The sequence below is a fragment of the Salvelinus namaycush genome, chromosome 2 (assembly GCF_016432855.1).
Source record: "Salvelinus namaycush isolate Seneca chromosome 2, SaNama_1.0, whole genome shotgun sequence".
Classification (NCBI taxonomy): domain Eukaryota; kingdom Metazoa; phylum Chordata; class Actinopteri; order Salmoniformes; family Salmonidae; genus Salvelinus; species Salvelinus namaycush.
The window spans coordinates 22,958,539-23,102,717 of NC_052308.1; the positions used below are offsets into that span (position 1 = coordinate 22,958,539).

Sequence of the window (144,179 nt, forward strand, 5' to 3'; positions counted from 1 at the left end):
TTTCCATTTAGTTAATTCTATAGTCATTTTAATTTGCTTACCCCTCAAAATGTCCAATGTTGGTTTTGCCCGAGATAGGTGAGTCAAGGGGCTCCAAGAGAAAGTAGGCATATGCTTGTTCTGGCTCTAGCTGTTCTCCCTGTATCACTACAATATAATTATTTCCTAATCTAAAGAATGAAGATCATAAAAGACATGAAGTCAAAAAGAGCTAATTGGTGCACTAAAAGTCATGTTTTTAGTCAGCAGAAGGAGGGAAGCCATTTTGTTAGTAAATACAGTCCTCGGGATGTATTATGGTCTGGTCTGTCTGCCTCATTCAACAAGCTGCACCTGAACAGCCAGCCACCAGCTGGATCCTGTGGAGGGTTTATGGAGGGTTGGAGGGTCAGGTGACATTCCAATATGATCTCTTCTCACTCTTTGTACCTCCCTGAACTACTGATCATAACATGCTTATCAGCACAGCCCTGGGTAGTTTAGCACATGGGGGCTAATCCTATGGCAAGCCCAGTATTCCCATTTTGAAACCCTTCCCTCTGCCCTTGATGGCTCGCTCCCCTATGTCGATCTGAAACAACTGTACAGGAGAAAGCAATCCAGTGATTCCTCCCCCTACTAGATATCTGGTAGGTTCAAAGTAGAAGAGTATGGAACGTGTCCCTATGTCCAGGGAGATAATTAATATACTGTTTTCCCATGATCCATAATACATGAAGGGATCTCTATGTATTCCAAATCAAATGTTATGTCACATGCACCAAATACATCGGGTATAGACTTTACCGTGAAATGCTTGCTTACGAGCCCTTCAACAACGCACAGTTAAAAAATAATAATCCAAAGAAGGCCTTGAAGTGAAAAATATTGTCCTCGTAATCGCCAGCGCTTGATATTGGTTCAAAAAAATCTTGACACATCACAATGTGTATGATACAAGGTATACCACTTTGTGCACTTTCACCTATCCAACTGAGACTGGGTCAGTTTGGGTGTGACCCAAGGAGATCCTTGAGTAGATCCTTATGTCCAGCAGCTTATAAGTACTTTCATGGAACATCAAGCTAGTTGCTCGAATCCTATCAGTCCGTGTCAGTTGGACATAAATGGCATGGACACGGTGTCTCGTTGGCGTAACAGACAATTATGTTTGTTTCCACCTGTGTCTGAAAACTCCCTTTCCACGCCCTGAAGTGGAATTGACTGTACATAGATTGCTTTATAGACAAGTAGAATAATCATTCGACCGATTTAACAATGACATGAAGGCCAAACCAACCTGTAATTCATACATCAAATGAATGACTGGCTCTAGTTAACTTGGGCTTCAAGAAAATAGTGTGCACAAACCATACCCCTATAGACAAGCACTCAAAAAGGTTTACTGTCTGCCATCCACTGACTTTCTGACAATTGTTTACTTCACGTTCTGTAACATCCTCTAATTGTCATGCATAATGAACTCAAAGACCATGCAAAAAAGATCACTTCTAAAGTGATCCGTACCAAAAATGTAACACTGCATTGGCAACAACGTAGAAAATCCCTTTCTGAGAACAGCAGTGTTTCTCAGACAGACCAAAGCAACAGCAGTGAATTACCCTGAGGCACTGTCCAGGACAGATTTGGACAAGTCCCTCAGATCCTGGCAGCTCTAGATATCCTTGTTCAAGAATGTGTTCATAAGTGTTAATACCAGCACAGGTTAAATGAGTGTGGGAACATGCACACCTTACAGACATCATCTCTAATAACTCCACTGTTAAAGCTGAAATGATAAACAAAGTAACCATCTTAAAAGTTAAATCTGTAGGATAGTCTTAGACACTAAAAGGGACAGATTACAAAGAAATTGCTTTGGAAAACAAGCAGTAAAAATTCTACGTTGTAACTGCATCAACTATTGATGGGCCCTGTGTACTTACTGTATGTATATGTATGTTCCATATCATCCTATGCATGTATGCAGCAACAGCTCGAGGAGATGATACACGTATGTCAGAAAATACTACAAACATACAATTTTGCAGTATTCATAATAAAATCTTGAAATCTCCTGGCAATTTAGTGTCCAACACGATATGGGAAGTCATCAATGTGTCATGATGAAATGTCAAAATGTACGGTATGCTACAACCAGTAGTAATCACAACCCCAAATAGACAGATGTTTTGGTTTTTCATGTGAGACAGGATTAGAACGCAGTGGGAAGGCAACAAATACATTACCGTGTCAGTAGTGAGGTTGTCAAATAGTATAATTATAAAAAATATATATTACTGATTAAAAATTGTAATTCTAACAGCGAGAGACATATGGCCATCACTACCATTCAATTAAACCCGGTTAAATAGGCCAAAACAGCAATAGCCTACGCAGATGGACACCAACAGTAGGGTTGATGAAGGCATGTATTGCATTTCTTTATTGCGTCAGGACAGACTTTGAATGCACGTTTCGGCTGTAAAGTAATTCTACAAAATTATATTGCAGAAGGTTACTTGCCTGAAAAGGAACCCAGTGATGAAGATTTGAAATCGCAAATTAACGAAGACGTGCCATGAACTCATGTATTGTGGCTACAATATTTTCCGTGATGTACACGTCCCTATAATGTTACAACGAAGAGTTCATAGAGCCTATAGAATCCCATCCCTGAGAATATGACTGATGTGTGCTGTCTCCATGGTGCTGTTCAATGTTGTAAAGCCACGGGAGACTGCCCGATCAAAGCCTCGAGATTATGTTCTTTGACTAAAATGTTACAATGTAGCCTAGCAATTGCCCATTCGCTATAATTTCCAGATATTGTTCTTATGCGTATCCAATGTGGCTCCATATTCCAATTGAAATTCATCAGCTGCCCTTTTCTCGCGCGTCTACAACCCCCATCCTCCCTTGCGTCGATGCCTTGCACTGCGCATCACAAACAAACGTGAAATCTGTTTTCACGGGAAAGGTTGTCCTACTTGGATAAGATATATGTTTTTAATAGCATGCTTCATGTCACACAATTACAATTTAACTCATGTTTTAGAATTAAATAAATACCTGCGTTTTGCAAGAATACATGTCCAAGGCGCTCGTGTCGTCCTGCATTACCGTTTGCTCAATTCACAAACCATGGTCACACCTAATATATAAATTAGTAACGCGCTTCAGCCTTATAAAATAACCAAATAGCCTATAGCTAGAAGACCGAGGTAGTTTCTTTCAGTATGGTCATTCACTGCCTCCTGTTGTACCCTCATATTTAAAAATGAATCCTATCCTGAATCATTTTTTGTTGTTGAAAAAATGTGCTTGCCTTTTATACAATATCAATTAATTTAATGAATCACAGCCATTTACATCGTAAACCACCACTTAATTTTGAAAAATAGGCTTTATTAAAAATCAGCAGAATTTGCTCATTTTACAAACGCATATTTCTCCATGATACCAAACCTTATAAAGAAACTCAATGGCATAGCAGTGTAAAGTAGAAAGAACACACTGACCAGAGCATAGACTGTAAAAAGAAGGACCAGAACCATAGGAATAGAACTCACAGGTCATGACAGAATCATTTCAGTGTTTACTTTTTTCAAATGCAGATTTTAATTTCATGTAAAATAAATGTTTTAGAAAACAGCTTTAAAGAGAACTAAGTACTAATGCTTCAATTTGAGCACAACTGTATTTTTCAGATGTGTCTATCTGAATAGAGCAACCTCACTGTAGATACTTAACAGAACCTCCATGAGCAGTGAAAGATAACATGCTACCGACAGAGTAATTCAAATCAAGCAAGCCGTTTGGCTGTGGTTCTCTTCAGATGATGATTGACAGTGGCAATGGGAAGATGACGCTTATAAGGATTATGACTGTCTCACCCTCTAGAAGAGGTTCTGGAAGCCCTGCTCTCAAAACAACAACATTGGGTTAGATCAGCCAACGGTTGACAGAATGTGATAATCCCATCCATTTAGGTCTTCATGTGGGACATTGGTTTCACATATTGATTAATTTATAAATCAATGATCTAATCGAACAATGTTCATGTGCTTATGGTCAAGGTTGAAGGTTGCTTACATTACCAAGATAAACCACTTATTATCTATCTACATGAGGAAATGTGGATGCACTGTGACCTTCCACACTGAGCACTAAACAAGAGAAAAATAAACAGAACACACGGTTCACATTGAGAGAGAGCGGCTGAAAGCTATAATATCTGTATTCTGTACTAGTGCCTCAATAAACCTGAAAAGCTATTGCAAAAAAGCAGGCTTTAAACCATAATGATTTGTACATTTATTTGTAAGATATACTTACGAAAAGGGGAATAAAACATCCCGTTTCAAAATGTCTTACATTTAATTGCAAAGTCCAGTGGTAAGTGTGTAAACCAGTTCTGGTTGTCCATCCCCAGCAAAGACTTGAGATGTTTTGTGTGAGCAGAGGTGTGATGCTGTGTGTACTGTGGCCATTTCTTCGTTTTCTCCTGCTAAGTGACCCTGCGGCACCAAATGTTCTTAATAGCTACAGGATAAGGCCTTACACTTCGGACAGTGCTCTGTTTCTTTAAGTACCAGAAAGTCACAGGTCGATGCCCGCTCAATGATGATTGGAGCCTGGCTGAATGGCTGCTCCTTGTTCGGGACCCCCTGGCACACATTGTACTTCTCCAGATCTAGCAGCAGGTTCACTACCTGGGGCACAGAGGTCAGGCCAGATGGGTGAGCTTCATACAGTGGGTGGGTGAGGAGCAGCTGCTGGCCCTGTACACAGATCTGATAGCAGAAGCCTAGATCAATCTGGACAGTTGTGTCCACCATGTGGGAGAGCTTGGAGCACTGCAGTAGCTGTAGCGTCGGGCCCTCCACCATTATGGCAAACCAGAGTGTGGGGAGTGCAGAGCTGCGCAGGGACTCCAGTAGCTTTAGCAGCTCATGGTCCTGGTCAATCCCACTTGTTCCTGCACTGTCAGCCAAACTGAAGATCTGAGTGATCTACAGAGAACATAATAGGGGTAACAAAATGCAGTTGGAATCAATTCCACTCCACTCTTACGCCAGTTAGAGATTTACTTGCACATGTATTTCTAATAGAATATCTTAACATTTTAAATCCAAGCATAATAACTAATATAGAACTTCCTGTAGTCAAACGAAAAGGTAATTATTAGCCTTAAATATTGGTTACAATGCTGTAAAGTGTACCTACGCACCAAAGCAGGAAGTGGTCACTTACCATAGGTGTGACCTCCTCTACTTCAGGCTCTCCAGACGGCATTTCTACATCCTCCTCCACACTTAGCCTTCCTCCGTTCATTCCACTCTGTCCATCTGGGGCTGCCAAGGACGTATTCTCACCTGGAGGTCCACCATATTGCACTGGGGGATCCGCCGGTTTGAACAGTGTGCAATACTGGGCAATAAGAAAGAGAAATACACCATACTCCAGTCTAAAATGTTAAAAGTTAAACACTGAAGAGCACTAGCCATAGGTCAAACAATTACTAGAGCTAACCTCTCCTGGATTGTGATTTTATTATACTGCAGTGTAAAACATTGCATGCTTAAGAGAATTTCAATAAGGTAAAGAGGAGGGTGACTCACTGCTGGAGAACTTAAATGGTTGAGGATATGCGGGACACGCTCCATAAGCGCATTCTTTTTGACAATTTCCATCGTCTCTTTATGCACCTGTAAAATACGAGAAATCTGTTGAAATGATTGTGTATTGGAATACTAAGTAAAAAATAACTTAGCACCGAAAGGTGAATGCCACAAAAGTAAACCTAAACAAAAGCTTAAATTCAATTTGATACTAACCTGGACTGTCGGTAGCTGGTTTCTGAAGTTCTCATCCTGGGGTATGCTACTGCTGGGAAGCATAGGGCGCCAATGTGCCTACGACAATAACAGACATAAGACAGTGAGAAGAAAGTGGGCGCACATGATTTTAAAAACTTTGGTATAATTCAGTTTAATGTACACTATATAAATATATACAAAAGTATGTGGACACGCTTCCAAATTAGTGGATTCAGCTAATTTATCCACACCTGTTGCTGACAGGCATAAATATAAAAAAATGACAACACCGCCATGCAATCTCCATAGACAAACATTGTCAGTAGAATGGCCTTACTGAAGAGGTTAGTGACATTCAAAGTGGCACCGTTATAGGATGCCTAAGATCCTAAGATCACCATGGACATTGCCAAGCATCGGCTGGAGTGGTGTCAAGCTCACCGCCATTGGACTCTGGAGCAGTGGAAACGTGTTTTCTGGAGTGATGAATCACACTTCACTATCTGGCAGTCCGACAGACAAATCTGAGTTTGGCGGATGCCAGGAGAATGCTACCTGCCCCAATGCATAGTGCCAACTGTAAAGTTTGGTGGAGGAATAATGGTCTGGGGTTGTTTTTCATGGTACGGGCTAGGCTCCTTAGTTCCAATGAAGGGAAATCTTAACCCCAGAGCATACAATGACATTTTAGACAATTCTGTGCTTCCAACTTTGTGGCAAGAGTTTGGGGAAGGCCCTTTCCCATTTCAGCATGACAATGCCCCTGTGCATAAAGCGAGATCCATACAGAAATCGATTTTCGAGATCAGTGTGGAAGAACTTGACTGGCCCGCACAGAGCCCTGACCTCAACTCCATCGAACACCTTCAGGATGAATTGGAATGCCGACTGCGAGCCAGGCCTAATCGCCCAACATCAGTGCCCGACCTCACTAATGCGTTTGTGGCTGAATGGAAGCAAGTCCCTGCAGCAATGTTCCAACATGAGCAGCAAAGGGAGGGGACCAACTCGATATTAATGCCCAGGATCTTGGAATGAGATGTTCGACGAGCCGGTGTCCACATACTTTTGGTCATGTAGTGTATGTATCAGTATTTGCATGGAATCCTGTACTCAAGACAATCACAATAATGTGACGATGACGTGGGACAACAATAAAAAAAAATGTAACAACAAAATAGGGAAAGGCTATCTCCACATAGCAGAACTCACTGTTTCCATGGAGTGATCATCTTCTACCTGCAGAGGCTCGTCTATATCATCAGTGAACTCCAGGTCCACTTCCCGCTGCGGTGTTTTACTTTTCTTTGGGGTAGTCTTGCGACTGTATGTAAAGTGAGGTCTAGGCCTGCCAAGCTGCACCCACCCCTCTTCGGACCCAAAATCAGTCTGACCCAACTGAAAGGGCAACAAGTGTCTCTGTCAAACACATACATACACATAAGAGCACCATTGAAAACATTGTTAGGAGTCCATTCATAACATAAAAATGAGTATGGCCATTGCTTAATTACAAGGACTAATTCACAAAAGGATTTGCCAAAATTTTTGTCACCCTCAAATGCTGATATGATTGACAATCATCTCAACATATGTGAGTAATCAACCCTTACCATGGCCTGTTTCTGGCACTGCCGCAGACGGCACTTCTGTCTCTTCTTATTGCTGCCTCCAAACTTCGGTTTGTCTATGCAGAAATCACAAGTGCCACAGTCCATCCTACTATTACAAGCTTCACACTTCCCACAGGAGCGTCGCTTACGTTTCCTTATCCAAGCCTGAAAGACAGAATGAGGAAAAAAAAAAAAACTGATAAAGAAAAAAATATATATCTGAACTAATACATGTCACTGTCTAGATATCCAATGGACAGATAAAGGAGCTTGTTGGCCCAAACTGTGACCAACTTCAGATGGAGACCTCTGTAGGGAGAGTATGGTTTTTATATTTGGGGGGGGGGGGGGGTAATGGGCCAGCAGAGGGAACTCCTAGATAGAAGTGGGGTAGGACATATTTCTTGAAGCAGAGCTTACCTCATAGTCGGCATCATCACCATCAAACTCTTCATCGTCATCATCTATATCGACATTCACAGAGAAGTCTTCGGGGTCACTGTATTGAGGAGTGGAGTTCTGTGGGAATAAAGAGTAAGATCTGTTCTGCCCTCTCCTTGGGTCTTTATTCAATTACATTCATTGTTTCCATTGCATATTCAATTAACAATGAGGTCAGGATTGGAGGAGTATTATTAGAGATGGCTGGGTATTGTTACCTGCAATTCTCCGCTGTCAATCTGCCAAAAAAAAAAATTTATATTCAGTTATGGGAGCTTTTCATGGAGACGTGAGGAGAACATTACAAATAAACTGCGGGAAATGCTGCTCTTAAATTGAGTAAGCGGAATAGATACTCAATAGCCTCAGCATTTTTCATATACATGCATTCAGATTTGTTATTTACTTTGAAAGACACATTAGAATACACTTGGTAATAGGATTCTAGTCAATTACCTTGAAATTCATCATGGGATGGGGATCCAACTTTTGGGGACTTTCGGGTTTGTGCTGAAATACAAAACAAATAAAACAATCAAAATAGGATCACTTATTTCTTCATTCATTGTCCGTCTTTTCTTCTGTCTTTAACTTAGACTCAGCTGTTCCGTTGTTTATACAGGACACCATTCCTTTGTTTAAATGAGCTACTAAAACACCGCAGGCGTAGACACGACAGACAGGCCGGTATCTTGGCGGGACTAAGACGAAGAGAAAAATTGACCGGCACTCCCCTCCATTCTACTGTGAAATGTCCAGTCACTCGAGAATAAGATGGAGGAGGTTCGTTCGAGAGAGTCTCCTATCAGAGAGATGCAACTGGATCCTGGACTTCCTGACTGGCCGTACCCAGGTGGTGAAGGTAGGCAACTAAAACTCCACCACACTGACCTTAGACAAGGGGGCATCTCAGAGGTGTGTGCTTAGTCCCCTCTTGTACTCCCTTGTACTCCCTTTTAATCCACAACTGTGTGGCCACACACGACTCGAACACCATCAAGTTTGCTGACGACACGACAGTAATGGAGTGCTGCATCAGATAACCCGGCCTCCAAAATCACCCGAACTCAACCCAATTGAGATGGTTAGGGATGAGTTGGACCAGAGTGAAAAGCAGCCAACAAGTGCTCAGCATATGTGGGAACTCCTTCAAGACTGTTGGAAAAACATTCCAGGTGAAGCTGATTGAGGGAATGCCAAGAGTGTGCAAAGCTTTCATCAAGGCAAAGGGTGGCTACTTTGAAGAATCTAAAATATATTAAGATTTGTTTAACACTATTTTGGTTACTACATGATTCCATATGCGTTATTTCATCATTTTGATGTCTTCACCATTATTTTACAATGTAGAAAATAGTAAAAATAAAGAAAAACCCTTGAATGAGTAGGTGTGTCCAAACTTTTGACTGGTACTGTGTATCTCTCTATTATGCGTGGGAATACTTTGGAACAGATTTCCAAAATTAAAATCACTTGGTGCTAATTTACTGGTATTTTTATAGTCTTTGATGTCCAACAATTAAAACTTGGGTCCCAGAAATGTTCCATACGCACAAAAAGCTTCTCTTAAATTCAGTGAACAAATTTGGTTACATCGCTGTTAAGGAGCATTTCTCCTTCGCCAAGATAATCCATCCACCTGACAGGTGTGGCATTTCAAGAAGCTGATTAAACAGCATACTCATTACACAAGTGCAACCTGTGCTGGGCACAATAAAAGGCCACTAAAATGTGCAGTTTTGTCACAGCACAATGTCACAGATGTCTGAAGTTGAAGGAGCGTGCAATTTGCATGCTGACTGCAGGAATGTCCAGCAGAGCTGTTGCCAGAGAATTGAATGTTAATTTCTCTACCATAAGTCGCCTCCAACATTTTAGAGAATTTGGCAGTACGTCTAACCGGCCTCACAACCGCAGACCACGTGTATGGCGTCATGTGGACGAGCGGTTTGCTGATGTCAACGTTGTGAACAGTGTCCCATGGTGGCAGTGGGGTTATGGTATGGGCAAGCATAAGCTACGGACAACGAACACAATTTCATTTTATCGATGACAATTTGAATGCACAGAAATAACGTGACGAGATCCTGAGGCCCATAGTCGTGTCATTCATCCGCCGCTATACCTTCATGTTTCAGCATGATTATGCATGGCCCCATGTCGCAAGGATATATACACAATTCCTGGATGCTGAGAATATCCCAGTTCTTACACGGCCTGCATACTCACCAGACATGTCGCTCTTTGAGCATATTTGGGATACTCTGGATCGACGTGTACGACAGCGTGTTCCAGTTCCCGCTCTTGTCCAGCAACTTCGCACAGCTTCTGAAGAGGAGTGGGACAACATTCCACAGGCCACAATGAACAGCCTGATCAACTCTATGCAAAGGAGGTGTCGCGCTGCATGAGGCAAATGGAAGTTACACCAGATAGTGACTGGTTCTGATCCACGCGCCTACCATTTTTTTTAAAGATATCTGTGACCAACAGATGCATATCTGTATTTTTAGTCATGTGAAATCCATAGAGTAGGGCCTATTACTTTATTTCAATTGACTGATTTCCTTATATGAACTGTTACTCAGTAAAATCTTTGTAATTGTTACATGTTGAATTTATATTTTTGTTCAGTAAACATAGCTACCTACAATACCTCGTACCTCTGCACATTGATCTGGTACTGATACTCCTTGTATAATGGCTTAGTTCTTGTGCATTTTACTTCACGTGTTACTATTTTTCTTATTTAAAAAAAAACTCTGCTTCGTTGGGAAAGGCTCGTAAGCAAGCATTTCAGGGTAAAGTCTACACCGGTTGTTTTCGGCACGTGACAAATAAAATACAAATGTGATCTGAGTCTGTACCTTGCGGATCGGACATAAACATTTGCGTTTCCGACAGCTGACAGGTTTTCTGGAGTCAGGGTTCAGCGCTTTTTTGCAGTTAGCACAGCTCCCACAATCCTCTGTGGTAAGGCAAGCCTTACAGTTACCACAAGGAATCCACTATAAAAGATAAGGAAATTTAGAGTATTCCCCTCCATTCAGACCCATGTTGATTAATCATTGTTTAACTATGTTAAAATGAATTAAGTAAAGGGAAAAAGTCCAAAACACAAACTATAAGGAGCATGAAAGTGTGTTAAAAACAGAGAAATTATGGGAGTAGTTAGTTGAGGAACACTTGTTTACCTTCCTGAATCTTTGATAAACTGGATTCTTGCCTAAAGAAATGAGAGATACTGTTAACACAATCTCAAATGGAACCTTCATAAACAATAAGGCATTTGTGTAATGGCTTTCCTTTCATTAGATTGACATTAAATAAGATGACATACCCCTGCATTTGGGGCAACAGGGATTCTTCATCTGTCTTTCATACTCAAAGCCTGTGTATGAATTATCACAAATGGTACAGACGCTGAAATAAAGAGTATTGAAGCAAGTTACCTAAGGTTCAAAGGGCGTAACATCACAATCACTCCCATGTATTCTTTGCTTATTTAACGTGCAAAAGCTGTATATATATATATTTTTTTTTTTAACACTCAAGCTGACATATAGCCTAAACCATGATTACGTATTAAAATGTGTTAAACTTAAAAAACCTCTTAGATGTAAAGTCCCCTGTTTAAGGGACCTGATTGGTTCTGGTACCAGTTCCAACCGACATACATTTGTAATAAATCTGTGGACAGCGTAGATCGAGATGGCTTGCATTGGGCGATAGCCCTGGTTCCCACAGACACAATTGTATATTGTTTTAGCCTGTGTGAAGTAGGATGTGAAATCTGAAACCACTTGCAGCTGGGATGTCCCTCCTACCATTTCATTCGCTCTTCCGACCGTCTATCAGCTCCGGGCTGAACCCTACATCACAGCCATTGACAACGCACATGCCTGCAAGCCTTACATCATAACGCAGCAGGAGAGTGGTTCATCGCTATAGAACATTCATAGATCAATTTATAGCCATTAATCTAAAATAATTCATCGATTTTAAACAGAAAACTTTGTCACTGGTTGATCTTCAAGGCATGAAGATCACCAAACATCTCTGTAGAAAAGTCAACGATAAAAGCTTGCGCACTTATTATTTCTTTATCGTGTTGCGCTGTTGGCAGAAGGTGCACTTGAGTCAGAAGCCCTGTGCACCGGGTAAGCAAAGTCTTCCTATTTTGAACCATTAAAATTTGGCTGAAAAGGCAAACTCTGCCTAATCGGTGGACCGGGAGATCTCTGGCTAAATTGAGTGTGCCTACTGCACTGGCCAATCGGATAGCTCAAATCACCATGCCTACAGAGCTTCCACAACCCTGGCACCAAGTTTTATACTAGCCTACGTAAAATGTAATAACTTTTAAAACCATGACCACTGAGAGACTGTAAAAGAATACAGCAAAGAGTGAGTTCATGTTTAAGTTATCCGCAATGTCACTGTTTTTATAAAAATCTATTACAAAACAAAATGTGCATCTCCCTACTTCCACTGTAATGTATAGTAGCCAAGTGTATTGATAGCCCTGTGTTTTAATTATTAATATCATTGTGTCTATTTAAATATTGAGGAATATAACAACATTGGTAGGCCTGGAATATAGCCAATATGCTGTGATAATGTATTAGGTCTATTGCACAAACCTCATTCCTACACAACTGTTTTTATTAGGGTATATATATATATATATATTTTTTTTTTTAAACATGACTTAAATTATCTGAGTGGTAGATCTCGGCTTGCTTTTCTATTGTGAAAGTGATCTTGACTAAGGATAGGTTTGTGACCACTGTCATAGATGGACATAATTAATATGAAGTGAAAGGTGAGTTCCTAACGAGTTCGGGAAGCCAGGCTAGAGCTCTTTGTGACGTTCACAGCGGTGGGGGCTGAAGTTTTGATCAAGAGAGCCCTTCAGAAAATATGGACATTTTCTCTAACACTAAACATACAAATATGCATTTACAGTTATAAGGAAGGTGAAATATTATAGTTAGTGGTTTTATAATTTGATTATACCATATTTAGAAAGCATACAAGTCATTTCAAGCCTTATTCATAGTTTTGTTGAATAGGAAATAAGTCATACAATATTTCATATTTTAATCTTATTTGTACCTCAACCCTCAAAAGTGATTACACCTCAGCAATTTTTTTTTTTTTTTTTTTTCAATGACCAGAAAGGTGAGTATGCAGAATAACTAGTTACTCTTTATCGTCCTCTCATGATAAATAATTACTTTCAGGGATTATGTACATTACATTTTAGATCACATGTAGTTAGATTGAAGATGTTTAATTCTCAGTGATAAAATTACGAGATAATATAGGAGCATTTGACTCACCAAAAGGAGGGCTCTGAACCAGCCTTCCCATTGATGGAGACTGAAAGCGCTGACACAGGGCTCCAGGGCAGTTTAGTTGCACCGTGCTTCATACCTTCCACATCATGAGCGACAGAGGCTGAGCTTATCTGTGTGAGAGAGGTGTTTGGTCTTGGGGGAGTGATATGTTGGAGTTGGGGGTCTCTGCTTGGTGTGCCCATGGAGCTGGACTCTGAGGAAAAGCCACAGTCCACTGAGGTAGAATGATCCTTCCGTATGTTCTAACAGACCATGGGTTGGAAGAGACGAGATGGAAGTTGTTAGAAAACACATTGAAATTAGTGAAGGTAAAGAAAAGTTATCATTTCAAGTGTAAATGCTGGGAGCTTTTTCTTTTATAACCTTTCTCAGGCGCAGTGTCTTGGGTTGTCCAGCACCCCTGAACACCCCTGCTTTGTAATCAAACATTGTCATGTCCAGAGTATCTGCCAGGACTTTGGAAAGCTCAACCTTACTTCTCACACGCTCATTACTCGGACTTCGGGGAACAGAGAAGGGAAGAAAGATAGTGTGACCCATTAGTGGAATCAATGGTTTAAAGTCACTTAAAAGCATATAATACTGACATAAAATGCATGTGCAGTGAGCCTGTATTATTAGGTTAATTGTTTCTACCACATTTTTGTGTGGTATATTCACACAATAGGTACAGCAAGTGAGCCTTAGTAAATAACAATGAACCTTACGTCATAAGACAATATCAGTTGTTAAAAATATAAACTGGCCATTGGTCTAAAAATGTATAGAGTTTTGCCAGAATGTTTTTACCTCATGTAATAAACGTCACTCTGGCCAACACTAGAACCCGAGCGACGAACAACCGCCTTGCGCTTCCACCCCTCTCCAAGTGCCGGGCAGTCCTCCCAGCCCTCTTCAGTTTTCACTCTTTTCTTCCGCCTATAAACAGAAAACCTGGCATAAAATAAAAACTAAATGTCAAAGTATTGTCATCATAAGAGCATAAAATATAACTGGAAAGCACATCAACTGGCTACTTTTTGTATAGTTTGACTGGCTACATATTTGCTACAAGAAAGAACATTTGGGGCCTATTTCACACACAGAAAAATTATTCTTTAAAATGTAGGCTACTTCTATGTTGGAGAGTAAATTATCCAACTTCTGTATTGATTTAGTCTGGGCCTGTGAAATCCTGACATGTTCTTATAGGGCAACGGTAACAGAGATTCAGATTTTTCCCTTTAAATGTACACCACTTTCAAAAGTTTGGGGTCACTTAGAAATATCCTTGTTTTTTAAATTAAAGCAATTTTTTTGTCCATGAAAATAACATCAAATTGATCAGAAATACAGTGTAGCCATTGTTAATGTTGTAAATGACTATTGTAGCTGGAAACGGCAGATTTTTATATAGAATATATACATAGGTGTACAGAGGCCCATTATCTGCAACCATCACTCCTGTGTTCCAATGGCATGCTGTGTTAGCTAATCCAAGTTGATCATTTTAAAAAGGCTAACAGAACTGTGGATGTTGAGACTGATGTTTTGCGGGTACTGTTTAATGAAGCTGCCAGTTGAGGACTTGTGAAGCATCTGTTTCTCAAACTATACAATCGAATGTACTTGTTCTCTTGCTCAGTTGTCCACCGGGGGCTCCCACTCCTCTTTCTATTCTGGTTAGAGCCAGTTTGCGTTGTTCTGTGAAGGAAGTAGTACACAGCGTTGTACGAGATCTTCAGTTTCTTGGAAATTTCTCGCAAGGAATAGCCTTCATTTCTCAGAACAAGAATAGACTGACGAGTTTCAGAAGAAAGTTCTTTGTTTCTGGCCATTTTGAGCCTGTAATCGAACCCACAAATGCTGATGCTCCAGATTCTCAACTAGTCTAAAGATGGCCAGTTTTATTGCTTCTTTAAATCAGAACAACAGTTTTCAGCTGTGCTAACATAATTGCAAAATGGTTTTCTAATGATCAATTAGCCTTTTTAAAATGATCAACTTGGATTAGCTAACACAGCATACCATTGGAACACAGGAGTGATGGTTGCAGATAATGGGCCTCTGTACACCTATGTAGATATTCTATATAAAAATCTGCCGTTTCCAGCTACAAGTCATTTACAACATTAACAATGTCTCCACTGTATTTCTGATCAATTTGATGTTATTTTAATGGACAAAATCTGTACTTTTCTTTCAAAAACAAGGACATTTCTAAGTGACCAAACTTTTGAACGATAGTATATGTGAAACAAAAACCAATGATTGCAAAGCTAAACAAACCCTACAACTATAAAAAACACAAGGACAACTTTTAACAATTTCCACTGAACATTTTAAAGTCACATTTACTTGAAGAACAGTACAGATTAAGTTTGGTAACAGAATGACAGTTTGTGCCTTCATTCTGTTACCAAACTTGGCATCTGCACTGTTCTTCAAGTAAATGTGTTTTGTAAAATGTTCTGAGTCTGTCACTATTACCCTATAATAAACATTACTAGAACAGCAGTCAATGCTAGTCAAATCAAGTGTCACATATCACTCAACATACAGGTTGTTGTTGTTCTTGATGTTCCTCTCACTGCCTGCCACGCTTCCGCTCCTTTCGCTCCCTGCAACACTCTCCTCTTCAGCATCCCCTCTGCTATTTATGTGTCGCTCCCCCATAGCAAGGCCCATGTCCAAGCCCTGTGTGTCATCTTCATAATTGTCATCCTCCAGGGGTTCAAACCAGTCTATAGGGGGCTCTAAATCAACTCCCCCTGGGATCTTCTCTGTATGGCCATGGTCTGTCATCACAGGACCTGATGTGGCATGATCCTGAATGTCAAGACTGTCCGAGGGAGCCAGGGCCTCCAGTGGCGATAGGACCTCAGAGGTCCTCTCCATCCCATTGTCCCCAACCTCAATCCTCTCCTCCCTTTCTAGAAGTGCATCATTTGTAGGTTTGAGTACCTCTCCGTCGACCTCCATGTCTTGAGTCCCTGGCCCTCTCCCTGAAATTCGGTTATCCAGCAGTACTTCACTAATTTCTGGGGCTCTATGCATTCATGAAGCCATAGGGACTTAAGGTTCTCCAAAATGTTTTCTTGAACAATGACTTCTAAAGTACACTCCTAGGTTCACACTTCCAATACTTTGCATAACAATACAGATGAGTGCTCACATCCAGTGGGGTTCGAGAGTAATTCAAGCAAAAAACTTCACTTCAGCAGGGCTTTCCAAAACCGTTTATGTCTTCCCATTGATGTATAGGACCTGGTAATGAGATTAAGTTTAAATAGATTACATCATCATCATCATTAGCTTTACACAGACTTTTAACAGTGTTTCACATGGGTATATCCTGAATCAATGCACCCAGATAGTAATGCAATCACCAATACACCATGCTGAGCTGGACAAGACGTTTCAACCGAGTCGAGCCACTGACATGAACGATGACGATGCTTGACTGACAGTCTGCTATTGTCAGAGACGGTGAGTTAATCATATTATAGCTAACGTTATATTTTGTCAAGTTAAATCATCTAGGTAGCTAGCTGGCTTGACAGTCTGCTGGCTGGCTATAATATGGTAATTCACACATGTGGTAACTTACTGGCTAACGTTAGCTACAATCAACCAACGTCAATCAATTAACTTCTATAGTAGTTAGGTAACGTTAATGCTCCTCTGTCTGTTGGGATTATTTTAAGTGACGGCGTTCAGATATTTGGTAGGGGACGATATAATAAGTGATAGTAGCATTATTATACAGCCTAGTTAGTTATGCTACCGTAGTTAAATAAAGGTTCAATAAAAAAATACTTCACTCATTTTGGTTGCTAGCTAGGTTGCTAACATAGTAGTTAGTTAGTTATTTTCGATGCAACCAAGAGCGCTTTGACATTGAGCTGCACAATGAAGTGTCAAGTCTTGGTTGCATCGCAGTTACTAACGTAGTTAGTTAACGTTAGCAAACAAGCTAACAACCCTTCACGACCACCATAACGGTATGCAAAGCCAGAGAAGACAAAACTAATTCAAATAAAGGTCACATATAAAATCCAAAACAACTACCAATATACCGCAGACAAATAGAGCAAAAATAGCTATTTGGGTTAGCTAGCTATTAGAATCAATGCTAGCGGAAGAATAGATAGCCATTAGCAGTTGTCACGTTAGCTAGTTATTTGGTTATGGTGACGTTGGTTACGAGACTACAATGAACAGAACTAACATCCTCCCACCATTTGCACCGCTTGGTATGAAAGACATCATTGTGATGAAAAGACGCAGTTCCAAAACAAAACGGCAGAAAATATGTTCAAAACAGTATAAAATATCGAAAACCTACCATCGACGGTTCAAAAACCGGTAATCACCTGCAACATACCCGGAAACACATTATGCACGCATGACGGTCTGTGCTATTCGGTATCTTTGGGACGTAGTTGACGTTTAAAATGGTTAGGGTATGGACGTCGGAATTGTGGATACGTCCCAAGGGTTGACTGCTTTCAGTCGCTAGCTAGCTACTAAACTAACTTGTCGTAACTACGCCTGAATTTGTCTGGCATTGCCAAGCCAAGGCTGAACTGAAATACCAGACTTGCTACATAACGTTCTTTTTTTTTATATAACGTTGTCCTGTCCACAATATGTAATTAATGAACAGATAACGTGGACGTAGAGACGAGGGGCTACAACATGATACCATAGATAGAACAATCATGTTTTAGTTATAAAAATATTTGATGATACGTATTCTGCTACTAGCAGTGCTAGCTGTTTTCTAAGTAAAATATGTGTGACTATCTGAAGTTATCTGATCATCGCTTCAGCTAGCTAGCTTTCTCCAGGTTAGTTCTAAATAGGACCACCAACAAGTACGTGTAGTTAGTTAGCTAACTAGCTAGCTGCCTTCAATACTTGGTGGCTTTACTGATAGTGACAGACAAAATCGAAAGCTGATATTAAAAGCCACCAAGCATCGAGCTAACGTTAAATGCTAACGCTACCTACTGTGTGTGTGTGTCTGTGTCAAGTTATACTGTACAAGGAAAACGGCTTGACATGCCAAGTTTTGACCATCACCCACTCTCTGCCATCAGGTGAGTATAAATTAATGATCAACCATTGTCTATATGGTGTAGTTTTTTAAATCTATTTTTGTATCTATATGGTGTAGGTAGCTGGCTATAGGTGGTCATTCCCTCCACCCAATAAAGCCAGAGATGAAAGGAATTAAGGTTGATCGTTCATTTGTTCAGTCATTCAATTATTCTCAATGGTAATTAGTGAGTATATCTGTAGAGAAATAGGTGGGCATGCTGAGCATGCCTGCTTATGGCCAGCACTACACCTGCACAACTGGGTGAGATTGAAGCTGGCAGTGTTGACAGTGACACTACACATATAGGCAGGCAGGCACAACACTTCTGCCATTCCCTGCCTAGCATGGTATGGATCTGTATATACTAGAGCCCTCAAACTACACTTTGGACCTCCAAGCCAGTTCCACTGCCTTTTTCCATTGATCCCCTCTAATCAGGGACTGATTTTAGACCTGGGACACCAGTGCAATTAATTATGAGGTAGAACAGAACCAGCAGGCTCCAGACCTCGTAGGGTAAGAGTTGAGTACCCCTGTATTAGAGTATAATGACATATTTCACCTTTGTTTTTCTAGAGAGGGACAGGGGACGTGTGCAATTTGCGATGATCTAAATTTGCTTGTATTTGACTCTGTGTGTAGATTCATCATTCTCCATAGACGCTGGATGCAGAATTACAGTCCCTTACAATCCCCCACATCCTACACATGTTCAGTAGAGAAGGAAATCCATATACATGGAGCACCTCCAGCAGCTAGACCACTCCCAACAGGTAACACACACACACAGGAATGGATGAGCACACATGGACACACACATTGTCATAATTTCCACATAGAAAGGCTTAGTCTGCACCGAGAATCTTATGAGATTTGTGTGTGTGCATGAGTATGTGTGAGGTAAGGAGGTATATGTGTGGGGTGGGGGGAGGAGGCAGACTGTCGTACCCTATGTCCTCTCTGAAGGGGTTAGTGTGTGAGGGATTTAGCCTGCTGATTCTGATGCTGCACCCTCTGAGGAAGAACATCCCGAAAAACATGAACTTCCTCTCCTTTCACTAGGACACGTACATCTCAACCTCCACCTACAGTACCAGTCAACAGTTTGTACACACCTACTCATTCCAGGGTTTTTCTTTATTTTTTACTATTTTCTACATTGTAGAATTATAGTGAAGATGTCAAAACTATGAAATAACACATATGGAATCATGTAGTAACCAAAAAAGTGTTAAACAAATCAACATATATTTTTTATTTGAGATTCTTCAAAGTAGCCACCCTTTGCCTTGATGAGAGTTTTGCACACTATTTTAGCATGGATTTAATCTCAGATTTTGTCTCAACATGCTTCCAGTCCATAACATAGATAGATGAGTAGTTGTTCTCTATTAATCCATTGAGTTCACTGACTACATATTTTAAATTATTCTTTAATTGAGTCTCCAACATGGGATGAATGCCATTATACACTAGGTAGTTTGGAACCTGGATGCTGATTGGCTGAAAGCTGTGGTATATCAGACAATAAACCATGGGTAGGATGCAAAAATACTTGTTTACTCTTCTATTTATGTTGGTAACCAGTTTATAATTGCAAAAAGGCACATGGCAGCCTGCTTGGAGTTTGCGAAAAGACACCTAAAGGACTCTCAGACCATGAGAAACAAGATTCTCTGGTCTGAGGAAACCAAGATTCAACTCTTTGGCCTGAATGCCAAGTGTCACGCCTGAAGGAAACCTGGCACCATCCCTACGGTGAAGGATGGTGGGGGCAGCATCATGCTATGGGGATGTTTTTCAGCGGCCGGGACTTGGAGACTAGTCAGGATCGAGGCATAGATGAACGGAGCAAAGTACAGACAGATCCTTAATGAAAACCTGCTCCAGAGCGCTCAGGACCTCAGACTGGGCCGAAGGTTCACCTTCCAACATGACAACGACCCTAAGCACACAGCCAAGACAACGCAGGAGTGGCTTCGGGACACGTCTCTGAATGTCCTTGAGTGGTCTAGCCAGAGCCCGGACTTGAACCCGATCTAACATCTCTGGGCAGACCTGAAAATAGCTCCCCATCTAACCTGACAGAGCTTGAGAGGATCTGCAGAGAAGAGTGGTAGAAACTCCCCAAATACCCAAGAAGACTTCAGCTTGTAATCGCTGCCAAAGGTGCTTCAACAAATTACTGAGTGAAGGGTCTGAATACTTATGTAAATGTGATATTTCAGTCTTTAAAATCATGTTTTTCCTTTGTCATTATGGGATAATGTGTGTAGATTGATGAGGGGGAAAAACTATTTAATCAATTTTAGAATAAGGCCTTAACCTAACAAAAGGTGGAACAAGTCAAGGGGTCTGAATACTTTCCTAAGGCACTGTATATATCTTATGAAATATGAGATGGAACTAACCCAGTAATTACTTGTATTGGAAATCTATTTGAATTAGCTATTCAATTAAAATCACAACCATTCAAATCTTTTAAATTATCATAATTGACAATGGGTTATGATCATTTTAAAAAATCCAATCATGGCTTTATTTTTTATTTATATATATATATATATTTTTTTTGCCCCCTTTTTCTCCCCAATTTTGTGGTATCCAATTGTTAGTAATTACTATCTTGTCTCATCGCTACGACTCCCGTACGGGCTCGGGAGAAACGAAGGTCGAAAGCCATGCGTCCTCCGAAACACAACCCACAACCCAAACACAACCCAACCAACTGCTTCTTAACACAGCGCATCCAACCCGGAAGCCAGCCAATGTGTCGGAGGAAACACCGTGCACCTGGCAACCTCGGTTAGCGCACACTGCGCCCGGCCCGCCACAGGAGTCGCTGGTGCGCGATGAGACAAGGATATCCCTACCGGCCAAACCCTCCCTAACCCGGACGACGCTAGGCCAATTGTACGTCGCCCCACGGACCTCCCGGTCGCGGCCGGCTGCGACAGAGCCTGGGCGCGAACCCAGAGTCTCTGGTGGCACAGCTAGCGCTGCGATGCAGTGCCCTAGACCACTCTGCCACCCGGGAGGCCCTCATGGCTTTATTTTAATCAGATCTGTGCATTTATAAAGTGCTTAGATGTGTCTTTGCTGCGAGACTATTTCTGACCTTTCATGAGATCCAAATGCAATCATAGTTATGTGGAATATCAATCACTGATTAGGGTCTAACCTAACTATTGCCTGGGAGACATGTGCTTCTGTGTATGATGCGTGTTGCTACCAAACCGAAACAAAAAAAGTAAATACAATTTGCATAACTTTTTGAATGAATTTGCTGCGTATTAACATATCACACAATTCACTGGTGACAATCTGTTTAGAAGAGGTTCAGAGATCGGAGAATCTCTCCCTGTCAAGCATATTCCAAGTGATACCATAATGTACTGATGTCCCCGACTAAAAAAAATCTTAGTCGACCAAGAGTCGTCTGTTTGATCAATTGATTGGTCGAAATTTTAAAACATACGCAGTATTTTTCCATATATTGACACATCCTATGTGTTTTATTTAAATCAACTATATTCACTGAGCTTGTCTGATGCTTTAAGCACGCTGTTTGATTAAATAATTAAGACACACAAATGACTAGATGGAGTCCGACCTGCAATTGATTTGATTGTGCCGGGATCAAACTTGCTGCACTGTGTTTTTTTTTTAAAAGACAGCGACTATGTGACTAGCACCTGTTCTCTCTCTCTCTCCCTCTTCCCTGCTGCAGCATATAATTACATTACCCGACCTCCCCCAGTAAAACTAATCCCGTCCGAATAGTGCACAATAGGGCCTGACCTATAACATATTATAATCACTTCAATAAATTGGTTATAACAAACTCTGAACACCGTAACACGTGACAGCAAAAATGGATGTAGAGAACATGACAAATAAACTCGAAATGGGGGAATGTTTACTGGTTGCTCAGGAGGAATACATTTGACTAGTTGTGGAAAATACTGGAGATCAAGAACAAGAAGGTAAGGAGCAAGTCTGCGTGTATATTATGTGTGCCAAACAGATGCTGTATAGATTACAATATAATTTTTCTGACTGTTTGGAACAATGTAAACAACACTCAATAAATAAGCGTACCAGAGAGTCTGTTGTAATGTTGTTGTTTTTTGTTAAGCCTTTATTACAGCAAAGACAAAAAATAGTAGCATTCATCTGTGAATGCAATATCCGAAATGGAATGGTTTATTTATTGTTTAAGATAATTATTCAACGCTTGCTTTATTTTATTTTAAAACTAAAATGCTTGTTTGCATTTCAAATCATGATTGACTCATATGCTGTGTGATGATATGAATGATTGATACAGTAGCCTATATAAGTATTGAAATATAGGCCTAAGTAAGTTACGGTATTAAGACTAAAGCGGATGCTCTCTTACATGGTAACCAGAACGCTCACGCGAGTGCGCGCCACAGCGCGCATGTTGATTTTGTCCTCCCACACCAGACGCGGTCAGGATATGCAGGTTGAAATATCAAAACGAACTCTGAACCAACTATATTAACTTGGGGAGAGGTTGAAAAGCAAACATTTATGGCTTGCTGTTGCTAGCTAATTTGTCCTGGGATATAAACATTGAGTTGTTATTTTACCTGAAATGCACAAGGTCCTCTACTCCGACAATTGATCCACAGTTAAAAAGGTAAACCGAGTTCGTTTCTAGTAATATCTCCTCCTTCAAGGCCTCCTCTTCTTCAGACTTTATATGGCGGTTGGCAACCAAGTTGAAGGTGCATTACCACCATCAACTGAACTGGAGTGTGGACCTCAGTTCATCTTTCAATCACTCATGTGGGTATATGCTCCTAAAAACCAATGAGGAGATAGATGGGAGGCAGGACTTGCAGCGCGTCACCAATCGAACTAAGTTCTATTTTAACACCTGGCTATGCATACGCTCGTTGACGCGCACGAGCAGTGTGGGTGCAATGATTGAATAATGTGTGTGTACATTTATTTTGCAATACAAGAGGTGTGGTCAACATGTTAGGCCTACAGCTTAATGGTGGTTATATAAGGCTGCTATACTAAGCCTACTAATGATAATGACATTACTTATGATCATAGATTGTGGGGGCTGTTTTGTTAGACTTCAGTGCGGCTTTTGAAATTATTGATCTTAGTCTGCTGCTGGAAAAACGTATGTGTTATGGCTTTAAACACTGCTATTGTGGATAAGGAGTTACCTGTCTAACAGAACACAAAGGGTGTTCTTTAATGGAAACCTCTCCAACAAAGTCCAGGTAGAATCAGGAATTACCCAAGGCAGCTGTCTAGGCCCCTTACTTTTTTCAATCTTATTAAAGACTGAGTAAAGCCAGTGTGTCAATGTATGTGGATGACTCAACATTATACACCTCAGCTACTACAGCGACTGAAATGACTACAACACTTAAAGAGCTGCAGTTAGTTTCAGAATGGGTGGCAAGGAATAAGTTAGTCCTAAATATTTCAAAAACTAATATCATTGTATTTGGGACAAATCATTCAGTTAACCCGAAACCTCAACTAAATCTTGTAATGAATGTGGAAATTGAGCAAGTTGAGGTGACTAAACTGCTTGGTGTAACCCTGGATTGTAAACTGTCATAGTCAAAACATATTGTTACAACAGTAGCTAAGGTGGGGAGAGGTCTGTCCATAATAAAGCAATGCTCTGCCTTAACAGCACTATCAACAGGTTCTATGGGCCCTAGTTTTGTCACACCTGGACTACTGTTCAGTCGTGTGGTCAGGTGCCACAGAGGGACTTAGGAAAATTGCAATTGGCTCAGAACAGGGCAGCAAGGCTGGCCTTTGGATGTACACAGAGATCTAACATTAATAATATGCATGTCAATCTCTGCTGGCTCAAAGTGGAGGAGATTGACTTCATCACTACTTGTATTTGTGAAAGGTATTGACATGTTGAATGCACCGAGCTGTCCGTTTGAACTACTGGCACAGCTCAGACACCCATGCATACCACCAGAGGTCTCTTCACAGTCCCCAAATCCAGAACAGACTATGGGAGGCTTAAAGTACTGCATAGACCCCGGACTACATGGAGCTCTATTCCACATCAAGCAACTCATGCAAGCAGTAAAATTTGATTAAAAAAACACACGTTACGGAACAGCGGGGACTGTGAAGCAACACAAACATAGGCAGAGACACATGCATAAACACACAATAACATACACATGGATTTCGTGTTGTAGAGTAGGGGTCTGAGGGCACACTTGTGAATGTCTTGCAATGTTTTTAACATTGTTTAAAACTGCCTTCATTTTGCTGGACCCCAGTAGAGTAGCTGCTGCCTGGGGATCCTTAATAAATACAACTACTAATAATAATGAGATCAAGAAAAAGGAGCGTTATATTATTTATCTAACAATTTGGAAGTGCTAACACAAATTATAATACCAGAGGCTGAAAAGTGTAAAGCCTTTATTACAGCAAAGCAAAGATTAAAAACAGCTGAATTTGTCAAATGATTTACTTGACATGTAATTGTGTGAGGCTTGGTGCTCACTGAATCAGTAGGCTATTAAACACTCAAACAGGCAACAGAAGCAGGATCTGTCTTATTTTTGTAGATATATGGATTTATAAAGCCAGGCATATTCAACAGTTAGACTGTTGAGTAGACCTAATTAAGTTGTGGTTCCCTTTCTCCTCACTTTTCTTAGACAAGGGCTGTTCTCATCTCATTCTGCTGCTGCCTCCACCGTATTTTTCCCAACACCAGTATGCTGGTTGACTCTGCTATTATGCATAGCAACATGGTCTAGGAAAAGGTGCCAATTCAAGAGCACACTGACGTTTTTCTGAAACGTGAACAGCGACCACTATCCAACACTAGAGAAAGCGCATTTGTTTTAAAATATTATAATTGCTATTAGTGTTGCACCATTGTTCTTATGTAATATAACCGTATACAATTTCAGTAGCACATTTCATGGACTGTGCCATCCCCACGTCCTCCACAATGGAGCAGTCCACTCAGACAGGCACAAATCAGTGTCTTGTACACCATGAAATATTATTTTTGCTACTGCTCGACTAATTAAATCTCGGTCGACCAACAGCCTATCTACCAAACAATCGACCAGTCAACTAAATGGTGTCAGCCATACCATAATGTGAGTGCATGCGCACACGCAGATTCTACAGCGCGGATGGCTTGACCAAGGTTTTTCCATTTGCAGGTGAGCTTGACCACAGTCTTTATTTGAGACTATAATTAGCAAGATACCAGAAGTGGCAAGACCTCAATAGTGCTGGACACATGGAAAATATATTCATTTACCATTCAAATATTTCTGTTTTTCAACTTCAGCAAAGGTCTTAAAATCCAAAGTCTCTACAAAAAGATACTATAAATCTCTAACAAAGATGTACGAAAATGCCACTCAGAAATAACATGAAGATGCAGCCGGCTATCTGTCCTTGTTGCAACGGAGATCCGTTGTCAGGGGGTCGTGCTGAATGGTTTGGTGCAGCATAAGAGCGAGAAGACCAGCCCTGTTGGTCATAGCAGTCCTGACGTTGCGCTCCTGCTCAAAGAGCTCATCCAGCTTGTACCACTGTTTACAAAGACATTTTGGGAGAAAAGCAAGGAGTAATGATTAAAATAGCAAAAAAGTCTTTGAAATCAACTGTGTACTCGGTCCTTTAAAATTCACTTTCATAGATCATATGAACTACCCTTTATGAAGGTCAATAATATTTGTTATAACCAGGGTCTTAGTCAATTGATTTTCATGTTAGCTAAAAATCATGATGAACTGGAATTCTGGTATATTTCTGATTTGAATCTACAGGAATTCACCTCAACCCTGGTGAAGTGGCCCAAAATAATAGATGGATGTGGTGCATTCCACTACTAACCACTCTGACACGCTCCAGGTCCACCTCAGCTCTCCTGAGCTTCTCCCAGTTGTAGTGCTTATTACATTTGCGTTTAGAAACCCTGCAGTATTCGCCTGTTGCCTCAAACACATTACGGACCAGAGGACAGCCGCACACCTCATCCCCTGGGACCTAACCACAAACCAAGAGGACAAGAGGGCAAGCGAAGCCAAGATTATACATCATAAGTCAAACAGCAGGACAATTAGTGTGCTTTATGGCAAAGTTTCTTTGCATTTGACTCGCCAATCATCACTGACCTTTGGGTCCCTGGAATGTTCTGGGCACAAAACCTGAAGCCTCTTGCAGTAGGTCTTGCTCTGGGGGTTGTACACATCGCAGAAGAGTCTTGTTGCTCTGAGAACAAAAAGTATACAGACTACCGTGGTGAAACAATATGGAAACAGAAAAGCAAGCAACAATTGATCAATTCCAGCAAACCCATTTAAAGTGCTAGACTCTTACCCTTCGATCTTTGTTGGGTACATTGAACCAAAAGATGTCTGGCTCTCATACTGTCAATGCAAAAGAGAGAAAACAAGAATGTTATCAGTTTATACTGTGTCCTTTAGGAAGGAGTGCATATCTGCAACTTATATTCATATTGCTAGTACTCTATATTAAGTTTAATTCTGTACATTTCATCCTCTCCCATATAGGATGTTGTAGACACTTTTATCAGCTACTGCACTCTGGATGTATACCACTAACTCACAACCAAGATCAGAGAAGCTAAATAGGAAATCTCCAGCTTACCGCGTACAAGAAAATGGCTGCAGTCTGAAACCCTGTGGCGCTACGCTAACTGAGTTAGAGGGAAGGTGTTGAAGGATACGCGAAAGCATTTTTGGGGTTGACTGATAGGCTGGATAAAAAGAATGTTGGCTCAACATCGACAGACTCACCTTAGCATAGCATCTCTCCATATGTCGCAGTGCCACCTTTGGGTTGATAGGGTGACTGCAGGACACACAGAAAATCATCAGGTCTGTTTCTTCATTGTCCCCTTCATTCGTCTGAAACGAGAACCAAAAGAAAGACACGTCAAAGCAATGTTTCACCCAGGAAGCCGCTGAAAGATTTGAGCGCAGGCTTGAACGGGCAAAACATTTCTCTAGCCGAGGAGCTCTGACCCCACTGGATAAATACCGCAGTGGCCAATAAAAAAATACTGAAGTGACTCACCTCCTCATCCTGCTGGACTACCTGCTGCTTGGCCTTAGCAATGATTCCCTCCAGCTCGTGGAAGCGTTTCTCCATGTCAGTGAGACGCATGCGTGCATTCTGCTGATCCCTTCGGATCCGCTCCAGTTGCTTCTTGCCCTGCTCCTCAGCGATGCAGGGGCTCTGCTGCCACTGCTGGATACGTTGAGGGAGTATCTCATAGAGCCGGCTAGAGACATAATGTATTTTACATTTGATTGATTTTCTTACAGTTGCATGTGTGTGTTTGTGTTTGTGCGCTTACTTGGTAGCCAGCTTCATGCCACATTCCTCTGAGCAGTATTTGGAGTTGGCTCGTGCAGCTTCCACACAGCTGGGCCCGAGGCACTGTCGCTGCCCTCCTCCATCCCTGGCATCGCCCCTATCACTGTGCCTGACTTTGTCCTTGTGCTTCTGCTTCTGTTTGTGCCGCCGTGACTCTTTCTGATGTGCATTAACAAAAACAAATCGCAAGGCACACATGTAAAATCACTGTACTTTGATGTATTTTGTCACAACAGTAATATTCCCATGATGCAATAAAAAAAAGCTAAAAGCTTCAAATATTTGGTAGATGTGGACTGCAACTGCATGGATCAAAATTAACAGTAATCATTGTGTGCCTGCAAGATGTAAAAGTAAAGTTTGCTTACTTTCTTGTCAAATTTATTTTCCCGTCTCTTCACATGCTTGACCTTCACAGCTTTCTTTCGCAGAACAGGGCTGAATGGAGGCCCGTCATCCTCATCACTGAGCCATGGCTGGGTTGAACAGAAACAATAAGATAAACATTCAAAATACTTGAAAAAGTGCTATTCAAGCCAAAGAACAAGTGGATATGAGAGTAAGTGCAACAGTAGGACAATAATAAGGATCTTGTGTATTTTGAATGTGTTTCAAATAGTTCTTGATAGAATCTTCAGCCAATACTGCTACCTCCCGGGTGGCGCAGTGGTCTAGGGCACTGCATCGCAGTGCTAGCTGCGCCACCAGAGTCTCTGGGTTCGCGCCCAGGCTCTGTCGCAGCCGGCCGCAACCGGGAGGTCCGTGGGGCGACGCACAATTGGCATAGCGTCGTCCGGGGTTAGGGAGGGTTTGGCCGGTAGGGATATCCTTGTCTCAGTATGTAAAATGTAATAAAATGTATGCACTCTACTGTAAGTCGCTCTGGATAAGATCGTCTGCTAAATGACTAAAATGTAAAATGTAAAATATTTCTCATCTATTGCAATACCATGTTGTCGTCATATCCCGCTGCCTTGTACTTTTCATAGAGTTCTGCCTCACTATCGTAGTCGTCTGAATATCGCCTTCTCCGGTGGTAGGAATTATCCCGCCTTTCACGCAAATTAAACTCTTCATCCTTCACACGCAACATTTTCTGCAGAGAATAAGCAGCATTGTGTCACAGTTTGCAAGACTACACCAGTTTAAAAGATGTAAGCAAAAAAAGAGTGATGGCATAGTCTCATTAGGAACTCACCCTGGCTCGGACGTCACACTGCCTAAATCGACACTTCTGTCTTATTTTGTTGGGACCTCCAAATTTCTTCATGTCCTTGCAGAAGTCGCATGTGGCACAGTCCTCAGTCCTCAAGCAGGGCTCGCACTCTCCACACATACGAGCAGAGCGCTTAACCTGAGACAAACAAGAGACAAAGATATGTTTGCCAACAGAATAGTTCCAAAGACACACCATTTTTGATATACATTGAAGGAAAATGGGGATATAACATTTAGATGTAAAATAACGAACCTTTGATCCACGGCGCCTTTCAGATTTATAATCTGGAGTGCTGTTTTGTCTTTCAAATTTTCTCTCTGGCTCTCTCTGGCCCTCTGCCTCCTTTTCGCGGCTCTTCTTTGGACGGTATTTTATCTCCAATGATGGGTTTTTGTCTAATCAAAAGCAACAGACATCATGTAAGGTTAGTAAGCACATGTGACAGATACCCATGTGGATGATAGTGAATGGGGAACAAAAACCTCACCTCGGCATCGCAGGCAGTACCACTGCCTGATAGCTTTGGCCATCTTCTCTGTGAGATTGATGCAGTTACCATGAAACCACTCATTACAGTTGTCACAACCACTACAAGAACAACACAGATATGAGCCCCATGAAATTAAGGTTATGTAACATTTCAAGGTCATGTTATGATTACTTGTGTTGAAGGTGTTGCTGTTATGATCATCTGATTAAACTCACATCATGAAGCAATTGATGTCAGGTTTTCGACAAATGCAGTACACTGGTGCATTCTCGCCCTCCATACTGCTCTCAAGCCCTGGTGCAGGGTCAAAGTCTGACACTTCACTGTCCTGGAAGATAACCATCATCATCTAGCCAATCAGACAACCTCCAGCGCCATAACGAATATTGCTTGTACTGGAGTTCGATCCGTGGGTCCATTGAAAGCATGGCAATTTTATTTTCAACCAACCTTTACTTGGCGATACTTTTTTCATTCTCGATTTGTTAGGCACTGGTGTCTTAGACATCTGTTTCCATTTGCAGATGGAACTCCGATAACCAGAGAATATTCATTAAAATATTAAATCCACTTTTTGCACGGAGTTCCCTCAGCATTTTAGCTGCCGGATATCTCGCATACAACCCAAACACAGATGTACACACATGCGACAAGCCATTTCTAACTCAATACAAAAAAGTGGACTTAATATTCTCTAGTTTTTGGAGTTGCCCCTGGAACTGGAAACATTCGTTTATAAAGACACGCCAGTGCAAGTATAGCCAAATAAAGGTTGGTTGAAAATAAATGTACCATGATTTCAATGGACTGTCGGCTCGACCTCTTGAGTACAAGCTAGTTACAGTACTTGGGTAACGTTATGCCGCTGGAGGTTCGATCTGATCGGCTAATCATCATTATGTCGAAAACAACTAATCTGATGGCAAACATTAATTTCATTAAGTTATTATACTGCTGTCTACTCTACGTCGAGTCGGACATACTAGTCTGCCCAAACGATACAATCTATTGTTGGTTAAAAAAATGATTTCGCATTCCAGATAGCAACTTCGCTAGCTATATCTAGCTAGGTAACCATAACCTGAGACATAAAACAGATAGCGAACGCTTAACTAACAAACGGTAACAAGCCAAAAGTCTGAAAAGAGTCGGCAAGCTGTTGCATTTCCATTGCGACTGGCTAGCTTCCGTTAGCTTGCTAAAAGTGCTGGCTAGCATTAGCTGGTTTCGCATGGCGAAGACACTAATCTAGACAATTGCTGTTAGGCAACTAACCATGAAATTTACATAAACCTAAAACGCATTTCTTTGCATTAATTTAGCTAACTAACGGTACCATTTGTGATGTATTTGCAATCCTCGATCAAACTTCAACGATAGTACCTAGCTAAACAACTGCTCAGGGTCACAATCTGGGTTGACGACGCCGGAAATCAAATAATCGGCTGAACTCGGATGTTGGACCAAACCTTCTTCTTCTTTAAAGTTGTATTCTATGCTATCATGGCGGTCCGCAAGCAATCGTTTAAGTGCATGCCGCCACCTACTGTGCTGAAATGTACGATCACTAATGATCTGCCCAATTCTGTACGACCATGAAAATAACAAAACAAATAAATCCCCCGAGTCGTATTGGTAACCTTACCAATAAAAGCTATGAAGTCAACATGATTAATTATCAAAGCGTCCTTTGACACCGCACATTCATGAGCGCAAGATTCCTGAAGAGGCCTCGAAACCATGCCAGGACCAGCAGAAACACCAGCCCCGACATTAGGTCCACTTACTACTGGAGCAGCCATGGAAGCGCCATCATTCCACACTGTAGTTCCACCAATCTGTTTTTCAGCCTCTGTATACGATACATCATGACTAATTGTATATCTCTGAGCCTCTCTAGCCTCTCTCTGCACCTGGCATCCACCTTGGTGGATGTTCCCTCCCACAATTACAACACTTAAACTTCACATTGCTCCTTCATTCACCGTAATCATGTGCTCCTGCACACTTGGCACATCTTTTCCTTCCTTTACATTGAACAGCTACACGTCCCTTTCTTGGGCATTTTAAACACTGCAGTGCATATGGGACAAATTCTCAAACATTGAAACTAAGGATTCCTATCTGTACTTCCCCAGGCATAACCTTCTCAAACCTCAACAGCACTGAGGCTTTAACTTTGACCTTCTTTCCTGCTGATCAACCTTTTTGGCCTCCATCACTCTTCCTCCCGTCACATTTTCTTTAATATCATCTATGGGCATAGATATTGGGACCCCAGTGATGACTCCCCTCAACCTAGCATAAGCACCAGGGACATGGCTTTTAATCTTCTTCTCATTAAGCTTTTCCATTTTCAGAATCTTCTCTTGCTGAGCCTGGCTACCACAAAATATTAACAATCAACCATTTCCAATGAACCGAGCTAATTTCACTTCACCTACCTCTTTCTCTAGAGCATTAGTTATTCAGATAGAGTGTAAGTAAGCCCTGTGGTTTCATCAAACACTATCACCACTTTCCACTCCAACACATCATTACTATTGCTTCCTACCATGGCCATCTTTATGATTTCTTTACTAGACGTCCCATTGCTTTCTGTATCATGATCTCTCTTCTTCCTATGTCTTTCCACTACCGACCATTGCGGTCCTTGACCATCATCTTCGCGCTCCATATAATCAGAATTGACACCCATATTGTTCGCATTCCAGCACAGCTGTTGCTTCACCAACTTTTTCTCAATTTCCTCCATTTCTTCCGCACTACTTGCAGCCATTTCCGGCTCCTCAGCTCCAATAGTCACCAGCAGTCACCTCCTTTCCCAACCGCCGTGCACACTTCGGAATTTTTCTAGCACCAGCCCCAGGAATCCATAAAGCGTTTTTACCAAAAGCAATCACTTTTCATGTGAAAACATAGGACATTACTACACGTAAATAAACATAAATAACATTAAAAGTAAAAAAAGAAAAACAATCACAAGATTTGACTTTCAAAAGTTAAAGTACATAAAATAAAGGCCAGGGGTTACAGTTGTACAAACCTATGATAGAGTTGTATGAATACAGAGTTTTTTTTTGTTATTGGCTAATTCTAGAGGAGATTTGATGTAAAGTCACTCTTTTTAACTTAACTTCATATGAATTTTCTTTGTTCTTTCTTTGTTGATCCTTTTCCATACAATCCATTATGTACAACTGCACTAAATATGATTTGAATAATGGAAGATTTTAAATCCCAGCAATCTTTACAATGACATTCAGGAGCAAAAGGTTATCAATAGTTGTTTTTAATTCATAAACAAAAGATTCATTGGAATATAATATTTGAATGGAATATCACTAATAACAATAAATAACATTGTAATATAACATTTCATAACAATAACAGTGTAACATTGATGTGGCAACTCTCTTATGCTCTGCTATTGCACTATTGTAATTTGTACATACAGTGCATTCGGAAAGTATTCAGACCTCTTGACATTTTGTTATGTTACAGCCTTATTCTAAAATGGATCAAATATTTTTTTTCCTCATCAATCTACACACAATACCCCATAATGACAAAGCAAAAAAGTTTTTTTAGAAATTTTAGCAAATTTATAAAATAAAAAAAACTTAAATATCACATTTACATAAGTATTCAGACCCATTTCTCAGTACTTTGTTGAAGTACCTTTGGCAGCAATTACAGCCTCGAGTCTTCTTGGGCATGATGCTACAAGCTTGGCACACCTGTATTTTGGGAGTTTCTCACATTCTTTTCTGCAGATCCTCTCAAGCTCTGTCAGGTTGGATGGGAAGCCTCACTGCACAGCTTTTCTCAGGTCTCTCCAGAGATGTTTTCGATCGGGTTCAAGTCCGGGCTCTGGCTGGGCCACTCAAGGTCATTCAGAGACTTGTTCCGAAGCCACTCCTGTATTATCTTGGCTGTGTGCTTAGGGTCATTGTCCTGTTGGAAGGTGAACCTTCGTGACAGTCTGAGGTCCTGAGCGCTCTGGAGCAGGTTTTCTTCAAGGATCTGTCTGTACTTTGCTCCGTTCATCTTTCCCTCGATCCTGACATGCCACCACTATGCTTCACCATAGGGACCGTGCCAGGTTTTCTCCAGACGTGACGCTTGGGATTCAGGCCAAAGAGTTCAATCTTGGTTTCTTCAGACCAGAGAATCTTATTTCTCATGGTCTGAGATTCTTTAGGTGCCTTTTGGCAAACTCCAAGCGAGCTGTCATGTGCCTTTTAGTGAGGAGTGGCTTACATCTGACCTCTCTACCATAAAGGCCTGATTGGTGGAGTGCTGCAGAGATTGTTGTTCTCCCATCTTTAAAAACAACAACATTTATTTAACCTTTATTAAACCAGGTAGGCCAGTTGAGAACACGTTCTCATTTACAACTGCGACCCGGCCTAAATAAAGCAAAGCAGTGCGACAAAAACAACAACACAGAGTTACACATAAACAAACGTACAGTCAATAACACGATAGAAAAATCTATGTGCATTGTGTGCATAGATTTTCACAGAGGAACTCCAGAGCTCTGTCAGAGTGACGATCAGGTTCTTGGTCACCTCCCTGACCTCCCTGACCAAGTTTAGCTGGGCGGCCAGCTCTAGGAAGTGTTACTAACTTCTTCCATTTAATGATGATGGAGGCCACTGTGTTCTTGGGGACTTGAATGCTGTAGAAATGTTTGGTACCCTTCCCCAGATGTGTGCATCGACACAATCCTGTTTCGGAGCTCTACGGACAATTCCTTCGACTTCATGGCTTGGTTTTTGCTCTGACATGCACTGTGAACTGTGGGACCTTATATAGACAGGTGTGTGCCTTTCCAAATCAGGTCTAATCAATTGAATGTACCACAGGTGGACTCCAATCAAGTTGTAGAAACATCTCAAGGATGATCAATGGAAACAGGATGCACCTGAGCTCAATTTCAAGTCTCATAACAAAGAGTCTGAATACTTATGTAAATAAGGTATTTCTGTTTTTATTTTGAATACATTTGCAAAAACGTATAAAAACCTGTGTGCGCTTTGTCATTATGGGGTATTGTGTGTAGATTGATAAGGAAACAATTTATTGAATCAATTTTAGAATAAGGCTGTAACGTAGCAAAAAATAAGGGGTCTAAATACTTTCCGAATGCACTGTAGGTCACAAATTGTATATTTTTATATTTCTTTATTTAACTAAGTTAGTTAATAACAAATTATTATTTTACAATGACGGCCTACCCCGGGCCAAACCCTCCCCTAACCCGGACGACGCTGGGCCGATTGTGCTCCACCCTATGGGACTCCTGATCACGGCCTGTTGTGATACAGCCCGGTATCGAACCAGTGTCTGTTGTGACGCCTCTAGCACTGAGATGCAGTGCCTTAGACCACTGCGCCCAAATAAAGCTATCCCCAGTAAAATTGTAGCACAACTCATGAGCCCACCTCCTGCACTGCTCACACCTAATCATGTGACTGAAAACAGGGGGAGGTGTCACGCTCGTCGTCCTCCTCGTCTGAGGAGGAGTAGTTGGAAGGATCGGAGGACCAAAATGCAGCGTGGTATGTGTTCATCATGAATTTAATAAACAGAGAACACTGAACAAACTATACAAAACAATAAACGAACGTGACGCTATATAAGAAATGTGCTGACACAAGCAACTAACATAGACAATCACCCACAACCCACAATGACAAAACAGGCTACCTAAATATGGTTCCAAATCAGAGACAACGACTAACACCTGCCTCTGACTGAGAACCATATCAGGCCAAACACAGAAACAGACAAACTAGACATACAACATAGAATGCCCACTCAGATCACACCCTGACCAAACAAAACATAGAAACATACAAAGCAAACTATGGTCAGGGCATGACAGGAGGAGAAATGCCTATTGTCAAGCTCTCTCTTAAAAACATAGCTAGCTATCTAACTATATGACATAAATTGCTGTGTAAAATAGCTAAAAGGCTATAAAGTAACTTTAACTGTAAAGCTATCAGTCACGAGTGGAAACATTTACAACTGCAATTAAGTTATGTTATCTTTTTAATGTATTTTACAAATAAAATAAATCTATATAGCCCTTCTTACATCAGCTGATATCTCAAAGTGCTGTACAGAAACCCAGCCTAAAACCCCAAACAGCAAGCAATGCATGTGTAGAAGCACGGTGGCTAGGAAAAACTCCCTGGAAAGGCCCAAACCTAGGAAGAAACCTAGAGAGGAACCAGGCTATGAGGGGTAGCCAGTCCTTTTCTGGCTGTGCCGGGTGGAGATTATAACAGAACATGGCCAAGATGTTCAAATGTTCATAAATGACCAGCATGGTCAAATAATAATAATCACAGTAGTTGTCGAGGGTGCAACAAGTCAGCACCTCAGGAGTAAATGTCAGTTGGCTTTTCATAGCCGATCATTAAGAGGATCTCTACCGCTCCTGCTGTCTCTAGAGAGTTAAAAACAGCAGGTCTGGAACAGGTAGCACATCCGGTGAACAGGTCAGGGTTCCATAGCCGCAGGCAGAACAGTTGAAACTGGAGCAGCAGCACGGCCAGGTGGACTGGGAGCAGCAAGGAGTCATCATGCCAGGTCGTCCTGAGGCATGGTCCTAGGGCTCAGGTCCTCCGAGAGAGAGAAAGAAAGAAAGAGAGAATTAGAGAGAGCATACTTAAATTCACACAGGACACCGGATAAGACAGGAGAAGTACTCCAGATATAACAGACTGACCCTAGCCCCCCGACACATAAACTACTGCAGCATAAATACTGGAGGCTGAGACAGGAGGGGTCAGGAGACACTGTGGCCCCATCCGATGATACCCCCGGACAAGGCCAAACAGGCAGGATATAACCCCACCCACTTTGCCAAAGCACAGCCCCCACACCACTAGAGGGATATCTTCAACAACTACCAACAATAAGACGATCTGGTAATAAGGTTGCTAGCTAGCACTCCTAGCAGCTTATTCTAACTAGCTAGCATTTACTGCCAATGAGGTTACTAGCTAGCAAGTTATTATAAACTAGCTCTAACTGGGCTAGTCATTGTCTAAATGACAGGTAGAAACACATCCATAATCATAAAGGGGTAACTAGCCTGCAGGGGCCAGTTACCCCCAAGTAAGGAGGGAATAGTTGCCCCCAACACACTCATCCAACATATTAACGTGAACAAAACATTATCAACATTTTTCTCTCTAAACAAGTGGATTATTTATCTTAAGGCTTTCCTACCTGTATATGTAAAAAATAATTATAGATATACGTTAATATATCTACAACTTTGTCAAAATTTAGATCAACTTACCATAAAATCGTTTTGTTGAAATATCTCCAAAAGTTGTGATGACACAGAGGACATTTTTTGTTGTTGAGGAAGAGCAGTGGCAGCAAAACACACCTGCCTCTTTAAAGTTTTATGGCAGACTACACCTATTGGTGTATTACAGCCAACTCCTGTAATGGGTTTTCTTCTTTGATATTATGCTGGTCCACAAACAAATGCTGTGTATAGTTGCATGCCGCCACCTACTGTTTTGGCTATATATAAGACAAATAATTAACAAAATAAAACTAAACAAAATAAACAAAAATACAACTCAATGTACTCCTTTATTCAGATTCAACTACCAATGCCCCTCCCTACAGGCCTGAGAAGGAAGATCATCTTCGGACAGTATTCTTTGCTTTACTGCCAAAATGTTTTTGCTTTCATAATTTTTGGATATACCATGTAAACACTGTTGTTCTAAATCTAAAGCTCTTTGGTCTTTCATAGGCTTATATCTACATTTCAATACAATGTTCTACAGTGAAAGTAATCTGCTGAGAGGGGTAACAAGTACACTGTAAACACCAATGCAATGTAGAAAATATTTATTAGGCCAAACATTACTGTTGTATACAGTAGCATACAACAAAACCATAAACATATGTAAACCAAAAGTATATTCTTTAGAATACAGTAAAGAACACAATTGTGTGTGTGGGGTCCCGGGGGGGCAGTCCAGGAATTGGTAGGGGGGGGCAGTCACCAGTGCTAAGCTACGCTTCATCTCTTCTCCGGCCTGGGTCTGGCCATAATACTTCGTCCATGTCACAAGATAGGTTTTCTCTTGCCAAACATCGAGGGAAGTATCTCCTAGCATGGCGTATCCAACCTTGGACAGAGGCAACCTCCATGTCCCCACATGCGTCCTCCATTGCCTGGAGAAGCGGCATGCGGGCATAGGGTTGGCAATCATACACTTTCCAGCGCCAGGCTGAGAAGAATTCCTCTATGGGATTTAGAAAAGGTGAATATGGGGGTAGGTACAAAACTACAAATTGTGGATGGGTGGCAAACCAGTTTTGGACCAGAACAGCCCGGTGAAAACTAACATTGTCCCATAAAACCACAAATCTAGCAGGCTCCTGATCTGGATCAGGGACAAGCATTGTGTAAATTGTATCCAGAAAAGTGAGCATATGGCCGGTGTTGTACGGACCCAGTGTGGCATTGTGATGGAGGACCCCGTTTTAAGTGATGGCAGCACACAGTTATATTACACCCACGCTGTCCAGGGACATCTTCCGCGTCGCCTGGTTTTGGTGAGGTTGATGCCAACCTCATCCACATAAATAAATTAATGGCGAATTACATGGGCATCCAGCTCCAATACTCTCTGTAACAGACAAAAGGATATACAGATGAGTAAATATGGTATGTCTGAAGTACTGGAAGTAGTGTTGCATACATACCTCTACAAAGTCATGTCACATATTCTTGACTGTCAGAGTTTCTCTCAAATGGCACCTTGTAAAGTTGTTTCATCGTCACTCGGTGCCGTTGGAGGATGCGTTGTATGGTCGACAGGCTTACAGCATTGATGTTGTTAAATATGGTGTCATTATTCAAGATATGCTCTCTTATCTCTCGAATCCTAATTGCATTGTTGGCCAAAACCATATTTATAATTGCAGTCTCTTGTACATCTGTAAACAAGTGTCCTCGTCCTCCATGATGTCTTTGCCTTTCCACTCTGTACAGAATTCAAACACAGTATGTGTTCAGCATAGGAACTGTAAACAATGTACAAAAAAATGTAGTACAGCATGATAGCCAACCTCATTCATACAATGCAGTGCAGTAAATGGATGGCTTAGAGTTACAAATGTTTATGCAATACTATGCAGTCATACGTATTTTACAGTACATTACTGTAATGCTAAAATAGTCATTAGATAGTTGCATACCTGTTCTCATTTCTGAAGGTTTGAATTATGGACGCCACTGTAAATCGACTCAAGTTGGGCTGGACTCTAAGTCCAGCCTCTCTCATGGTCAAACCGTGGTTGATCACATGATCAACAAGTGTTGCCCTAATCTCATCAGAGATGGCTCTCCTTCCTTCTCTTCTTTGCCCTCGTCCTCTTCTTCCTCTCCCTCCTACTCCTCTCTGTCCATTGTTGGCATCTATTGTTCAAAACAGGTAATCTGACCTTTGACCTATTTATAGGCCTATACTACAGTAAAGCAGTGATTGGTTAGTGATCAGTTAAGCTATTAGTGTTTGCACATGTGAGGAGTGTGTGTGTGACCTGGTGAATAAGTGTAGCATTTTGATTGGTTGTGTTTGGAAAAGGAAAGCAAGTCACTTCCTGTTAGATTTTTGTGTTTTAGGTAGAGAATTGTGTGTAGTGTTTTGAAAAAAGTGTTTTATGCAATTGACAACTGAGTCAAAGGCTGAGAAATAGCTTATGATTTTGGATATTTGGTGTGTAGTTTTGCACTTTGAGTGAGAGGTTTAAAAAATCGTGTGACATGAAAAGATTTTGTGTGTAAGCAGTTGGAAAAAACTGTAGTACAATTCATTGTGTGTATGATACTGTGCATGATACTGTGTGTGATACTGCTGTCCCGTACAAATTAATTACTCTCAATCAATTTAGAAATAGATTCACAATAAGTAAAACATATTTGCTATGCATTTGATCAAACCAATACCCTTTTCAATATTTAATTTAGTATAATTTGACATTATGTGTCTTGAGAAACATGAACATTTGTCACGATCGTCGTAACATTGTGGAAGAGAGGAGGACCAAGGTGCAGCGTGATGACAATACATCTTCCTTTTATTGAAGACGAAAACGAAGAACACTGACAAACTATACAAAACAACAAACGACCGCGAAGCTATAAAACGAAAGTGCAGACACAAGCAACTAACGTAAAGACATAGATAATCACCCACGAACTACCTAATGAATATGGCTGCCTAAATATGGTTCCCAATCAGAGACAACGATAGACAGCTGTCTCTAATTGAGAACCAATCTAGGCAACCATAGACATACATACCCCTAGACTAGACACTTTAACCAACTAAACCACAGCACCCATAAACCACTAGACAATACAAAACACATACATCCCCCATATCACACCCTGACCTAACTAAAATAATAAAGAAAACAAAGATAACTAAGGCCAGGGCGTGACAACATTGAATTGCTTCTGAATGTGATGTGGATTCTACTCTTGTTCCTTGTAGTCAAAGCAAAAACAAGTATTTTATATATTCATTTTTTAAATATGTTTAGAATACATGACATGCATGGGTTAAGTTTGCAGGCTGATCGGGGCCATATATCCGGGGCCTGCTGGTCAAGACTGGTACCTCAAAAGGACTCCTGGCCAGTGAAGGGGGTTGTGCAGATGTATAGGTCAATTCCTACAATTACAAACCTCTCAAAACCCTTGCTGAAAATGGTGTGCTCCTGTACTTTCATTAGGATGTCAGCATTTCCTCACCCCGGCCAGTATCCAGATGTCTTTTCCAAAATGGAGATTAATAATAGATTAATAACCATGCTATTTCTTGCATATCTGTACATTTCCCCCAGGTTCTGATTGTAAGTGAAAGTACTTAAAACTGCTGACTGGAACCCATTTAGTGAATGGCTGAAATATCCTTTGTCTCTTTGTTGCCTTTTAGATTTCAAATTGATTGTGCTGCTTTGGAGACAGTGAATGTTTCTTAACTGATGCCATGGATTGGAACCGGGAGTCTGGAGAAGTGAATCCAGAGAGATCACAGTCCTGCTATGTAATACACGATCTAAGTGCACAAAATGCTTCCAATGGATCGACAGTGGACCACACAGGTACTTCATGTGCTTCAGACTGCTAGTCTTTCAAAGTGAATGTTCAGCATTATCTGGGGGATGCTATGTATTCTCATAGCTATGTGTTATGTTTTCTTCCCCTCACCCAGGAAACTAATATTGCATGTTGTAACATGGTATTTTCTTCCAAATTAAAGCATCTTTGACAGAGGATAGATAGCACTTTGTCGGACCGGATTCACCATGAGGACAGTCAACCATCTTTGACTGATGTTTCTGCCAATGAGAGTTCCTGCCTGCTACCTATTCATTCTGCATTACTGACAACAAGATTAGGTATCACGTTGAGTGAAGATTGAATGAAGATTGAATCAACACAAGAATGTTGTACAAGATGACATTGCATTAGCTGAAAGTGTAACCACTTATTTCTTAATCTAATTTCATATCATATTCAGAACCTTCAATTGATGAGAATTCTGAATTTCACCACCAGAACATCCATAGTACCTTACTAACTGTAACGTCCTGACCAGAGTTATTATGTGTTTTGCTTGTTTAGTGTTGGTCAGGACGTGAGCTGGGTGGGAATTCTATGTTGTGTGTCTAGTTTATCTGTTTCTATGTCCAGCCTAATATGGTTCTCAATCAGAGGCAGATGGTAATCGTTGTCCCTGATTGAGAATCATATATAGGAGGCTTGTTTTGTGTTGGGATTTTGTGGGTGTTTGTTTCCTGTCTCTGTGGTTGTCTGCACCAGATAGGTCTGTCTCGGTTTTTGCACATTTTGTTATTTTGTATGTTGTTTGTAGTGTTTCACTTGTTCTTTTATTAAACATGTTGAACACTAGCCGCGCTGCAATTTGGTCCTCTCCTTCACCTATGGAAGAAAGCCGTTACACTAACGGACAAGACAAATGAAGCACAACAATGGTCTGTGGCAAAAGAACAACCACAGCCAATTTCCCCACAGTTGACCACCTTAAAGCATTGCCCACCATACCAAATGAGACCGCCACCCACTTCAATAAGGAAGAGCAGCTACAAAACCTCTGCTGTCCAGATTAACAAGTGGATGGAGATGGTGAGAGCCTTTTCTGAATGTGAAGAAATAAATTACTTATAGATTTAAATGTAGTTTTGCATTTATAGTTTTGTACTTTCCTCTTTACAAATGCCTTCCAATCCATGTTTCCCTGCTTCCTGTCTTTTCACATCCTTAGACCTGTGTGCCTCCATCCTCTTGGCATGTCTTTTCTGTCAGCCTTGGGACTGTTTACTGGCCACGGGGAAAGGATGCCATGCCTGTGCCTCATCCCTGTGCTCCCCCCTGCGCTCCACAGTGTGCTGCTGTGAGCCTGATTCCCTGGAGACTTTGCTGGACATGACCCATCACTGTGGCTGCTGTGGGTGTCTGGATGCCCACTGCTGCCCGTGTATAGATCCAGGATTTGAGTGCTGTGTCTGTGATATCTGCATGCAAGCCACAGAGTGTGTGGATCTAGGCATGGAGATCTTACAAATGCTCTTCCACTAACCTGGTTAGTGTCAAACGATTATGAACACTGTCAAGAGTCAGAGATTGTAGCGATGGTGTAGGGCCAAGCTCAAAGGACAGTAACGAATCTGCAGTAATTACATTTCATTTAGATCTTGGGGTAACTGACAAAGTCTGCTTGGTTCTTTGCATTTCTAAATCTGCACTGGCAACATGCTTTTCTAACCAATGACTCAAGGTGGACCACAATGTGAAAGACAGCTAACCACATACAGACAACTCGGTGATACTTTATTGCTGATAGGGAGTGAAACTGTTGAGAGGGTGCCACTGCACTCCAAGTATAGTTAATTGAGAGTAGTGATTAACTAAACCATAAATCTGCTCATATACAAATGTACATTTACTTCAGAGCAAAGTGGTGAGTGAGGTGGGGGTGGGGTAAATTATCTGGAGTTCTTGGCAGCAAGGAAGGCATCAGCATTTGAAAGGACAAAAACTAAAATAAAATGTTAATAGAAGCATGGTAATATTATGGACAATCGACTGTATGAATTCTACTAATGTAAAATATTGACAGGATAGGGCACATTTACAGTATGGTTTGATATTCAGAAGTCACATACATATACTGAATACATTTACAGAAAATTTGTGTTTCCATCCCTGATATTCAAGAAAAATGATTGATAATGGAATAAAAGCCATTAAAATGAATCAACAGAAACCCTCTCTCTGGACAATTGCACTCATGTATTGAATATGTATTTTTTTAGGCAACTACACTCTGTACACTCCCCACCTTGAGACTCCCCACCTTAATTTTATTACAGTAGTTTGGGGAAAATAAAGCTTTAAGCCCCCTAGCACTGTCATGCAATCTGCAAAAATCCAGTACAAAGCTCCTGCAAAGCTAGGAGGAGCCACAACACTACCATATTGCTTTTACCCATTGAATACATTCCAAATCCAAGGGCCAGTCTGAGAAAGCAGAGGGTATGCAAGAAAAGCATGTTTGGAACAATGAAGCCCAACCATAGAGACACAATGCACTCTGAAAACCCTTTTTCCATTGTGAAATACCGTGATTAAATAGACCAAGCATGAAACTGTAATTGCATCACTGCAGTGAAAAGCATTCAACATAGGCAAATGTTTTTTCCCAATTTTTATTTCGTTTAAAATAAACAAACACACCAGACAATAGTGTAGATTTAGACAGGTTGCTTATCTGAGCATAGAAAAAGCTAGTAACTCAATACACATTAAAATATAAAAAGTGTCCAACAACAATATATTCCCTTTAAGGCTGTTAGAGGTTTGCATTCCAGTAAAAGCAGAACCATAACTGAAAATCAGAACAGCAAAAATAGATATTTTTCTAAATGATTCAAATTAGAGCTACAATCAAGTCACAGACAATTAATGAAAAAATGAAATTGTATGTGTCAAATCGCCAGTTGGCAACCCATCCTTTAAGGGATTAATTGACACAAACACTACAATGTGCATTAGAAACAGATAATCAGACAGATATTGCATTGTTGGTCTCAAACATTTTCATCTCCATAAAAAAAGCCTGTGTTAGGAGAGTACACTGCAGGGATCTTCCTTGACATGGAGGAAAGGCACTATTGTTTCAAGAATGAGAAGCATCTCGGAAGCATCAATGGCAATAGATAAAACAGACATGGAAACAGATTCCTAAACATATACAGGTAATGAATGTACTTTTCTTTGAAAAGCTTGTCAATACAAATTAAAGGAAGACTATGGGGGCTAGAGGAGTGATAATAACCATATACAGATTTCAGTCTCTGAGAAAAACATGGGGAATGTTAGACAGTCCCATGACCATACACATTTTCAGATTAGAGGACTAAGAAAGTAGTGGATTAAGGATTCATTTTAACTGTATGTCTAGAGTTAGGGGCCAAGTCTATGTGAGCTATATAAATCTTATTCAACATAATCTTATATCATCACAAATGACCATATGACATCAGAAATAGACTACTGCACACAACCCAGTGCATGTTTTTGCAACACAAACACATGTAACATGCAGTGTTTCAGAGATTAACATACGTTAAAGCTATACTTCCATTTACTATATAACAATATATAACACACCCGTATAATGACTTAAATATATTACCATTCTGTGAAAGGTGGCCTGCTTTGGCTGACTGGCTGCAGTAGCTTTTGTTTTACTTCTCTCCTTCTCTTGTTCATTGTTAGTTGAGTTAGTGACCAGCTGTACAACCATTCAACGGACAAAAGCGTTAAAAGAAAATGCATACAGACAACAGGAAAAGGCGCAACATGCTTTGAAAGTAAATGTAAGATACAGTAAATCTAGATTTTTTTTGTTTTTACAGGTCATCAAATGTGTTTTTTTATTTTTTATTATTATATCACAATCACTATGTGCCATATATTTAATAAATACTACTTTGGTAAATTTTTTGTTACACAAACCTTCTGAGATATGTAAAAAAAGGCATACACTTTAAGCTAACAAATCCTGATTCAAGTCAGTTAAAAAATATCTCAATTCAATAGCACACCTGTTATGTAGTTCATGCCAATTTCACTAAATAGATACAAGAACCTCATTGCTTTCTTCCCACAAAAGTTGCAAAGTGCACAAAGTATACGCTCTACAAGGACCAATAATATACTTGACTAAACCACCACTATTTCCTCTTTAATTTCTCTGCAGGGAACTCTTGGTTGAGTTGAGGCTTGCAAGAAACAGAACACAAATCAATGTCCATAGTCCATATCCAAATACTAATTTTACTATTTTCCATTTGAAAATGATTGCATTACTATTGATTCGTGTACCGAAAAGTTTTTGTTTTCTTTTTCTAAGTTCAGGGACCAATATTAACTTGGTAAGAGAGGGAAGGATTGTCATTTATTTTGTACTGATGCATGATTCAGATCAAAGTCCTGTTCAGTTAAACGATTGTCTGTTTGTTTTAAAGCAGACCCCAATAAGACCCTTTACAAGTCCTCCTCCATGCTGAAGCTGCTCCTACGACTGTTGGTCTTCGAGGCACCTGGTGTCACGAAAAACAGTGGGTCCACCCTCTCAGGGGACAGTGTGCACCCCTCATCCATGAGGATGTCCCCCAACCCCACGCCTGGGAACAGCCCAGCATTGGAGGGGTCATCCAGCTCGGCGAAGCTCAGACTGCCCAGGTCGAGGGGGCTGCCTATGGTCACACCCACAGGGGAGTCAGAGGAGGGTGGAGAGAGGAAGGAGGTAGGGATGGCCTGTGCCATGGCTGCATCACCCAAGCTGAGAAAGGTTTGGGAGCAGGCCACTCCAGTTCTGGGCCCAAGTATATGACCTCCCTGCTGAAGGTGCTGCTGCTGGAGGAAGGAGGGGTCTGAACTCAGACCATAGGACATCGGGCTGGAGAGTCCATGAAGCTGAGCCTGCACTTCCAACTCCTTCACAAAATAACAATAACAGAAATAAGGGAACATTAGTAGCAATCACTAAATATATTTTATGATAGCATTACTTACTTTTTTCTCCAAAAACTGACCTGGATGCGCAGCATCAAGCAGTGGTTAGCATGTTCCAGCTTCTTCTGACGCATCTCTACCTCCTTGGCTCTCTGCTGCTCCTTCTGCAGCTTCCTGATGTAGTCCACTGAGGCCTTCAGAATGGTGCCCTTATTCCAGCGCAACTCCCTACAGCCATGAGAGAAGGTTGTTAAAGAGGAATATCAAATCTGTTCCAAATTGAATATTGCTTTTCATGGCCAAAATTTTAACTGTGATTGAGATTTCCTAGAATTAATTTGTGTCAATAGCACAACTGATTAATTCATCCAAAGTAAATGTCCTGAATAAGAAATAAAGAATGACAAACTCACAAGTCCCTTGAATTGGGTATTATGGACCCCAGCTCTGTTATGCGGTCATTGATGTTAAACCTCCGCTTCCTCTCAACTGTCAAGAGAAACCATGCAGACAAAGAGATTGATAAATTAAACTCACTGCCACTCCGAGGGGAACAAGAGCTGGCTAGCATCATAGTGGGTTAAGAACAGAAGTGAGTAAAAAGCTTTGACTCACTGAGGTTATGGTTGTCTTTCTTCTGTCTCTCTTTCACCAGCGCTTTGTTATCTGCATCTTAAACATAACATATACTTTGGAGGTGCTGTCGTGCAATCTAAAACCCAATTATTTTACCATTTACACAAGTTAGAATTGAACCTTTCCCTCTCAATAAAATGGAAAGTTACGTAGGACATTACATAAGAAGTGTATAATCCAAACAAACATGCCCATCTCCAGAGCTATATAAAAGAAGGATCAGGGGCCTAGTAAAGGAACAAAACTATACCAGAGTATTCCCTTTTAATATTGGTTAGATCCGGAGGGCAGGAGTTGCTGACAGTGAGGGTAGGTGCTGCCATTCCAGGACTATGGTTAACTTCCAGGAGGTTCCCGGGGAGCTGTAAGAAACAGGGAAACCCCTGCATTAACATCAAAGCAAACAATGTTGAATACTAACAACCTGGATGAGCTTCTTAAGGAAACGAATTAAACTACATTTTAATTAATTAATTCATATTTTGTATTGTCTTACATTTTTTTGTCCTTTGTGTACCAGAATACTAATTTAAGTGTCATAACTGTCAAACCAAAAGGATAATGGTAGTTCAACATCCTATTTTTCCAATAAATAAAAAAAATAAAAAAAATGATGTTGTCCGTATGTGTTGCTTGTCCTATGTTGCTCTGCATATTGTTTGTCTGTATTGTTATTGTAGTTGTTTTTAGTAACCTGCCCAGGGACTGCGGTTGAAAATTAGCCGGCTGGCTAAAACGGCCACTTTTACTGAAACGTTGATTAACCTTTAACGAGTCACCAACCCGGATCCGGGATCACCCCCCACTCCCCCCCCACTGAGTAGCATAGCTAGCATAGCGTCACAAGTAAATTGTAGCATCTAAATATCATTAAATCACAAGTCCAAGACACCAGATGAAAGATACAGATCTTGTGAATAAAGCCACCATTTCAGATTTTTAAAATGTTTTACAGGGAAGACACAATATGTAAATCTATTAGCTAACCACGTTAGCATAAGACACAATTTTTTTACTCCAACAGTTTTTTCCTGCGTCAGTAGCTATCACTAATTCGACTAAATAAAAATATATATAGCCACTAACCAAGAAACAACTTCATAAGATGACAGTCTGATAACATATTTATGGTATAGCATAGTTTTTTTTTTGAAAAATGTGCATTTTTCAGGTATAAATCACAGTTCTACATTGCAGCTGCAATCTGAAATAGTGCTGACGCAGCCAGAACAATTACAGAGACCAACGTCATATAACTAATTACTTATCTTAAAACATTTCAGAAAAATACACAGCGTACAGATATTGAAAGCCCAACATCTGGTGAATCCAAACAATATTTCAGATTTATTAAATGTTTTATAGCGAAAACAAAATGTAGCGCTAAATTAGCATAGCCACGCCAGCCAGAACCAGCTGGGCGCCCCCGACCAGTTCACATACACGACAGATATATGAAATAACATCGTAAATTGGGTCTTACTATTGCTGATCTTTCATCAGAATGTTGATCAATGTGTCCTTAGTCCTGATGAGTCGTTCAATCCATTCATAATGGCAACTTTCCCTCTTCATTTAGCATATGTACTGGTCGACTGGCCAAAGTAAAAAAAGTCACAGAACGGAACACGGCAAAACTCCCGAAAAAATTCAAATAATCTGATTAAACTATATTGAAAAAACATACATTAAGATGATATGGTCACATGTATCAAACAAACTTCGAGACGGAGATAGTTTTCATCCGTAACGGCAGCAAAACAGTAGACAATCGCACCTCCAAATAGCGCGAATCAGAGAACCGGAAGTTGTCGGTCACGCCAAAGAAATAGGTCTTATTTCACGTCAGTACAAGGTAAACAAAAAATTTCTCCTCTGACGTCCTCTTGACACCCAGAGGAAGACGAATGAAGTGTGTTTCGGGTCATAGGTGGCGTGACCATATATAGGCAGAGCGTTGAAGCGAGCATACACATCTTGCATTCTTCTTCTTGGTCAGGGAAAGTGCTGTCAAATGACTTCTGTTTAACTCAGAGACAAAATTGAAACGGTTTTAGAAACTATAGATTGTTTTCTATCCAATGGTATTAATTATATGCATATAGTAAGAGCAATAATTGAATAAGAGGCAGTTTAATCTGTAGAGGAAATTATGCTAATGCGAAAACAGCACCCCCTATAGTGGCAAGATTAATGTGCACTGTTCCCTGTATTTAAAAAAAATTAAAATTAAAATAACATGTTTATGTACTAACATCTCTTGTAAGAACTATCCTGGTAGAAATAGAACATGTATAAGCTAGGCTACATTGTATTACTGTACTATATTTGACCTTCAAGGATACTAAATTACCATATCACAGGTTGGTTGGCTTATAAAGAACATAATTTCTAGCAAGTCATCGCAATTTTGTATAGGCCTAATAACCTTGTAGAACCTTCGATTAACAGTTATCCAAAAGCATTAGCACATTTGAAACAAACAAATCTGATAAGTGTTGAGGTAGGCTATAAATCCTGATAAATGTGAGAGAAATGGCTAAATGTCCATTCTCCTTAACAATGCCATTTTGCTACCTTACAACACGATTGATTTACCTCAATGTTCTCGCTTTTCCCCCCCTATGCTCCTGAAGCAAAACTAAAATCCTAATTTTCTGATGCCGGGCGCAATCTCTTCAATCCCTTTCCCTATAACAACTTGACTGTTAAAATAGTTGCAGTATTTTCAGAACCCTCTTTACATTGTCCACCATTCCAACTTCACATGCTGCCATGCCCTGCATGCTTTGTCCTACTCTCCTCTCTCCTGGTTGCTACCCCACCCAGACAACACTGGCCTGACGAGTCCTAGTTAAGTGTCAGAAGTGTATGTTTACTCCTACAGCACCACCGAATTCCAGTTTGAGAATATCAACAAAGACAACAGATATAGAAAGATAATTCCAAGAATGACAGGCTGGTTGTTAATTTCATTTCACTGAATGATTGGATTAGCCCAAGTGCAATGGACAAAAACACTGATAAATACACATTTTCACATACCTTACTAGGCAGCTGTAGCCCCAATTCAATTAATGTCATGAAATCGTCACTGAAACTTGATTCAAGGCTGATGATGTCATCAATTACACCATCTATCTGGAAAGATAAACACACACCCCCAATCAATACATAGAATAACTTATCAGCATCATATTCATAGAACACCTAATAAAAGAGACTTGAGACTTACATTTCCCTCACTAACTCATCAACTACCTGAGCAGCTAACCGATCCCTGCCTTGTACATAGTCCATCTGTAAATAGCCCACCCAATCTACCTACCTCATCCCCATATTGTTTTTATTTACTTTGCTGCTCTTTTGCACACCAGTATCACTACTTACACACAATCATACGCTCATCATCATCTGCTCATCTATCACTCCGGTATTAATCTGCTAAATTGTAATTACTTTGTTACTATGGCCTATTTATTGCCTTACCTCCCCATGCCATTTGCACACACTGTATATAGACTTAATTTTTTTTCTACTGTGTTCGCTTGTTTATTCCATGTGTAACTCTGTTTTGTTGTTTCTGTCGCACTGCTTTGCTTTATCGTGGCCAGGTCGCAGATGTAAATGAGAACTTGTTCTCAACTAGCTTACCTGGTTAAATAAAAATAAAAATATTTTTTAAAATATGAAACGTTAAAGGCCAGCTTGAATTTAAGTATATGAAATTACTTATTTGAAACATATAGGGGAGGAACACTGACACAAAGCAAGTCATTATCTTGCCCTTATGAAGCATGATTTCAAAGCAAAGGCGTGTGTGCAAGAGAGGTGCAGATATCATTAAGCTGCCAGTGTAGTATTTAACAGAAGTCTGTGACACCAAGCCAACAGGGCAAGATAACAAAGGCATGCATCCTAGTTGTGAGACCTCAAGCATGTCACAACAGAACAAACAAAAAAGTAATTAAGAAATAAGTGACCAGCAGCCTAGACATTTAGCCTAAACTTTTATTGAAAATACAGTACCAGTCAAAAGTTGAGGGTTTGGAGGGTTTTTCTTAATTTTTTACTATTTTCTACATTGTAGAATAGTAGTGAAGATATCACAACTATGAAATAACACATATGGAATCATGTAGTGACCAAAAAAGTGTTAAAACAAATCTAAATATATTTTATATTTGAGATTCTTCAAAGTAGCCACCCTTTGCCTTTCTTGCAAGCTCCAAACCCAACAAAGCAGTAATCAATATCAATGTAGCACTAAAAATAACATAAGGTAGAACAAAAACACATGAGAAAGTAATAAGCTATATAATGCTTCTTACAAGCCAATGTGAGTGGTGTAATCCAGTGTAATGGTCTTCAGTCATACTACATACATCTAAATTAGACATTTAGCAGCCGTTCTTATCCAGAGAACTTACAGTAGTGAGTGCATACATTTTTCATACTGCTCCCCCGTGGGAATCGAACACAAAAGCCTGGCGCTGCAACCGCCATGCTCTACCAACTGAACAACATGGGACATACCTCCTCTTTGTTGGATCCCAGGTTGTGTAAAGCCATGGAGCTGTTGGGAGCACTGCGGGCTATGGGATCCATCTCAGGGGCAGAGCTAGACAGGGCCAGGGGAGACACACCCAGGGTCTGAGTTGCCCCCTTATTGCAGAGGGTGGCAGAGAGATACTGCTTCACCTGCTGCCTCTGAGACTGCTGGATGTGAAACTTGGTGGGGTTCTCCAGGTGGGTCTGCACCTATCAGATTGAAAATTTAGAACATGTCAGTCAAACAGCGAACAGAGAATGACAACTTAGTATGGAGGTTATACGCAGCAATTTAATGGTGTAGCATGCCATGCTAGTGTAGTTCCTCTGGAGAGAAGCCTTTAGAAGTGGAGCCTCACCTTCAAAACCTCCACGGGCACCTGTGCGGAAAGAGGGCGAGCAGCTATTGGGGGCAGAGTGACAGCGATAGCAGGGGTGGAGTCAGTTGCCCTGAGCTGAGCCACAGAGGCCTGCTCCTGGGCCTCCCGTCTCTCTTGCTCCTGGGCTTGTTCCCGCATCAGCTGCTGCCGAAGCAGCACGCGTGACGACATGGCTCAGAGTTGGGTTGCAGCCTGGATTCAAAAAGGAGAGGGAAGAGAAGTGATATATATATATCTCACACACACAATATGCTCTGGCTTTTATATGGCCTGGCCCTGCAAGTCAGAATAATGAACAAGATTACATTTCCAACACCCCGATGAACCTGCAGAGTAAATTGAAATGGGATTTTGTTCAACATTCTGAATTGCTGGGGTCCTTTCCGAGACCCCACTTTGCCTCCAGAACAGCCTGAATTATTTGGGGCATGGAAATGTTGCTCAATTGTTATCAAGGGACCTAACGTGTGTCAGGAAAACATAACCCACACCCTTACATCACCAGCCTGTACCGTTGACACCAGGCAGAATGGGGCAATGGACCCATGCTGCTTATGCAAATCCTGACTCTGCCATCAGCATGACGCAACAGGAATCGGGATTGTCGGACCATGGGATGTTTTTCTAATGTTGGTGATTGCATTCCCACTGGAGCCGCTTCTTAGTGGAATCCGGTGTGGTTGTCTGCTGCAATAGCCCATCTGTGACAAGGACTGACGAGTTGTGCGTTCAGAGATGCTGTTCTGCACACCACTGTTGTACTGCACCATTATTTGCCTGTTTGTGGCCCACCTGTTAGCTTGCACGATTCTTGCCATTCTCCTTCGACTTCTCATAAACAAGCGGTTTTAGCCCACAGGACTGCCGTTGACTGGATGCGCTCAAAGTTGCTTAGGGTCACTCGTTTTGCCTATTCTAACGTTCAATCAAACAGTGACCGAACGCCTCGATGCCTGCTTTATATAGCAAGTCACGGCCACTTGACTCACTGTCTGTAGGAGCAAACGCCCCGTGAACGGGGTGTTGTGCCTAATAAACTGGCCACTGAGTGTACAGTGCATTTGGAAAGTATTCAGATCCCTTTCCCTTTTAACACATTTTGATGCGTTACAAAATGTATAAAAAATGTACGTACACACAATATCCCATAATGACAAAGCAAAAACAGGTTTTTAGAAATTTTTGGAAAATGTATTAAAAATAAAAAACTGAAATACCTTATGTAAAAATGTATTCAGACCCTTTGCCACAAGAAATTGAGCTCAGGTGCATCCTGTTTCCATTGCTCATACTTGAGATGTTTCTAAAACTTGATTGGAGTCCACCTGAAGTAAATTAAATTGATTGGACATGATTTAGAAAGGCACACACCTGTCTATATAAGGTCCCACAGTTGACAGTGCCTGTCAGAGCAAAAACCAAGCCATGAGGTCGAAGGAATTGTCTGTAGAGACAGGATTGTGTCGAGGCACAGATCTGGGGAAGGGTACCAAAAACATTTCTGCAGCATTGAAGGTCCCCAAGAACACAGTGGCCTGCATCATTCCTAAATGGAAGAAGTTTGGAACCACCAAGACTCTTCCTAGAGCTGGCCGCCCGGCCAAACTAAGCAATCGGGGGAGAAGGGTCTTGGTCAAGGAGGTGACCAAGAACCCGATGGTCACTCAAAGAGCTCCAGAATTCCTCTGTGGAGATAGGAGGACCTTCCAGAAGGACAACCATCTCTGCAGCACTCCACCAATCAGGACTTTATGGATAGCGGCCAGACGGAAGCCACTCCTCAGTAAAAGGCATGACAGCCTGCTTGGAGTTTACCAAAAGGCATCTAAAGTACTCAGACCATGAGAAACAAGATTCTCTGGTCTGATGAAACCAAGATTTAACTCTGGCCTGAATGCCAAGTGTCACGTCGGGAGGAAACCTGGCACCATCCCTACTGTGAAGTATGGTGGTGGCAGCATCATGGTGTGTGGATGTTTTTCAGTAGCAGGGACTTGGAGACTAGTCAGGATCGAGGGAAACATGAATGGAGCAAAGTACAGAGAGATCTTTGATGAAAACCTGCTCCAGAGCACACAGGACCTCAGACTGAGGCGACGGTTAATCTTCCAACAGGACAATGACCCTAAGCACACAGCCAAGACAACGCAGCAGTGGCTTCGGGACAAGTCTCTGAATGTCCTTGAGTGGCCCAGCCAGAGCTCGGACTTGAACCCAATCGAACAACTCTTGAGAGACCTGAAAATAGCTGTGCAGCAATGCTCCCCATCCAACCTGACCGAGCTTGAGGATCTACAGAGAAATTGGGAGAAAATCCCCAAATACAGGTGTGCCAAGTTTGTTGTGTCATACTCAAGAAGACGCTAGTCTGTAATTGCTGCCAAAGGTACGTCAAAGTAAAGAGTCTGAATACTTATGTAAATAATTTTATACATTTGCTAACATTTATAAACTTATTTTTGCTTTGTCATTATGGGGTATTGTGTATAGATTGAGGGGGGAAACAATTTAATCCATTTAGAATAAGGCTGTAACATAACAAAATGTAGTAAAATTCAAGGTCTGAATGCACTATATGGCAATACTATAATCACAGTAAGAAGTGAACAATTCTGCCTCTCCAGCTAGTGCAGGATCAATGAGTTAGCCAGCTAACTTGTCCAAATATGTGGCGTACTGCATTAGCATCGAATAGCCGCCGCGATATGAAACTTTTCAGAGAAGTTAGGAACCAATATACACAACAAAGGCTAGCTTTTTCAAACAGAAATGTGCATCCTGTAGCACAAATTCCAAAAAGTTTTGGGACAATGTAAAGTCCATGGAGAATAAGAGCACCTCCTCCCAGCTGCCCACTGCACTGAGGCTAGGAAACACTGTCACCACCGATAAATCGGAGATAATTGAGAATTTCAAGAAGCATTTTTCTACGGCTGGCCATGCTTTCCACCTGGCTACCTCTACCCCGGCCAACAACTCTGCACCCCCCCCCCCCCCCCGCAGCAACTTGCCCATGCCCCCCCCACTTCTCCTTCACCCAAATCCAGATAGCTGATGTTCTGAAAGAGCTGCACAATCCGGACCCCTATAAATCAGGTGGGCTAGACAATCTGGACACTCTTTCTAAAATAATCCGCCGCAATTGTTGCAACCCCTATTACTAGCCTGTTCAACCTCTCTTTCGTATCGTATCGATATCCCTAAAGATTGGAAAGCTGCCACGGCCATCCTGTTACAGACCTATATCCATCCTGCCCTGCCTTTCTAAAGTCTTCGAAAGCCAAGTTAACAAACAGATCACAGACCATTTCGAACACCACCATACATTCTCCCCTATGCAATCTGGTTTAGGAGCTGGTCATGTGTGCACCTCAGCCACGCTCAAGGTCCTAAACAATATCATAACCGCCATTGGTAAAAAATAGTACCATGCAGCAGTCTTCATCGACCTGGCCAAGGCTTTCGACTCTCTCAATCACCGCATTCTTATCGGCAGACTCAATGGCCTTGGCTTCTAAAATGACTGCCTCGCCTGGTTCACCAACTACTTCTCAGATAGAATTCAGTGTCAAATCGGAGGGCCTGTTGTCCAGACCTCTGGCAGTCTCTATGGGGGTGCCACAGGGTTCAATTCTCGGGCCGACTCTTTTCTCTGTATATATCAATGTCGCGCTTGCTGCTGGTGATTTTCTGATCCACCTCTATGCAGATGACACAATTCTGTATACTTCTGGCCCTTTTGACACTGTTAAACCTCCAGACAAGCTTCAATGCCATACAACACTCCTTCCGTGGCCTCCAACTCTTAAATTCTAGTAAAATGCTAGTAAAACTAAATGCATGCTTTTCAACCGATCGCCCGACTAGCATCACTACTCTGGACAGTTCTGACTTAGAATATGTGGACAACTATAAATACCTAGGTGTCTGGTTAAACTGTACTCTCCTTCCAGACTCACATTAAGCATCTCCAATCCAAAATTAAATATAGAATCAGCTTCCTATTTCGCAACAGTCTCCTTCACTTATGCCGCAAAACATACCCTCGTAAAACTGACTATCCTACTGATCCTTGACTTCGGCGATGTCATTTACAAAATAGCCTCCAACACTACTCAGCAAATTAGATGTAGTCTATCACAGGGCCATCCGTTTTGTCACCAAAGCCCCATATACCACCCACCACTGCAACCTGTATGCTCTCATTGGCTGGCCCTCGCTTACTATTCGTTGCCAAATCCACTGGCTCCAGGTCATCTTTGCTAGATAAGGCAGGGTTTTTCATCTCAGCTTACTGGTCACCATAGCAACACCCACCCGTAGCACGCGCTCCAGCAGGTATATTTCACTGGTCATCCCCAAAGCCAACTCCTCCTTTGGCTGCCTTTCCTTCCAGTTCTCTGCTGCCAACGACTGGAACGAATTGCAAAAATCACGAACTTTAAGCATCAGCTGTCAGAGCAGCTTACCGATCACTGCACCTGTACACAGCCCATCTGTAAATAGCCCACCCAACTAACTCATCCCCATATTGTTATTTATTTTTGCACCCCAGTATCTCTACTTGCACATCTATCACTCCAGTGTTAATGCTAAATTGTAATTATTTCGCCACTATGGCCTATTTATTGCCTCACCTCCCAATCTTACTACATTTGCACACACTGTATATAGATTTTTCTATTGCGTTATTGACTGTACGTTTTGTTTATCCCATGTGTAACTCTGGTGGTGTTTGTCACACTGCTTTGCTTTAGCTTGGCCAGGTCGCAGTTGTAAATTAGAACTTGTTCTCAACTGGCCTACCTGGTTAAATAAAGATGAAATAAAAAAAAATACTTATTTTTTTGTGGTTGCTTATAATGGGCATCGTCTAATTGACTCAACAACCCAAAACACATATGCAAATTATGTTCCTTACAATCTGAAAAGCAATAGTTATGTTTGGTTGTTTATCAAAGTTAGCTGGCTAGCTCACTAATTGAACAGGCTTTTGTAGTATACCCCTCTGGTCAGAGTTAGCTAACTAGCGCTTTCTAACCAATGAGGTAGGTAACTTATGGGCACATTTTGACTCGAGGCAAACGATCAGAACTAAGTTAGCAGTGACATCTGTTAATCAGAATGCTTGATTGAGCCCAATAATATACTAAAGAAGTCTTCTCCATTAGTCCAAGGAATTAAACGTGAATAGATTCTCAACTGCGATACGGTTCTAGAAGCAAAGCCCTCTACTTTCATGTCACACTTTCAGAAATGCAAAATATACACTTACTTTACACAGTGGAAAGTTGACCATTTTTCAGTTACATGTTTGTGGCATCCTTCCGTTACACACAGGTGTTCAGATGCAGATAGCTAATTAGCACAGGTAGTCGCCGACTCTGTAAACAAGCGATGTAAAATGGAAATATGGCCGTGTAGGAACGCTAGCCATAGTCTATAGTAATTTAATCTTTTGTGTTTAGAAAATTATTTGTCACTGATATCAAAGTTACGTTCCATATTTTTCCAAAACTGTATCGCTTGCGAGGCGTACTTGCGTTTAGACAGAGCTTCCGCCACAGTCTGAGCGGGCAGACATAGGATATAACGTTACATTGAATTAACTAGTTTGATTCCAGTTCAATAATTGAACAATCCGTATTTGAAATCACTTGCAGTGACTGATTAACGTTAGAAAATGAGTAAAAAGTGAAACGGGTTTTACTGACATGACAGGCTGCCTAGCTAGGCCATACCGATGTTAGCTAGCTAAGGTTACAAAATAATGAATTTAGACTGTCGTTATGCAAAGATCTTCCTGTGCCCAGGCGTTGCTGACGCCTGAAACCATTGCAGAGCAGCGCTGCTGACGCCTGCCAGATTTTACATTGCATGGATAACGTTAGTTAGGTATTTTACGTATCAGATAACCACATATGCTATAGCAATCTGTCATTCACTGACACGACAAAAAAAAATACATTTTTTATTTCAAATATTTCAGATTATCAGTCACCATTGTGGCAGAACAGGCTAAAGTAGCTATCTTTGCTTGCTAACGTACAGACCAACTAATCACCATATCGAAACAGGACTAGCTCTCGCTAATAATGTGCTGATTGCGGAATGTAAAATAACTTCAGAAAACATAGCAAACGGAGTTGGCTTGTCAATGATGCTTCTGCACGGACCCGTACACCAGCAACACCTAATTTCAAACTTCCTGTTTAATGTTATCAAAATAAGTCCCTCCTTTTGGTATTTGAGTAAAACATTACAGTACACTTGTTATTACTGTCATTTTCCAGGAAGAGCAATTTATTAATTAAATGAACCCGACCCAATATCAAATAAAATGTTATTCGTCACATTTTTCTTAAACATGTGTAGACTAACAGTGACACGCTTACTTATAACCAAAACTACACTGTTGTGACATTGTTCTGTTCAGGAAAAAAGTAAGCCAATTTTATATGCTGGTAGGTGAAAAGGCTTTCCAAAAGTTCAATCAAATGTTTGGGTGAGGCATTTTGAAACACGATATAAAGCAATTTGTGGTATTAGACAGCAAATTAAAATGTCTAAGTTTACTTAAACTATTACCCAGTGGTTGCTTCAGTAAATTAAACCAATAGACTCCTAAACAGTTTGCTTCTCAAATCAATGTTTTTATATGCACAGAACACACATGGACTTCGTTCAAACACTTAAGACACACCCTCTTCCACTTACCCTCGCCCTATGACCTTGGGGGAATCTCCGTCGCCATCTTGGCGGGCATTCCAAATGATTAGCCAAGCAAGGGAATTTTGCAACATAAGCCCTCGTTTTTAGTCAGCTTTGCGAGTCTACAATTATGTTCACTCCGGGGCCTGAAGCTCCCCATAATTCAATTCAACGATTGTACATCCGCTAAGAAAAGTCAGCCAAAAATGTAAACCTCAACGTCAACATAAAAGTAAAAACAAATAAGTTAAATTGTGCTACTAATGCACATGACGGCACAAACACGTATCGTAAAACATTTTCCTTCTACAGAAGTTCCAGCCCGCACGAACCGGCTCAAAGCCCATAACAAAAGAGAGACAAGGAATAACTAAACATATATTTATTAAATAAAGTAAACTAAGTACAATATACAATGGTGTGTGTGTGTGTAATCAGTAGTGTAAGTGAGTGTTTAGCATGAATGTGATAATGCAGGGTGTTGAAAGGTGCCAAAGCAAACCACCAAGATGCACAACAAAATCTATAAAGGTGTCTGCATGGCGAGAGTCTCCTCCATTACTGGGGAAGTGGTGTATTTATCCTGGGAGACACCCGGCCCAGGTGTTTCCCATGTAGCTGACGACCCTCCCAACTCCGCCCACCGGCATCCTAATAAGGAAACAAGAACAAAGAGAGAATACGGCGGACAGAGTGGGAGGGTCGTCACACAGCTAGGCAGGCTAAAGTTAGTTAGCTAATTCATTTGCTAGCTATCATACAGTAGGCGTACATTAATAATTATATATTTAATGTAAGTAGACATGCACAAATAATTGATTGTAGCACATATAAAGCGCCCACAAGCTACCGGTGGCTGAAAACACAATTATTGCGGGATGAACAAGTGACGAAATTCCGGCCAAGGGTGGTCCATTTAAAAAATCATTCCTTTTTTGATATATTTTTTTTAACTGGACCACCCTTGGCCGGAAATTCCATTTAAAAAATCATTCCTTCACATGAGAATGATGAGTTGCTTGAATCTATAGACAAACATATACTTTATTGGGCGGCAGGCCAACCAATCAGAATTTGGGTTTAATACTTTTTATGGAAAAGTTTGATCTTACATGGAGAGAGAGGTTTCCAGCCGACAGATCATTCACTTGGAGTAACAAAACAGGTTCCAGACAATCCAGAATAGATTTTTGGCTTATATCCAAATGTATTGATAGTGAGTGTGTTACTACAAATATCTCTACTACTCCCCTCACAGACCATAGGGCCATTTACATTAATATCAAAATATTTACCCCTGATACTAACCTTGGTAGAGCATCCTACTGGATGACTATAATGATATAGTTAAGTTTGAGGTTAAAGATCTGCTTTCACACTTTTGGGAAAGGGCTTGTGAAGAAAAATCTTATTGCAAGAACTGGGAGCTCTTTAAATTTGAGGTGTCCAAATACCTCAGAAAATATGGTAGTAATCTTGCTAAGACCTTTCTCAGAGGTCCCCAGCCGGCCTCTCGGGGGAGGAGAAGATGGAACTGATTGAGTTACAAAATAATCTGGATAATACAGTGGGGCAAAAAAGTATTTAGTCAGCCACCAATTGTGCAAGTTCTCCCACTTAAAAAGATGAGAGGCCTGTAATTTTCATCATAGGTACACTTCAACAATGACAGACAAAATGAGAAAAAAAAATCCAGAAAATCACATTGTAGGATTTTTAATGAATTTATTTGCAAATTATGGTGGAAAATAATTATTTGATCAATAACAAAAGTTTCTCAATACTTTGTTATATACCCTTTGTTGGCAATGACAGAGGTCAAACGTTTTCTGTAAGTCTTCACAAGGTTTTCACACACTGTTGCTGGTATTTTGGCCCATTCCTCCATGCAGATCTCCTCTAGAGCAGTGATGTTTTGGGGCTGTTGCTGGGTGTTGTGTCTTTGCTATCGTTAAATTGAAGACTTATAGTTTTTATCAAAGATTCCTGTAATTAGGGATTACGCGATCACTTGAGTAATAACGTAACTAATTAACTATGAATTCGAGGGCACCAGGGAAAGTTATTAGATTACAAAGTTATAATTTCCCAATATAACCTTTCAGATATTTTCATATCTGATCAATAGTCTTCTGATTAATGATTTATTTATTTTTACCTCACGTTAGTCTCATTCCAAACGTCGTAAATTGTTGATTATCTGCACGAACCCAGTCTTCACTATGAGTCATCCATACATCAATTGTCTTAAATCATTTATTTATTACTAACTAATTAATTCACAGAAATGCATAAACAAACAAACAAACTTAAAATAGTTACATGAAATGATGGTAGAAATATGCCCTAGTGGGCTGAACCGGCATAGCGGCTTGTTAGACAAAGGGAAAGTTGCGTTCGACTAAGAATTCACTACAGAGTTCACAATTATAACAATTGACATGCTAATCCTTACACATGAACGCTCACTCATTCGGGAACAATTGCAATCAATATATATATAGTTACGCTCGGTGTGTGTCGTCTTGATAGTTGGAGAGAAGTTAGTTTTGGTTGGAGTTCCTTCTGTCTCGGTTATTGTGGATAGTTCAGAGTGACATTCGTTATAGAATGGATGTTTCGGCGGTTGTCTTTCTTCGCGTTCAATGATACCGAATTCCTAGCTGCAGACTAGTAGTCAATATCAAAACTTGTTCTTATTCGTATAAGAGTTTAACCACGTGGTATGGTTAAAGATTCAGCAATGTTACCTTAACCTTCGTTCTCCCCATGGCGAGAAAACATGGTCTAATGGTAATTTCTCAGAGTCGACTTTTATTCAGATAGCAGGAAGGGGCTGTCCTTGTATGTCTGACCCAACTGGCTCAGGGGCGGGTCCTCGGGTTTAGTTCAAATCAAAAAGGGATTTGTATTTTTCTTAATTAAACAGTCCAAAATCATATTACACAATTATACAAACAGTATCATACTCACTCATTCATTTTATACAACAAACAGATGTAAACCTCATATCTGAGGTTATTATATAAACAGCGGTAGGGTAATGTAGTCCCACAGTCTCTCATGAGTTTCCCACGTGGTGGCCAATGGGCATGTTAATAGCTGGACTCTCCACCGATCTTTTATACTTTTGCAGGAACATGAAATATGTTTGTACCTCAAGTTCTGTGAGGTGGGAGAAAATTCCTTTGTCCTGAAAGTTTACCCTCTGTCTAATACTGTTGGGCCATGAAGAGATTCTCAGGAATTTACGACGTCTCTCTGTTACCACAGCATGGGTTGAAGGGGCAGGGAAAGGCAGGGAGAAGGGGATGGGGTTTGCAATACCCAAGCAGGCGACGTCATGACATGGGCAACACGGACTTTCAACTCCCTCCAAAGATTTTCTATGGGGTTGAGATCTGGAGACTGGCTAGGCCACTCCAGGACCTTGAAATGCTTCTTACGAAGCCACTCTTTCATTGCCCGGGCGGTGTGTTTGGGATCATTGTCATGCTGAAAGACCCAGCCACGTTTCATCTTCAATGCCCTTGCTGATGGAAGGAGGTTTTCACTCAAAATCTCACGATACATGGCCCCATTCATTCTTTCCTTTACACGGATCAGTCGTCCTGGTCCCTTTGCAGAAAAACAGCCCCAAAGCATGATGTTTCCACCCCCATGCTTCACAGTAGGTATGGTGTTCTTTGGATGCAACTCAGCATTCTTTGTCCTCCAAACACGACGAGTTGAGTTTTTACCAAAAAGTTCTATTTTGGTTTCATCTGACCATATGACATTCTCACAATCTTCTTCTGGATCATCCAAATGCTCTCTAGCAAACTTCAGACGGGCCTGGACATGTACTGGCTTAAGCAGGGGGACACGTCTGGCACTGCAGGATTTGAGTCCCTGGCGGCGTAGTGTGTTACTGATGGTAGGCTTTGTTACTTTGGTCCCAGCTCTCTGCAGGTCATTCACTAGGTCCCCCCGTGTGGTTCTGGGATTTTTGCTCACCGTTCTTGTGATCATTTTGACCCCACGGGGTGAGATCTAGCGTGGAGCCCCAGATCGAGGGAGATTATCAGTGGTCTTGTATGTCTTCCATTTCCTAATAATTGCTCCCACAGTTGATTTCCTCAAACCAAGCTGCTTACCTATTGCAGATTCAGTCTTCCCAGCCTGGTGCAGGTCTACAATTTTGTTTCTGGTGTCCTTTGACAGCTCTTTGGTCTTGGCCATAGTGGAGTTTGGAGTGTGACTGTTTGAGGTTGTGGACAGGTGTCTTTTATACTGATAACAAGTTCAAACAGGTGCCATTAATACAGGTAACGAGTGGAGGACAGAGGAGCCTCTTAAAGAAGAAGTTACAGGTCTGTGAGAGCCAGAAATCTTGCTTGTTTGTAGGTGACCAAATACTTATTTTCCACCATAATTTGCAAATTAATTAATTAAAAATCCTACAATGTGATTTTCTGGATTTTTTTTCTCATTTTGTCTGTCATAGTTGAAGTGTACCTATGATGAAAATTACAGGCCTCTCTCATCTTTTTAAGTGGGAGAACTTGAACAATTGGTGGCTGACTAAATACTTTTTTGCCCCACTGTATATACACTGCTCAAAAAAATGAAAGGGAACACTTAAACAACACAATGTAACTCCAAGTCAATCACACTTCTGTGAAATCAAACTGTCCACTTAGGAAGCAACACTGATTGACAATACATTTCACATGCTGTTGTGCAAATGGAATAGACAAAAGGTGGAAATTATAGGCAATTAGCAAGACACCCCCAATAAAGGAGTGGTTCTGCAGGTGGTGACCACAGACCACTTCTCAGTTCCTATGCTTCCTGGCTGATGTTTTGGTCACTTTTGAATGCTGGCGGTGCTTTCACTCTAGTGGTAGCATGAGACGGAGTCTACAACCCACACAAGTGGCTCAGGTAGTGCAGCTCATCCAGGATGGCACATCAATGCGAGCTGTGGCAAGAAGGTTTGCTGTGTCTGTCAGCGTAGTGTCCAGAGCATGGAGGCGCTACCAGGAGACAGGCCAGTACATCAGGAGACGTGGAGGAGGCCGTAGGAGGGCAACAACCCAGCAGCAGGACCGCTACCTCCGCCTTTGTGCAAGGAGGAGCACTGCCAGAGCCCTGCAAAATGACCTCCAGCAGGCCACAAATGTGCATGTGTCTGCTCAAACGGTCAGAAACAGACTCCATGAGGGTGGTATGAGGGCCCGGCGTCCACAGGTGGGGGTTGTGCTTACAGCCCAACACCGTGCAGGACGTTTGGCATTTGCCAGAGAACACCAAGATTGGCAAATTCGCCACTGGCGCCCTGTGCTCTTCACAGATGAAAGCAGGTTCACACTGAGCACATGAGCACATGTGACAGACGTGACAGAGTCTGGAGACGCCGTGGAGAACGTTCTGCTGCCTGCAACATCCTCCAGCATGACCGGTTTGGCGGTGGGTCAGTCATGGTGTGGGGTGGCATTTCTTTGGGGGGCCGCACAGCCCTCCATGTGCTCGCCAGAGGTAGCCTGACTGCCATTAGGTACCGAGATGAGATCCTCAGACCCCTTGTGAGACCATATGCTGGTGCGGTTGGCCCTGGGTTCCTCCTAATGCAAGACAATGCTAGACCTCATGTGGCTGGAGTGTGTCAGCAGTTCCTGCAAGAGGAAGGCATTGATGCTATGGACTGGCCCGCCCGTTCCCCAGACCTGAATCCAATTGAGCACATCTGGGACATCATGTCTCGCTCCATCCACCAACGCCACGTTGCACCACAGACTGTCCAGGAGTTGGCGGATGCTTTAGTCCAGGTCTGGGAGGAGATCCTCAGGAGACCATCCGCCACCTCATCAGGAACATGCCCAGGCGTTGTAGGGAGGTCATACAGGCACGTGGAGGCCACACACACTACTGAGCCTCATTTTGACTTGTTTTAAGGACATTACATCAAAGTTGGATCAGCCTGTAGTGTGGTTTTCCACTTTAATTTTGAGTGTGACTCCAAATCCAGACCTCCATGGGTTGATAAATTTGATTTCCATTGATCATTTTTGTGTGATTTTGTTGTCAGCACATTCAACTATGTAAACAAAGTATTTAATAAGAATATTTCATTCATTCAGATCTAGGATGTGTTATTTTAGTGTTCCCTTTATTTTTTTGAGCAGTGTATATATTAAAAGCAGAAGGAGACTTTATTAGATCTAGGAAAAAAATGGATTGAGGAGGGAGAACAGAATTCATCCTATTTCTTTAGACTTGAGAAATTTCACTCTACAAATAACACTATCCATAAGTTAAACATTGATGGTGTTCTTACAGATGACCAAAAATGAATCGCTAAATACAGTAGCAATTTTTACAGAAAATTGTATAGATCTACGTACTGTCAGGAATCCACAGATATGTTTTTTGACTCACTGAATAATGTTCACTCTATCGGTGATATAGAATCTAAACCGTGTGATGAACCCATCAAAGTTAAAGAGATTATAAAGTCTATCAAACATCTAAAGAACAATAAATCACCAGGTGTTGATGGAATTACATCAGAATTTTACAAATTATTTTCTGAACAAGTAGCTCCCTTCCTATTTGAAGTCTTTTTAGAGAGTATTAAAAACAATGTTCTCCCTCCTAAAATGAGCCAGGGGTTAATAACACTGATACCTAAGCCTAAAAAATATGAATGTTGCCACACATACCTACTTGTTAACAAAATTAAGGAGGTTTCCTTTAAAATTATTCATAAATATTATCCTGCCAACCACTATATGAAGAAGTTTAAGGAAAACATCAACTCAAATTGTTCCTTTTGTAATGACCACCCAGAAACAGTTGCATCTTTTTTGGCATTGTATTCATGTAAGAAAACTGTGGCAAGACATCAGATTTATAATTGAACACATTTATGAAGATCTTACACTATTGTGGAGAGAAGTACTGCTTGGATTCTTTACCTACGATAGAAATAAGCTAAAACATTTTAATGTAATTAATTTCATTATTCTTTTGGCCAAATTTCATATTTACAAATGTAAATTTACAAACAAAACAACACATTTTCTTACCTTACAAAAATAAATTGAACTGTATTTTAAGACAATTAAATACTCTACTAACAAAAAAGCTGTTATATTATAAATGTATGTATGTCCCTTAAGGTCCTTGTGTAATGTGATATTGTACCCCCTAGCCCCGCCCCTAGCCCAATTGTACTTTGTATATTATTTATATATACTTGTGTTCCCACATGTACTTCCTGTATTGATTTGTTAATTTTTAAAAAATGTAAAAAATCATTCCTTCCTCCCTCACCCTGCAAGTGTATACTCATCAGACGTCATGATACGTCATCAGTGTCCACTTAATTTGAGGGCTGAGGAGATAGGGTGTGTCTTAAGTGTTTTGACCACCGTGGTGGTACACCTTTCAATCGAGGACAGACTAACTGAACAAAGCCATCTGCTGGTGTGTTTAGGTGAAATGCTACATCTACGTAGAACTCAGCCAAATGCTACAGTCGTGGCCAAAAGTTGAGAATGAGCTTGCTCAGGAATAGCAGCAGGCAGGTGTGAGAGCATCTGCACGCACAGTGAGCTGAAGACTTTTGGAGGATGGCCTGGTGTCAAGAATAGCAGCAAAGAAGCCACTTCTCTTCAGGGACAGACTGATATTCTGCAAAAGGTACAGGGATTAGAGTGCTGAGGACTGGGGTAAAGTCATTTTCTCTGATGAATCCCCTTTCTGATTGTTTGGGGCATCCGGGAAAAAAGCTTGTCTGGAGAAGACAAGGTGAGCGCTACCATCAGTCCTGTGTCATGCCAACAGTAAAGCAGCCTGAGACCATTCATGTTTGGGGTTGCTTCTCAGCCAAGGGTGTGGGCTCACTCACAATTTTGCCTAAGAACACAGCCATGAATAAAGAATGGTACCAACACATCCTCCGAGAGCAACTTCTCTCAACCATCCAGGAACAGTTTGGTGACGAACAATGCCTTTCCAGCATGATGGAGCACCTTGCTATAAGGCAAAAGTGATAACTAAGTGGCTCGGGGAACAAAACATCGATATTTTGGGTCCATGGCCAGGAAACACCACAGACCTTAATCCCATTGAGAACTTGTGGTCAAGCCTCAAGAGGCGGGTGGACAAACAAACTCAAATTCTGACAAACTCCAATAATTGATTATGCAAGAGTGGGCTGCCATCAGTCAGGATGTGGCCTAGAAGTTAATTGACAGCATGCCAGGGCGGATTGCAGAGGTCTTGAAAAAGAAGGGTCAACACTGCAAATATTGACTCTTTGTATCAACTTCATGTAATTGTCAAAAGCCTTTGACATTTATGAAATGCTTGTAATTATACTTCAGTATTCCATAGTAACATCTGACAAAAATATCTAAAGATACTGAAGCAGCAAACTTTGTGTAAATTAATATTTGTGTCATTCTCAACTTTTGGCCACGACTGTACACGTGTTTGTACATAGAACCCTAACACACATGCTCTATTGTGAGGAAATAGGGAAATGCATGCCTGCAGAGTACCTAGCTGCATAACCGCAAATTGTTCACTATATTAAATCATTACAAATGACGTGTTTGAAATTGGATACTCACAAACTAATGTGGCTATGGAATTATATGAATGAAGCGATAATGAATGACCCCCAATGCTATATGCATGACTAATTATAATTGGCATGAAATGACATAGCTATGAATAACTATAACTTAAGGTACCGTGGAGCCATGAAGAAGGCTGATTTATTGAGCCTAATGTATGAAAGGCAGGCAGAGGATGACCAATCAACCTAGTTGCTGGAGAGTGTGGGTGGATAGCCTACACCTTGCATGGCTGCTGTGGTTGCGGCCCAATTCTGAAAGAATGGTCAGTGTAACATAGACGTTGAAAAGTACAGTTTTATGCAGTAGAGATTTGATACGCAAGCCAGAACCAGACAAGGCAAGTTGGGAGGGGTGAGCGACAGAGGATGATGTGGAGAAGAGGTCGAGCGAGAAGTTATAGTAGCATAAGGACAGGATTGAGTGTTTATGCAAGCTATAATAGGTGCAACTGAAACCCGTAATCATGAAAAATTGTGATTAGCCTTGATTGCGACGTGATGCAGCCACTAGGCCAATGAGTTGAGGCCCCACTATTTATTTACCATTATCCGTAATGTAATAATTTAAGAGTAATAGCCTGCAAACTACTAAACCCCCAATTGCACATGGACCGGTAGTAAAATCCTGACTGAGATTTTTATTTGATTTAACCTTTAACGAGGCAAATTGGTTAAGAACTGGTTAAGAACTGGTTAAGCAAATTGGTTAAGAACAAATTATTATTTACAATGATGGCCTACCAAAAGGCAAAAGCCCTCCTGCGGGGATGGGGGCTGGGATTAAAAATAAATTAAATCAAAATATTGGACAAAACACACATCACAACAAGAGACAACAACACTACATAGAGAGAGATCTTAAGACAACAACATGTCATGGCAGCAACACATGACAACACCTGAGATGTGCCTGAGATCACCCAGGCACATTCCGAGATGATCTGTTGCAACATGACCATAGGAAACTATAGGTACAGCCATGAATAGGCACCTGAGCAAGTGCTGCATGAATAACTGAGTGCCAATCAAGGAAATGCACTTGCCAAATTAACTCTGCGTACTAGCATCAAGGGAACCAACTTGGTGGAAACCATTGCAGAGCAGCCTTAATAAATTTCTACAAAGTGGTCACTGTGGGACCAACCGTTGTTAGTTGGGTTGGGTTGTTATTGAGCTTGTAATAACAATGCATAGGAGTGATGAAATAAACCCTACGTGGAGACAACAAATCCAGCTATAGTAATTTGGATGTAAATTTAATTTGAAGATGCTGAAAAGGTCAATGACACAACATCGAAGATAATAGCTATGAGATAGCATGACGTTAGCGCACCCCTTCGAAAATGAAAGTACTAGAATACGCTATACTTCCAAATGAAGATACGATTTGACAAATCGTCAACTCAATGGTGTCATGAAAATCCAAATGAGTTGAATGAGCACTCAAGTAATCTTGCATGTGAATCGATTAATTTTACAAAGTAATTAAATACACTTGTATTTAGAATCCATTCTCAGACATGTCTTCATTGCCTATTACTGTAACTCAACCATAGTCTTTTGCATATTGCAAATTATCATTATGGAGTCAAACATTTTAATAGGCTAATTGCTAAGGCTTATTTGCAAGTCGCATATGATGTATTTATAATATACATATACAGTATCAAATTACTACTACTACAATCTCAGTTAAATAAATAAATACAATTGATCTTGTCTTTTCCTACTAGCACGGACTTTGCTGATAACTTCTGTATTGAAAAGAAATGTACTTACTACGACTGTGATATGTAGTTGTCTCATCTAGCCATCTTTAGATTAATTCACTTACTGTAAATCACTTTGGATAAAAGCGTCTGGTAAATGACTAAAATGTAAAAATGACAAGAGACATGATGTCCCAGAGTGGGCTCCCGAGTGGCGCAGCGGTCTAAGGCACCTCATCTCAGTACAAGGGGCATCACTACAGTCCCTGTTTCAAATCCAGGCTGTATCGCATCCAGCCGTGATTGGGAGTCCCATAGGGCGGTACACAATTGGCCCAGCATCGTCCGGGATTGGCCAGGGTAGGCCATCATTGTAAATAAGAAATTGTTCTTAACTGACTTGCCTATTTAAATAAAAAAATGCTCAGTGGTGACACGTTTAGTGACGAGAGCTTGTGAGCAACTTCAGGTTAAGTTATCAGTGGCATGGCCGTGCGACAACCAATGAACGATGATCACGTTGATTGGTGTAGAATGATATCCGACTGTTTGGAAGATACAACCATGAAGGGAGATCTGTGATTGGCACTAGTAGTTGTGGTATGACCACCCTGACTGGCAAAATCAGAGGCTGAAGCATGCACGGAGAAGCATTCTCCCGATTCAGTCCAGGGAAGATGTAGCTTGGTCCTTTTGAAAGCTGAAGCAGTACTTGTAACGATAAACCATTTTATTAGAATGATGACAAGCATAAAAACTACCAGGCAACAAACTGCAGCTGACAGCCACAATCCTTAATATATTCCAGTCAATGACTAGCTTCGCTAAATGGCCTGATCCGACAAGCTTACATTTAAACCGTGCAGCATTTAATGTAAGCTTGCATGATCAGGCGGCATTGTGAGGCTAGTCAATGACAGCACTGCCACTTGGTTTACTATTGGGAGGGCTGGAGAATATAACTATGATTCTAGATGAAACTGGGTGCAATACCGACATAACATATCAAAGTTATGTTATTTGCTGATAACTTTGTTGACGACAATGAATGAAAATGCCTAGAGTGATGAGAAAATAGGCAGTAGTAGGCTTACTGAGCTCATGAAACATGAAAAAATAGTCCCCACTGAAAAATTATTGGATAACATAAGTGACATTGTTAAGCATCACTGTGAATTAGGCAAGTCGCAAAGAAAACAGGAGCTGCCTCCACTATTCCAGTACCATTTCAACTTCAACATTTCAACATCATCAAATCACCTACAGTCCATTCAGAAAGTATTCAGACCCTTTACCTTTTTTCCACATTTTGTTACATTACAGCGTTATTCTAAAATTGATTAAATCTCCCCCCCCCCTCAATCTACACACAATACCCCATAATGACAAAGCAAAAACAGGTTTTTAGACATTTTCCTTTTTCCATTGATCATCCTTGAGATGTTTCAACAACTTGAGTGGAGTCGACCTGTGGTAAATCCAGCCAAACTGGGCAATCGGGGGAGAAGAGCCTTGATCAGGGAGGTGACCAAGAACCCGATGGACAGAGCTTCAGAGTTCCTCTGTGGAGATGGGAGAACCTTCCAGAAGGACAACCATCTCTGCAGCACTCCTCCAATCAGGCCTTTATGATAGAGTGGCCAGACGGAAGGCACTCCTCAGTAAAAGGCACATGACAACCCGCTTGGAGTTTGCCAAAAGGCACCTAAAGACTCTCAGACCATGAGAAACAAGATTTTCTGGTCTGATGAAACCAATATTGAACTATTTTGCCTGAATGCCAAGCATCATGTCTGGAGGAAACCTGGCACCATCCCTACGGTGAAACGTGGTGGCAGCATCATGGCGTGTGGATGTTTTTCAGCGTGTGGTGGCATATTTCTGCTTTACCAAATGAGGAGTTACAAACTACACACCAGTCAGAGTTATACTTAAACTACATCTTTAATAATAATAAGCTTTGCAATAGCATTTGACTTTCAACAATTCACTATTTCTAATGAACCGTTGAGAAGTACCAACAGAAAAGTACAAAGATATTTTATAGCCAAGATACACCTCTCTCAACTTAAACTGACATTATAACATAATCATTATAACATTATAACATAATCTTGCAATTTTCCACGACAAGCGGCAGGAACTGGGAGACTAGTCAGGATCGAGGGAAAGATGAATGGAGCAAATTACAGAGATCCTTGATGAAAAGCTGCTCCAGAGCACTCAGGACCTCAGACTGGGTGAAGGTTCACCTTCAAACAGGACAACAACGCTAAGCAAACAGCCAAGACAACGCAGGAGTGGCTTCGATACAAGTCTCTGAATGTCCTTGAGTGGCCCAGCCAGAGCCCGGACTTGAACCTGATCCGGAGAGACCTGAAAATGGCTATGCAGCTATCTGACAGAGCTTGAGAGGATCTGCAGAGAAAAATGGTAGAAACTCGCCAAATACAGGAGTGCCACACCCAAGAAGAATCAAGGCTGTAATCACTGCCAAAGGTGCTTCAACAAAGTACTGAGTAAAGGGTCTGAATACTTAGGTTAATTAAAAAAAAAAGTTTTTTAATAAATTTGCTAAAATATCTAAACCTGTTTTTGCTCTGTCATTAATGGGGTATTGTGTGTAGATTGATGAGGGGGAAAAAAATGTAATACATTTTTGAATAAGGCTGTAAGGTAACAACAAAATGTGGAAAAATAAAGGGGTCTGAATACTTTCCATCATTCACTTGTGAATAATGCCCAGTTTAAGGCAAAAAACAGCCATGCCTTTATTTTTCAACTTTTTCAAATCATAGTCTCATACCTCACGTCTCCTAGCCCATAGGCTTATATGTTTTGATAAGGTTTGTATCACAACTAAAGTGGCCAAATAACTTATTAAAATGAAGCACATTAATCCGCTTTACAACAGGTGTAGAGCCTAATTGGCATACATATGCAGCGCGTGACTTTCAAGTTTGGTTAAGATAATTTTCACCATAAAAATGCGCCTTTATGATAAAAGCATTATATGCGTAATCGCATTCGCGTCACATTTGAGAAACGTGTTTTCCTGCTAATGTGCGCAATATGAAGAAATAGCCTAATAGTTTATCAACATTTTAAGCTAAACGTTATGATTTGTTGCGTCAGGCTCATTGCTTAAATTTTTTTTTTATGCTAGTGGTTGTATTAATTTGGTATCTATCGCATCCCACAACTGTCCTAGACTATGTTTGTAATATATCAAATCAAACATTATTTCCCCACAATCCTCAGCGGTAGAGGAAAAAGGCCTTGTTTTACTTCCCTTGTATGGGTTAGGATGGATTGATCGTCCGTTACCTAGCAACACTTTGGCGTCACTCACAAACCTGTCCATTGCTGCATTACCTCTTACCTTCACCTTACAGTGAAATGCTTATTTACAAGCCCTTAGGATGCAGTTAGCAAGCCTTGGAGCAGGGACGGATCTGGGCTTTCCATGTTGTCAGTCTTTGTTGCTCACAGAAGTGTGAACCTACAGAGTACTCAGAAATGTTGAAAAAGGTGCCTACAACCAAACATGTAAATAAGGGAAGTTTGTGTGGGCAACAAACCTGGTGAGAAACTGTATTTGTGCATTTTTTGACCAAGCATATAGGCATCATAATTGTACATTTGGAATTGTTTTAGTACTCGTCCTGAACATCTATGCTCCTGAAAATACAGCCTGGTCTATAGACTAGACGTAACCTAGTAAATGTAAATCTGAGACACTCAAATTAGTATGATTTGGTATGGTTACAGAAGACTGATGGTTACTTACGGCAAAAACTAAAGTAGGGTGGTTGGGTGGACGTATAACATGAACGTCTAGCAACAAGTTTGATTCTCATCACGGAAAACTTTGGCAACTTTTCAACTACCTAGCATGTTAGCTAACCTTTCCCCCAACTCTAACCTTAACCCAACTCCTAAATGTAACTCTAACCCCTAGCCTAGTTAGCTAAATGTTAACCAACTCTTCCCCGGGCGCCGAAGAGGTGGATGTCGATTATGGCATCCCCCCACACCTCTGATTCATGCGTAAGACACATTTCAGTTGAATGCATTCAGTTGTACAACTGACTAGGTATCCCTCTTTCCTTTCCCTTTAAATGGAGGTTATTGGATTACGTACGGAATAATATTAACTGCTCTGAGACCAGGTTGGAAAACATAGTGGAGTATTGAACTGATCACACATACCATAAAAAATAAAAAAGGTACTTGAAAAGATACATTTTCCCCCCCTTGTTGGTATCCAAATGAATAAAGTACAGTCTAGTCGAGGAAAGAGTTATAAACATACAGGACCAGTCAAAAGTTTGGATACACCTACTAATTGAACCTTTATTTATTTATTTAACTAGGCAAATCAGCTAAGAACAAATAATTATTTACAATGACGGCCTACTCCGGCCAACGCTGGGCCAATTGTGCGCCGCCCTATGGGACTTCCAATTACGGCTGGATGTGATACAGCCTAGATCCGAACCAGGTACTATAGAGATGCCTCTTGCACTGAGATGCAGTGCCTTCGACCGCTGCGCCACTCGGTGCTCATTTAAAGGGTTTCTTTATTTTTTTACTATTTTCTACATTGTAGAATAATAGTGAAGACATCAAAACTATGAAATAACACATATGTAGTAACCAAAGTGTTAAACAAATCAAAATATATTTTAGATTCTTCAAAGCACCCACCCTTTGCCTTGACAGCTTTGCACACTCTTGGCATTCTCTCAAACAGTTTCATGAGGAATGATTTTCCAACAGTCTTGAACGGGTACCCACATATGCTGAGCACTTGTTGCCTGCTTTTCCCTTCACTCTGCGGTCCAACTCATCCCAAACCATCTCAATTGGGTTGAGATCAGGTGATTGTGGAGGCCAGGTCATCTGATGCAGAACATCACTTTTCTTGGTTAAATAACCCTTACACAGCCTGGAGGTGTGTTTTGGGTCATTGTCCTGTTGAAAAACAAATCATTGTCCCACTAAGTGCAAACCAGGTGGGATGGCGTATCGCTGCAGAATGCTGGGGTAGACATGCTGGCTAAGTGTGCCTTGAATTCTAAATAAATCAGTGCTACCAGCATCACACCTCCATCAGACCAAAGGACAGATTACCACCGGTCTAATGTCCATTGCTCATGTTTCTTGGCCCAAGCAAGTCACTTCTTATTGGTATCCTTTAGTAGTGGTTTCTTTAAAGCAATTCGACCACGAAGGCCTGATTCACGCAGTCTCCTCTGAATAGATGATGTTGAGATGTGTCTGTTACTTGAACTCTGTGAAGCATTTATTTGGGCTGCAATTTCTGAGGCTGGTAACTCTGAGCTTATCCTCTGCAGCAGAGGTAACTCTGGGTCTTCCTTTCCTGTGGCGGTCCTCACGAGAGCCAGCGCTTCATGGTTTTTGCGACAGCACTTGAAACTTTCAGTTCTTAATTTTCTGGTTTGACTGACCATGTCTTAAAGTAATGATGGACTGTTGTTTCTCTTTGCTTATTTGAGCTGTTCTCGCCATAACATGGACTTGGTCTTTTACCAAATAGGGCTATCGTCTGTATACCACTCCTACCATGTCACAATACAACTGGTTGGCTCAAATGCATTAAGGAAAGAAATACAATTAACAGGGACTCCTGTTAATTGTAATGTATTCCGGTTGACTACCTCATGAATCTAGTTGAGAATGCCAAGTGCAAAACTGTCAAGGCAAAGGGTGGCTACTTTGAAGATTCTCAAATATAATGGCAGCACTTGTGTTAAGGTGCAGGAGTCTGCATTAAAGTATTTAGCCGTCTGAATTTAGAACTGTCTGCTGGACTATAAATAGTAGAACAGTTGTCAATGTTATAGGCTTTGTGACAGTGTCTCCTTCCATCCTGCTCACTCATCTGTACAGTCCCTGACTGCAGCACTACCTGTCAAAGTCACTGGCCATCTCCAGGCAATTGCACTTGGGAGATGTCCTCAATCTGGGATGGCTGGAGTTCCTGGGATAGCTTTATGCAAGTAACTACAGATAATACACCAGATAGTGAAATAAGCATAGCTTCTTGGTGTCCATTACTGGACAGTACAGGAAAACTCCATACAAACCACCACCATAGATTACATGGAGAATGTTTTAGAAAACATACTATAAAACAATGTTTAAAATGAGCATTATGATGCATTTACATGACACTACAACATTCTATGGCATCCATGTTAACATTACATTGGGAATATTTAAACAATATTTTGTAACTGAATTTATAGAATTAGAACAATATTAAAAATTCTAAAAGTTAGCCTATATGGCTCTGGATGTACCTAACACTAAAATAACAAAAATCATAACTATACCCATAATCACATTTCACCTGTTCTGAAGACATTGTAAATGAAATTGATTCATCTCCTTTTCAATCACATCTGTAGCTGTTATCACATCCACTTTTTCTGGCCAATTCTCATTTGGGGAAAAGTCTGTCCACCCTCTCCATTGCCTCGCTCCTCCGTGACCCGGAAACTGATGTGGTCGAGGAGTGTCAATTCTTTTGAATTCCACCCTGTTAACGTAATTTGCCCGATGACGCATTTTGTGTCTACTTTCCTTCTCCTCCTCTGGCCTCAAAGGGAATCGAGGAGAGAGGAAGGAGGAGAGATGATTCAGGAGAGGAGCAAATCCAATTGAGTAAAGACCTCAAATCAAGAGTCTCAAATCTCCCACAGCCAGAGCAGATGTTGATGCTATGTCATCCCAGCGTTGACTACCAATGAGCCGGGGTTTCTGGTAAATCGTGTAAAAAAATAAAAAGCATTCAAGGCCAAAGAGGTCTCCAAAAACACATCACTCCACAGTGCACTTTTAACAGTTATTGGCATGGCCAGTTCTGAGCTTTTGCGTCTGGGGGCAAGTATCTGGAGCCAAAAAGGGTACCCTATGGGACAGAAGTAATAAAGGCCAACAAGTTACCTCATTTGGACAGAAAGAGATTTAGCTAACTCTAACCATATGAAACCTTACAGAGGGGTATACTACAGAGTAGGATCAATGAGTTAGCCAGCTAACTTTAATACACACCCAGAAATAACAATTGATTATGATTATACATTGTGTTTTGGATTGTTGAATCAGTTAGGCCATGCCCATTTCACGCTTTAGCTTATATATATTTTTACAAATATTTCAGAAAATGTGGACCTTGGCTGGTTAACTCATTGAATTTGCTTTGTAGATAGTTAAGGTGAAATTGTTTACTTCTTACTGCGATGAGAGTATGGCCATATATAGTAAGATTCTCCTCAGACAGACAGCTGCTACCTATCTTTTGCCTACGATAAGGAGCCCAGCAAGTCAGAATGTTGAACAAAATCCCATTTCAACTTACCTTGATGAACCAGCAGTGTTGGAAATATAATTTTGTTCATTATTCTAAATTGCAGTGCTTTTTATCTTAGGTTGACGTATACAATCAAAGCATACAAAAGCCATAGCATATCACACATTTGGGCGATATCAGCATAGCACAAAAATATATTTGGTACCTCAGATTGTTCTGGCAATTCTCATAGTTATTTTATTGGGAGGAAGGATGTTTTACATGCTTGTTAAATTTTTACACAAACCATTTTTTGGAAATCATGATGAAAGTGACAATTTTTTAGACCACTTTCAACAAAAATACCTTTCGCAACATATTTCGTTTAAAAACGCACAATTTCTCTCTATACATCTACAATAACTAAACTCAGCAAAAAAAAGAAATGTCCCTTTTCCAGGACTCTGTCTTTCAAAGATAGGTAAAAATCCAAATAACTTCACAGATCTTCATTGTAAAGGGTTTAAACAGTTTCCCATGAACCATAAACAATTAATGCACATGCACCTGTGGAAAGGTCGTTAAGACACTAACAGCTCACAGACAGTAGGCAATTAAGGTCACAGTTATGAAAACTTAGGACACTAGAGAGGCCTTTCTACTGACTCTGAAAAACACCAAAAGAAAGATGCCCAGAGTCCCTGCTCATCTGCTTGAACATGCTGCAAGGAGGCAGGAGGACTGCAGATGTGCCCAGGGCAATAAATTGCAATGTCCGTACTGTGAGACGCCTAAGACAGCGCTACAGGGAGACAGGACGGACAGCTGATCGTCCTCAGAGGCAGACCACGTGTAACAACACCTGCACAGGATCGATACATCCGAACATCACACCTGCGGGACAGGTACAGGATGGCAACAACTGCCCGAGTTACACCAGGAACGCACAATCCCTCCATCAGTGCTCAGACTCTCAGGCTGGACTGAGGGCTTGTAGGCCTGTTGTAAGGGAGGTCCTCACCAGACATCACCGGCAACGTCACCTACGGGCACAAACCCACCGTAACTGGACCAGACAGGACTGGCAAACAGTGCTCTTCACTGACGAGTCGCGGTTTTGTCTCACCAGGGGTGATGGTGGGATTCGCATTTATCGTCGAAGGAATGAGCGTTACACCGAGGCCTGTTCTCTGGAACGGGATCGATTTGAAGGTGGAGGGTCCGTCATGGTCTGGGACGGTGTGTCACAGCTTCATCGGACTGAGCCTGTCGTCATTGCAGACCATCGCAATGCTGTGCGTTACAGGGAAGACATCCTCCTCCCTCATGAGGTACCCTTCCTGCAGGCTCATCCTAACATGAGAATTCCACCAACCACACTGCTCATTCTGTGTGTGATTTCCTGCAAGACAGGAATGTCAATGTTCTGCCATGGCCAGCGAAGAGCCCGGATCTTAATCCCATTGAGCAAGTCTGGGACCTGTTGGATCGGAGGGTGAGGGCTAAGGCCATTCCCCCCAGAAATGTTCTGGAATTTGCAGGTGCCTTGGTGGAAGAATGGGGTAACATCTCACAGCAAGAACTGGCAAATCTGGTGCAGTCCATGAGGAGATGCACTGCAGTACTTAATGCAGCTGGTGGCCACACCAGATACTGACTGTTACTTTTGATTTTGACCCCTCCTTTGTTCAGGGACACATTATTCCATTTCTGTTAGTCACATGTCTGTGGAACTTGTTCAGTTTATGTCTCAGTTGTTGAATCTTGTTATGTTCATACAAATATTTACACGTTACGTTTGCTGAAAATAAAGCAGTTGACAGTGAGAGGTCATTTCTTTTTTTTGCTGAGTTTAGAAGGAGTGTCAGTGACCCAAATGACAATTTCTCACTCGGTGCAAAAAGTGGATTTAATATGATTCGGAATATTTCTTCGTTATCGGAATCCAACCTGCAACTAGAAAAAGGAGTTAAGACACCGGTTCCTTCCAAATCGAGAATGAAGAAAGTATTGTCAAGTAAAGGTGTGTTGAAATATTAGAACCAAATGATTGTTTAGATTTGACCTAATCTAGATTAGTTAATCTAAGGTTAAATCTCGATGACTAGTGACACGTGTCATAATGGATTCACCATAGCAATATGTTCTAATTCTATGGAAACAAACCAGCACTGGGCATTGCTAGTTAGCAAAGTGAGTTTTCACTTCAGGCTAAGGATGAAATGAATTGCACTTTGTTGTCAAATACATTAGCTGGCTAGTTGAGTTTAACAAACATTATAAACCACAGGAGATAATTGTTAATCACACCAAAAATAAAGCACATACACTAATATTTGCTGAATTTAAAATTGTTTTTAAAACAATGGAGCAACAATATTACATTTTATCCTGGTTTAAAGTCAAAATGTAATCTAATCCTTCTAAACTAAGATTTAGTGGGATTAATTTAAAAATAGGAATAAAGTTTGGTGCAACAAGATTAATAAATAAACCTTTATTAAACCCAGTTTAAGAGTTAATCCATGTCGGTACAACCCACCCAGTCTTGATATGTAAATGCTGATATACTTTATTGTACATCATGCCTACCACTAGGGGATGTTGTGAATAAGGTTGATGATATTGACTGAACAGATAACTAAATAAAAAAACAAAAACACCCCGTCTTAGATTACCTTTTATTTTTCATATATCTGAAAATGCAAAGTTCATTGCCGTCGTCAGGCTGTCTGAGAGTTTGGTAGCAATTTTGTCTGAAAAGAAAATAGTGAGAAAGGAGAAATTGTATAAATTCACATATCAACCTGTCAATTACAGAAGTAATGGTAATAAAAACACCTAAACAATATCGAAGTTAAAAACCTCAAGCTAACAAAATATGGTTGTCAAGTGATCTACAAAGCAAGGATTTATACAACAAATTGTTTGTGTTAAAATGTAAGATATACCAGCTCTTTTCTGTTGCTTCTTCCTCTTCTTCCCAGCAGCCACGAGTGCTTGGCCCTGCTGAAGAGGGTCTACATTCCAGATATCCTTTAAATCGAGGGTCCTGGGGGCAGCAGCATCAACTGAACCACCAGTCTTTGCCCTTGGTGCTTTAATCTCCACAGTCATAGGTCCAAACTAGTGTTAAATAAAAAAAGACAAGATGTACAAAACAATGATACCACCTTCCTAAAATTGGATTCACATGGGCAGTATGTCATGGAAAGAGCAGGTGTTCTCAAATGTTTTGTACACTGTTAAGATGAAAGTCCTTTGATGAATTGCATTTAAGTGGAAACCAGCACAAGTCATAATACGACTGTAAAAGTGGTATCATCATCTGGGTTGTGTTCAGTAGGCATGAAAATGGGGAGTTGCTTCAGGGACTTTGGCAACAACTAAGTTTAAAGATATATATTTTTTTTTTTTACTTCCTGCTTTGGGATGGGTGTGTCAATGTGTAGTCGTGGCCAAAAGTTGAGAATGACACAAATATTAATTTTCACAAAGTCTGCTGCCTCAGTTTGTATGATGGCAATTTGCATATACTCCAGAATGATCAGATGAATTGCAAAGTCCCTCTTTGCCATGCAAATGAACTGAATCCCCAAAAAACATTTCCACTGCATTTCTGCCCTGCCACAAGAGGACCAGCTGACATCATGTCAGTGATTCTCTCGTTAACACAGGTGTGAGTGTTGACGAGGACAAGGCCGGAGATCACTCTGTCATGCTGATTGAGTTCGAATAACAGAATGGAAGCTTCAAAAGGAGGGTGGTGCTTAGAATCATTGTTCTTCTGTCAATAATGGTTACCTGCAAGGAAACACGTGCCATCATCATTGCTTTGCACAAAAAGGGCTTCACAGGCAAGGATATTGCTGCCAGTAAGTTGCAGGATCGGGGCACCACCAGTAGAGCTTGCTCAGGAATGGCAGCAGGCAGGTGTGAGTGCATCTGCACACACAGTGAGGCAAAGACTTTGAGGATGGCCTGGTGTCAAAGAAGGGCAGCAAAGAAGCAACTTCTCTCCAGGAAAAACATCAGGGACCGACTGATATTCTGCAAAAGGTACAGGGATTGGACTGCTGAGGACTGGGGTAAAGTAATTTTCTCTGATGAATCCCCTTTCCGATTGTTTGGGGCATCCGGAAAAAAGCTTGTCTGGAGAAGACAAGTTGAGCACTACCATCAGTCCTGTGTCATGCCAACAGTAAAGCATCCTGAGACCATTCATGTGTGGGGTTGCTTCTCAGCAAAGGGACTGGGCTCACTCACAATTTTGCCTAAGAACACAGCCATGAATAAAGAATGGTACCAACACATCCTCCGAGAGCAACTTCTCCCAACCATCCAGGAACAGTTTGGTGACGAACAATGCCTTTCCAGCATGATGGAGCACCTTGCCATAATGCAAAAGTGATAAGTGGCTCAGGGAACAAAACATCGATATTTTGGGTTCATGGCCAGGAAACACCCCAGACCTTAATCCCATTGAGAACTTGTGGTCAATCTGCAAGAGAAGGGTGGACAAACAAAACCCCACAAATTCTGACAAACTCCAAGCATTGATTATGCAAGAATGGGCTGCCATCAGTCAGGATGTGGTCCAGAAGTTAATTGACAGCATGCCAGGGCGGATTGCAGAGGTCTTGAAAAAGGGTCAACACTGCAAATAGACTCTTTGCATCAACTTCATGTAATTGTCAATAAAAGCCTTTGACACGTGTTAAATGCTTGTAATTATACTTCAGTATTCCATAGTAACATCTGCCAAAAATATCTAGACACTGAAGCAGCAAACTTTGTGTAAATTAATATTTGTCATTCTCAAAACTTTTTGCCACGACTGTACTTCATACATGCATAATCTATGAGCAGAATTACTGTTTTACCTCAATTGGCCACGAAATCCCTCATTTGAAAGCTATATTGATCCAGAACAATATCAATGTTCTGGAAGCTGTGCCATACATTTTCCCCCAATTGGGCCAGCCGGCTAGCAATTCAAGTTCAACCAATGAGCTTCAGCCCCTCGCCATATGAGTGACAGCAAGCAAGATGCACATGATGCACCCACAGCAGAGTGAGAGAGAGCAATGATGTGGTGCACATATCGGCATATGACATAGGGACCACTGTCGGCTCATAAACGCTACTTTAACCCTTGCCTAGTGTTCGGGTCTGTGGGACCCATTTTCAATGTTTACTAAAATAAATTATACAATTAATTATTTTTTCAACCCGAGACACATTGGCCTTGGCTCATTTTCTGTGAAGAACATGTGAAATAACACATTTATTGAGTGCACTGTATACCCCGGTACACATGTATATTACATACAGTACCAGTCAAAAGTTGACACACCTACTCATTCCAGGGGTTCTTTTTTTTTTTTTTTACTATTTTCTACCTTGTAGAATAATAGTGAAGACATAAAAACAATGAATTAACACATATGGTATCATGTAATGAAAATCAAAACATATTTTATATTCTTCAAAGTAACCACCCGTTGCTTTGATGACAGCTTTGCACACTCTTGGCATTCTCTCAACCAGCTTCATGAGGTAGTCACCTGGAATGCATTTCAATTAACAGGTGTGCCTTGGTAAAAGGAAATTTGTGGAATTTCTTTCCTTCTTCATGCATTCGAGCCAATCAGTTGTTGTGACAAGGTAGGGGTGGTATACAGAAGATAGCTCTATTTGGTAAAATACCAAGTCCATATTAAGAACAGCTCAAAAAAGCAAAGAGAAACAGTCCATCGTTACTTTAAGACATGAAGTTCAGTCAATACAGAAAACTTCAAGTTTATTCAAGTGCAGTCGCAAATACCATCAAGCGCTATGATGAAACTGCCTCTCATGAGGACCGCCACATGAAAGGAAGACCCAGAGTTCTCTCTGCTGCAGTTCATTAGTTACCAGCCTCTGAAGCATTTATTTGGGCTGCAATTTCTGAGTTCAAGTAACAGACTTCTCAACATCAACTGTTCAGAGGAGACTGCGTGAGTCAGGCCTTCATGGTTGAACTGCTGCAAAGAAACCACTACTGAAGGCCACCAAAAAGAAGACGTGCTTGGGCCAAGAAACACGAGCAATGGACATTAGACCGGTGGAAATCTGTCCTTTGGTCTGAGTCCAAATGAGATTTTTGGTTCCAACCGCAGTGTCTTTGAGACACTGAGTCGGTGAACGGATGATCTCTGCATGTGTTGTTCCCACCGTGAAGCATGGAGGTGGTGGTGTTATGGTGCTTTGCTGGTGACACTGATTTATTTAGAATTCAAGGAACACTTAGCCAGCATGGCTACCACAGCATTCTCCAGCAATTCGCCATCCCATCTGGTTTGCGCTTAGTGGGACTATCATGTGTTTTTCAACAGGAAAATGGCCCAACACATCTCCAGGCTGTGTAAGGGCTATTTGACCAAGAAAGAGAGTGATGAGTGCTGCATCATATGACCTGACCTCCAGCGCCACCCAACCTCAACCCAATTGAGATGGTTTGGGATGAGTTGGACCACAGAGTGAAGGAAAAGCAGCCAACAAGTGCTCAGCATTTGTGGGAACTCCTTCAAGACTGTTGGAAAAGAATTCCAGGTGAAGCTGGTTGAGAGAATGCCAAGAGTGTGCAAAGCTGTCATCAAGGCAAAGGGTGGCTACTTTGATGAACATAAAATATATTTTGATTTGTTTAACACTTTGGTTAATACATGACTCCATGTGTTATTTCATAGTTTTGATGTCTTCACTATTATCCTACAATGTAGAAAATAGTAAAAAATAAAGAAAAACCCTTGAATGAGTAGGCGTGTCCAAACTTTTGACTGGTACTGTATGTGGTGTTAAGAGTCCACTGGACCAGAGGGTAATAAAAGTGTGGAAAAGTGTGTGTTGGTGAAAACAAGTAAAAAGGATTAAAAAAGGTTTGTTGTTTGCCTTCCTCCTCCCTGGGCCTGCTGTTTCAACATAGCACCAATAACCTGTCTGTCTCCCGCTTTTCTCGCACTCTTCACCCTTTGTAGTGTGTGAAACTAATGTCTTGCGGGAACCTGCAAAATGTTATTACAACACACTGTAAAAAAGCTGTATTTTCCCACTCACTACCCCATCCAGGTATACATTAGGGGAGGGACACAACAAATAAATTGCTTTGCATGTGTGGCTCCTTACCAAAAACAATCAGTATGGCAAAAATAATCTCCGCTCAGAGAGCCTTAGAAATATTTTTTGCAGAGAGAGAAGACACTTTGGAAGAGAAAGAATTTTTCCAAATTTGAGGATCATGTCTGTCAATTCAGAGTCTGACAGTGATTTGAAAGAAGAGGTTAAGATTGACCCAGTAGGATAAATTTGGATGTCAAAATTGTGAAATTGAATGGTCTTCTTGCCCAAGTAATGAGACACGTCGCATGGCTGCCAATGTGATAAGGATGCAACCAAGGCCGACGCAGACGCCGGTTACTTATGTGCAGGACATAAAGTCTTTTGAACTGGTCATCCAAGACACCATCCAGAAAACCATTCTGGACTGCACTAATTTGGAGAGAAGGCGTGTTTTTGGAGAGAGATGAAGGAGATGGACCCAACTCATTTACATTCATACTTTGGGGATCTTATCCTTGCTGGTGTTTTCAAATCCAATGGAGAATCCCTGTGGGATGCAGAAACTGGCAGAGCACTTTTCAGAGCAACGATGTCTCTGGAAAACGTCCACATTATTTCCAGGATTATCCGATTATTATCCGAGACACCAGACCAGCTCGGTGGCAGAGAGACAAGCTAGCTGCAATCAGGTCAGTGTGGGACAAGTGAGTGGACCACCTTCCCCTGTTTTACAACCCTGGGCCCAACGTTACTGTTGATGAACAGCTTATGCCATTTAGGGGCCGCTGCCCCTTCAGGCAGTACATACTGTATAAACCCACAAAATATGGAATCAAGATCCGGGTAGCCTGTGATGCTGCTTCATCATATGCGTGGAACATGCAAGTGTAAACAAGGAAGCCAGACGGAGGAGCGCCTGAGAAGAATCAGGGGATGCAGGTTGTCCTGAACTTGACAGGGACTCAGCGGCCACAACATCACATTCGCCAACTTAATTTTTATTTTTTATTTTTTAACTTCGCACAAGCTGGGACAGGAGCACCTGACGATGGTAGGAAGAGTACGAAAAAAAAACAAGCCAAAGCTCCCACCTCAGCTGTTGAATACACAGAACAGGCCTATCAATTCCTTTAAGTTTGTGTTCATGGCCGACACGTCCCTAGTCTCCTACGTACCAAAGGCAGGCAAAAAGGTGGTACTCATGAGTATGCTGCATAGAGATGGGAGAATCTGTGGCCAGGAACATCAAAAACCACAAATCATCACGGATTACAAAGGAGGGGAGGACAATTTAGACAAGCTGGTCTGGTGACTGGCTACAGCTGTGATATTCTTCAACATCTTGGCGTAGAACGCGTTTGTCATCTGGATGGCGTTGAACCCAGATTGGAACAGAGGGAAGCTCCAGAGGAGAAGGCTCTTTCTAGAGGAGCTGGGCAAGGCATTGGTAAGACCACAACTCCAGAGGCGGCAGCAGATCCCAAGGACACCAGCTTATGCAGCCATCGTGAGGGGGATTCAGGAGGATGCTTGTCACCCATCAGCCCGTCTCGCAAAACCAACAAAGCCAATACCGGAAGTAAGTGTGAGTGATGTTGTTGAATGTGTGTGTCTGACTCTCCTACCATGGCCTGCTGTAACTATGTATGTGAGTGAGTGTGTGAGATGTTAGTAAAATTCCTGAACTAAGAATTTTCATCATTCTAGGTTGCAGCTGGTAGCAACAAGAAGAAGCGCTGTGATGTGTGTGGACCCAAGAAGGACAGGAAGACACAGTACACATGCATCAAGTGCAAGAAGCAGACTGGCCTTAATGTGTGTTCAATTATCATTTCCATAATATACAGTATGTAAAATTTGTCCTTCCAAATTGATCAGGTCAAACCAATAAACATCAAGTGATGAAAACCTTGTTTCATTTATAATTGTTCAAGATAAACATGATTTTTCTACCCATGTCTTGATTATAATTGATTTGTTTACAAAAAATAACATTTGATCAATAAAAAAAAAATGAAATGCGCTTTTATTGATAAATGTGATCTAGCAGAAGTAAATGTCAAATATTAACCATGTATGCTGTCTATATTGCTTGTAATTGATAAGTCAACATCTAAGTATTTTTACATAAATGATTACAGCATTGTTTTAAAAATCCAATAATGTAGTGAGTCCACCAGACCCGCGAACATTAGGTGAATAACAAAAACATGACCACCACACGAGTTAAGAACTGAAAACGTCTAAAAAGTACCACAGAATCCATTTAACTTGTCAAGTAAAAGCACTGCAATACCTCAGGGTCCTGATCATCATCATCCATGGATTCAGTTTCATCCTTGGACTCAACCTCATCCAAAGCTCCACCTTCCATTTCACAAGGTGGTTCTTCTTGACCACCCTGAGTCATCCCAGCAGTTGCCATGCAGAAACCCATTTGGACATCAGTGCAAGACGACACTACAAGAAAAACATTTAGCACATACACTCTTTTTATCCGAAAATACTTTTCAATTACTAGGTAACTGTCAAATGTGTGCGTGTATCCTACCAGCTAGCACTTCCTGGTTTCCCTTCTCAAGTACCTCCCAGTCGAAAGCTTTGCCCATCTCTGCCACAATCTCAGCACTGATATGAGTGGGAAGAGTGTGCGTCTCCGGAGGGTGTGTAAAGTAGCTGATCCTACCCCTACATGACCGCAAATTAAACAGAATAATGGGACTTTATTAGGTAGGGACGGTGTTGCTTTGAAAACCTCAGATGTAATAAATGTTTTTGCAGTTTGCACCCACCCTGTCCAGTCCATTAGGACACTCTTTGCTGCCTTGTCATTATCAGGCACTCCTCCCTTCCTCAACTTGCCCTGTCGCTGTGCCAACAAAGCCAGGAACTCGAGAGCTGTGTGGAAGTCTGGAACACCATAGTGTTCCATGATCTATTGAGAAATGAAATGAAATAATATGAAAACTTGGACGTAACATCTGTCACATCATTGCAGTGAATATGCTGTTAAATAATCTTTGGATACCTGTGTCTTATTGCAGCGTCTTAAGATGGCTTCGACTGGAGGTAGAGGGTCTACAAGCTGCTCAATCTTTACACAATTCCGAAGGATCATGGCCGCGTCAGTCGTCGAGGTTGCCATTACAATGCCAGGACAATCTAAAAGCTTGATGTGCTTGTCCAAGTGTATTTCCTGAAGGCACCTAAAAGCCATCATACAGGTCAGTCAAGCAAGGAAAGAACATGTAGGCCTAGACATAAATAAAGCCAAAAGCTTTGTACTTACTTGGTTACACCAGGTGTGGCTCCAACATTGCATGCACGTGCCCGCTTCAAACTGTTTATGAGACTGCTCTTTCCAACATTGGGAAAGCCTGAAAAAAAGAAAACCATCCAAAATATTGCATAACTTCAAACATTTGCCCAGTTTGAAAAGTCTTGAATGACGTGGCCATGATCCTTCGAAATTGTGTGAAGATTGAGCAGGTAGCCTAGTGGTTAAGAGCGTTGTGCCAGTAAGTGAAAGTTTGCTGGTTCGAATCCCCAAGCCGACTAGGTGAAGACATTTTTTTTAAAGTGCAGTTGAGCAAGGCACTGAACCCTAATTGCTTCTGTATCAATAAGTGCATCGAGGACGTCGTCCCCACAGTGACTGCACATACATACCCCAACCAGAAGCCATGGATTACAGGCAACATTCGCACTGATCTAAAGGGCAGAGCTGCCGCTTTCAAGGAGCGGGACTCTAACCCGGAAGCTTATAAGAAATCCCGCTATGCCCTCTGATGAACCATCAAACAGGCAAAGCGTCAACACAAGACTAAAATCAAATCGTACTACACCGGCTCCGACGCTCGTCGGATGTGGCAGGGCTTGCAAACCATTACAGACTACAAAGGAAAGCACATCCGAGAGCTGCCCAGTGACACGAGCCTACCAGACGAGCTAAATAACTTCTATGCTCGTTTCGAGGCAAGTAACACCGAAACATGCATGAGAGCGTCAGTTGTTCCCGGACGACTGTATGATCACGCTCTCCACAGGCGATGTGAGTAAGACCTTTAGAGAGGTCAACATTCACAAGGCCGCAGGGACAGACGGATTACCAGGACGTGTACTCCGAGCATGCGCTGACCAACTTGCAAGTGTCTTCACTGACATTTCAAACCTCTCCCTGTCTGAGTCTGTAATACCAGCATGTTTCAAGCAGACCACCATAGTCCCTGTGCCCAAGAACATGAAGTTAGCCTGCCTAAATGACTACCGACCCGTAGCACTCACGTCTGTAGCCATGAAATGCTTTGAAAGGCTGGTCATGGCTCACATCAACACCATTATCCCAAAAACCCTAGACCCACTCCAATTTGCATACTGCACCAACAGATCCACAGATGATGCAATCTATATCACACTCCACAATGCCCTTTCACACCTGAACAAAAGGAACACCTATGTAAGAATGCTGTTCATTGACTACAGCTCAGCATTCAACACCATAGTGCCCTCAAAGCTCATCACTAAGCTAAAGACCCTGGGACGAAACACCTCCCTCTGCAACTGGATCCTGGGCTTCCTGATGGGCAGGCCCCAGGTGGTAGGGGTAGATAACAACACATCTGCCACGCTGATCCTCAACACGTGGGCCCCTCAGGGGTGCATGCTCAGTCCCCTCCTGTACTCCCTGTTCACTCATGACTGCACGGCCAAGCACTACTCCAACACCATCATTAAATTTACTGATGACAACAGTGGTAGGCCTGATCACCGACAACCATGAGACAGCCTATAGGGAGGTCAGAGACCTGACCGTGTGGAGCAAGGACAACAACTCTCCCTCAACGTGATCAAGAAGAGGAGATGATTGTGGACTACAGGAAAAGAACACGCCCCCATTCTCATCGACGGGGCTGCAGTGGAGCAGGTTGAGAGCTTCAAGTTCCTTGGCATCCACATCACCAACAAAGAAACATGGTCCAAACACACCAAGACAGTCGTGAAGAGGGAACAAAACCTATTCCCCTTCAGGAGACTGAAAATATTTGGCATGGGTCCTCAGATCCTCAAAAGGTTCTACAGCTGCACCATCGAGAGCATCGTGATGGGTTGCATCACTGCCTGGTATGGCAACTGCTCGGCCTCCGACCGCAAGGCAATACAGAGTAGAGGTCGACCGATTATCATTTTTCAACACCATTAAGATTATTGGAGGTCCAAAAAAAGCCGACACCGATTAATCTGCCGATTTTTATATATATATATTTGTAATAATGACAATTACAACAATACTGAATGAACAATGAATACTTATTTTAACTTAAAATCTATTTAGTCTCAAATAAATAATGGAACACGTTCAATTTGGTTTAAATAAAGCAAAAACAGTGTTGGAGAAGCAAAAGTGCAATATGTGCCGTGTAAAAAAGCGAACGTTTAAGTTCCTTGCTCAGAACATATGAAAGATGGTGGTTCCATATTCCCAGTTCTTCAATATTCCCAGTTAAGAAGTTTTAGGTTGTAGTTATTATAGGAATTAAGACTAGTCTACCATCTCTCTCTATACCATTTATATTTCATATACCTTTGACTATTGGATGTTCTAATAGGCACTTTAGTATTGCCAGCCTAATCTCAGGAGTTGATAGGCTTGAAATCATAAACAGCGCTGTGAAGCAAGCATTGCTAAGAGCAGCTGGAAAACGCAGTAAAGTTTGAATGCTTACGAGCCTGCTGCCGCCTACCACCGCTCAGTCAGACTGCTCTATCAAATCATAGACTTAATTATAATATAAACACAGAAATACGAGCCGTTGGTCATTAATATGGTTAAATCCGTAAACTATCATTTCGAAAACAAAACGTTTATTCTTTCAGTGAAATACGGAACCGTTCCGTATTTATTGAAACGGACGGCAACCCCAAGTCTAAATATTGAGGTTACATTGCACAACCTTTAATGTTAAGTCATAATCATGTAAAATTCTGGCAAATTAGTTTGCAACGAGCCAGGCGGCCCAAACTGTTGCATATACCCTGACTCTGCATGCAATGAACGCAAGAGAAATGACAATTTCCCTAGTTAATATTGCCTGCTAACATTTATTTATTTAAACTAAATATGCAGGTTAAAAAAAATTAACTTCTGTATATTGATTTTAAGAAAGGCATTGATGTTTATGGTTAGGTACATTCGTGCAACGATTGTGCTTTTTTTGCGAATGCGCTTTTGTTAAAACATCCCGTTTGGCGAAGTAGGCTGTGATTTGATGATAAATTAACAGGCACCGCATTGATTATATACAACGCAGGACAAGCTAGTTAACCTAGAAATATCAACCATGTGTAGTTAACTAGTGATTATGTGAAGATTGATTGTTTTTTAATAAGTTTAATGCTAGCAAGCAACCTACCTTGGCTCCTTGCTGCACTCGCATAACAGGTGGTCAGCCTGCCACGCAGTTTCCCCGTGGAATGCAATGTAATCGGCGTCCAAAAATGCAGATTGACGATTGTTATGAGAACTTGAAATCGGCCCTAATTAATCGGTCGACCTCTACTACAGAGGGTAGTGTGTATGGCCCAGTACATCACCGGGGCCAAGATTCCTGCCATCCAGGACCTCTATACCAGGCAGGGTCAGAAGAAGGCCCTAAAACATTGTCAAAGACTCCAGCCACCCTAGTCAAAAACTGTTCTCTCTGCTACCGCACGGCAAGTGGTACCGGAGCGCCAAGTCTAGGTCCAAGAGGCTTCTAAACAGCTTCTACCCCTAAGCCATAAGACTCATGTACAGCTAATCAAATGGCTACCCAGACTATTTGCATTGCCCCCCCCCCCCCCCCCCACCCTTCTACACTGCTGCTACTGTTTATTATCTATGCATAGTCACTTTAATAACGCTACCTACATGTACATATTACCTCAATACCGGTGCCTCCGCACATTGACTCTGTACCGGTACCCGCTGTATATAGCCCCGCATTTGTTATTTACTGCTGCTCTTTAAGGATTTGTTATGCTTATCTCTTACTTTTTGGCAGGTATTTTCTTATATCTGCATTGTTGGTTAAGGGCTTTTAAGTAATTATTTCATTGTAAGGTCTACACCGGTTGTATTCGGCACATGTGACAAATACATTTTGATTTGAAGAAGCTCTGGATAACAGCGTCTGTTAAATGACTAAAATGTACATTTAAAATGTACCCACCAACCACACCAACAGTGATGGCTGTCTTAATGTCCAGGTTGCGGCAGTAGTTCCCCAAAAGTTTCATCAAGCATTCCGCACCCACACAGGCACTGCTACCTAGGAGCTCAGCGGTGGCCTGGGTAACAGGTACATTGCTTCGCTTCTGCAAATAGAAAACATAAGTATAGTTACTAGATCCTAACTGAAAAAAGTTTATTCAGTTTTCATCTAGTACATAGGTCCTTATTGCTTGACAGTAAAACAAATATTTTATGTAACTTAAATTGATTTCGGTAAACTATCCTGTCCATGTTCTACATATGCCCTTCTGAATAGTCTGACTCACCAAATTCTTGTTCTGTTGTTGCGTTGAGGCTTTGAAAGCCACAGTGGGAAATTCATTGCGAAGATACTTGATCCATTTCTCCACAATCTCCTTGGACACCAGGTCTAAGAGTACAGTGGAAAGACATGTTTGTCAGTTAAAGATAATATGGCACAATGCTTTCTAATGTATAAAACTATGCATATTAATGAATCTCTCACACACTCACCAATCTTGTTAAGCACTAGGACTATTTTCTTGTCAGTGCCGCCCTGAATGACAGCCTGCTCCACCTGAGGACAACGGCAGCCAAGAGGGTCACGGGCATCCAGAACCTCCAGAATCACATCAGAGGCCTCAACCACCTTTTATACAGAACAGGGAATACAACACATTGTTATAATATAAATTATAAGCACCACACACAGGTACCCTTCTCTAAAAGATCAGCTTACTGGTACAGAAATGTAATGTAAATAAATGGGTATCACTCAAGTGCAATACTGCAAATTGTTGAGTATGCTACTGTGCATACTCACAGACAATTGGACTCGATAAAGAAAAGTTACCTTTTTGAATTCCCTGTAGTACGCCTTTCTTGAATTCTCATTTTCAAAATTGACATGCTTCTCTAAACTCTGCATCTCAGTTTCCTGCAATCAGAGAACACAAAAACACTCATGACAAGCTTTCTCATTTAATGAGAAAAACAGCATTGGGAGAGCTGCTCTTTCTATAACCTACAATAGTTAAATTACCCTCTGCTCAAACGCTCTTTGTCGCTCTAGAATATCTCTCTGAAAACTGTCCAGACTTCTCCTCTTCATCTGCTCCCGTTCTCGTGACAACCTCTGCTTTTCTTGGAGCTCCTGAAGCTGACCATGGCAAAGAGAGCAACACATTTTAAATACCTATAAATCAATTGCCAAACCAGAAGAATTGTGCTATTGTCATGACATAAATTAACAGTAATAAAAATAAATGTATATCATGGTTCACCCTTTTCTTCCGGATTTCTTCTGGTTTTCCATACTCTTTGGGATGGCGTGCAATGGACAGCTCTGAATGCATTTTCCCTCCTTGAGTCTGTTGTCCATCTTTCCCCTCCAATTGAAATTAAAACTCCAATGAGATATGGCCACCGACGTTAACATAACATAAGTAGCTAAACTATAGTTAGTTAAGCTATAACTAGTTGGTTACAGTATACAAAATGTGTACAGTGCAACTTTTTTTAACTAGGCAAGTCAGTTAAGAACAAATTCGAATTTTCAATGACGGCCTAGGAACAGTGGGTTAACTGCCTTGTTCAGGGGCAGAACGACAGATTTTTTACATTGTCAGCTCGGGGACTCGTTCCTGTAACCTTTTCAGTTACTAGTCCACTCGGCTACCAGCCGCCCCGTCTACTTCACACTGAGTCGGACAAAGGTATTATATTTGGCTGCAGAGACCTTTCTCAGGTCATTTGCTATGTTTTTGTCAAAAACTGAGGTTTTCTTAAGTTGTAGCAATCCATGTTGTACAGTATTCGCCAAAATGGGGTCAGCTGCCTGGCAGTTGTATCCAATGTGGTTACAACAGGCTAACGTTAGCTATTCGCCGCAATTAGCATCTCTTGTGTATTACTACTATACTCAGCAGCGACGCAAGTGAAATCAAAATTATATTGTATTCAACATTATGGCTTGCAGCACACTGTTCTAAAATATAATCTGTTGCAAATTGTTCGACTATGAATAACATATTGTTAGTTATAACGTTACAATATAGCTAACGTTCTGAGTAGCAAGCAGGCTAGCTAAACATACCTTTTGTTTTCCTTGGGAAAGTACTTTCGCTCGCTTTTGTTCTGCAAAACCCACAACAATAAAATAAGTTACACATCAACCTAGCTACAATGTTGATTAAATGTTTAAACTATAAAAGTCAAATAACATTTATGTATTTACGCACTTCTGGCCTTCGACATGATTTCACATGTGGAGTGGTTGGTGATGGATTGCGCGGATCTGACGTCAAATCACTACATCAGGTTAACGCTCTTCAAAATAAAAGCTCAGCAAAAACAAAAACGCATGCAGCTGCAGATTATGCGCCCTGAAACCGAATGTCTGCGATGCGAACTTGTTTTTCAGCTTCTTCTGCATCTTCTTCTGTGGGGGTTTATGGCAGACTACATCCTATGAGGTGTATTGCCGCCACCTGCTGAGTGGGGTGAAAACTGGGAAACTTTATCGCAAAAAAAGGTAGGGTAGGGTAGGTGAAAAACATACTCATATTAAAAAAACGTAAACAAAAATGCTTAGCCTTTTTCAAAAATATACCCAGATCCCTACACAGGCTCTGGGGCCTTGTGAGGGGGGAACATAGTTAGTCAGTATTCCCTGAAATGTTTTTTTTGTATTATTATTCTTCGTTTGGCCAGTACAATCTATCCCTTGGGAAATACAAACAACAAAATTAACCTCCTTTAACACCTTCATTCTCAGGCTGCAGGGCATCCACTGCATCAGCTATTTGCACTGTCTCTGCAAAGGAGACATGCGTGACAGACCTTGATCCTTGCTACTACTCAGAAGCTCTGAATCCCACCACAATTGCAGCACCATGTTGTTCTTCTTCTTGATGAGGTTTAACGGCAGTTGGCATCCAAATCAAATCACATTTTATTGGTCAAATACACATGGTTAGCAGATGTTAATGCGAGTGTAGCGAAATGCTTATGCTTCTAGTTCCGACAGTGCAGTAATATCTAACAAGTAATCTAACAAATTCACAACGACTACCTTATACACACAAATGTAAAGGGATGAATAAGAATATGTAGATATGGATGAGCGATGGATGTGCGGCATAGGCAAGATGCAGTAGATGATATAGAATGCAGTATATACATATGAGATGAGTAATGTAGGATATGTAAACATTATTAAAGTGGCGTTATTTAAAGTGACTAGTGATGCCTTTATTAAATCCATTTATTAAAGTAGCCAGAGATTTGAGTCTGTATGTTGCCAGCAGCCTCTATGTTAGCGAAGGCTGTTTAACAGTCTGATGTCCTTGAGATAGAAGCTGTTTTTCAGTCTCTCGGTCCCAGCTTTGATGCACCTGTACTGACCTCGCCTTCTGGATGATAGCAGAGTGAACAGGAAGTGGCTCGGGTGGTTGTTGTCCTTGATGATCTTTTTGGCCTTCCTGTGACATCGGGTGCTGTAGGTGTCCTGGAGGGCAGGTAGTTTGCTCCCGGTTATGCGTTGTGCAGACCGCACTACCCTCTGGAGAGCCTTGTGGTTGACGGCGGTGAAGTTGCCGTACCGGGTGGTGATACAGCCCAACAGGATGCTCTCGATTATGCATCTGTAAAAGTTTGTGAGTGTTTGTGACAAGCCAAATTTATTCTGCCTCCTGAGGTTGAAGAGGCACTGTTGCGCCTTATTCACCACGCTGTCTGTGTGGGTGGACCATTTCAGTTTGTCCGTGATGTGTACGCCAAGGAACTTAAAACTTTCCACCTTCTCCACTACTGTCCCGTCGATGTGAAAGGGGGGGTGCTCCCTCTGCTGTTTCCTGAAGTCCACGATCATCTCCTTTGTTTTGTTGATGTTGAGTGAGAGGTTATTTTTCTGACACCACACTCCGAGGGCCCTCACCTCCTCCTTGTAGGCCGTCTTGTCGTTGTTGGTAATCAAGCCTATCACTGTAGTGTCATCTGCAAACTTGATGATTGAGTTGGAGGCGTGCATGGCCACGCGGTCGTGGGTGAACAGGGAGTACAGGAGAGGGCTGAGAATGCACCCTTGTGGGGCCCCAGTGTTGAGGGTCAGTGAAGTGGAGATATTGTTTCCTACCTTCACCACCTGGGGGTGGCCCGTCAGAAAGTCCAGGCCCCAGTTGCACAGGGCGGGGTCGAGACCCAGGGTCTTGAGCTTATTGACGAGTTTGGAGGGTACTATGGTGTTAAAATTTGAGCTGTAGTCAATGAACAGCATTCTTACATAGGTATTCCTCTTGTCCAGATGGGATAGTGCAGTGTGATAGCGATTGCGTCGTCTGTGGACCTATTGGGGCGGTAAGCAAATTGGAGTGGGTCTAGGGTATCAGGTGGGTGGACGTGATCTGATCCTTGACTAGTCACTCAAAGCACTTCATGATGACAGAAGTGAGTGCTATGGGGCGATAGTCATTTAGTTCAGTTACCTTAGCTTTCTTGGGAACAGGAACAATGGTGGCCATCTTGAAGCATGTGGGGACAGCAGACTGGGATAGGGATTGATTGAATATGTTCATAAACACACCAGCCAGCTGGTCTGCGCATGCTCTGAGGACGTGGCTAGGGATGCCGTCAGGGCCGGCAGTCTTGCGAGGGTTAACATGTTTAAATGTTTTACTCATGTTGGCCACGGTGAAGGAGAGCCCATAGGCTTTGGTAGCGGGCCGTGTTAGTGGCACTGTATTGTCCTCAAAGCGAGCAAAGAAGTTGTTTCATTTGTCTGCGAGCAAGACGTTGATGTCCGCAACCGGGCTGGATTTCTTTTTGTAATCCGTGATTGACTGTAGACCCTGCCACATATGTCTCATGTTTGTGACTCTACTTTGTCTCTACACTGACGCTTTGCTTGTTTGATTGCCTTGCGGAGGGAATAACTACACTGTTTGTATTCGGTCATATTTCCAGTCACCTTGCCATGATTAAAAGCAGTGGTTTGCACTTTCAGTTTTGCACGACTGCTGCCATCAATCCACAGTTTCTGGTTTGGGAAGGTTTTAATAGTCACAGTGGGTACAACATCTCTGATGCACTTGCTAATTAACTCGCTCACCAAGTCAGCGTATACGTCAATGTTGTTGTCTGAGGCTACCCGGAACATATCCCAGTCCACGTGATCGAAGCAATCTTGAAGCGTGGAATCCGATTGGTCAGAACAGCGTTGGATAAACCTGAGCACGGGCGTTTTCTGTTTTAGTTTCTGCATATAGGATGGGAGCAACAAAATGGAGTCATGGTCAGATTTGCCGAAGGGAGGGCGGGGGAGGGCTTTGTATGCATCACGGAAGTTAAAGTAGCAATGTTCCAGAATGCTACCAGCTCGTGTCGCGCATTCGATATGCTGATAGAATTTAGGAAGCCTTGTTCTCAGATTAGCTTTTTTTAAATCCCCAGCCACAATAAATGCAGCCTCAGGATATATGGTTTCCAGTTTACATAGAGTCCAGTGAAGTTCTTTCAGTGCCGTCAAAGTATCTGCTTGAGGGGGATAGACACGGCTGTGACTATAATCGAAGAGAATTCTCTTGGGAGATAATGCGGTCGGCATTTGATTGTAAGGAATTCTAGGTCAGGTGAACAAAAGGACATGAGTTCCTGTATGTTGTTGTCATTACACCATGAGTCGTTAATCATAAGCCATACACCCCCGCCCTTCTTCTTACCAGAAATATGTTTGTCTCTGTTGGCGCGATGCATGAAGAAACTAGGTGGCTGTACCAACTCTGACAACATATCCCGAGTGAGCCAGGTTTCCGTGAAACAGAGAATGTTACAATCTCTGATGTCTTTCTGGAAGGCAACTCGTGCCCTAATTTCGTCCACCTTGTTGTCTAGAGATTGGACATTGGCGAGTAATATGCTCGGAAGCGGTGGATGGTGTGCTCACCTTCTAAGTCTGATCAGTAGGCCGTTCAGTTTGCCTCTCTTGCGGCGACCGCATTGTTTTGGGTCGACCTCTGGGATTAGATCCCATGTCCAGGGTGGAGTTCCAAACAAAGGATCCGCTTCGGGAATGTCATATTCCTAGTCGTAATGTTGGTAAGTTGACGTCGCTTTTATATCCAATAGTTCTTCCCGGCTGTATGTAATAACACTTGAGATTTTCTGGGCTAACAATGTCAGAAACTTGACTCCTCTTTGGAGTGCTTTTTTTGTTTAACCTAACCAGCAGAATGGTTAGTCCATTTGCCCACATTTCTCCACCACGTGTGGCAAACCTCTTCAAGGTTATGAGCGTTTGTCACAAATTAAGTGGGAAACTGTCACCAAATTACCCCAGATTGAGAGTTCTTTCGAACAGGACAGTACCTGTGTGTTTGTTTCTCCGTCCTGGTCCACCCAGGTCGTAGGCAAGGTCAAGGATAGCAGGGTTCGGTACACGAATCGGGTTCTCGGTAGGTCCAGGTCCAAACGCCAACAGGTAAGTCCAAAACAGTCCAGCTCATACACGGTAAATCCAGCCAATATCTATTGTCTCTTTGTTTACGGTTCATAGATCCTTCCAGCCCTCTCTTCCTCTTCTTGGTTTTTCTTGACCCTTTATCTGTGTGTCGGCTCCACCTTCTGAGATTTCCCCTTGCTTCTGGGACTTGTAGTTTTGGCAGTCGGCCATTTTGTGATCTGTAGTTCTGATCGGGGTGGCCATTTTAGTGATCGGGCAGAGCCCGTTTATTAGTTCTGCTCTCACATATCTGCCATTTATCACTCGACCCCCTTCTTTGCCACACATCTCCCCCCCTAGATCCGACCCCCTAGGTCGGGCTACCGCAGCAAAATATGCGTGCATGCGGGATAACCCATCCACATTTCCCATTTCCTTCCCTGCTTTGTGTTTCAAGTGAAAGTGAAACGGTTGGAGACTCAAAAACCACCGCATCACCCGAGCGTTCTTCTCTTTAGCCCTATGCATCCAAGTGAGTGGGGCATGGTCACTGATGAGAGTGAAGTGGCGCCCCAACAGGTAGTATTTCAGGCTTTCTAGAGCCCACTTTACTGCCAGTGCCTCTTTCTCAACGACTGCGTAGTTGGTTTCCCGTGGTTCCAGCTTCCTGCTTAAAAACAGGATGGGGTGTTCCACCCCTTCTACCTCTTGGGATAGCACTGCTCCCAAGCCGACCTCTGAGGCATCTGTCTGAACCACAAACTCTTTCTCAAAGTCTGGTACCACCAGCACTGGATTACAGCAGAGAGCCTCCTGTAATGTTTCATAAATGCTTTGGTGGCCCTTTCATCCCATTTGACCATGTTTGGCCCTCTGGCTCTAGTCATGTCGGTGAGTGGGGCGGCCACTGTGGCATAACTTGGGATGAACTTCCGGTAGTAACCGGTCAGCCCTAGGAAGGCTCGAACCTGCTTCTTATTTACTGGTTTTGGCCATTCTCTAATTGCCTCCACCTTCTTACGTTGGGGTTTGATTAACCCTCTTCCCACGGTGTATCCCAGATACTCTGTTTCCCCTAACCCCACATAACACTTGGCAGGGTTCGCCGTGAGCCCTGCCTTTCTAAGGGCGTCTAACACCGCCTGTACCCGGGGTAAGTGGGATTCCCAATCAGGGCTGTAGATCCCCACGTCATCTAAATAAGCTGCGGCGTATGCCTGGTGCGGTTTTAGGACCCTGTTCATGAGCCGTTGAAAGGTGGCTGGGGCCCCGTGTAAGCCGAATGGCATGACGGTGTATTGAAACAAACCGTCAGGGGTTGCAAAGGCTGTCTTTTCTTTGGCCCTGGGGATCAGAGGAATTTGCCAGTACCCTTTTGTCAGGTCCAGGGTCGTAATGTACCGAGCTTTACCAATTTTCTCCAGTAGTTCGTCTACTCGGGGCATGGGATAGGCATCAAACTTGGAGATTTCATTTACCTTCCGAAAGTCGTTACAGAACCGCAAAGACCCATCGGGCTTGGAGACCATCACAATTGGGCTAGACCACTCACTATGTGACTCCTCGATCACTCCAGCTGTCAACATTTTCTCTGTCTGCTCTAATCGCGGCCTGTCGAGCCTCGGGTACCCGATATGGCCTCATGCTCACTTTTCTCCCTGGTAGGGAAACGATATCATGAGCCGTAACCTCAGTTCGGCCGGGTACCCCTGAAAACACATCTCTGTTTTTCTGGATCAGGGTCTTTACTTCCTGTACTTGTGCTGGGGACAGAGTAGGTGAAATATTTACTTCGGCTGTCTCCTGAGTGTGTGTAGGGTATGTGACCATTAGTGTTTCTCTCTCTCTCCATGCTTTTAACAGGTTTATGTGATAGATCTGTTCCTGTGGCCGTCGACCTGGCTCTCCAGTACTTCATATGGTCCTTTCCATGTGGCTAGTAGTTTGCACTCTACCGTGGGGATCAGCACTAACACCTTATGTCCCGGTTGAAATTCCCTCAGGGTAGCCTGCCGGTTATAAGTGTGCCGCTGATGCTCTTGTGCTTGTCTCATGTGCTCTCGGACGATGGGCATGACTGTGGCTATCCTGTCTTGCATTTCCGTGACGTGCTCTATGACACTAGTATACGGGGTGGATTGGTGCTCCCAGGTTTCCCGGGCGATGTCTAAGATTCCCCAGGGGTGCCTCCCATATACCAGCTCAAAGGGAGAAAACCCCAGCGAGGCTTGAGGAACCTCTCTAATGGCAAACATCAGATACGGCAACATGCAATCCCAGTTTTTCCCATCCTTATCGATTACCTTCCTGAGCATTGACTTCAGGGTCCTGTTGAATCTCTCAACCAGCCCGTCCGTCTGAGGATGGTAAACCGATGTCCTCAACTGTTTCACCTGCCACAATTTACAAAGGTCCGCCATAAGGCGGGGGACATAAAGGGGGTCCCCTGGTCAGTAAGGATCTCCTTTGGAACCCCTACGCTGGTGAACAAGAGCACTAATTCCTTGGCGATATTTTTGGAAGTCATCGTCCGAAGGGGAATGGCTTCTGGGTAGCGAGTGGCATAATCTAGAATGACCAGAATGTATTGGTGTCCTCTGGCGGATTTGGGTAGTGGGCCCACTATATCCATTGCTATCCTCTCAAATGGCGTTTCGATTATGGGGAGTGGCACTAACGGCCTTCTAACAGCTGGTCGGGGAGCTGTTATCTGGCACTCCGGGCACTCTCCACAATGCCGAGCCACTTCAGCCTGAATTCCTGGCCAGTAAAACCTCCTTACAATCCGGTCTCGGATTTTATCGATACCAAGGTGTCCACCCAGAATGTGCCCATGAGCTAGATCCAGTACTGTCCTCCGGTACCGGGTGGGGACCAACAACTGTTCAACCACATCAACCCCTATTTTTGAGACTCTGTACACCAAACCCTTTTTCATAATGAAGTGGGGAAAACTATTAGGCCTCATCCCATCATTTATGGGAGTACCATCGACGACCTGCACGTCTGCTCTGGCTTGCTGCAGGGTTGGATCCTGGTTTTGGGCCGTCCCGAAATTAGTCAAGGACCCTGCCAGGTCTGCTGGTTCTAGATCGTCATCCTCTGGATTCAGATCGACCCCAGCCCCACTAGTACCGGGCTGTTCGTTATCAACGAGGTTTGCCACTTTATCCTCATCCTCCCCTACTAGCACCTGTGAGGTTGGCCCCTGAGAGACCTCTTTTCTTGGCTTTGGTTGAAGACCCCATACTTCTTCCTGCTTGGTCAGGGTTGTTGGCTTCTCAAATATGCCATTCTTTTGGCCTAACTTCGCAAAGTTAGGAAAGTATCTACCCAATATTACATCATAAGGCATCTTTGGGACCACGCCGACCTCACAATCCAGCAGACCGTCCTCTGTTTGTATGCTCACCAAGGCTGTGGGGTACAGACGGGTATCCCCATGAATGCATGTAACACTGATATCCTGACTTGTATCCAGTTTATGAGTTGGCACTAGGTTTGCAACGACCAGGGTTAGCATACTGCCGGAATCCAGCAGTGCTTCAACCTCTTTCCCTTCAACCGTCACCCTGCACATATGTTTGGTTCTTGATCTTTCAAGTACAGTGGTTACAACAGGACATGCATACCACATATCATCTTCTTTTTCACCGAGGTTACATTGCATTGGCTCTTCTTTAATAGGGCAGTAGGCTGCAATATGTCCTGGTCGATTATAATTGTAACAGATAATAGGGATTCGGGGGGGAGACCCCCTCGACCCCCGGTCCCGGTTTCCGTTTTTTCCCTTAGTGTCTCGGCCCGATTCTGATTCTTTCCTCATGGCCCCACGCTGCTCTCTTCCCCCTCCACCTGTTGGGACAGTCTTACCCTGTCCGCTGGTTCGTCCAGGCCTGGGGAATGGGAATCTTTCCTCCTGTGCCTGCTCAGCTGTTCCTGCCGTACAATACCGTTCAACCAGGCCCACGAGATGGTCGGCGGAAAGTACCTCGTTCTGGCCAACCCATCGTCGCACTTCTTGGGGTAGACCTCGCTGAAACTGGTTGAGTACGATGGTCTCGACAATCTCGGCGGAGGAACGGGTCTCCGGTTGCAACCATTTCCGTGCCAGATGAATCAAGTCGAACATCTGTGTTCGGGGAGGTTGTCCAGATCGGTAGGACCACTGGTGGAAGCGGTGTGCCCTCACGGTATCGGTCATTCCCAGTCTAGTCAGAATCTCTGCCTTTAGTTTATCGTAATCCTGTGCATCTTTCAACTCCAGGTCGAAATACGCTTTTTGCGCGTCCCCTGCCAGGTATGGTGCCAGAAGCCCTGCCCATTCTTCTTTCGGCCACTTCTCCCTCTCTGCAGTCCTTTCGAAGGTGGTAAGATATGCTTCCACATCATCCTGTGCTGTCATTTTTTGAAGAAAATGATTGGCCCGCCTCTGGGTATTTGCAGCTGGTAATTGAGCCCCAATTTGGTCCGCTAGCCCCTTTAGGCCTTCTCTTAACTCCCGGGTGTTTCTCTCTTGCTCTTCTCTGAGCAGCTGGTTGGTGCGGTGCTGGACCTGTAACGTGTCCTGGTATATTCGCATTGCATCCTGATGAGCTATTTGTTGAGCTCTAGTTGCCTCTTGTTGGGTGGCCGCCGCTTGTAACAAGGCCTGTATGGCTCCCTCCATACTCATTTTCCTGAGAAACTGTCCTAATCAAACAAAGCCACAAAAAAAATTTGAAAAAAAGTTTTATTAGATTATTGAAATTTATTCGGGACGTTAGGCGTGTTGCGTTGTGTGCCTTTGTTCAGGAAGGAGAGCTTCGCGCTACTTTGCTAGCTTTCCGTGCTAATTGACTGGAGAAGAGGACATTCTAAAACCAAACAACGATTGTTCTGGACAAAGGACCCCTTGTACAACATTCTGATGGAAGATCATCAAAAGTAGGACCCATTTTATGATGCTATTTCATATATCTGTCGAACATGTTGTACTAGTAGTTTGCGCCCAGATTTTGGGCACGCTCTCGCTATAACTAAGCTGGATGTCGTAATGAAGTTATTTTTAGAATTCTAACACGGCGATTGCATTAAGAACTAGTGTATCTATCATTTCCTATACAACATGTATTGTATTAAACATGTATTAAAACATTGTCAAATAACGCCGAAAAGGGTTTGAACATAATACGTTATAAGTAAAACCTTTCCCTTGCCAAGGGAATCCTACGTGTTGCAATTTTCAGGCACAAAGTAGGGTTAGCTTGCACGAGATGCTAAAGCTAACATGGGAAAATAGCCATTTTTGTTTTCTTGTGCCACGTTGAAATTCCTCCGCCTTGCGGAACGGAAGTCCCGCCCCGGGTAGTTCCATTTGATTTCAGCGTGTGTGTCACGTTCCTGACATGTTTTCTGTTGTTTTTGAACTTTGTTTAGTTGGTCAGGACGTGAGCTGGGTGGGTAGTCTATGTTATGTGTTTCTATGTTGGGTTAAATGTGTTGTCTGATATGGTTCTCAATTAGGGGCAGGTGTTTGACGTTTCCTCTGATTGAGAACCATATTAAGGTATGCTGTTCTCACTGTTTGTTTGTGGGTGATTGTTCCTATGTCTGTGTCTGTTTGCACCACACAGGACTGTTTCGTTTGTTCGTTCGTTTGGCTAGTCTTTCCTGTTTGTGCGTTCTTCGTGTCTATGTAAGTTCTCAAGTTCAGGTCTGTCTACGTCGTTTTGTTGTTTTGTTTCTATTCAAGTGTTCTTCGTATGTTCGTCTTTGCTTTAATAAATATTCATTATGTCTACATACCTCGCTACGTGTTGGTCCGATCCATGCTCCTCCTCGTCCGAGGAGGAGGAATATGACGAACGTTACAGTGTGTAATCATTGACCGCTGAAGTGTGCCCTAGTATATTCGTTCATGAAGAATTATTCAGGTCACACTCAAGTCATTACTTATGATATCCAGACGGATATCAATGTCTTATCCAATTGAACTAATAAGTGTAAATTTGGCAATTTCATTCTCAAATGGATCTTTTAAATAATATCCAAATTGATGAGTTTTCTAAAAAAGACATTGTAAATTTTTTTCAAACTAACCTAGATGAAGCAACATCTCAGGTTAATTAAAGTTTAATACCCAGATAGCCTACCCAGGTAGGATTAATCATTGGCATTGATTAACCTCTTTGGGCTCAAGGGGCAGTATTGAGTAGCCAGGTAAAAGGTGCCCATTTCAAAAAGGCCTCGTACTCAATTCTTGCTCGTACAATATGCATATTATTATTACTATTGGATAGAAAACACTCTAGTTTCTAAAACCGTTTGAATTATATCTGTGGGTGAAACAGAACTCGACTTAGAGCAATTTTCCTATGTGTATGTAATAATGCAGAATTTTACTGGCTGTTCTGAGACCTGTGTATTAATTTGCCTGTCCTCTATTGGTTGAGATGCACTGCATACGCCTTCCCCTGGTTGTTAGCGAATAGGGAGACTTGAAATGGAGTTTCTACGCAGTTCAGAAAGTCTATAAATTGGTTGGAATCGAGGTGTCCACCCTTTTGGATCCTCGCGCTGACGCAGAGAGGGTCTTGGCATGTCTTTTTAGAAGCTCTGGTTTTAGCTCCTATATATATCCGGCTCTGTTTTTATTCGATATAGGCTTTAAAGACATCATAATCTTGTTATTTTAAACCGATTTATATCAGTTTGTCAGTATATTGCGATTTTCGGGTATTTCATTTTGTGAAGTTGTAGAAAATTGGGTATCTCTCTTTCGCATGCCATTGTTTACTGCTATGGAACAACATGGAAGAGGACGTTCTCCAACCCAGCAACGATTCTTTTGGACAAGGACACCCATCCCAAGATTCTGATGGAAGCTCAGCTAAAAGTAAGAACTATTTATGCTGATAATTCGTTGTTCTGTTGAAAAAAGTAAAATGCATAAGACGCCATTATTTGCAGTGTAGCCTTGCGTTATCGCACCCTGTATTGCACCCTGTATTGCGCAGTAAGGTTAATTTTAAAAATGTAATTCAGCGATTGCATTAAGAACTAATTTGTCTTTCAATTGCTGTCCACCCTGTATTTTTTAGTCAAGTTTATGATTATTTATTGATTAGACTAGGTGACTCTCCAAGATGGCGCCCGACATTTTCTAGGGCAGCTTGGCAACTTTTCTCATTGTATAAGCATGATTTGTGCCGCTAAATATGCACATTTTCGAACAAACTCTATATGCATTGTGTAATATGATGTTACAGGACTGTCATCTGAAGAATTCTGAGAAGGTTAGTGAAAATTAATATTTTTGGTGGTGAATACGTTATCGCTATGTTTGGCTGGAATCAATGCTGTTGTGTGGTTTGCTACTGTGCTAAGCTAATATAACGCTATATTGTGTTTTCGCTGTAAAACACTTAGAAAATCTGAAATATTGTCTGGATTCACACGATCTGTGTCTTTCAATTGCTGTACGCTGTGTATTTTTAAGAAATGTTTTATGATGAGTAATTAGGTAATACACGTTGCTCTCTGTAGTTATTCTAGTCGAGTTGTGATGGTGGCTGCAATGGTAAACTATGATTTATACCTGAAATATGCACATTTTTCTAACAAAACCTATTATATACAATAAATATGTTATCAGACTGTCATCTGATGAGGTTGTTTCTTGGTTAGTGGCTATTTATATCTTTATTTGGTCGAATTTGTGATAGCTACTGATGCAGTAAAAAACTGGTGGAGTAAAAATAATGGTGTCTTTTGCTAATGTGGTTAGCTAATAGATTTACATATTTTGTCTTCCCTGTAAAACATTTTAAAAATCGGACATGTTGGCTGGATTCACAAGATGTGTACCTTTCATATGCTGTATTGGAGTTGTTAATGTGTGAAAGTTAAATATTTAAAAAATATATATTTTGAATTTCGCGCCCTGCACTTTGAGCTGGCTGTTGTCATAAGTGTACTGGTGTCGGGCTTGCACGCCAAACAGGTTAATTAATTCAATTTGCTTTTGCAAATTCAGTCACGTCCAACTTCCACATTACTGGTACGGTACTGATGGTTCGTCAACATCTATAAATAGATTAAACTTGTCTTTGCAGCTTCCAATTAATTCTAAACCCAAACTTTGGAAAAAAAAGGAAAATTTTTCCTCTAAATTTGTTAAATAATGTGCAAGCTATCAAAGGAGGTGGTCAACACTCCTCCGCTAATTAGTGAACCTCCACCCATAAAAGGATTGATCTCTGACCTCAGCAGCGATACCAAACCTAATTATGCCATTAGCAAAAAATCTGCCGAAATTGCGAACGCTCTCCAAAATCAACCATCAAACACAGGCTTTGTGACGGTTCTCCCCACTTTTGCACTGATGTATCGCCATAGAAATGTGGCATCGGTCCAATACCACAGTGCACAGCTGAAGCACTTGCCAGACATGGCTAACATGAGGGGACAGGTGGAGAGAACTGAGCAACTATTGACAAAAGCAGGAAATGAAAACATTCTGCTAGTCGAGGAACTGTTTGAAATCTGAACAATTAAAAGTAATTGCAAATACTTATGATGATGAACGAGGACAATCTCTCCAACAAAATCGTTGTCTCCAGGAACAACTCGATTTAGCCAAAACTAAATACGATGTAGTCCAGTCCAAACTAGATAAATCTGTCGAGGTATCTACAAACAGGAGCGCGCAATTTGATAACATGCAGGCAGTTTTGTCGAACGTTACACAAGGTAACAATGTTCTACTCCAAATTCTGCAGACCAAAGACGATCAGCTGATGAACACAATGACTAAGTTGGATGACAAATCAGCAGAACACATTGAAGTCGCTGACCAAATGAATGATGAGAGAACTCGGGTGATGAAGATGGAAATCTTGATTTCTAAGCAAGCGGAAGAAATCTCATCACTGAATCTCTCGCTCCGTACTCAAGACCTCAAGACCTGCAAACCATGACAGATAAGTTTGAGACCGAAAAGAGCAAGTGCAACACTCACGTGTCCAAAATCAGTACTCTAAGCACTCAAGTGGACTCTGCAATGCAGCAGAATACCACCCTTAGGTACCATCTGGAGGAAATCCAGAACGGTCACACTCTTCAGCGTGACTACCCATCCAAGCAACCGGAGCCCTGTACTCAAAGGAGTGAAGACGATAGGTTTCAGACATTGCCTCCATCAAGTGTCCCTCAGTCTTCTCCTCTTGGCCATTCGGCACTGAGTAATATGGCGCCTCTTGGCCAACAAAGCCAAAGCTTGGCTTCTCCTTTTTGGCCTTTCGGCCCCACTTTCCCCACAGGATGAAGCCAACCCTCTCCGCCCGCTTGACACGGAATACCTTGACAAACTCGTCAAGAATTTCCCCACCTTTGACCCCGTTGCAGGTCAGCCAAACGATACTGAGACGTTCCTAGCTGACATAGAGGACGCGTTGGGTGACTACCCGATCGCTACGGGTTCTGACAGGGTTTACCTGTTGAAGCAAACGTCGAATAGACACGTGACGAGGTCCATTCGTCTACAACAGCAACACGTGCTAAATGACTACGCTAAACTTGCCACAGCTTTGAAATTAGAATTCAGTGGTTCTGCGACTCGCAAACACGATAGCTCACTGGCTAACACGGTCAAACAAGCTCGGAACGAACACCCACAAGCTTACTATCATAGGATTCGTTCAGCTTACTTTGGCCTACTCACTGAAACAGGAATGGAAGACCGGTTACCATTTAAACATGTTTCTGTCGAACATGTATCCCACCTTCATTACCTACTTGGGCCCTGCCTATCTTACAACTCAGAGAGCTTGCAAGCACAGCTTTTGAGGCATCGAAAGCTCGCAACGCTGTCAAGGGTTGCGTCAGTCAAATCTGGTATCAGGATAAAATGTGATTCAGAGTCACCGAATATACTTTAAGTATTTTTATTAAACTCAAGCGATAAATGGTAAATGCAATTTTCGTATATATGGGTTCACTGTAACACCTCGCAGGGTAGAACAGAGAACTGCTGGAATGTGTACAAACAACAGTTATTATACTGTGATAGGCCAACGGACGGGTTGGAACTATTTCTATCACAGTAGAGGCTGAGCGTGGTTTAAACTTGCTCAAACTATCGTAGGCGCTTAAGCTGGTCCCAGCCCCCTAGCGCTCCAGATGTCCGGCGCTGTTGCTGTGTAGATTCCGCTCCCACACCCTAGAGACTGAGGTCAGACAGTTCTGTAACATTGTTTGAGCTATTTGCACCTGCATAGAAAGCATACTGTTCCCGCTCAAGGTTAACCACAGCTTCTCAGCACACTATCTGGGGCAAAATGTTACTTCTAGCACACACACAGGCACTCAGGCCAACAGTTGCTAATATTCAATCACATGTGATATAGTATTGGGTTATAGCGCAATAAACACAGATCCTCACAACGCTAAGAGCCCTGACCACTCGGTTTTGAAGTTTGACCAGGAGCACTCACTCCAGTTAGATGGTGCATTATCAGGTATTGGAGCGTTGAGAGATGACGCACAACAACGGGTTCTACCACGAAACCACGATTCCAATAACCTCCGCGGTCAAAATAACTGTAAAGTACATCGCCATCAACATGACTACCGCTACAATCGACCTGTTCGCTACGTTCCTGCACCCAACCCACACAAAGTGTCAGAGCACAAGGGTAACAAAGGGTTGAAGGATGATCAAAACGTAGACCAATGTTCTCCAGAAGTTCCACTACGGGAAGAACTAAAGCGAGAACAATTTGAGAAAAGGGTCAAAGATAAGTCACAAGGACTAGACGGGAAATTACCGGACACCAGGTCCGCAAGAATTAACACCCATAGCAAGGACGTTAAAGTTCAAATTTCTCCCGCTCTCATTCGAGACCCTATCCAGGGCCCGCTTGATCAAGAAACCAGCCCACGGGCTTTGTCTATAGACTCTGATACAAAGGTTGCGAAGAAAAAGGTAAAACGCTTTGTTAAAGCCAAGCCCACTCAAAATCTGGAAAGTCGATCTGCTTCCATCTTGAACAGAAATGACACATCACGTCGTTGCGAACGACCACTCCACTTTGTGGGGAATATGTCCACTAAACACAAATCGAAACGCCCATACCTGGAAACAGTCCTGGAGGACTGCTTAACTTGTCATGCGCTAATTGATTCGGGTGCAACAATATCACTCATCTCTCAAACATTGTTTGATGATCTCAAAAGGGCTTTGAAGCCAACTAAACGTTGGTTAAAAGTGGAACGATGCGACACTACACTTTGAGGGGTCACTCAGACTACCTCGCCTCTCACATTGAGAGTCATGCGGAAACTACACTTCCAGGACGTCTCGCTCGTTCACCCTGTGTATGTTACCAGCCTCGAAACTGTACCCCTGCTACTGGGAGTAGACTTGATGGCTCGGTTACTCCCATTGGTGGATTGGAAAACCAACCAGGTATGGTCACAGGCTACAGTGCCTTCTCTACAGACCACCCCGTCTTCCCCTAACGCTAGCTGCAACGCAGTCATTCACGAGGGGTATCTGTCAAAAGCATCCCTTGGGAAAAGACGTTTAGAAACCTCTTGGTGCAGAATCCGATCCAAGGAGATATTACGATATCTCGACACATTCCATCAGCCAATCTGATTGACATTCTTTTCATGATTTCGAGCCAGCTGTCTCTGTGAATGAGCAACTTCCCTCCTCCTTGCAGTCGTGCAATACGGTAGTTGAGATGAACTTCCTTCGGACACTTCCGCAAGCACTGCGGCCGTCTCAGCAAGAAAAACATCGATGCGCAAAGTATACTCTGCCTCCGATGACACACATTCCGCTTTATGGGGGACTGTCAACCCTTACAATGACACTAATGGCGTCAGTCCAGCAACTGACCCGATGACTCCCACTGGTGAAACACTTTGCGATATCACAGACCGATATCCTCGTCTCAGTTTGCAGGTACTGAAGAGGTTGCCACACGCGGACGCGGTGGTGACTGACAGACCTCGACAGCCACTGAGGGTGTTGAAGCACAAACACCAGGAGATTTGGTTGAAAGGTTACAGCCCTTCTCATAATAACGTAGCCATTGACAACTCGTACATAGGGTTCGAACCTTTCGTTTGCCCCTCGGATACCAACACCACATGCTGGTGGGGTCCCGAGACACAAAGGCGGGGAATAGTAGCCCAGACCCATGATGAGCCTTATCGAGGCCGGTGGGGAGGTCGAGACTACGGACAACACCGTACCATGCCACCAGAGCATAAATCAAATCTAGTTGTAAACTCCCCTTTTGAGAACAGTGAGGAGCAGACAGGCCCCTAGATGGGGATTATCTTAGAACACATCTAAGATAGTACTGAGGTGTACCACACTGGTCGTAAAGGAAGTCCAGTGGACTTGTCCACCTCCAAAACAAATGGCAACAATAATCATTCCTTGCCATGTGTAGTAGTCACTACAAGACAACTAGTAAATTGCTCTGATCATGTATTCCTGTAGGATAACATTTCAGAATAAATCGGTAGGACACCTGGACCCCTTGAGTACCAGTACCAATACCACAGTCAGTCCAGCAACACTCAGTAAGAGGATTAGTAACCTCACAAGTTAAATTGCTATTGATAATAGCAACATAGGAGTCACTCAGAGTGCAACACGGGGAAGGGAATCTCCATTGCACTCTTCCAATGGTTAACACACGCCACTAATAAATAGAACCCTCCTTTCAGGAGAAAAGTTATTAGAAGTCATGAACCATGATCACACCACGTACGACTGGTCTAATACTTAGAGTACTTCCGTCATGAGGTTAGCTCCTCCGTGGATAACATAGCTATGAAGTAGACTTCTTCTTACCTACCACCACTACAATAGTGGAAGACAGTGACTGGTAATAAAACCACTACAGACTCCCGCGACACCAATTCTAACTGACCTCCAGGCATTGACCTGAAAATTACCTGACTACGTCAGACTCATTCTGAACTAGTTGTAATCTGCCAGAATACTTGGTTTCCTTCCCTTGACATGTGCGCTTGCGTAAGCATAAACACACATGCACAACGGAACATCCAATTAGGATTTATGCTAGGATCACTTAAGGGTCCGAGCAAAATACCAGCCTTAGTAAAGTTGAACATTTATTTTGAGGCCTTTAACTCTACAGCTACAGTACTCACCAGTTTTCTTCCCAGAGGTCCATAGGTCATCCCTGTAGACTGCCCAAAACTAGTGCCTTACAGCTGTAGACTTATCATATAGTTATCAACTTAGGATAGTACCCTAAGCAACACCCCGCAAATTAGGAAAGCCTTAGATATGACATTAGACAATGCCATGATAGGGTCATTTTGCCAAGACCATGGACGTAGATGGAATACAGTCCAATTAGATGATTAAGGTGGCATAACTATATATATATTTTTTTATGGTTTCATTCATTTTGTTTCATTTTCTAATAGAAAGTAGAAAGTGATAGAGCCATAAACAACTTCCCCATACAACCATCAGTTAGTGCCACAACGCCGCTCATTTTGGGAGGAAATGTAATGATATATTTCATGAGTGTGTGTGCGTTGTTAACATCTGCCTAAGTTACTGCCCAGATCTTCCAGTCTGGATGACCAGACGACGGGTCCGGAACGGCGATCCCAATCCAGACATCCGCTGCCCAGCCATGGAGCGGACTTCTTCATTTGCAGACACCCTACCCGGATCGACGACCAGAGGGGGGACTGCAACGGCGATCCCAATCTGGACATCCGCTGCCGAGCCATGGAGCAGACTTTATTCGCAGAAACCCTACCCGGGTCGATCACCAGATGGGGACCACAACGATGGTCCACAACAAGGACAACCCACGGTCATTTTTATGTTGGTTTGCAGCATGCAGGTTAATCACAAGATTGAACCCAACATGGGAGGACTGTCATGACGTTGGCCTGGTGGTAGGTTTATGACAGTCATAAATACCTCTTCCCCCTTTTTCCTCTCTCTACCCTACTGATATGACATTTGAAAATCCCTTGGTTAACATAGAGATTCTGGGAACATCAGAAGGTGGGGGGAAATGAACCATATTTTGGTAATCCGACCAGTTGAACATATGGGTTGGTACTTAATGAATAGGATGTCAGTTCGGTTGTCATCTGAGACATTCTCATCAATGATAGGATGACATAAACTCTACAGTGGAAAGTCTACACATTAGAGTTATCAGATTCACATGGAATTGTTGGGCAATTTAAATGTTTGAATATAAAATTATTGGTGAAAAGATTAAATGTGATTTTAGCTTCCAAATGAGAGATTTGGGTTTTCATAAGGTTAGGGCTCTGCTCAATCAGTGGCCCGCCCCTGTGAAGAGACATGGGTTATAAAACTATGAAAACACACCCTTCTCCCTCCACTATATAAAGCCTTGACGAAAATGTAACCTCCTGTTCCAAGTACGCGAGGCCTGCAGCCTCTGCGTTAAAAGGGCAAATAACTTGCTGTTCCGGGTACATTAGGATGACGATCCGATGTCAGAATGGTTCAGATAATAACTACAGAACGAAGCTATCCTCAGCGTGAGCTTTGGTTGCGAATGGTATGAACTTTGAACTCTTATTCACTACAGAAGTGATACCTCCTAGCCGTTGAGTTAGCAACAGCAGCTGCAAACGTGGGCTAGGGAAGAACAGACAGAGTATTCTGTCTACCACACAACAACGTTACTACAACATATCCAGTTTACCACCAGATACATTCTTCAAAGGACAAAGGACTCTGTTGGGCAACACGGCCTTTCATTTACCACCAACCTACTGAAGCGCAGCTCAGAGTAAATATTTATTGCATTTTCCTTTTCCAAATGGGCGGTAATTTAAAATGCATAAGATTCTGTATTTACGATAGAGTAGCTGCCTACGGCCGGATAGAGACATAGCTTCTCTCTTTAGAGACATAGCTTCTCCCTACAGAACGTCACGGCTTCACAGAGCTAACAAAAAACAACATCCCACAACCTAAGGTGGCAAAACAGGCTGCCTAAGTATGATTCCCAATCAGAGACAACGATAGACAGCTGTCCCTGATTGAGAACCATACCCGGCCAAAACATAGAAACACAAAACATAGAATGCCCACCCCACATCACACCCTGACCTAACCAAATAGAGCGTGACAGTTGTTGTTATATGTGTCGAACTGCTTTGCTTTATCTTGGCCAGGTCGCAGTTGCAAATGAGAACTTGTTCTCAACTAGCCTACCTGGTTAAATAAAGGTGAGACATTTTTTTTTTATAATAATACATTTAAAAAACATGGTCTGGAAGGTATTCTGTGGTCCTCAGGCTAACTCTATCCCAATAACACAAACCCATGCAAACATTAGCCAATTCATGTTTATGCCATGCTTAATGTAAATTGAGCTATCTTAGCTGTCAGCTTGTATTGTGTTTTGCCAACGTACCTTGTGCATAGCTAGGGGTTGGAAGCACATGCTGGTGGAATCATAATCTGTACCACCTACAACAAAATACACAACAATACACAATTCAACCACCACACTATTATATTTATCTCTATTAGACTGGCTTCCTTAGCACACCTAACATAGACATTTCAATATTGTCAGCTTGCTGTTAGCTAGCTAGCGTAACTACATTGGCAGTAAGATTGCTAGCCAGTTTAGAACCAACTAATCATTCATAGACCATTTATACACAGTCATCATTGCTACCAACACACAGAGAGTGAGTTAGCTATATCAACGTTTCTATTTTTAGAGTTGGTAGCAATGATGAATGTGTTTTCCAGACAACAGTGGAATAGATGGCTACCAGATTGAGCTACTCTTATTTGCTAGCTTACGTTAGCTAACGTTAGTAAAAGATAGAATGAATAAACAAACATATTTACTGTGCAAATATAGCTACCAGTCTAGCAGTGACTACCACGGCATAGGCAAAATGGATTGACAGTGTGTATCCAAATGATAGCTAGCTATATGATTTAGCTGAATGTTTTCAGAGTTCATTACAGGACTGAAACATTAGCTAGCTAATTTACCTAGTCCAGCTAGGCTAGCAAGCTAGCTAACGTTAGATTACCTCTAATCAAAAATCTTCTGTTTTGTTGTGAAGGAATAAATCTATGGTATCACATCCCTTCTCAGCTGTCGTCAATGGATTACCAGTTCACCCTGAAAATCCCTCTGATAGTCTTTGGTCACCATAAGCATCATTCTTGAGAGCCGCAATCCACTGGCGGCATCGGGGTAGATCTCTGGTAGGTAGAACGGTGAAAGATAACTTGTTTTCGTGCATGTTTGTAATTTACACAGCCAGGCACAGAACACCACATGGACATGATGACAAACATTAGTGAAAAACAAATGATCCCCAACAAATTTGCCTGGAGAAGTTCTGAGATTACTGTGTTGTTCGTTTCAAAGTTAACAACACCATCACTCAAGTTTGTGGACACGCCCCATCTACCTACCGGCGGTAGCTGTATTCATTATGAATGCCGGAATTTGTGGTTCACTATGAGCAGACGAAAACACAAGAAGTCAAAACTTCCCGATTCTAACAGTGAAATGAAAATGCGCAGCTTGTGGTTTGGATAATTTTGATGTTTAGGACAAAACGTAATGTTGTTAATATAGTAATGACTATATGCTGTGGCAGAGCCAAGGTGAAATTTCCCTTTAACCACTAATCCCTAGCCCAGCTAACATTAGCCACCTAGCCACCTAGCTAACATTAGACACAAGAAATTGGAATTTGTAACTTAATATCATAGGTATTGCAAATTGTTAACATTTTGTACAAATTGTAATTCGTAACATATCATATGAAATGGATGATGTACATCCACAAATTAATAAATACCATACCAAATGTAACATATCATACTCATTTGAGTGTCACGAATTTTCATTTAAAATATTACGTATACCCTGAGTCCAGGTTGCAGTCAGCAGGTATAAGGTCCCTAGCATACACAGTAAGCTATAATCATGGCAACAACCATCCAACCATCACTTCCTGAGCTTTCTGTGTTGACTCAGAGTCTTTCTGCTGCATGGCAACCTACAGTATGGTCATTCGGAAGGAATTTTAAAGGGTTCGATTTTACCCTGTAATATCAAATTTATTTATATATTCCTTCGTACATCAGCTGATATCTCAAAGTGCTGTATAGAAACCCAGCCTAAAACCCCAAACAGCAAGCAATGCAGGTGTAGAAGCACGGTGGCTAGGAAAAACTCCATAGAAAGGCCAGAACCTAGGAAGAAACCTAGAGAGGAACCAGGCAATGAGGGGTGGCCAGTCCTCTTCTGGCTGTGCTGGGTGGAGATTATAACAGAACATGGCCAAGATGTTCAAATGTTCATAAATGACCAGCATGGTCAAATAATAATAATCACAGTAGTTGTCGAGGGTGCAGCACCTCAGGAGTAAATGTCAGTTGGCTTTTCATAGCCGATCATTAAGAGTATCTCTACCGCTCCTGCGGTCTTTAGAGAGTTGAAAACAGCAGGTCTGGGACAGGTAGCACGTCCGGTGAACAGGTCAGGGTTCCATAGCCGCAGGCAGAACAGTTGAAACTGGAGCAGCAGCACGGCCAGGTGGACTGGGGACAGCAAGGAGTCATCATGTCAGGTTGTCCTGAGGCATGGTTCTAGGGCTCAGGTCCTCCGAGAGAGAGAAAGAAAGAGAGAAGGAGAGAATTAGAGAGAGCATACTTAAATTCACACAGAACACCGGATAAGACAGGAGAAGTCCTCCAGATATAACAAACTGACCCTAGCCCCCCGACACATAAACTACTGCAGCATAAATACTGGAGGCTGAGACAGGAGGGGTCAGGAAACACTGTGGCCCCATCCAATGATACCCCCGGACAGGGCCAAAAAGGAAGGATATAACCCCACCCACTTTGCCAAAGCACAGCCCCCACACCACTAGAGGGATATCTTCAACCACCAACTTACCATCCTGAGACGAGGCCGAGTATAGCCCACAAAGATCTCCGCCACGGCACAAACCAAGGGGTGGCGCCAACCCAGACAGGAAGATCACGTCAGTGACTCAACTCACTCAAGTGACGCACCCCTCCTAGGGATGGCATGAAAGAGCACCATTAAGCCAGTGACTCAGCCACTGTAATAGGGTTAGAGGCAGAGAATCCCAGTGGAGAGAGGGGAACCGGCCAGGCAGAGACAGCAAGGGCGATTCGTTGCTCCAGAGCCTTTCCGTTCACCTTCACACTCCTGGGCCAGACTACACTCAATCATATGACCTACTGAAGAGATGAGTCTTCAGTAAAGACTTAAAGGTTGAGACCAAGTCTGCGTATCTCACATGGGTAGGCAGACCATTCCATAAAAATGGAGATCTATAGGAGAAAGCCCTGCCTCCAGCTGTTTGCTTTGAAATTCTAGGGACAATTAGGAGGCCTGCGTCTTGTGACCGTAGCGTACGTGTAGGTATGTACGGCAGGACCAACTCGGAAAGATAGGTAGGAGCAAGCCCATGTAACGCTTTGTAGGTTAACAGTAAAACCTTGAAATCAGCCCTTGCCTTAACAGTAAGCCAGTGTAGGGAAGCTAGCAGTGGAGTAATATGATCAAATTTTTTGGTTCTAGTCAGGATTCTAGCAGCCGTATTTAGCACTAACTGAAGTTTATTTAGTGCTTTATCCGGGTAGCCGGAAAGTAGAGCATTGCAGTAGTCTAACCTAGAAGTAACAAAAGCATGGATTAATTTTTCTGCATCATTTTTGGACAGAAAGTGTCTGATTTTTGCAATGTTACGTAGATGGAAAAAAGCTGTCCTTGAAACAATCTTGATATGTTCGTCAAAAGAGAGATCAGGGTCCAGAGTAACGCCGAGGTCCTTCACAGTTTTATTTGAGACGACTTTACAACCATCAAGATTAATTGTCAGATTCAACAGAAGATCTCTTTGTTTCTTGGGACCTAGAACAAGCATCTCTGTTTTGTCCGAGTTTAAAAGTAGAACGTTTTCAGCCATCCACTTCCTTATGTCTGAAACACAGGCGTCTAACGAGGGAAATTTTGGGGCTTCACCATGTTTCATTGAAATGTACAGCTGTGTGTCATCCGCATAGCAGTGAAAGTTAACATTATGTTTTCGAATGACATCCCCAAGAGGTAAAATATATAGTGAAAACAATAGTGGTTCTAAAACGGAACCTTGAGGAACACTGAAATGTACAGTTGATTTGTCAGAGGACAAACCATTCACAGAGACAAACTGATATCTTTCCAACAGATAAGATCTAAACCAGGCCAGAACTTGTCCGTGTAGACCAATTTGGGTTTCCAATCTCTCCAAAAGAATGTGGTGATCGAAGGTATCAAAGGCAGCACTAAGGTCTAGTAGCACGAGGACAGATGCAGAGCCTCGGTCTGACGCCATTAAAAGGTCATTTACCACCTTCACAAGTGCAGTCTCAGTGCTATGATGGGGTCTAAAACCAGACTGAAGCATTTCGTATACATTGTTTGTCTTCAGGAAGGCAGTGAGTTGCTGTGCAGCAGCTTTTTCAAAATTTTTTGAGAGGAATGGAAGATTCGATATAGGCCGATAGTTTTTTATATTTTCTGGGTCAAGGTTTGGCTTTTTCAAGAGAGGCTTTATTACTGCCACTTTTAGTGAGCTTGGTACACATCCGGTGGATAGAGCCGTTTATTATGTTCAACATAGGAGGGCCAAGCACAGGAAGCAGCTCTTTCAGTAGTTTAGTTGGAATAGGGTCCAGTATGCAGCTTGAAGGTTTAGAGGCCATGATTATTTTCATCATTGCGTCAAGAGATATAGTACTAAAACACTTAAGTGTCTCTCTTGATCCTAGGTCCTGGCAGAGTTGTGCAGACTCAGGACAGCTGAGCTTTGGAGGAATACGCAGATTTAAAGAGGAGCTTTCTAATGATCATGATCTTTTCCTCAAAGAAGTTCATGAATTTATTACTGCTGAAGTGAAAGCCATCCTCACTTGGGGAATGCTGCTTTTTAGTTAGCTCTGCGACAGTATCAATTTTTTGGGGGGGATTGTTCTTATTTTCCTCAATTAAGTTGGAAAAATAGGATGATCGAGCAGCAGTGAGGGCTCTTCGATACTGCACAGTACGCCATTTCCGTTCCAATTTTCTGGAAGCTTGCTTCAGAGCTCGGGTATTTTCTGTATACCAGGGAGCTAGTTTCTTATGACAAATGTTTTTAGTTTTTATGGGTGCGACTGCATCTAGGGTATTGCGCAAGGTTAAATTGAGTTCCTCAGTTAGGTGGTTAACTGATTTTTGTCCTCTGACGTCCTTGGGTAGGCAGAAGGAGTCTGGAAGGGCATCAAGGAATCTTTGTGTTGTCTGAGAATTTATAGCACGACTTTTGATGCTCCTTGGTTGGGGTCTGAGCAGATTATTTGTTGCGATTGCAAACGTAATAAAATGGTGGTCCGATAGTCCAGGATTATGAGGAAAAACATTAAGATCTACAACATTTATTCCATGGGACAAAACTAGGTCCAGAGTATGACTGTGGCAGTGAGTAGGTCCAGAGACATGTTGGACAAAACCCACTGAGTCGATGATGGCTCCGAAAACATTTTGGAGTGGGTCTGTGGACTTTTCCATGTGAATATTAAAATCACCAAAAATTAGAATATTATCTGCTATGACTGCAAGGTCCGATAGGAATTCAGGGAACTCAGTGAGGAAAGCTGTATATGGCCCAGGAGGCCTGTAAACAGTAGCTATAAAAAGTGATTGAGTAGGCTTGAGTAGGCATAGATTTCATGACTAGAAGTTCAAAAGACGAAAACGTCATTTTTTAAATTTTTATTTTATTTTATTATTTTTTTTTTTTTTTTTTTTTTTTGTAAATTGAAATTTGCTATCGTAAATGTTAGCAACACCTCCGCCTTTGCGGGATGCACGGGGGATATGGTCACTAGTGTAACCAGGAGGCGAGGCCTCATTTAACACAGTAAATTCATCAGGCTTAAGCCATGTTTCAGTCAGGCCAATCACAACAAGATTATGATCAGTGATTAGTTCATAACCTCTACCGCTTCTCTCTCCCGGATCCGGGATCTTCCTCATCAAAAAAGCTGACTAGCATAGCCTAGCCTAACGCGACAGGGATATCATATAATATAATTTTCATGAAATCACAAGTCCAATACAGCAAATGAAAGATAAACATCTTGTGAATCCAGCCATCATTTCCGATTTTTAAAATGTTTTACAGCGAAAACACAATATGTATTTCTATTAGCTAACCACAATAGCAAAAGACTCAACCGCATATTTTCAAAAATGTTCTACCGCATAGGTAGCTATCACAAAACCGACCAAATAGAGATATAATTAGTTACTAACCAAGAAACACCTTCATCAGATGACAGTCTTATAACATGTTATACAATAAATTTATGTTTTCTTCGAAAATGTGCATATTTGAGGTATAAATCATAGTTTTACATTGCAGCTACCATCAAAAATATCACCAAAGCAGCCAGAATAATTAGAGAGCAACGTGAAATACCTAAATACTCATCATAAAACATTTATGAAAAATACATGGTGTACAGCAAATGAAAGATAAACATCTTGTGAATCCAGCCAATATTTCCGATTTTTTTATGTGTTTTACAGCGAAAACACAATATAGCATTATATTAGCTTACCACAATAGCCAAACACACAAATGCATTTATTAGCAGCAAAAGGTAGCGATCGCAAAAACCAGCAAAAGATATAAAATTAATCACTAACCTTGACCAACTTGATCAGATGACAGTCTTATAACATCAGGTTATACAATACACTTATGTTTTGTTCGAAAATGTGCATATTTAGAGCTGCAAACCGTGGTTATACATTGTGAATATGTAGCATCGATTCACCAGAATGTCCGGAGCTAGTTTGGACACTCACTTAATCTGACCAAAGAACTCATCATAAACTTTACTAGAAAATACATGTTGGGGCCTCCCGGGTGGCACAGTGGTCTAGAGCACTGCATCACAGTGCTAGCTGCGCCACCAGAGTCTCTGGGTTCGCGCCCAGGCTCTGTCGCAGCCGGCCGCGACCGGGAGGTCCGTGGGGCGACGCACAATTGGCTTAGCGTCGTCCGGGTTAGGGAGGGTTTGGCCGGTAGGGATATTCTTGTCTCATCGCGCTCCAGCGACTCCTGTGGCGGGCCGGGCGCAGTGCGCGCTAACCGAGGGGGGCGGGTGCACGGTGTTTCCTCCGACACATTGGTGCGGCTGGCTTCCGGGTTGGAGGCGCGCTGTGTTAAGAAGCAGTGCGGCTTGGTTGGGTTGTGCTTCGGAGGACGCATGGCTTTCGACCTTCGTCTCTCCCGAGCCCGTACGGGAGTTGTAGCGATGAGACAAGATAGTAATTACTAGGGATTGGATACCACGAAAATTGGGGAGAAAAGGGGATAAAAATTTAAAAAATAAATAAAATTTAAAAATACATGTTGGATAGCAAATGAAAGATACACTGGTTCTTAATGCAACCGCCGTGTTAGATTTTTTTAAAATAACTTTACCATAACAAACAGCTTACGTTATTGCGAGACAGCGCCCGCCAAAACGGCGGATAATAGGACTCAACATTTTACACAGAAATACGAAATAACATCATAAATTGTTCTTACTTTTGCTGAGCTTCCATCAGAATCTTGTACAAGGAGTCCTTGGTCAAGAATAAATCGTTGTTTGGTTTTAGAATGTCCTTCTCTCCTGTCGAATTCGCTCCACAAGGCTAGCCAATGTTGATGACGTTCCCAATTTCTCTCAACGCAGAGAACGGAAAACTCCAAAAGTCCCATTAAACGTTGAATAAACTGATGAAACTCGGTTGAAAAAACCTACTTTATGATGTTTTTCTAATATGTATCAAATAAAAACAGAGCCGGAGATATTAGCCGTGTATACCGAACCATAAGACAATATGGAGGTGCTTCCCGCGCCTAGGTAGAGAAAGGAAATTCTGGACACGTCATTCCAAGAGCTCTTGTTCGACCTCAGATCAAGCTAGACACCCCATTCCACCTTCCACTGCCTGTTGACATCTATTGGAAGGCATATGAAGTGCATGCATATCGATAAATATTAGGCAATTGAATAGGCAGGCCCTGGAACAGAGCATCGTTTTCAGATTTTTCACTTCCTATCTGGAAGTTTGCTGCAAAATGAGTTCTGTTTTACTCACAGATATAATTCAAACAGTTTTAGAAACTTGAGAGTGTTTTCTATCCAATAGTAATAATAATATGCATATTGTACGATCTAGAATAGAGTACGAGGCAGTTTATTGGGCACGATTTTTTCCAAAGTGGAAACAGCGCCCCCATATTGACAAGAAGATAACTGTCTAATACTGCGGGTAATGGAGTCGCCAATGACTGGGGTTTTCAATTTGTCAGAGATAATGGTGGGAAGCTTCGGCGTCTCAGACCCCGTAACGGGAGGAGTAGAGACAAGAGAAGACTCGGCCTCAGACTCCGACTCGCTGCTTAATGGGGAAAACCGGTTGAAAGTTTCTGTCGGCTGAATGAGCGACACCGGTTGAGCATTCCTACAGCATTTCCCTCCAGAAGCCATGAGAAAGTTGTCCGGCTGCGGGGACTGTGCGAGGGGATTTATACTACTATCTGTACTTACTGGTGGCACAGACGCTGTTTCATCCTTTCCTACACTGAAATTACCCTTGCCTAACGATTGCGTCTGAAGCTGGGCTTGCAGCACAGCTATCCTCGCCATAAGTCGATCGTTCTCCTGTATATTACGAGTACAGCGACTGCAATTAGAAGGCATCATGTTAATGTTACTACTTAGCTTCGGCTGTTGAAGGTGCTGACGAACCATGTTCAGATAAAGCGTTCGGAGTGAAAAAGTTGAATGAAAAAAAAAGTTGAGGGAAAAACTAAAAATATAAACGGTAATTAAAAAGTAAAAACCGTAAAGTTGTCAGTTAGCAAAGTAAGGTTGGCAACAAAACGCACAGCAACACGTCTGCAAGTTCAAGAGGAAGTGCCTTTTCAAAAGGTTAACTTGGCCATTACTGTAGTTTCTCGTCCTCTCCCACCATTGGTTTTATTGCTGTTGTTGTAGGTGAAGGAAGATTATTTAATTGTCTCTTGGTTATGTTGCCTGGCTGCAAAAGCAGCACTTCTCCAATCCTCTGCAGAATATGCAAATCAAGAAGACAACATATTATTTCCATTTCAGTCATTGAATTGTTCTAAAATATTTGCCTTGCCAGTTGTTTGTTACCACAGTTGTGTTTTCTGCCTTTACCTGTTGGACGCTTTTTCTCTATCTTGCGGTTTGGCTTCTCTTGTCTTTTCTTGCTCTTCACCTGTTGTGGTGTTAGCAACCAACAAGATGGTGTACCCCAATCTGTGGGGTTTTATACCAGCCATGTTGTCATCAAGATTAATCGTTCAGACACACACACACACAAACTTAAATTATGCTGACCCGGAAGAACTGAATCCAATGTTTGAATTTAAGGTTAATCCTTCTTGGATGAGAAGTGCTTTTGGGGTCATGTTACTCAGCAGTCAGGTGAAATTGCATATCCTCTTCATGCTTAAAAAAGTAAATAGTTGACTTAAAAATTATTCTAATTACTTGTACATAAAGAAAACGCATTTTGACAATTAAAATTATTTTACTATAAAAAAGTCAACAGGGAAGTATACTTTGAGGGGATAATCAGACGTTGATTTAATTTACTTCATTCTATGTTCTAGCTTTTCCTCATGTCACAACTTCTGCCGAAGTCAGTCCCTCTCCTTGTTCGGGCGTTCGGGGGCGGTCGACGTCACCGGCTTTCTAGCCACCGGCCGATCCACTTTTCATTTTCCATTTGTTCTGTCTTTGTCTTATCACACCTGGCTTCACTCACCAATCACTTGTTTATTATTTAACCCTCTGTTCCCCATGTTGTATTTGTGAGTGATTGTTATTTGTTACGTGGATGATTGTCAGGCTTTTGTTTTAGACCGTGTTTTTGGCACTTGTATGCGTTCTGTGCTGTCATTTGGTAACCGGTATTAAAGTGCGCCTGTTTATTATACTCTGCTCTCCTGCACTTGACTTCGCCTCCCATATACACGCATTACACCTCATGTAAATACAAACCAATCATGAGGAAAGTGGATCACTTCGATCCTTTAGGCTGATTGAGGAGATAACCTCTATCCTATCCGCTTTACCAGACAGTTCATTTTGGGTGTGGCATGTGAGTTTGGTCTTTAAACAATCATTGATAACAGGTGCAGTGAATAAACATTGAATGAACAGTGTATGAACATAGAAAGTGAGACCAGAGGGTATTTTCATTTTGCTGCATGCATGAAATGTATTTTAATCAGAAAAAAACATTGTTAAATACATTGTATACACAGTTATCTAATTACTAGTATTATTATTTTTTTGTTTTTTTATTTGCAAGAGGGATACAAAATGTTTACCTCATAAGTTACTTTAAAAGTAAGGGGTTTTCAAACCATACATTGTTCACATCATTTTGAGATGATCAGATTTCCATTGGCAGTTAATTTCAGTTTTCCTTAGCTGTGATGCTGTCTAGTTTAGCCACTGCAGAGTGAAGGGAATGCCTTACAAGACGCCAACTTTTTCTTGCCACTTGGACAGACATTGATAGTAGTAGTATATACATATTCCCATAATGTACCACTCAAATAGCTATAATATGCATATCAATTACCACACAACTCTCTGCTTGTTTAATCGAAGACCATGGATTAAAAAAGCTCCAAGGGGTGGTTCATAGCAATTTAGTTTTGTGGGTAACGTTTTTACACACATTGCACCTGTATGAGGTAAAGCTTAATAATCTCCTGAAAAGTTGTGGGAGAATATTTGTTAAAGAAAAACAAGAGGATGTACTGTACATTTGAAAAGTCCCATTTGGAAAATCTCCTCAGAACGTTCACGATTTGTTTCCAAGAGGTACAATGTTGTCTGGGGTTTATGCAGGTGCCACAGAGGAAACCTCCGTTTTTGATGTAGACACTTCAGTGCCATCATCTTCTGCCTTTCCAAAGAGCTGCATGATGCAAGTACGGAACTGGAGAGAGAGGAATAATTAAACATAAGACTTTCAAATGATATGTCTATCTCGAAATTGAGCGAAAACATTGTCAGCTGATGCTTTTTAAAATAAAAAAAATGTACTTCACAAGAAAGGCAATTGTGAAACATTTAGACAAATTAGTATTGTTAGAGCTTTGTTACATGAAATCAGTAAGATAAAAAAACAGTGTCTGAGAATCCTGTTAAGACTTACCTGTTTGTTCATGAAGACATATATAACTGGATTGTAGATGGTGGCGCTCTTGGCAAAGTAGGCAGGAATTGCGGCAGCCAGAGGGTGGAAAGCATACCCAGGGTTAGCCGCAGCAAAGCAGGCAAAGCAGGTATAAGGTCCCCAGCATACACAGAAAGCTATAATCATGACAACAACCATCCTGGACACTTCCTTCTCGGCCTTCTGTGTTGACTCAGAGTCTTTCTGCTGCGCAGCAACCTGTGGTCATTCAGAAGGAATATCAAATGGTTAGATTTAACCCTTTTAATATGCCTTTTCAAAAGGTACACTTGACCATTACTGTTTTTAACAACATAGTTGCTTGCTACAGTATAGTATATTCAAAATATCACTTACAGCACGAATGGCTAGCCACACGAAAATGTAGCAGAAGATGATCACGAACAGGGGGAAGAAGCAGCATGTAATCATGAGAGTAATCATGTAGGACTTGACTCCAGGATCCTCATTGCCTCCGAACACATCAGGTCCGCAGGAAGTCTTCAGGCCATGAGGCCAGTACCTGGTGGAGGGAGAGAGATAAAGAAATGTGTTAAATAATTGAATCTTTTGAACTTGAATCCTCAGTGAAAGAAGAATATAAATCCACACCTGCTCCAGCCAAAGATGGGGGGGGCACACCAGAAAGCAGCCCAGACCCAGGAGAAGATAATGCCTCCCATGGCCCATTTGGCATCAAACTTGACACTTCCAAAGGGCTTGCACACCACCACCCATCTCTCCCAAGAGATGACAGCCAGGGACCACAGAGCAGCAATACCTGCATAATATATACATATACTGTAAATTAGACAAAAGAGAAATTCTGATTACTGCCACTATGCTACGGTGTTCTAGCATCTGACAATTACTCTTTCTCAGCACCGTGTAGCAATTTATAATTTTCTTGTTAAATATTAGATAATATTATAGTCCATGTAAAACTGCATCTTACCACACACAGACACAGTGTATCCCTCAAAGACACACATTGGATGTCCCAGAATGAAGTAGCCAAAAAACTGGTTGCAAACGCTGATGGTGCTAGCCAAAAGTGTTTCTCCAATGTCAGCAATAGCAAGGTTGACCAAGATCCAGTTGAGAGGGTGTTGGAGCTTCTTGAATTTTGCAGTGGCCACCAGTACCAGGCCATTGGTGAAGACTGAGAGGATGACCACTATGATCATCCAAAGTGTTGAGAGATTGTACACCCATCTTGGAGCAATGTGGTAGTTGGGGCCCTCAAAGGGATCTGAGATAAAACAGACAAAGGTATTTTTCTAAGAAGGAGAAAATGACAGGTGCAGATGCCTGGTTAGATGATCTACATGCTTTTTAGATTATCATTTAAAATGCAAAAGTAATGCAAATTACATAAATTATACGTATAAAGTGCAATTTTACTTATACCATCTATGTTGTATATAACTTCCATAAAAATATTACTAAATACAGTTAACATAACCTCATGATTTAAAGAAAATAAAATATATGAATTGGAAGTTTCAATCAAGGTAGATGTAGTTGCTCTCTCACCTTTGGTGTTATTGCTGTTGGTGAAGGTAAAGGAAGATTCTCTCGTTGTTTCTTGGTTTTGTCGCCTGGCTGCATAAGCAGCACTTCCCCAGCTTTCTGCCATTTCTGAGAAAGTATCTGAAGAATATACAAATAAAGAAGACAACGTATTATTTCCATTTCAGTCATCGAATTGTTCTAAAATATTTGCCTTGCCAGTTGTTTGTTGCCATAGTTATGTTTTTGCCTTTACCTGTTGGTCGCTTTTTCTCTGTTCTTGTGGTTGGCTTCTGTTGTCTTGTCTTGCTGATCACCTGTTGTGGTGTTAGCAACCAACAAGATGGTGTACCCCAATCTGTGGGGTTTTATACCAGCCATGTCGTCATCGAGATTAAGATCTAACACACACACACACCAAAAAGAACTTCAGTTATGCCGGCCAGTCGAACTGAAGCCAAGGTTTGAATTTAAGGTTAATCCTTCTTGGATAAGAAGTGCTTTTGGTGTCACGTAATTCAGCATTCAGGTGAAATTCCTTATCCTCTTCATGCTTAGAGAAAATAGTTGACTTAACAATTGTTCTTGTTACTTGTAAATAAAGAAAACACATTTTGACAATATGAATGTTTTTACTATAACAAAGTAAACAGGGAAGTATTCTTTGAGGGGATAATCAGACATTGATTTAATTTACTTCATTCTGTTCTATCTTTTCCTCATGTAAATACAAAACAATAATGAAGAAAGTGGATCACTTCGGCCTTTAGCCTGATTTGTGAGATAATCTCTATCCTATCCGCTTTACCAGACAATTCATATTGGGTGTGTCATGTGAGTTTGGTCTTTAAACAATCATTGATAACAGGTATCAGTGAATAAAAATTGAATGAACAGTGTATAAAAATTGAAAGTGAGACCAGAGGGTATTTTCATTTGCTGCATGCATGACATTTATTTCAATCAGAAAAAAACATTGTATACACAATTCTCTTAATACTATATATATATTTTTTTTTTGCAAGAGGATTAGAACATGTTTACCTCATAAATTACTTTAAGGGGTTTTCAAACCATACATTGTTCACATCATTTTGAGTTATCAGATTTCCATTGGCAGTTCATTTCAGTTTTCCTTAGCTGTGATGCTGTCTAGTTTAGCAACTGCAGAGTGAAGGGAATGCCTTCCAAGACGCCAACATTTTATTGCCACTTGGACAGACATTGATAGTAGTAGTATATACATATTTCCATAATATACCAAATAACTATAGTATGCATATTAATTACCACACAACTCTGCTTGTTTAATCAAAGACCATGGATTAAAAAAAGCTCCAATGGGTGGTTCATAGCAATTTAGTTTTTGTGGGTAATGATTTTACAAACATTGCACCTGTATGAGGTAAAGCTTAATAATCTCCTGAAAAGTTGTGGGAAATGATTTCTTTAAGAAACACAAGAGGATGTACTGTACATTTAAAAAGTCCCATTCTGAAAATCTCCATAGAACGATTTGTTTCCAAGAGGTATGGCATTGTCTGGGGTTTATGCAGGTGCCACAGTGGAAACCTCTGTTTTTGATGTAGACACTTCAGAGCCATCATCTTCCTCCTTGCCAAAGAGCTGCATGATGCAAGAACGGAACTGTGGAGAAAGAATAATGGAACATGAGGAAAGAGCTTCAAAATGTACAGTACGTCTACATTTAGGTAGACATACTGTAATTCCTTTGTTAACCACTTTATTATTGATGGGTCAAAATATACTTAACCCAAATGTAAAAGTAACATGTAAAGTGTTGGTCCCATGTTTCTGAAATAAAAGATCCCAGAAATGTTGTCTATCTACAAAAGCTTATTTCTGTTACATTTTGTGCAGAAATGTGTTTACATCTGTTAGTGAGCATTTCACCCTTTGCTAAGATTATCCATCCACCTGACAGGTGTGGCATATCTGGAAGCTGATTAAACAGCATTATGATTACACAGGTGCACCTTGTGCTGGAGACAATAAAAGGCCACTAAAATGTGCAGTTTTTTCACACAACACAATGCCACAGATATCTCAAGTTTTGAAGGAGCATGCAATTGTCATTCTGACTGCAGGAATGTCCAACAGAGCTGTTGCCAGAGAATGTAATGTTCATTTCTCTACCATAAGCCACCTCCAACCTCCTTTTAGAGAATTTGGCAGTATGTCCAACTGGCCTCACAACCGCAGACCTCATGTAACCACGCCAGCCCAAGACCTCCACATCCAGCTTCTTCACCTGCAGGGTCATCTGAGAACACCCACCTCGACAGCTGATGAAACTGTGGGTTTGCACAACCAAAGAATTTCTGCACAAACTGTCAGAACCTCAGGGAAGTTTATCTGCGTGCCTGTCGACATGTACAATATCCAGTAACTTCGCAAAGCCATTGAAGAGGAGTGGTACAACATTCCACAGGCCACAATCAACAACCCGATCAACTCTATGCGAAGGAGATATGTTGCGCTGCATGACGCAAATGGTGGACACCAGATACTGACTGGTTTTCTGATCCACGCTCCTGCATTTTTTTAAGGTATCTGTGTCCAACAGATGCATATCTGTATTCCCAGGCGTGTGAAATCAAGATATTAGGGCCTATTTTTGTTCAGTGTTCATGTAGCTATCAGACTAACACACTTACCTGTTTGTTCATGAAGACATAGATAACTGGATTGTAGATGGTGGCGCTCTTGGCAAAGTAGGCAGGCAGTGCAGCAGCCAGAGGGTGGAAAGCATACCCAGGGTTAGCCGCAGAAAAGCAGGCAAAGCAGGTATAAGGTCCCCAGCATACACAGAAAGCTATAATCATGACAACAACCATCCTGGACACTTCCTTCTCGGCCTTCTGTGTTGACTCAGAGTCTTTCTGCTGCGCAGCAACCTGTGGTCATTCAGAAGGAATATCAAATGGTTAGATTTAACCCTTTAATATGCCTTTTCAAAAGGTACACTTGACCATTAGTGTATTTAACAACATAGTTGCTTGCTACAGTATAGTATATTTAAAATAACACTTACAGCACGAATGGCTAGCCACACAAAAATGTAGCAGAAGATGATCACGAACAGTGGGAAGAAGCAGCATGTAATCATGAGAGTAATCATGTAGGACTTGACTCCAGGATCCTCATTGCCTCCGAACACATCAGGTCCGCAGGAAGTCTTCAGGCCGTGAGGCCAGTACCTGGTGGAGGGAGAAAGATTTTGAACAATGGAGTTTCACACATCAGTGAAATAAAAAGAGACAAAAATCCCACCTGCTCCAGCCAAAGATGGGGGGGGCACACCAGAAAGCAGCCCAGACCCAGGAGAAGATGATGCCTCCCATGGCCCATTTGCCATCAAACTTGACATTTCCAAAGGGCTTGCACACCACCACCCATCTCTCCCAAGAGATGACAGCCAGGGACCACAGAGCAGCAATACCTGTGCAGGGGAACAGTTGTACTGAAAGTTAGAGACACTCTAATTCTATGTGAAAACACAGCACCGTAAGAACATGCACCAAGGAAATGGCTATAGGGAGCACTTTGTGTCGATCAATTTCTCTATACATTAATCTACAATTTCCACATATTACTGGTACAATAAATACAATTCAAATCTTTGTAAAACTGAGGAGTATCTTACCACACACAGACACAGTGTATCCCTCAAAGACACACATTGGATGTCCCAGAATGAAGTAGCCAAAAATCTGGTTGCAAACGCTGATGGTGCTTGCCAAAAGTGTTTCTCCAATGTCAGCAATAGCAAGGTTGACCAAGATCCAGTTCAGAGGGTGTTGGAGCTTCTTGAATTTTGCAGTGGCCACCAGTACCAGGCCATTGGTGAAGACTGAGGCAATGACCACAAAGATCATCCAAAGTGTTGAGAGATTGTACACCCATCTTGGAGCAATGTGGTAGTTGGGGCCCTCAAAAGGATCTGCATGTAACGTTCGTCATATGGAGGAAGAGAGGCCCAAAGCACAGCGTGGTTAGTGTTCATCATGTTTAATAAAGAAAATAAACGTGAACACCACAAAATACAAAACAACAAATGTGGAAAAAACCGAAACAGTTCTGTCTGGTGCAGACACACGAAGACAGAAGACAGACACCCACAAAACCCAAAACAAAACAGGCTACCTAAATATGGTTCCCAATCAGAGACAATGACTAACACCTGCCTCTGATTGAGAACCATATCAGGCCAAACATAGAAAAGGGAAAACTAGACACACAACATAGAATGCCCACTCAGCTCACGTCCTGACCAACACTAAAACAAAGAAAACACAAAAGAACTATGGTCAGAACGTGACACTGCAAAATAAGAAGAGATAAAAATGTAATATAAATTCCTGACTTATTAATATAGTCATATGCAGTGGTGTAAAGTACTTAAGTAAAAATACTTTAAAGTACTACTTAAGTTGTTTTTTGGGGTATCTGTACTTTTATCTGTACAACTTTTACTTTCACTCCACTACATTCCCAAAGAAAATAATATACTTTTTACTCCATACATTTTCCCTGACACCCAAAAGTACTCGTTATATTTTGAATGCTTAGCAGGACAGAAAAATTGTCATATTCACACGCTTATCAAGAGAACATCCCTGGTCATCCCTACTGCCTCTGATCTGGCGGACACACTAAACACAAATGCTTAGTTTGTAAATTATAGGGGAGTGTTGGAGTGTGCCCCTGACTATGTTGAAAACAAGAAAATCGTGCCGTCTGTTTTGTTTTAATATAATTGATCCATACTTTTACTTTTTAGACTTAAGTATATTTTAGCAATTACATTTACTTTTGATACTTAAGTAGATTTAAAACCAAATACTTTTAGACTTTTACTCAAGTAGAATTTTACTGGGTGACTTTCACTTTTACTTTAGTCATTTTTAATTGAGATATCTTTACTTTTACTTAAGTATGACAATTGGGTACTTTTTCCACCACTGGTCATATGAGGACAGTAAACAAACATTTTGAACAGAATGTGTGCATCAAAAGTTATGACCAAGAAAAACACTGTCCTGACACAAATTATTCAATGTATTGGTTGTATCATTGTGCGTACTGCTAATGCCAGTTACAAATGGTATGTCTGCTGTTTGTGAAATAACGTATGAGAGAACTACACTGCAACAAAAGACCTTCAGCAACATCAATTTAATTTAAAAAGGACACCATTACTCTCTGTAAATCTATAATAACTCCAATCTTTTGGGGGAATATACAGAATTAAGCTCTTTCAATAGTTCTACCAAATGATGTCACCCTCAGGCACTACACTGAACAAGATGTACCGTACCTTTGGTGTTATTGCTGTTGGTGTAGGCGAAACCTGAATCTCTCGTTGTATCGTCGTGCCGCCTGGCAGCAAACACTCCTAGCTCTGCCATCCTGGACTGCTTAACAGGAGTTTCTGATGTTGACTGCTGAAGTCCAAGCCGTGCTTCTCAAATATCCTAGGGTTTATATACCATCCTTTGGGTCTTTTGAAAGGATTATGGCCTTGGAGGAATTAGGGCACGGTTGGCACTGGGGCCATGGTATAATTTGTGCCATGGCATGGGCTGGACTGTCTTTTCTTAACTGTTAATTACCACCAACAACTAAGTAGGGTGGATTTCAGAGGCCCATAATCTTGTCTGAGAGGGCTTTGGTGGCAGAGAAGGTTAAAAGTAATTTAAATGCCATGCTGCTGTAACTGAGGCCCAGATTGGTCAGTTGACTGGCATTAGGGTAATTGGTTTTAAATGTGTAACTTAAAAAAATTAAAAGTTGTCTAAGAGAAATATGTATGATGACTGACTACACTTCAACATGAAAAATAGTGTCGAGAGAAATCCAGGTGCCAACATGCCATGTAGGCCCACAAGGCCCTATTGGAGCTGGAATGGTTGATAAGTTTAAAAAATAAAAATAAAGTATTTTTGGCTGTCTCAGATGCTTTATTTCGTTTCATCTGCTATTTTCCACATTGGGGGGGAGCACCATCACTCTATCACTCTACAGATTGACAATACCTCATATCCATCATATTTCAATGAATGATAACTGATGACAAAAGTGCATCTGAAATGCATCGGAAACACTGACTTTATGAAAATCAATATCTCTTTAGAAGTACATTTTTGTAGTTAAACTGTTGAATGTACAGTATAGTGATATAGAATGCCACCCTAAACATTATTAGGCCTATTATATGTAACATGCCAAATGGGCCAGTTATCTGATATCTGGGTTAGACGGATTTGTCTTCTGACTAAAGCAGCTTATTCGGACAAGTGGGGTTCCGCAGGACTTTACCTATGAAAGTCTAATTAGTATTGACAAGAGTGCAGTCAGAAACGCCCTAATCTCTCCTGATTGATGGTTCATTTTGGGGAAGCAGGGTTTATCCAAAAACCTGAAGGGAGTCAAGTTTAATCCCTGACAGTAGTAAACCTGAAGGTTAAATTAAGGGTTTTATTTAACTCCTGGTATCTTTTTCCGGCAGCTGTTGAATGTGACGTTTAACTAACAGCCTTGAGAAGATCTCCATGAAGAGTGGAGGATGGAGCCAGCAAACATGATGATGTGCGAGAACAGTCTGTTGACGTGTTATGTCTCCCTCAGTGTTTTGTTTTATGTGCTGTCTTTTGGTTCTATTTTCACTATTCTTAACTGTTTGACTGTTTGATGGTTGACAGATGATCCTCCTTTTATGCGCAAAATGTTTTAGACTATAGCACAACTGAACCATTCAATTGAAGGAACTTGGCTTTGATTGTAGCCTAGTCCCATTCTTATAAAGCCTACCTGCAATCTCCTAATCATGCTCCTCTGTAAAATGCTGCTTTGCTTCAAGGGTAAGTCTAGAATTCCGCTAGTTTTGAACTATTCATGATTGGTAAAAGTTCACCACTAGCAGAACTCTGATTTTCTTCAAGAAAAGAATGCTCTTGTGTAAATTGGGATTTTGGTATTGAATGACTAATGTACAGGAATATACTGTGAATGAATTTATTTTTAATTATGTTAGTTGTGTGATATATACAAGAGTTGCAAATTGTATTTGTGTGGCCTTGAATTGATTTGGGGTGGCAGGTAGCCTAGTGGTTAGAGCGTTGGACTAGTAACCGAAAGGTTAGAAGATCGAATTCCAGAACCGACAAGGTAAAAATATGTCCTTCTGCCCCTGAACAAGGCAGTTAACCCACTGTTCCTAGGCCGTCATTAAGAATAAGAACATGTTCCTAACTGACTTGCCTAGTTAAATTTAAAAAATAAATTTTACACTATTTCATGATTTAATTTCCTTCATATTACTTTGTTATTTTAATAATAATAACTTAGCCTACTTTTGGTGTTATTACTGGTATTACTATTGCTGTCATAGCCTAATTTGTTGTTATTGTTTTATTTAGCATATTAATTTATGAATAACTATTCATTTTATAATTTAATAATTTATAATCATTGTGTTGTTGTTGTTTTGTTGTTGTTGTTGTTGTTCTGGAAGGAAGGAATATCCTCCATAACCATCTATATCAAGGTATATATATATATATATTTATTATTTGTAATACATTTTTTTTACAGATTCTGCAGTAGCTTAAATAATAAAAAAGTTTATTTTTCTTTCATCAAAATATAATTTAAATAGCCTCATTTATTAGGCTAAACATAGACTATTTTATCCCTTAACAATATATACCTAATGAGGGATGTATGATCCTATGTTCTTGCCTCTTGAAATCTATACTGTAGTCTACACACCTGTGGCTGCATGCAAATGTTTAATTAAGGACTGATAGCTGATAAGGACTAATTAAGTAATTAAGGGCAAAGAGTAATTAAAGTGCAGACCACACCAAGAGTTTTTTACTGTAAAGGAAGCATGAAGATAATGGTTTAACAGGTAATGCTATCTGTTTAGGGCGGCAGACAGCCTAGCGGTTAACCTCTACAGCAGGAATTCCCAAACTGGGGTACGCGCAACGCAGTCGGGGGTACGCCAAATAAAATGTGATTCACATTTAATATATATATATATATACAGTATATAATATTTATATATATATTTGTATATATATATATATATATATTTCCAACATTTGTTTACAGACAGATTATTTCACTTATAATTCACTGTATCACAATTCCAGTGGGTCAGAAGTTTACATACACTAAGTTGACTGTGCCTTTAAACAGCTTGGAAAATGATGTTGTGGCACCTTCCGGAGACACCTGAAACCCCACCTCTTTAAGGAATACCTAGGATAGGATAAAGTTATCCTTCTGACCCCCCCCCCCCCCCCCCCCTTAAAAGATCTAGATGCACTATTGTAAAGTGGCTGTTCCACTGGATGTCATAAGGTGAATGCACCAATTTGTAAGTCGCTCTGGATAAGAGCGTCTGCTAAATGACTTAAATGTAAATGTAAATGTAAATTAGAAGCTTCTGATAGGCTAATTGACATCATTTGAGTCAATTGGAGGTGTACCTATGGATGTATTTCAAGGCCTACCTTCAAACTCAGTGCCTCTTTGCTTGACATCATGGGAAAATCAAAGAAATCAGCCAAGACCTCATAAAAAGAATTGTAGACCTCCACAAGTCTGGTTCATCCTTGGGAGCAATTTCCAAACGCCTGAAGGTACCACGTTCATCTGTACAAACAATAGTATGCAAGTATAAACACCATGGGACCACGCAGCCGTCACACTGCTCAGGAAGGAGACGCGTTCTGTCTCCTAGAAATGAACGTACTTTGGTACGAAAAGTACAAATCAATCCCAGAACAATAGCAAAGGACCTTGTGAAGATGCTGGAGGAAACTGGTACAATGTATCTAGTTCCACAGTAAAACGAGTCCTATATCGACATAACCTGAAAGGCCGCTCAGCAAGGAGGAAGCCACTGCTCCAAAACTGCCATAAAAAAACCCAGACTACGGTTTGCAACTGCACATGGGGACAAAGATCGTACTTTTTGGAGAAATGTCCTCTGGTCTGATGAAATAAAAATAGAACTGTTTGGCCATAATAACCATCGTTATGTTTGGAGGAAAAAGGGGGAGGCTTGCAAGCCGAAGAACACCATCCCAACCGTGAAGCACGGGGGTGGCAGCATCATGTTGTGGGGGTGAAGTTGCTGCAGGAGGGACTGGTGCACTTCACAAAATAGATGGCATCATGAGGTAGGAAAATGATGTGGATATATTGAAGCAACATCTCAAGACATCAGTCAAGAAGTTAAAACTTGTTCGCAAATGGGTCTTCCAAATGGACAATGACCCCAAGCGTACTTCCAAAGTTGTGGCAAAATGGCTTAAGGACAACAAGGTCAAGGTATTGGAATGGCCATCACAAAGCCCTGACCTCAATCCCATAGAAAATTTGTGGGCAGAACTGAAAAGTGTGTGCGAGCAAGGAGGCCTACACACCTGACTCAGTTACACCAGCTCTGTCAGGAGGAATGGGACAAAATTCACCCAACTTATTGTGGGAAGCTTGTGGAAGGCTACCTGAAACATTTGACCCAAGTTAAACAATTTAAAGGAAATGCTACCAAATACTAATTGAATGTATGTAAACTTCTGACCCACTGGCAATGTGATGAAAGAAATAAAAGCTGAAATAAATTGTTCTCTCTACTATTATTCTCACATTTCACATTCTTAAAATAAAGTGGTGATTCTAACTGACCTAAAACAGGGACATTTTACTAGGATTCAGTAAGGGAATTGTGAAAAACTGAGTTTAAATGTATTTGGCTAAGGTGTATGTAAACTTCCGACTTCAACTGTGTATATACAGTACAGAGAATACTTACTTACAAGCCTTTAACCAACGATGCAGTTTTAAGAAAATAAAAATAAAAAAAGATCAGGAAAAAGTAAGATAAGAAAAACAAATAATTAAGAGAGCAGCAGTGAATAACAATAGCGGTGCAATATACAGGGGGTACCGGTACAGAGTCAACGTGTCAATGTGCGGAGGCACTGGTGGCGAGGTAATTGAGATAATTTTGTACATGCAGGTAGGGTTGTTGTACCCCTTTCAAACATTTAACCTCCAGCTGCATACCTCCTGTAGCACCAAGATCAGCACACTCTCAAATGTTGTTTTTGCCATCATTGTAAGCCTGCCACACACACACTATACGATACATTTACTAAACATAAGAATGAGTGTGAGTTTGTAACAACCTGGCTCGTGGGAAGTGACAAAGAGCTCTTAAAGGACCATTGCACAAATAATAATCAATCATTTTGCACTTCAATTAGCCATCTTACTTATAAAACTTTATTTGTTCATCGAAAATTGTGAATAACTCACCACAGGTTAATGAGAAGGGTGTGCTTGAAAGGATGCACATAATGCTGCAATGTTGTGTTGTATTGGAGAGAGTCTCAGTCTTAAATCATTTCCCACACTCAGTCTGTGCCTGCATTTAGTTTTCATGCTAGTGAGGGCCGAGAATCCACTCTCACATAGGTACGTGGTTGCAAAGGGCATCAGTGTCTTAACAGCATGATATGCCAAGGCAGGATACTCCGAGCGCAGCCCAATCCAGAAATCTGGCAGTGGTTTCTGATTAAATTACATTTTCACAGAACCGCTTGTTGCAATTTCGATGAGGCTCTCTTGTTCAGATATCGGTAAGTGGACTGGAGGCAGGGCATGAAAGAGATAATGAATCCAGTTGTTGGTGTCATCCATTTCGGGAAAGTACCTGCGTAATTGTGCACCCAACTCACTCAGGTGCTTCGCTATATCACATTTCACATTGTCCGTAAGCTTGAGTTCATTTGCACACAAAAACTCATACAATGATGGAAAGACCTGTGTTTTGTCCTTGTTAATACAGACAGAGAAGAGCTCCAACTGCTTAACCACAGCTCCAATTTTGTCCCGCACATTGAATATAGTTGCGGAGAGTCCCTGAAATCCTAGATTCAGATCATTCAGGAGAGAAAAAACATCACCCAGATAGGCCAGTCGTGTGAGAAACTCGTCATCAGACAAGTGAAAATGATGGTCCGTAAAGAAAACATTAAGCTCGTCTCTCAATTCAAAAAAACGTGTCAATACTTTGCCCCTTGATTTAAAAAAATATATATATATTTCACCTTTACTTAACCAGGTAGGCCAGTTGAGAACAAGTTCTCATTTACAACTGCGACCTGGCCAAGAAAAAGCAAAGCAGTGCGACACAAACAACACAGAGTTACACATGGAATAAACAAACAAACAGTCAATAACACAATAGAAAAGTCTATATACAGTGTGTGTAAATGAGGTAAGATAAGGGGGGTAAGGCAATAAATAGGCCATAGTGGCGAAATAATTACAATTTAGCAATTAAACACTGGAGTGATAGATGTGCAGAAGATGAATGTGCAAGTAGAGATACTGGGGTGCAAAGGAGCAACAACAAAAAAACAGTATGGGGATGAGGTAGGTTGACTGGCTATTTACAGATTGGCTATGTACAGGTGCAGTGATCTGTGAGCTGCTCTGAAAGCTGGGGCTTAAAGTGAGAGAGGGAGATATAAGTCTCCAGCATCAGTGATTTTTGCAATTCGTACCAGTCATTGGCAGCAGAGAACTGGAAGGAAAGGCGGCCAAAGTAGGAATTGGCTTTGGGGGTGACCAGTGAAATATACCTGCTGGAGCGTGTGCTATGGGTGGGTGCTGCTATGGTGACCAGTGAGCTGAGATAAGGTGGGGCTTTACCTAGCAAAGACTTATAGATGACCTGGAGCCAGTGGGTTTGGCGGCAAATATGTATCGAGGGCCAGCCAACGAGAGCATACAGGTCGCAGTGGTGGGTAGAATATATTGGGCTTTGGTGACAAAACGGATGGCACTGTGATAGACTGCATCCAATTTGCTGAGTAGAGTGTTGGAGGCTATTTTGTAAATGACATCGCCGAAGTTGAGGATCGGTAGGATAGTCAGTTTTACGAGGGTATGTTTGGCAGCATGAGTGAAGAATGCTTTGTTGCGAAATAGGAAGCCGATTCTAGATCTAATTTTGGATTGGAGAAGCTTAATGTGAGTCTGGAAGGAGAGTTTACAATACAACCAGACACCTAGGTAATTGTGGTTGTCCACATATTCTAAGTCAGAACCGTCCAGAGTAGTGATGCTGGACGGGCGGGCAGGTGCGGGCAGCAATCGGTTGAAGAGCATGCATTTAGTTTGACTTGCATTTAAGAGTAGTTGGAGGCCACAGAAGGAGAGTTGTACGGCATTGAAGCTCGTCTGGAAGTTAGTTAACACAGTGTCCAAAGAAGGGCCAGAAGTATACAGAATCGTGTCGTCTGTGTAGAGTTGGATCAGAGAATCACCAGCAGCAAGAGCAAAATTATTGATGTATACAGATAAAAGAGTCAGAGAATTGAACCCTGTGGCACCCCCAGAGACTGCCAGAGGTCCGGACAACAGGCCCTCCGATTTGATACACTGAACTCTGTCAGAGAAGTAGTTGGTGAACTAGGCGAGGCAGTCATTTGAGAAACCAAGGCGGTTGAGTCTGCCGATAAGATTGTGGTGATTCGAAAGCCTTGACAGAGTTGAAAGCCTTGGCCAGGTCGATGAAGACGGTGGCACAGCATTGTCTCTTATCGATGGTGGTTATGATATCATTTAGGACCTTGAGCGTGGCTGAGGTGCACCCATGACCAGCTCGGAAACCAGATTGCATAGCGGAGAAGGTACGATGGGATTCGAAATGATCAGTGATCTGAATGTTAACTTGGCTTTCGAAGACCTTAGAAAGGAAGGGTAAGATAGATATAGGTCTGTAACAGAGTCTAGAGTGTCTCACCCTTTGAAGAGGGGGATGACCGCGGCAGCTTTCCAATTTTTGGGGATCTCAGACGATACGAAAGAGAGGTTGAACAGGCTAGTAATAGGGGTTGCAACAATTGCGGCAGATAATTTTAGAAAGAGATGGTCCAGATGATCTATCCCGGCTGATTTGTAGGGGTCCAGATTTTGTAGCTCTTTCAGAACATCGGCTATCTGGATTTGGGTGAAGGAGAAATAGGGGAGGCTTTGGCAAGTTGCTGTGGGGGGTGCAGGGCTGTTGACCGGTTTAGGGGTAGCCAGGTGGAAATCATGGCCAGCCGTAGAAAAATGCTTATTGAAATTCTCAATTATTGTGGATTTATCGGTGGTGTTTCCTAGCCTCAGTGCAGTGGGCATCTGGCAGAAGGTGCTCTTATTCTCCATGAACTTTACAGTGTCCCATAACATTTTGGAGTGTGTGCTACAGGATGCAAATTTCTGTTTGAAAAAGCTAGCCTTTGCTTTCCTAACTGACTGTGTATATATTGGTTCCTGACTTCCCTGAAAAGTTGCATACGCGGGGGCTATTCGATGCTAATGCAGAACGCCACAGGATGTTTTTGTGCTGGTCAAGGGCAGTCAGGTCTGGAGTGAACCAAGGGCTATACCTGTTCCTGGTTCTACATTTTTTGAATGGGGCATGCTTATTTAAGATCCTGAGGAAAGCACTTTTAAAGAATAACCAGGCATCCTCTACTGACGAAATGAGGTCAATATCCTTCCAGAATACCCGGGCCAGGTTGATTAGAAAGGCCTGCTCGCTGAAGTGTTTTAGGGAGCGTTTGACAGTGATGAGGGGTGATCGTTTGACCGCAGACCCATTATGGATGCAGGCAATGAGGCAGTGATCACTGAGATCCTGGATGAAGACAGCAGAGGTGTATTTGGAGGGCAGGTTGGTTAGGATGATGTCTATGAGGGTGCCCGTGTTTACGGATTTCGGGTTGTACCTGGTAGGTTCATTGATAAATTGTTTGAGATTGAGGGCATCTAGCTTAGATTGTAGGACGGCCGGGGTGTTAAGCATGTCCCAGTATAGGTCACCTAACAGTACGAGCTCTGACGATAGACGGGGGGCAATCAATTCACGTATGGTGTCCAGGGCACAGCTGGGGCAGAAGTTGGTCTATAGCAAGCGGCAACGGTGAGAGATTTGTTTCTGGAAATGTGGATTTTTAAAAGTAGAAGCTCAAATTGTTTGGGCACAGACCTGGATACCCTGCAGAGTTCTGTCATACTATCTCTGCAGTAGATTGCAACTCTGCCCCCTTTGGCAGTTCTATCCTGTCGGAAAATGTTATAGTTAGGAATGGAAATATCAGGGTTTTTGGTGGCCTTCCTAAGCCAGGATTCAGACACGGCTAGGACATCCGGGTTGGCAGAGTGTGCTAAAGCAGTGAATAAAACAAACTTAGGGAGGAGGCTTGTAATGTTTACATGCATGAAACCAAGGCTTTTTGCTTTTACGGTTAATAACCAGCGCACTTCTGTATGTTGTAAAAGCATTACATGGCCGATGCCCATAACATTGCATATTGCAGAAAATACACAAGAGTTCAGGGGCCTTGCTTTAACAAAGTTAACCATTTTCTCTGTAATGTCCAAAATGTCTTTGAAGCTGTCAGGCATTCCATTGGCAGCAAGAGCCTCTCGGTGGATGCTGCAGTGTACCCAAGTGGCATCGGGAACAACTGCTTGCACGCGCGTTACCACTCCACTATGTCTCCCTGTCATGGCTTTTGCGCCATCAGTACAGATACCAACACATCTTGACCACCAACGTCCATTTGATGTCACAAATCTGTCCAGTACTTTAAAAATAGCCTCTCCTGTTGTCCTGGTTTCCAGCGGTTTGCAGAAAAGGATGTCTTCCTTAATTGACCCCCCATAAACGTAACGGACATATACCAGGAGCTGTGCCAGGCCCGCCACGTCTGTTGACTCATCCAGCTGTAACGCATAGAATTCACTGGCTTGTATGTGAAGCAGTAATTGTTTCGAAACATCTCCTGCCATGTCACTTATGCGTCGTGAAACAGTATCGTTTGATGAAGACATTGTCTGTTGTCACGATCGTCTATGGGTGAGAGAGAGGACCAAGGCGCAGCGTGTGCAAAATACATCTTCTTTTATTTAGAAGAGAGAAAAAACACGAAACGAACACTATGCACAAACTAACAAAATGACGACCGTGAAGCTATAAAGACAAATAGTGCTGACACAAACACTACACATAGACAATTACCCACAAAACCCAAATGCCTATGGCTGCCTTAAATATGGCTCTCAATCAGAGACAATAAACCACAGCTGCCTCTAATTGAGATCCAATCTAGGCAGCCATAGACATACAAACACCTAGACAAGACACTGACCCCTTAAACGTACAAACCCCTAGACAAACCAAAACACATACATTCCCCATGTCACACCCTGACCTAACTAAAATAATAATGAAAACAAAGATAACTAAGGCCAGGGTGTGACAGTCTGTATAGTTTCTTTGACCTTTTCCCCCAGCATTGTCCCAGCCATATCCGCGGCAGCAAGAAGAATTAAGTCCTCCACAATAGTATGGGGCTTGCCTGGCCTAACCCCTCGGTAGATCACCATATAAGACGCTTCTAGCCCCGACTTATTAATTAATGGTATCTGTTGCTTTTATACATGTCTTACTACTCGAAAGTCACCTAAATCTCGCTCAAAAAACTCCTGTGGCTTATTTTTCAAATTGGCGTGTTTTGTTTCTAAATGTCTGCACAAGAGTGAGATAGCACTTTTGCACATATAACACACTGTGGCTGAGGAAAGGAACTACTCCCACTATAAGTGAATTACAAATCAATGTAGTTCTCATCATATTTGCGCCCTTTCGATGGTCCAACGTCCCTATCTGTTGTTTGGTGCTTTCCCGGGTAAGGGGGCAGTAGCCCTTCGGCTGCATCAGATTCACATCTGTCAGTGTCCATGCTAGCTGGGCTAACAACATGTGTAGAATTACTGATGCTAGCATTGTATGTGCTCGTGGAAGCAGAACAACTTGTGTTGTTGACAGATGCAAGTGTAGTACTGCTGGTAGAGCTGGTAGTGAAACGAGGCTACTCAGGCAAGAAAAAAACCTCACCCAAATGTATAGCCCTGTTGGAAAATATAAATGGACTGTTTGAAAACGTGAATGTATTTTTTTTTTACAAATGTTTTTTTATTTTAATTTTATATTTAGTAAATTATTTAAAAAAAATATATATATATACACTGCTCAAAAAAATAAAGGGAACACTAAAATAACACATCCTAGATCTGAATGAATGAAACATTCTTATTAAATACTTTTTTCTTTACATAGTTGAATGTGCTGACTACAAAATCACACAAAAATTATCAATGGAAATCAAATTTATCAACCCATGGAGGTCTGGATTTGGAGTCACACTCAAAATTAAAGTGGAAAACCACACTACAGGCTGATCCAACTTTGATGTAATGTCCTTAAAACAAGTCAAAATGAGGCTCAGTAGTGTGTGTGGCCTCCACGTGCCTGTATGACCTCCCTACAACGCCTGGGCATGCTCCTGATGAGGTGGCGGATGGTCTCCTGGGGATCTCCTCCCAGACCTGGACTAACATGTTGTCCCAGATGTGCTCAATTGGATTCAGGTCTGGGGAACGGGCGGGCCAGTCCATAGCATCAATGCCTTCCTCTTGCAGGAACTGCTGACACACTCCAGCCACATGAGGTCTAGCATTGTCTTGCATTAGAAAGAACCCAGGGCCAACCGCACCAGCATATGGTCTCACAAGGGGTCTGAGGATCTCATCTCGGTACCTAATGGCAGTCAGGCTACCTCTGGCGAGCACATGGAGGGCTGTGCGGCCCCCCAAAGAAATGCCACCCCACACCATGACTGACCCACCGCCAAACCGGTCATACTGGAGGATGTTGCAGGCAGCAGAACGTTCTCCACGGCGTCTCCAGACTCTGTCACGTCTGTCACATGTGCGTGTGAACCTGCTTTCATCTGTGAAGAGCACAGGGCGCCAGTGGCGAATTTGCCAATCTTGGTGTTCTCTGGCAAATGCCAAACTTCCTGCACGGTGTTGGGCTGTAAGGCGTCGGGCCCTCATACCACCCTCATGGAGTCTGTTTCTGACCGTTTGAGCAGACACATGCACATTTGTGGCCTGCTGGAGGTCATTTTGCAGGGCTCTAGCAGTGCTCCTCCTAATCCTCCTTGCACAAAGGCGGAGGTAGCGGTCCTGCTGCTGGGTTGTTGCCCTCCTACGGCCTCCTCCACATCTCCTGATGTACTGGCCTGTCTCCTGGTAGCGCCTCCATGCTCTGGACACTACGCTGACAGACACAGCAAACCTTCTTGCCACAGCTCGCATTGATGTGCCATCCTGGATGAGCTGCATTACCTGAGCCACTTGTGTGGGTTGTAGACTCCGTCTCATGCTACCACTAGAGTGAAAGCACCGCCAGCATTCAAAAGTGACCAAAACATCAGCCAGGAAGCATAGGAACTGAGAAGTGGTCTGTGGTCACCACCTGCAGAACCACTCCTTTATTGGGGGTGTCTTGCTAATTGCCTATAATTTCCACCTTTTGTCTATTCCATTTGCACAACAGCATGTGAAATTTATTGTCAATCAGTGTTGCTTCCTAAGTGGACAGTTTGATTTCACAGAAGTGTGATTGACTTGGAGTTACATTGTGTTGTTTAAGTGTTCCCTTTATTTTTTTGAGCAGTGTATATTAGGTGTACCCCCGACAGCATTGTGCGTACCTCTGTTAACTTCTTGACAAGTTAATAGGCAATTTATTGTATTTTAAAAGTGATACAGAATTTTGTTTGGTTGTCAATACATCCAAATATCTGTAACGGCAGCCTTCCTCCTCTTCGTCTGAAGAGGAGGTGTAGCAGGGATCGGACCAAGACGCAGCGTAGTTGGTGCTCAACATATTTAATAATACGAACTGTGAACACTACAACAATACAAAAATAACAAAATGTGGCAAACCGATACAGTCCTAGCTGGTGCAGAGAAAACACAGAGACAGGAAACAACCACCCACAAACCCCAACACAAAACAAGCCACCTATATATGATTCCCAATCAGAGACAACACAAAACACCTGCCTCTGATTGAGAACCATATTAGGCCAAACATCGAAACAGACAAACTAAACACACAACATAGAATGCCCACCCAGCTCACGTCCTCACCAACACTAAAACAAGTAAAACACACAAGAACACTGGTCAGAACGTGACAATATCAAATAAAATAAAATAAAATGTATTTATATAGCCCTTCTTACATCAGCTGACATCTTAAAGTGCTGTACAGAAACCCAGCCTAAAACCCCAAACAGCAAGCAATGCAGGTGTAGAAGCACGGTGGCTAGGAAAAACTCCCTAGAAAGGCCAAAACCTAGGAAGAAACCTAGAGAGGAACCAGGCTATGAGGGGTGGCAAGTCCTCTTCTGGCTGTGCCGGGTGGAGATTATAACAGAACATGGCCAAGATGTTCAAATGTTCATAAATGACCAGCATGGTCAAATAATAATAATCACAGTAGTTGTCGAGGGTGCAACAAGTCAGCACCTCAGGAGTAAATGTCAGTTGGCTTTTGATAGCCGATCATTGAGAGCATCGCTACCGCTCCTGCTGTCTCTAGAGAGTTGAAAACAGCAGGTCTGGGACAGGTAGCACGTCCGGTGAACAGGTCAGGGTTCCATAGCCGCAGGCAGAACAGTTGAAACTGGAGCAGCAGCACGGCCAGGTGGACTGGGGACAGCAAGGAGTCATCATGCCAGGTAGTCCTGAGGCTTGGTCCTAGGGCTCAGGTCCTCCGAGAGAGAGAAAGAAAGAAAGAAAGAAAGAAAGAAAGAAAGAAAGAAAGAAAGAAAGAAAGAAAGAAAGAAAGAAAGAAAGAAAGAAAGAAAGAAAGAAAGAAAGAAAGAAAGAAAGAGAGGAAGAGAGAATTAGAGAGAGCATACTTAAATTCACACAAGACACCGGATAAGACAGGAGAAATACTCCAGATATAACAGACTGACTCTAGCCCCCCGACACATAAACTACTGCAGCATAAATACTGGAGGCTGAGACAGGAGGGGTCAGGAGATACTGTGGCCCCATCCGATGATACCCCCGGACAGGGCCAAACAGGCAGGATATAACCCCACCCACTTTGCCAAAGCACAGCCGCCACACCACTAGAGGGATATCTTCAGCCACCAACTTACCATCCTGAGACAAGGCCGAGTATAGCCCACAAAGATCTCCGCCACGGCACAACCCAAGGGGGGGCGCCAACCCAGACAGGAAGACCACGTCAGCGACTCAACCCACTCAAGTGACGCACCCCTCCTAGGGACGGCATGGAAGAGCACCAGTAAGCCAGTGACTCAGCCCCTGTAATAGGGTTAGAGGCAGAGAATCCCAGTGGAGAGAGGGGAACCGGCCAGGCAGAGACAGCAAGGGCGGTTCGTTGCTCCAGAGCCTTTCCGTTCACCTTCACCATCCTGGGCCAGACTACACTCAATCATATGACTTACTGAAGAGATGAGTCTTCTGTAAAGATTTAAAGGTTGAGATCGAGTCTGCGTCTCTCACATGGGTAGGCAGACCATTCCATAAAAATGGAGCTCTATAGGAGAAAGCCCTGCCTCCAGCTGTTTGCTTAGAAATTCTAGGGACAATTAGGAGGCCTGCGTCTTGTGACCGTAGCGTACGTGTAGGTATGTACGGCAGGACCAAATCGGAAAGATAGGTAGGAGCAAGCCCATGTAATGCTTTGTAGGTTTGCAGTAAAACCTTGAAATCACCCCTTGCCTTAACAGGAAGCCAGTGTAGGGAGGCTAGCACTGGAGTAATATGATCCCCCAAAAAATTCAACACTTGAAGGAGATTTTTCTTCTGCTTGGATAGTTCCATTTGTGTCACCGTGTGGCTTTAATTCCAGTTTGTCCACAAATTAATCATTTATATGTTGGATTCACGTCTCCATCTCAACCAAAAACCAACTAAATCAAATTAAATCAGACTTTAAATGCACTTTAAATAAAGTTTGATTTGATTTAGTCCTATTCTTTAACCTTGATTTTTGGTTGAGATGGACATGTGAATCCAACATATCAAACTCGAATTAAAGTCAGACTAAGTGAGTGGCACAGATGG

At 41.9% G+C, this 144,179-nt stretch overlaps 6 protein-coding genes across 7 annotated transcripts; all 6 read right to left on the reverse strand.

The window, feature by feature from the left end:
- Nucleotides 1-3,366: 3,366 nt before the first annotated feature.
- On the reverse strand, nt 3,367-17,684 carry mbd1b (methyl-CpG binding domain protein 1b). Its single transcript, XM_039009329.1, has 17 exons — nt 17,546-17,684; nt 15,758-16,464; nt 14,008-14,151; nt 13,582-13,717; nt 13,201-13,460; nt 11,196-11,278; nt 11,050-11,081; nt 10,723-10,863; nt 8,312-8,365; nt 8,074-8,094; nt 7,835-7,933; nt 7,415-7,579; nt 7,014-7,220; nt 5,820-5,897; nt 5,604-5,690; nt 5,236-5,412; nt 3,367-4,994 (listed from the first exon to the last, which is right to left on the reverse strand). The coding sequence occupies exons 2-17, from the start codon at nt 16,252-16,254 to the stop codon at nt 4,518-4,520; spliced, it is 2,658 nt and encodes an 885-aa protein (XP_038865257.1). The 5' UTR covers nt 16,255-16,464; nt 17,546-17,684; the 3' UTR covers nt 3,367-4,517.
- Nucleotides 17,685-24,740: 7,056 nt separating this feature from the next.
- On the reverse strand, nt 24,741-30,863 carry cxxc1b (CXXC finger protein 1b). The gene is made up of 14 exons (XM_039009341.1): nt 30,755-30,863; nt 29,634-29,746; nt 29,416-29,516; nt 29,181-29,323; nt 28,908-29,063; nt 28,659-28,805; nt 28,078-28,185; nt 27,690-27,868; nt 27,407-27,614; nt 27,127-27,237; nt 26,687-26,736; nt 26,482-26,578; nt 26,201-26,353; nt 24,741-25,896 (listed from the first exon to the last, which is right to left on the reverse strand). Exons 1-14 carry the CDS (start codon nt 30,755-30,757, stop codon nt 25,750-25,752), a joined length of 1,716 nt encoding a protein of 571 aa, XP_038865269.1. The 5' UTR covers nt 30,758-30,863; the 3' UTR covers nt 24,741-25,749.
- Nucleotides 30,864-43,210: 12,347 nt separating this feature from the next.
- On the reverse strand, nt 43,211-56,887 carry LOC120060206 (transcription factor E3-like). The gene is made up of 9 exons (XM_039009355.1): nt 56,369-56,887; nt 51,073-51,285; nt 50,699-50,923; nt 49,208-49,303; nt 46,413-46,524; nt 46,142-46,198; nt 45,940-46,015; nt 45,607-45,754; nt 43,211-45,508 (listed from the first exon to the last, which is right to left on the reverse strand). The coding sequence occupies exons 2-9, from the start codon at nt 51,262-51,264 to the stop codon at nt 45,056-45,058; spliced, it is 1,359 nt and encodes a 452-aa protein (XP_038865283.1). The 5' UTR covers nt 51,265-51,285; nt 56,369-56,887; the 3' UTR covers nt 43,211-45,055.
- A 16,829-nt stretch (nt 56,888-73,716) lies between these two features.
- On the reverse strand, nt 73,717-92,111 carry gnl3l (guanine nucleotide binding protein-like 3 (nucleolar)-like). 2 transcript variants are annotated; one of them, XM_039009375.1, is made up of 16 exons: nt 92,036-92,111; nt 91,891-91,931; nt 91,079-91,183; nt 90,838-90,954; nt 90,649-90,732; nt 90,309-90,444; nt 90,101-90,204; nt 89,773-89,917; nt 85,854-85,941; nt 85,593-85,770; nt 85,357-85,499; nt 85,116-85,252; nt 84,861-85,024; nt 78,415-78,589; nt 78,142-78,219; nt 73,717-75,082 (listed from the first exon to the last, which is right to left on the reverse strand). In XM_039009375.1, exons 1-15 carry the CDS (start codon nt 92,049-92,051, stop codon nt 78,152-78,154), a joined length of 1,701 nt encoding a protein of 566 aa, XP_038865303.1. In that variant the 5' UTR covers nt 92,052-92,111; the 3' UTR covers nt 73,717-75,082; nt 78,142-78,151. The 2 variants fall into 2 exon arrangements, with proteins under 2 accessions (XP_038865303.1, XP_038865295.1); XM_039009367.1 differs by lacking the exon at nt 73,717-75,082 and having other exon boundaries at nt 78,131-78,219.
- A 30,150-nt stretch (nt 92,112-122,261) lies between these two features.
- LOC120060227 (red-sensitive opsin) lies at nt 122,262-124,239 on the reverse strand. Its single transcript, XM_039009389.1, has 6 exons — nt 124,137-124,239; nt 123,556-123,852; nt 123,213-123,381; nt 122,958-123,123; nt 122,580-122,819; nt 122,262-122,360 (listed from the first exon to the last, which is right to left on the reverse strand). Exons 1-6 carry the CDS (start codon nt 124,237-124,239, stop codon nt 122,262-122,264), a joined length of 1,074 nt encoding a protein of 357 aa, XP_038865317.1.
- Nucleotides 124,240-125,660: 1,421 nt separating this feature from the next.
- Nucleotides 125,661-129,544, reverse strand: LOC120060235 (red-sensitive opsin-2). Its single transcript, XM_039009401.1, has 6 exons — nt 129,454-129,544; nt 127,780-128,076; nt 127,407-127,575; nt 127,168-127,333; nt 126,791-127,030; nt 125,661-125,759 (listed from the first exon to the last, which is right to left on the reverse strand). Exons 1-6 carry the CDS (start codon nt 129,542-129,544, stop codon nt 125,661-125,663), a joined length of 1,062 nt encoding a protein of 353 aa, XP_038865329.1.
- Between the last annotated feature and the right edge of the window lie 14,635 nt (nt 129,545-144,179).

What these genes read in the sequence shown, in the direction of transcription:
- LOC120060227 (XM_039009389.1), bottom strand. Translation starts at nt 124,239, where the DNA reads ATGGCAGAAAGCTGGGGAAGTGCTGCTTATGCAGCCAGGCGACAAAAC. An exon ending in CAACAGCAATAACACCAAAG is followed by an intron (nt 123,853 to 124,136) that starts GTGAGAGAGCAA and finishes GTTTTATCTCAG; the next exon opens with ATCCCTTTGAGGGCCCCAAC. An exon ending in CCCATCTTTGGCTGGAGCAG is followed by an intron (nt 123,124 to 123,212) that starts GTGTGGATTTAT and finishes TCCCTCCACCAG; the next exon opens with GTACTGGCCTCATGGCCTGA.
- cxxc1b (XM_039009341.1), bottom strand. An exon ending in AAAATAAATTTGACAAGAAA is followed by an intron (nt 27,869 to 28,077) that starts GTAAGCAAACTT and finishes AATGCACATCAG; the next exon opens with AAAGAGTCACGGCGGCACAA. An exon ending in GGCATGAAGCTGGCTACCAA is followed by an intron (nt 27,615 to 27,689) that starts GTAAGCGCACAA and finishes TTATGTCTCTAG; the next exon opens with CCGGCTCTATGAGATACTCC.
- LOC120060206 (XM_039009355.1), bottom strand. Translation starts at nt 51,264, where the DNA reads ATGTCGTCACGCGTGCTGCTTCGGCAGCAGCTGATGCGGGAACAAGCC. An exon ending in TGCCCGTGGAGGTTTTGAAG is followed by an intron (nt 50,924 to 51,072) that starts GTGAGGCTCCAC and finishes TCAATCTGATAG; the next exon opens with GTGCAGACCCACCTGGAGAA. An exon ending in TGGGATCCAACAAAGAGGAG is followed by an intron (nt 49,304 to 50,698) that starts GTATGTCCCATG and finishes TTATCTTTCCAG; the next exon opens with ATAGATGGTGTAATTGATGA.
- mbd1b (XM_039009329.1), bottom strand. Translation starts at nt 16,254, where the DNA reads ATGCATAGAGCCCCAGAAATTAGTGAAGTACTGCTGGATAACCGAATT. An exon ending in AGACACTGCGCCTGAGAAAG is followed by an intron (nt 13,461 to 13,581) that starts GTTATAAAAGAA and finishes ATGGTCTGTTAG; the next exon opens with AACATACGGAAGGATCATTC. An exon ending in ATGATCACTCCATGGAAACA is followed by an intron (nt 5,898 to 7,013) that starts GTGAGTTCTGCT and finishes TTATTGTCGTAG; the next exon opens with GCACATTGGCGCCCTATGCT.
- LOC120060235 (XM_039009401.1), bottom strand. Translation starts at nt 129,544, where the DNA reads ATGGCAGAGCTAGGAGTGTTTGCTGCCAGGCGGCACGACGATACAACG. An exon ending in ATACACTGTGTCTGTGTGTG is followed by an intron (nt 127,576 to 127,779) that starts GTAAGATACTCC and finishes TCCCCTGCACAG; the next exon opens with GTATTGCTGCTCTGTGGTCC. An exon ending in TGTGGCTAGCCATTCGTGCT is followed by an intron (nt 127,031 to 127,167) that starts GTAAGTGTTATT and finishes GAATGACCACAG; the next exon opens with GTTGCTGCGCAGCAGAAAGA.
- gnl3l (XM_039009375.1), bottom strand. An exon ending in AAACCAGGAAGTGCTAGCTG is followed by an intron (nt 85,025 to 85,115) that starts GTAGGATACACG and finishes TTTTTCTTGTAG; the next exon opens with TGTCGTCTTGCACTGATGTC. An exon ending in GAAGCAACAGAAAAGAGCTG is followed by an intron (nt 78,220 to 78,414) that starts GTATATCTTACA and finishes TTTTCTTTTCAG; the next exon opens with ACAAAATTGCTACCAAACTC.